At 40.1% G+C, this 106,171-nt stretch overlaps 6 protein-coding genes and 1 long non-coding RNA gene across 9 annotated transcripts; 3 read left to right on the top strand and 4 right to left on the bottom strand.

Moving 5' to 3' along the window:
* Positions 1 to 698: 698 nt before the first annotated feature.
* Positions 699 to 2,396, bottom strand: LOC113469459. The gene is made up of 2 exons (XR_003392869.1): positions 1,650 to 2,396; positions 699 to 1,472 (listed from the first exon to the last, which is right to left on the bottom strand). It is a non-coding gene; the product is annotated as an uncharacterized LOC113469459 (long non-coding RNA).
* Positions 2,397 to 4,392: 1,996 nt separating this feature from the next.
* LOC103514144 (MOB kinase activator-like 3) lies at positions 4,393 to 8,856 on the top strand. Of its 2 annotated transcripts, XM_026827189.1 has the most exons (6): positions 4,393 to 4,681; positions 4,892 to 5,078; positions 5,213 to 5,270; positions 5,981 to 6,114; positions 6,428 to 6,543; positions 8,480 to 8,856. In XM_026827189.1, exons 1-6 carry the CDS (start codon positions 4,634 to 4,636, stop codon positions 8,618 to 8,620), a joined length of 684 nt encoding a protein of 227 aa, XP_026682990.1. In that variant the 5' UTR covers positions 4,393 to 4,633; the 3' UTR covers positions 8,621 to 8,856. The 2 variants fall into 2 exon arrangements, with proteins under 2 accessions (XP_026682990.1, XP_008477232.2); XM_008479010.3 differs by lacking the exon at positions 5,213 to 5,270 and having other exon boundaries at positions 4,394 to 4,681; positions 4,892 to 5,136.
* Positions 8,857 to 10,090: 1,234 nt separating this feature from the next.
* Positions 10,091 to 75,453, bottom strand: LOC103514143 (dynein heavy chain 5, axonemal). Its single transcript, XM_026827186.1, has 67 exons — positions 75,361 to 75,453; positions 74,880 to 74,987; positions 74,353 to 74,526; positions 73,667 to 73,867; positions 66,552 to 66,827; positions 65,951 to 66,272; positions 62,251 to 62,348; positions 60,883 to 61,079; positions 60,327 to 60,367; positions 59,344 to 59,567; positions 58,521 to 58,668; positions 57,552 to 57,733; positions 56,647 to 56,857; positions 55,551 to 55,790; positions 54,320 to 54,477; positions 53,050 to 53,131; positions 51,231 to 51,439; positions 50,617 to 50,812; positions 49,929 to 50,164; positions 49,076 to 49,251; positions 48,686 to 48,791; positions 48,175 to 48,328; positions 47,478 to 47,590; positions 46,835 to 47,101; positions 46,192 to 46,337; positions 45,667 to 45,831; positions 45,131 to 45,283; positions 44,419 to 44,626; positions 43,805 to 43,966; positions 42,942 to 43,166; positions 42,354 to 42,405; positions 41,792 to 41,980; positions 41,016 to 41,268; positions 40,501 to 40,630; positions 39,751 to 40,084; positions 39,274 to 39,441; positions 38,738 to 38,847; positions 38,353 to 38,475; positions 38,234 to 38,305; positions 37,662 to 37,792; positions 33,688 to 33,836; positions 32,016 to 32,185; positions 31,429 to 31,655; positions 30,934 to 31,052; positions 30,734 to 30,837; positions 30,118 to 30,316; positions 29,619 to 29,764; positions 29,118 to 29,333; positions 26,548 to 26,717; positions 26,006 to 26,101; positions 23,113 to 23,281; positions 22,494 to 22,649; positions 22,000 to 22,155; positions 21,440 to 21,596; positions 21,061 to 21,182; positions 20,537 to 20,686; positions 19,862 to 20,033; positions 19,069 to 19,299; positions 18,835 to 19,010; positions 18,367 to 18,468; positions 17,940 to 18,020; positions 17,698 to 17,777; positions 17,097 to 17,316; positions 16,649 to 16,764; positions 14,336 to 14,391; positions 11,694 to 11,827; positions 10,091 to 11,251 (listed from the first exon to the last, which is right to left on the bottom strand). The coding sequence occupies exons 1-67, from the start codon at positions 75,451 to 75,453 to the stop codon at positions 11,048 to 11,050; spliced, it is 10,911 nt and encodes a 3,636-aa protein (XP_026682987.1). The 3' UTR covers positions 10,091 to 11,047.
* On the top strand, positions 11,815 to 17,063 carry LOC108252988. Its single transcript, XM_017446102.2, has 8 exons — positions 11,815 to 12,217; positions 12,462 to 12,576; positions 12,851 to 13,068; positions 13,478 to 13,636; positions 14,825 to 15,010; positions 15,614 to 15,841; positions 16,183 to 16,303; positions 16,577 to 17,063. Exons 2-8 carry the CDS (start codon positions 12,480 to 12,482, stop codon positions 16,879 to 16,881), a joined length of 1,314 nt encoding a protein of 437 aa, XP_017301591.2. The 5' UTR covers positions 11,815 to 12,217; positions 12,462 to 12,479; the 3' UTR covers positions 16,882 to 17,063.
* On the top strand, positions 63,178 to 65,589 carry LOC103514141 (skin secretory protein xP2-like). Of its 2 annotated transcripts, none has more exons than XM_008479007.3 (2): positions 63,178 to 64,539; positions 64,636 to 65,589. In XM_008479007.3, the coding sequence occupies exons 1-2, from the start codon at positions 63,358 to 63,360 to the stop codon at positions 64,867 to 64,869; spliced, it is 1,416 nt and encodes a 471-aa protein (XP_008477229.1). In that variant the 5' UTR covers positions 63,178 to 63,357; the 3' UTR covers positions 64,870 to 65,589. The 2 variants fall into 2 exon arrangements, with proteins under 2 accessions (XP_008477229.1, XP_026682989.1); XM_026827188.1 differs by having other exon boundaries at positions 63,178 to 64,564; positions 64,661 to 65,589.
* Positions 75,454 to 77,613: 2,160 nt separating the features above from the next.
* On the bottom strand, positions 77,614 to 103,922 carry LOC103514142 (protein phosphatase 1 regulatory subunit 12B; the record flags this gene model as incomplete). The annotated part of the gene is made up of 8 exons (XM_026827185.1): positions 77,614 to 80,051; positions 81,490 to 81,626; positions 83,075 to 83,161; positions 84,295 to 84,486; positions 101,047 to 101,201; positions 101,604 to 101,745; positions 103,065 to 103,220; positions 103,731 to 103,922. Coding segments are annotated over 7 exons (1,026 nt in total), but the record flags the coding sequence as incomplete, so codon positions are not given.
* Positions 103,923 to 104,959: 1,037 nt separating this feature from the next.
* On the bottom strand, positions 104,960 to 105,636 carry LOC113469458 (protein phosphatase 1 regulatory subunit 12A-like; the record flags this gene model as incomplete). The annotated part of the gene is given in 2 exon segments (XM_026827187.1): positions 104,960 to 105,111; positions 105,517 to 105,636. Coding segments are annotated over 2 exon segments (252 nt in total), but the record flags the coding sequence as incomplete, so codon positions are not given.
* Positions 105,637 to 106,171: the final 535 nt, after the last annotated feature.

The raw sequence follows: 106,171 nt of genomic DNA, 5'->3' as shown, positions 1-106,171 counted from the left end.
TATTGAAATTCGGTCCCAAAAATTAAATTTCGAAACATCCATTTTCATATCCGGAGGCCATCAGGGCCGGAAGTCTATTTTTCATTTTAGGGTCTGAATTTCAACATGAACCATTAGTGGGGCCTATTTGAAGCACAAATCACCAATCGATATGAATTTCCCATTTTTGGTACTTCCCCTATAGGCGGGAGAACATGGAAAAATGAAAATATTAACAGGCCATAACTCCGGCCCTTGTATACGAAATTTCAGGTTTCTAAATTCATTGGTTCAAAAATTAAGGTGGGGGGGGCTTTTTGAATGCACTGTATGTATATTAATTTTATTTACTAGCTGTTACCCAGTGTGGCACCTACTTCATGTTTCTAAAATAGGCAATTAAAATTTCCGTGCACACATCTCATTTAAAAAAAAAAATAAATAAATAAAAAAAAAAGTCCTGAAGGCCAGGAATCGAACCCGGATATTTTGCTCTATATATATAAAATGATTTACCTCATTTTTTCCCCCATAATGACCATGTAAAATACCACTACGGAGATCGTAGGTGGGTTTTTAAAAAAGACAATATTTTATTTTACCAAAAATTATAATTATTTATTTTTATAAAGTAAATTTAGTTTTTCTTTAATCAAAAAGCCCAATTTAAAAACAGCAATTAATAATTAGAAAATAACAATATTTTATAATAAAAAGAAATAATAAAAGAAATAATTAATAATTAATTAAATAAACTTGAATCGTCGAGGATTACCAAATGCTCGATGCAATGGTAGGAACAAGACTGAAACTGCGGGCTCTCCCGTTCAGCCCAACTCCTAAAAGAAAGAACAATAGCTCACTAATTGCTGACTAAACAGTACAGTCAGCATTATTGCTGCTGTAACTTGCATTAATAAAAACAAGACGCCATAGCCTAGTTTAGTGAATTTCATAGTCACTTTTCAGTCTTAAAAAACAGCCTTATTCTTGACCATTATGTAAAGTCTATATCTTTATATCTAGAACATAAACCAGGTTGTTTGCAAATCCCTATGTGTAGGTACCATACAAAATCATTCACCTGAAGTACAAGACCAATATGTTTTGCTATCTTTAATACAATAGTAAAACTGTGTGCATTAAAGAAAGGCTCATTTTTGGTACCTATTTTAAGAGATATAATACTAGATACCTACATATCTGCAGTTAGTCCCTTTGTAGCCCCTCAGTTATTTATGGTGATACTTTTGGATAAAATTTATGATATTCAATCCTTACCAAAGCTCTCTGGCCAGAGTCAGTTAGATTATCTTGAAAGATTTCAAAATCCAATGGGGTTTTCAATGGCAACTTCTTTAATAAGTCTTGAAGTTCTGTAGAACTAGATGCTGCTTCACGTCTTGTCATGAGATGATTTACTGTTTTTTGTAGCATATCCAGTTTCTCAAGAATTTCATTTTGTTCTAACTCAATTGAGATGAGTTTGTCCACTGAAAGGAATAAAAAAATGACATTGATTTAACATTTTGTACTTACCTACATAATTTTTCCCCTAAGATCACTCCCCACTTCAGTCTGATTGTGCTGGTTTAAAAAGGGTTTATGCGTCAAAAGTTAAATTAGGTAGGTATCTAGTAGTAAAAAAAAAAAAGAAAGTAGTGACTTACCGTTCAATTGCCAGCAAAAGAATGCACTCCACAGTCCACACGAAGTCCACTACATAAAAGTGTTGGTAGAAATGTGTTGTTTTGTACTGATTGTATAACAGAAATACAGAGATTACAGATTTGAAATCTTTAATTCACAATTAACTTTTTTTATTAACATTACTTAAACTTTAGTGGCAAAATTCAGGAAAATTGCAAAATTAACTAGGGAAGCTCATCAAGAACAAGAACCGTTGAGTTGTTGTTTCTTTGAAATTCTTTGTTTATTTTGTTTCATTGCGCATGCGCTAATTTGATTTTATTCCAATTTGAATAGGACTTGAAAATAAAAACATGGAACTTTTTTGGAATGTTATACAGTTGGATAAAAACATTACCGCGCAATTGCCATCTCTTTCCATGTGTATTACAAGACTTAATTTCAAACTAGGTTATTAAACCTGTTTATTACAACTGGACCTGTATTTTTTGGTATTTAAAATTTCTATTACACACTATCTTTGAACATCATTGATTTTTACCAAGTTCATAAAAGCTGTGAAGTGCTGGATGTATTTCAAGTTTTGTATTGACAAATTTATTACAGTCTACATTCTCATGATTTATATAAATACACAAGTAATAGTGATTTAGTACAGATGTTATGGATTTATCCAGACCTATTACATATTGTTTTTCTTGCTTCTGTAATACGAAATTACTTTTGACAATGGTATTACATAGATTTCCAACTTTTGTGCTGTATGGGATGGTTGAGCACTTTAATGCAAGAGGATGTAAGTTCCAGACTCAACAGAAAAAAAAAAAAAAATGTAATCCAGGTTTTAATTACAAAAATATTTAATCTTAAGATTATACCTTGGTAATATAATATCATTACTAAGTCTGTGGAAAAGAGTCTATAGGTACTCTTTTCATACTTACATAGTCTTCTTTATTATCACTGTATTTCTTGATGTATTCTGCATGTTTTATTATTACTTTTCACTCCAACCTAACAGACAAGTGGTAAACACCACTGAAATACCCATAGCATATTAAGTAACTTTTAAGAAAGTAAAAAAGATGAAATATTTGAAATTAAGTTGGGACTTAATAAAGTCTGGGCTTACCTGTATTCTTTCAGTTTTGCTTTCATCTGTTCTGGGGCCAAGACATTAAGAAGACCCTTTGGTAAAAATTCCATCCACAAGTTTTCTATTGCCATTCCCTTATTTTTCAATTACTTTATTCCATTTAGTTTCCATTCAAATTCAGTGAGAGAAAGCACTGAATTTAGAGGTTTCCTTTTATGTTTTTTTTTTCTAATCAGTTTTTCTTTGATTTGGGGACAAAACAATTCTTTGTGGAATAGGACTCTAATTGTTAACCTCCTCTTTAAATAAAACGTTTGAAAAAGAAAGAAAATTGTAATTCAAAAGGAAATAGATTGGATAAATCGCCTTGGAAAATCCATTCTGCAAATGCAAAGAAAAGTTCAAAATTTGAATTTTTACCGCCACACCAAAACAAATCTATTGCCTCTGTGGTAAGAAATAATGCTGCAATCAGCTGGATGTATTGTTGGAAAATCTTCTCTCTCACTCTCTCTCGATCTTCCATCTCTCTTCAGTTTACGAAACTGAAAACCTTCATTCGAGAAAAACTTCATTGAAGAAAATATTCATGGCGTATAATCTCGCAGGGTAAAACTGTCAGCCCGTACATTTCTATTGAAGAAAATCGTCATACAAGCAAAACTCATACAGTAAAATCTCACCAGGTTAAATTTCATACTGTCAAAACTTCATTGGGTATAATTTCCACTCAATAAAAACCTCATCACCTCTAAATTCGCCACATCAAATCTTCACGGAGGAAAAAAAACACGCAATATAATCGTCATAGTGGTAAATATCGCAGACGAAAAACTTCATACGGGAAAAAGTCACAGAAGAAAACCTTCATAACGGTAAAAAATTCCCAGGAAAAACATCGTGGGATATAATTTCGTACAGTATAACCATCACTGAGTACAATTTCGTGGGATAAAAACCTTGTCCGAGGGATTTTTTTCCGTGGGAATTTTTTTCCGCTATGAAGGTTTTCGTCTGTGAGTTTTTCTTCTACGAATGCACATCTAGATATTGATATCTTTCAGAAATAGGATAATATTGGAGATGGAAGTGTTATTATCGCCTAGGGCTTCAGAGAGGGAGTTTTGGATATTAAATTTGATTCTGGATCTATGTAGGGCAGGGCAGTGGATTATTATGTGTTTGATGGAAAGGGATTCGGTATTACAGAAGGAACAGGAAGGGATGTTGACTCTATCCATTAAATAGCCATGGGTGTATAGAGAGTGGCCTATTCTAATTCGAGTGATAACGATTTCATCTCTTCTGTTTTCAAGGTTACTGGAGTCCCATTGGAAAACATTATCTTTGATTTCTCTGAGTTTGTTTGGGGAGGGTAGGTTTTTCCACTTATTGTTCCAGGTATTATGGAGGGATTTTTTATAGTGGGTTTTTATGTCATGGGAGTTGATGGTAGGGAGGATGTCAGCAGTAATAGATTCCTTGGCAAGAATGTCAACTCTGTCATTGCCTTGGATTCCTTTATGACTTTTGTTGGATTCCCAGGCCAAGATTTTCTAATTTAAATTTTTTTCAAATTTTAAAATTTCGCGCTTGACGCCATCTTGTTTACGCCATCATTTTTGCAGTTTACGCACTTTGCAGTTTGACATTTTAGGAGTTTTCTTAAAAAAAAAAAAATAAACAAAAGGAAAAAAAGTGAAAAAAGAAAAATTTTCCAAGAAAATTGATAAAAAAAGAGACTGATTTTTTGGAAAATTGCCAGTGAATCAAGGCCATGCAGTAGTCTTATCTTATAATGATAAGGTGATAAGAGAGAACCGTTCTTCCCCAATATGATAACATCTATCCTGTGTCTGTTATCTACGTTTTGAATCCCAATTTCAGTGTTCTTACACACTACTAATCATGGCATTAAACTTGAGTGGATTTGTGGAGTTCTTTCAAAAAGGAAAGGTAAGTAAATCTTGATTGATAATCTAGCTCTAGCCAGAACTCATGTGAGAAGGAATTATTGTATTCAGACAGATTAAGAAAAGAGACAAACTGCTGACTACAAAGGGGCCAATGGCTGGTTGTGGTGGATGTTTACCTTATCTATTTCTTGTTGAAATAAGACTGTGTCCAAGTTCTAACCAACACTGTTTTCTTGTCTATTTCTTACAGACTTTCCGCCCCAAGAAAAAGTTCAACCCTGGAACAATGAGATACTCCCTTCACAAACAAGCTCAAGCATCACTCAGCTCGGGCATTAACTTGAGATCTGTCGTACAACTTCCCGAGGGTGAAGATATGAATGATTGGATTGCTGTCCATGTTGTAGATTTCTTCAATAGAATTAATCTCATCTATGGTACTGTGTCTGAATTCTGTACTGAAGAGTCTTGTCCCACAATGTCCGGAGGTCCACGGTATGAATACAAGATATGAATGATTGGATTGCTGTCCATGTTGTAGATTTCTTCAATAGAATTAATCTCATCTATGGTACTGTGTCTGAATTCTGTACAGAAGAGTCATGTCCCACAATGTCTGGAGGTCCACGGTATGAATATTTGTGGGCGGTAAAAAAAAAAAAAAAAAAAAAAAAAAAAAAAAAAAAATCGGAATACGACCCACAGTAAAGGTGGGTCTAAATACGGCTTTGGCGTGTTAGGCAGCCTAGTTAGCTTGGAGGGTATCGCGTCTACCTTGTAAGCGTTAGGTCGCGGGTTCGTTTCCCGCCCGGGGTAGGGCTGGACTTTATCTTAAGCCAATAAGGTTTGTTCTCGGATTAGCTGGCTTTCTCCTATCTTGTCCTCTTCTCTGTGATTTCAGGACGATAAGACCTTAGCTGTTACAGTACCCTCTATCAAATCTCTGGGAAAGAAGTACATTATTTTACGTCCATGTCTATCCGGAAATGGAAAGTTTGGTCAGAAAATTTCCAGCATCTCCGAGTTAAGAGTCTGTCCCCTTAACCACTCGGTGACATAGGCGGGAATTGATGTTTACCTGTCTCATAGCAGTAAGGAATCCCTGAGGATTGAAGAAGCCAGTCATCCAATAATAATAAATCCTTACACCTACTGATTTATATCCTTAATATTGAAATGTCATTTGATACCTATGTTAGGGAAATTAACCGTGAATTTCTCCACAACAAATTCATAGTTACCAAATAATTACATCAGACTGCATAATCAATATTGTCTCTTTGATTTGTAAAGCCCATTCATAAGTTGATTAGAAGTACCATGTAAATAATTGTTATTGGTATGAATACTTGTGGGCGGATGGAGCCAAGTACAAAAAACCCACTGCATTACCTGCACCTCAGTACATAGCATTACTTATGGACTGGATAGAGGGGCAGATTAATGATGAAAATTTGTTTCCTGTCTCAACAGGTGAGAAATTAAAATAATAATAAATCCTTACACCTACTGATTTATATCCTTAATATTGAAATGTCATTTGATACCTATGTTAGGGAAATTAACCGTGAATTTTCTCCACAACAAATTCATAGTTACCAAATAATTACATCAGACTGCATAATCAATATTGTCTCTTGGATTTGTAAAGCCCATTCATAAGTTGATTAGCAGTACCATGTAAATAATTGTTACTTTTTGTTCATATTGTCTCTTTGATTTGTAAAGCCCATTCATAAGTTGATTAGAAGTACCATGTAAATAATTGTTATTGTTCTTGTTTCAGATATACCCTTTCCCAAAACATTTGTGAACCTATGCAGAAAAATATTGACAAGGTTGTTTAGAGTTTTTGTTCATGTTTATATTCACCACTTTGATAGGATAGTTTCAATTGGAGCTGTAAGTATTTTGTGTTACTCTTGTAGTCATCCAAAAGACATTGGGTCTACCGTGTTGATACCATCGTCTGAACTGAATGTCCCTCTCCAGTAGCTCTGTGTACCAGAAACCAAGAGTGGCTGACTCCCACGATATCTGAGAAGAAACATTTTTTTATTAAAAAGTTGGATAACCTTTAAGGCTTGTAAAGGTTTCATAGATAGGTAGATTCACATTTGACTTACTTTCTGCCATTTCTCCGGTATCCGTGCATCGTACATGGCGTCCAGGGAAGATTTCAAGCCCTGGCTCATCACTATGGACTGGATAGAGGGGCAGATTAATGATGAAAATTTGTTTCCTGTCTCAACAGGTGAGAAATTAAAATAATAATAAATCCTTACATCCTTAATATTGAAATGGCATTTGATACCTATGTTAGGGAAATTAACTGTGAATGGCTCATCACAATAGTGCCGTCGATTGCCAACTTGAGATCCGTCAGCGTTTTCCGGACCTCCAGAATGACGCGTTGAATACGGTCGATCTCCTGACGAAGGAAAATGTTCATGGGCAGTAGAGCGCCCATCCGTTGAAGAGCTTCCCTTACCTGAAATCAGTATAGGGAATACATAAGACCTTGATTAGACTGCGGGAGTAAAGGGACTTTTCGGTCTCTATCAACACTCGAGTCGTATACGAGAAAGACTGAGGTAACATAGCAGTCAAAGCGTTAGGGTTTAGGAGGATCAGTTTTTTTTTACCTTGGAAGTAAATGGGTACTTTTTTTTTACAGGTTTGATAGAGGGAACTGTTACTACTAAGGTCTTATCGTCCCGAAAGCGAAGAGGAAGAGAGGATAGGAGAAAGCCAGCCGTTTCGAGAACGGAACTGTTTTATTTTTAACCCACTGTAAGGGTATAATGTACATAGGTTTGTTTGAAATTTACCATTGATGTCAAACTGAGCATATTTTGATTTTACCGAACACATGTCGATGCAAATGAAATTTTGCCTAGTTACCTACAAATGATCCATTGTGTGAAATGAAGACATTAATTATCATTAAACCCAAGAGCGGCTCTTCAGTCAGTGAGTAAAATAGTAAATCCCATCCAAGTCATGCTAAAAAAAAAAGAATAATAAATAAATGAAAAGAAATGACCATAAACTTTATATCTGTGTATGTTATCCGATACCTATGTACCTATACATCCATTTTAGTTTTCGCTTTAATTCGTTCTAGGAACGGCTGGCTTTCTCCTACCCTAATTGTTATTGTTCTTGTTTCAGATATACCCTTTCCCAAAACATTTGTGAACCTATGCAGAAAAATATTGACAAGGTTGTTTAGAGTTTTTGTTCATGTTTATATTCACCACTTTGATAGGATAGTTTCAATTGGAGCTGTAAGTATTTTGTGTTACTCTTGTCATATTAACAAAAATTGGCAACAAAAATCCTCTGTGAAAAGACACAAGTGTCCTGAGTAAGATCATATCAGGCTTAAATGCCATCACCTTTTTCAATGGAATTTCAAAATTTTCAACTCTTTCAATGATAAAATTGTCCTCATGAGGCTGAGTGCACCCTGGAATATTAGCCAACAACACAAGCTATCTCAGATGGACACCCATCCAAATCAGCCACTAAGTTGCTAAAAATAACAAGCTCTTTTGTTTAATATAAAATTGGCAACAAAAATCCTCTGTGAAAAGACACAAGTGTCCTGAGTAAGATCATATCAGGCTTAAATGCCATCACCTTTTTCAATGAGGCTGAGTGCACCCTGGAATATTAGCCAACAACACAATCTATCTCAGATGGACACCCATCCAAATCAGCCACTAAGTTGCTAAAAATAACAAGCTCTTTTGTTTAATATGGTAGGTACTTGGCTACTTGATTCTCAATGTTATGAATGTTAATAATGTAATCTCTTCTTTTGTTCTTACAGGAACCCCATGTGAACACCTGTTACAAACACTTCTACTATTTTATTCGGGAATTTGATCTGGTCAATGTGAAAGAGTTGGAGCCTCTGAGAGAAATGACCGCCCAAATATGTCGTGATATGTCACCCGCTGCAAACCATTAACCATCCTTCCACCACACATAGAAAATTCTCCCACCTAAAACATAAAACACATAGCACAATAATTGGTTCCATACAAGCTTAGAACTATTGTGGAATCAATGTAGACCCATTGTCAGGATTTGATTTGTTTGTTATTGCTACTTCTCAAACTTCCAGGAACATTGTTTCACAAAATATCATCTTTCACTCCTCTTGATTTTCTGGCTTGGATTTATTGTGGTTGAGGTGTTCACCTGGTAAACAGGAGAGCATGGGTTGAATCTCAGCCATACCCTATCTTCCTTCTCTCTTCGATTTCGGGACGATAAGACCTTAGTAGTTACAGTTCCCTCTGTCAAACCTCTTCACAAAAACAAATAGGTAGGTCAAGCTGTTTCATAGTTTCGCCCGTGATTTCGAGTTCCTGTTGAGTCAACTGGCAAGAGCCGCCTCCTAATTCTCAACGGTAAGTTAATACAATGAAAAGCGGCGTTGTAGTGAGTTTGATACAGATCAGTAAGTCACTCAAGTGAAACTTACTCCAGGCTCATCTCCTAGGTGTGATTCAACATAAACCGATTTCACTTTTGTATCTAATTAATCATTACTGCACAGAATCAGGTTGAGATACGACCGTTGTGATGAACGACAAAAAGGCAAGAATTTTGACAATCAAGAGGTATAACAATACCAGGAACGGGTATGAAAGAAGATTCAATCAAGAGGAAATTTTTAGAGGGAACTATAACAACGAAGGTCTTATTGTCCCAAAATCGAAGAGAAGGAAGACAGGACAAGAGAAAAACAGCCGTTCCGAGAACGAACCTTATCTGTTTAGGATAAAGTTCGCCCGCGGGGCGGGAATCCAATATAGCGCTTACAAGGTAGGCGCGCTACCCTTCCAAGCTAACGACGTTAGACGTCTGATATTTTGATCTAATGTAACCGTAACCACGCCATAAAGCAACTGTAACCACACCATGAGTGACTCAAAGAAATTTACCAAAAGCCGAATCCTTACATATTGCAGATTCGGTTGCCCGAAAATATGTAATCTTTGGGACCTTTGTCCGCAAATCGGCGGCTCACTAAATCCGATAGCATTTTCTACATGGTAAATTATGTACCTATACTCGTGTATTTAAATGTTCTGTGTTGTGTATACTGAGTGTTCAAATGTAGTTTTAATTTAAAATTATAATTTAATAGATATTTATTCAAAATTAATTTAAAACAAAATCCCCAAAGCGATCGCTTTTAATTTAGGGATACTATTTGGTTTGATACTTTTTCACAGATTTGATACTTTTTTGGTTCCTTTTGATACTTATTGATAGATATTGGTACACCTTTATACTTACGAGTATATTTTAAAACGCATCCATAGGTAGGGTTATTACTGACCTACCTATTAGGTATATTGTGTAATATTTTCGGTTTGATTTTTACTTCCTATAACGTTTTAGGTTATAACAAAATGGTATTTGTTTTCATGCAATTATTTTACGTTAGGCAAAATTGGATTATTTATTATTTTTTTTTTTAGCTAAATTCCTATTAAGGATGAGCTATGCTGTCTTGTTTTAAAGCTAGGATAGCTGGGCTATCGCTAGTGCTGTAAGCTACTCACTACAGATCTACGTATCTACCTCTGTTTGTCAACTCCCACCAAGTCTTTATTTCTAGCCTTTAATACTCAAAACTCCGAACCAGAGCCAGTGTTAAATAGTTTTAATTTTACGACTTTTTTAATGTCTAAAAAATAAATATTATTTTCGCATTTGATTGGTCAAAAGCTAGGATTTTTATATATACGGTATATTAAGGGGAACCTTTTCAACATTCTATCAAAGGGGGAAATCGTATCAAATTTGGTTAGCTTGACTTTTCCTTTGAACTCCCCTTGACTAACAGCTCCTCAGTTATTCTCAAACATGCTGAATGTACCCCAGGTTTTAAGCATTTAAATATTACTCTCTTTCAAAACTGGTCGTGGGCTCAAGTAATTTAAATAGCCCATCAATTTATTGTATTTATTTTGCATTGTTTATTTAAATTTTATTAAATTAAACTTATTTAATACGATTTAGCTCTTCTTTGTTCTTATTATTCCTCTATGAGTGAGCTATTTACTATAATTTAAACGCCTTGGGGGTTTAAATTTAAATGTACCTACGTACCTTGCTCGTAACGGTGGGTTTGAAGATGAGATTCGATAAAGTTATCTCGACTTTAAGGAAGATGTCTTTGCCATATAACTAGATTTTAATGTTTCTAAATTTATTTATTTTATCTATACGAATACTGACTAGATCAGACGTCTGAATGATCTTTTTATCACATATTAATTAACTAGGTTTACTTACATTCTAAATTTAATTTTAAATTTGTCTATACGGCTGACTAGATTAAATATACGAATTGGGGATTAATTAGTCGTTCAAGTATCTACTTGATATCACACAGTAAAGCCACACCACGCAACGTCCAGTGGCGCGGGTTATTGTCCGTTTCAAAATCAATAGAGCCGACATATTTAAGATCAGTGCGCTGGGGTTTCCTATAGATGGGACACTCGTATAGCTTCGGGTCTTTACCAGCCGTGGTGTTGATGGCGTAAATGTAGATCACGGGCATTTGTTCGTACAGAACCTAAGAGAGAACACAGGGAATCGTGTTAAGCTGGGAGTATGGTTGGTTCGGCCGTAACCTCAAGCCAAAGGTCCCGGGTGCGATTCCCAGAGCAAAAAAAAATGCTCTTGTATTTGGATTGCAAATATTTCAGCGGGTTCTTCAACTTAAATTGATCCTAAGGGCAAGGAAAACGTAGACCCTCGACAACTAGTGTGCTTAAAGACATGTGATGTTTTCCAATCCATTACTTTCTGATTTCTGGTGTTCTCGTGTTGACTCAGCCCCTAAGTTGGAAGTATTGTGCCCTTTATCGCCCATCTGATGAGGGGCATACTAAGACACAAAGCACATGACCCCCTGATACTTACTTTGAGTGTTAGATATCACTGACGTGTTTAACCCCTTAATATTCACTTTATGTCTTAGGCGTCACTGGTGTATTTAACCCCTTGGTACTCACTTTAGGCTTAGACTCGACCAGTTTGCCTCCTCGCCGATCGAGACTAGCGCCCTCTAGGAACAATCCGTGCACATACACTCCCTCTGGTGGTGAATCATTGAGTTCATCCTTGTTGTGGTAAATTAACACGATTTCTGTCGGAGGAAGTTACGTGTTAATCCTTGGCAGATTTTTTCCTTCACGCTGCGTTTTTCACGTGCAAACACATTAGCAAGAGTTAAACGAACAGTAGGATAAGTCATAACATCTCTTTATCTTAAATGATGCTCAGATTTGTTCATTGAATACATCTCTGAAGATAGCTTAATTTATTCTATACAGTTCCGGAGTTTGAAACAAAACAATTAGCGTAGTCAATAGGATTTGAAAGTGACCGGAGGTGACTGTAGGTACCTTGTTTATATACCTAGGAATTATTACCCACCTTTTTAGTGGATATTTCAGTATTCTTAATTTCTAGAGTAGGCAATAGAGACAGCGATCAGTTCAAACGGAAAACATTTAAAGGGATTCGTGATAAGAAGGTAAGATGGATATAATTTTCTTTATATTACCAGGTACTTTCGGGATAGGGCTGAAAAGCCCCTTTACTTCTAGTGACGAGGTGTTAGGTACATATTTTTTTTCTTGAAAAAATAAAATAATAATAAAAATAATAAATAAAAATATCAATCAAATGATAATAATCTGTATGATAGGACCGAGCAAATAAACGTGTGAAATGAACCCAATATGCCATTTTTGATAAAGACTGGGTTTCTGTTTCAGCCCTGTGAGCCCGATGCAATGTTGTCCTCTACCAAGCAGTTCTCATGGCTTCTTTCGATTCTGTGTTTATGGCAGAACTATGTACAAGGTTTAGAGCCTGTATCATTGGACAAGGGTAAGTGCCTACTAAGTGGTACCTTTCATTATTCCGATAGCTAACCAGAACCTGAACACCTTGCACCAAAGTTGTAAATTCTGGAAATGGCTTTAGTTCTCGACGAGACGGACCATTCAAGCTAAACAACGTGGTGTTTGGTTTTTACCTGGATGAGTAACCACTAAGGACTCGTCACGTTTTTTGTGAGGCCTGCGGCGCAATAAAAACATCACTCATAAAAAAAACTTCTTTTCTGATATTAAAAACCTCAACAATCATTCCCATTTTCCAGACTGCACCATAATTCTCTCGAGAAAACACCTGGACGACAGAGCACCTCTGTTTCTGCACTACACTCCGGTGACCAACAGCAGCACTCAATTCTTTCTGCCCGACACCCGAATCGAACTGTCGGGCAAACGAGTCAACTATTTGCACATTAGAAATGAAGAGTCTGTTATGTTAGCATGCCCGGGCAAGGGGAATCAGATTGAGGGACTTCAGAAACCGGTAAGATTTTAGGCCCTTATTATACCTAGTAGTTTAATGAGGTATAAAAACTGCTCAAGAAAGGGCCTTTACAGAAAGAAAGCTGGTAGTTTTCAAAGGGTCATTCAGTCTTATTGCTTTTACAGAACAAGCACAAGTCCCCTCGATGGTTGACTGCAGTTCAGGACGACCCTATTAAACATGGCTTGTACCATTACCCCGGTGTATGACGGAAAAAAAGAAAGCTATCTTTTCTTTATTCTGCCATCACCATTCGGCTACACCTGAAGCCGCTACAGCAACTGTCAGTTTAGAACAAAATGTCCCAATGTTCAATTATAAAGATCACTCACCCTCAGGCCATCTGACAGACCCAGGTCTATCAGACGGTCTGACGGTGAATATTCCAGGTCTTCATTTATTATTTCAGGTTTCAGTCATAGCTTGCCACGATCGGAAATTCTCATCCCAGCAGAGTAGGATTGACATCAAGGAGTTGAAATGCACTGGAGATATGGAAGTCCATGTGGATAAGATAGGACAGTGTGGAGCCGGTGGGAAATTTGATTCATACAAAATTGGATTTAAGGTAATGGTTGACAGAAAATTGAGTTCCTTAAGGTCCCAAGTTCGTTACCTAAAACTTTTTTTTTTTCATCATTTTTTAAATGGTTTGATGTCACTGTATAACGGCTCAGAATTTTTACCCTTCATTCGGCGACGAATTGGTTACCCACACCTATCATAGCATCTTGCCTGTTACAGAGGGGACTAGGTGCACTTATATTATGGTGTACCTACAGTACCAGTATACCATATGATAGGGGGGTTAGCCTAGACCGGCCGGGTGATCTATGGTAGTACACAGAATTGGTTACCCACACCTATCATAGCATCTTGCCTGTTACAGAGGGGACTAGGTGCACTTATATTATGGTGTACCTACAGTACCAGTGTACCATATGATAGGGGGGTTAGCCTAAACCGGCCGGGTGATCTATGGTAGTTAGTGATGGGTCGTGGGTAAATACCCACTGGGTGGGTAAATAAAAATTGGGTATTTACCCGGGTATTTATCCACCCCCAGGGTGGGTAAATACCCGGGTATTTTAAAAAAAGAAGAAAAATAAACAAAAAACATCGTCACTTTATTTTTTTTTTTTTAATTTCCTGGGCACAAATCGACTGAGGTGCTTCTTGAAAATACCCGGGTATTTATAAAAATTGGGTATTTACCCGGGTAAATACCCAGGGTATTTACCCCAAAAATAAGTACCCGGGTATTTACCCATCACTAATGGTAGTACACAGAATTGGTTACCCACACCTATCATAGCATCTTGCCTGTTACAGAGGGAGAGGGGACTAGGTGCACTTATATTATGGTGTACCTACAGTACCACTGTACCATATGATAGGGGGTTGCCCTAAACCGGCCCGGTGAGTATTTATAAAAATTGGGTATTTACCCGGGTAAATACCCAGGGTATTTACCCCAAAAATAAGTACCCGGGTATTTACCCATCACTAGGCGACAACCTATAATGGCTAACTCGCATTAACCTCACCCAACCTAAATGGGTTCGGGAAAATATAGCAGCCCGCGATTGCCTGAAGTCACCGATTCGGATATAAGCCACGCGAAACGTTCCTTAACTTCAGTAATCCAGTGAGTACTGGTGCATTGCATTTATCGTGCAGTCGCCGCTGACCACAAATACAAGGTGTATTATACCATTACGATTACGATCTTTCTATTTCCATAATTCTTTCCCAGGTGGATAAACAAGACGAGACTCTCATGGAAGCTTGCTTTGACCCCGCTACTCTGACCACCCTGTATACTAGACACACACTACGCGGTCCTACACTCAAGGCTGCTGTACAGAAGATCCGGGTTCGACCCTACAAGAATGTGGAAAAAGTTTACGGCAATGTCAATCCGGAGATTCTTTATAAGAAGGTAAAGAAAAGGGAGTACATAAGGGGTTGTAAAGGTGTGAATTTACGACTGCTTGTTGGAAGAAACAGCTCCATTCGAGGAAAAATTGCAAACATCACAAACAAATAATAGTATAATATACCGCTCGAATAGAATAGGTACTAAAGATTCTCCTCACAACAACAGTAATACGAGTAGGCTACTACTAAGTAGGTATTATTATTGTAGTCGAAATAATGTTGAGGATGAAATTACATACCTTGGCTGGAATTGAATCCATGGCCTCATGTCTACCAGGCAATCGTCTTCACCACTACATCAAGGTAGGTTTGATTTACGAAACTCTGAAACCCTTCCTGAAATTTTCTCTCTCCCCACTCTATCCCCCTTCCTTAACTTCATACATAATTTTTTTCCTCTTAATTCCCCACTCAATTTTTAATACCACACTAAATTTTCTCCTCCAGAAATCTCAGCGCAAAATGTTCGCTTCCTACTTGGACAACGCTCTGCTGAGGAAATACCTGGAGTCAAACAGCCTCGCCAGAACTCAACTGGTGCCTCGTAAAGACTTCCCACTCAAATTGTCCCTTCTTAAATCCACACTCAAATTCTCTCCCCCAGAAATCTCAGCGCAAAATGTTCGCCTCCTACTTGGACAACGCTCTGCTGAGGAAATACTTGGAGTCAAACAGCCTCGCCAGAACTCAACTGGTGCCTCGTAAAGATTTCCCACTCAAAGCTTGGAGACGCGCCCTGGATATGTACATCAATATAGTACCTCAGTGGAAGAGCATAGCTCGAGGACACTGGGAGAAACTGGAGATCAATATTCGACGAGTAGCTATGGAGGTAAAATAATGCTCTTCATAAATCAGCTCAGCCCATGTAATATATGAGCTCAACCCGTTGCCGTTAATTTGTTTAAACTTGACAAAAAAAAGAGGAAAAAAAATTGAATTTTCTAAAAATTAAAAGAGACTCAAGTTACCTGTGTGTGTATCTTTTTCGTCAAAAGCGATTGAAAATTAGTGCACAGTGAAAAATCGTGTTCAACCATAACTTTTGGTCCTTTCCGCCTAAGGATAACCAGCCTCTCGTTCAAACCTTTGATGTGGTATGCACGGTTCACTGCCAATATCTTCTTTCTTCTCAAGCAACTTTGGCCTTTTCAAACTTCTCTTTTTTTCCAGCGTAATCTCACCCTGGACATCATCACTGGTATACTAAACGATGCTAAGTCCGATAACACTTCATCTCGCCCCTCTCAACCTGACTATCTTGATCCCAAACACAAACACATCGCTATTCCTGGTAAGCGGGAGGACGCGGGTTCAAATCCCAACCAAGACACATAATTTTAAGCTTAGACTTCAATTATTTCATCAATAACACCAAACTCAGTGGTGCAGTGGTTAAACCAACCTCAGTGGTGTAGGTAGTGGTTAACATGTTGAACTTTGGATCTGGAGGTTGGTGATTCAAGTCCAAGTTAGTCACAAAATTTAGCGTACTTTATGAAGCGGGGAACGACATTTGTGACAAGTATTCATGCTTAACACAATAAAAATGCATTCCTTATTCCAGACTTCCTGTACAAAATCGTGCGCGACCCGGCCTCGAACCAAGGAATCGCTTTCGTCAGTGACAACAACCCACTGGACCTCTCCGGTCACAGGGTGTGCAAAGATGTCTGCACCGACCACCAGTGGCCTTCCTACAAACAGAGCTATGGGGGTGTCATCTATTGCTGTGCTGTAGACGAGGTGGTGGCCCTAGTACAGGGGGTGCCACAAGTACACGTGACCGGGGTACTGAGGGGATCGCAAAGTCTGTTTCAACTGTCCCTCGAGGAGGATGTGCTGGAGACTTTGGACGAAATGGTTCAGTGAGATGTGAGCACACGGTAGTGCGCCAGGCCAAGTTTCAGTGAGCCTGTGTATCTTTACACGAACCGATTCGGCAGATTTTTTTCACTTTCATAGATCGGGGACCGGGTTAATCTAAAGATGAACTTTTGAAATTCGGGGCAGACTTATAACTATCCAAGGCCAAATCAGCCAGCCTAGTTAGCTAGGAGGGTAGCACGCCTGAGAGTGCTAGGTCACGGGTTCGATTCCTGCCCGGGGTGTACTTTATCTTTCAAGAAGAGATAGCCTAAAAAGATTACCTCGAAGGCGTTGTAAGCCTTGGGCAGTTTCTCCAGCATGTCTTCTGCCAGCTTGTACACCACGGACTCTCTGGTTTCACCCCCTCCTCCTCCACCTTCCTTGGGTTGTACAGAGAGTATAGTGTCCAGGATACCCTTAGCTGTGTTGATCTGGTACCTAGGGTAGAGAAAAAGGAAAATCTGGTGTTGGGTTGTACCGATAGAAGGGTGTCCAGGATACCCTTAGCTGTGTTGGTACCTGGGGGGAAATTTTTCCAGCTAAACCGCTAAGTTTTAGAGGGGTTTAGCTCCATTCAAATCCCTCCGTTTTACGCTATATTGTTATCATTTGTGCAATAAATTTCACTCCAATTTTACCAAAAATTTTGTTGTTCTTACTTTGACGGGGATAGTTCAGATAGTTGCCAATCTGGATGCCAAACACACGCAACGTTGCTTAACTTCAGTGATTCATTGGGAACTAGTAGCAAAATGCTATTACTGTAGGTTAACAAATATACCTACACGTTCAATGTAGCTATGTACATCTAGAACTTACGTGATATCAGCGTTTGAGTGAAGACCAAACACTTCAGGAGTGTCTGTAGGTGGTAAGCCGTTGATGTAGTCCACATATGTCTGGAAAAAAAGTGTAGCAGTTTACAAGAAGATATTCCCTTCTCTTATAAGGCCAGCCACTCACTATCAGGTAGATCTGATCAGGTCCGCCTGTCATGGACGTGTTTCAGATAATGTCCATCGATTATAGTGCAGACGCTGCCTAAAATAATTTCAACATACCTGAAGATTTCGAGTGATGGGAACTTTGTAGCCTTTGTAGAACTCGAACCCGGGTCTCAGGAGTATATCGCAGAACCAAACCTGCCGAAACCACACGGTCAAACAAAACACAATAATTAATTACCTACTTAACAATAATTTGGACAATAAAAATTAAAGAATTAATGAAAAATTGTATGAACGCCCGGATAATATTTGAGTATGCAATGTGCTTTGTATGAGAATGCACGTAACCAAGCTAAAAGATACTCCTTCCTTTTACTTTACTCTCTCCTCTCTACTCCCTTTCTTTCTTTTTATAATTTTCTTTGTATTTTGTTCTAAAAATTTCCTTTCTCCTCTTTCTCTCTCTCTCACACACACACACACACACACACACACACACACACACACACACACACGCACACACACACACACTCTCTCTTACCTGTGTGAATGTGGTGAGAAGTCTCTTATCAAAGTCATCGGTAACTCGGCCGCCGTATTGAACTTCACCCAACATATAACACACAGTAGGCCATGAGATACCCTGTATAACAATCAAATAAATATAATAATAACTAGATTGACAGCCTAGTTAGATTTGAAAGTAGCTTTGTAAGTGCTAGAACGCTGGTTTGATTCCTACTCGGGGTGAACTATATCCTAAACGTACGTTCTCGGAGTAGAGCAGACTAGCGAACCCCTAACCAGCCTAGCTAGCTGGCAGTCCTAAGTGGATATACATGGCTTCAAAAGAACAAGCCAAAGGCCTCATGATAGGTGATTGTACATTGAAGTATGTAGTTCAGGACGAGATAGTAAACCTGGTTGCAGACCATCACACCCTCGGCTTTAGCTAAGGCAACGGCAAGCCACTCAGGTACCTGATAAGCACACACACTATCAGGTAGACCTGGAATGTATCATTGATCACCTCTGTGTCTATAAGGGCGTCCATAGCTTCACTACAGAACGGCAAAGAAAGGTGAATATTCTGCAGGAGAACCCAACCTCCATCTGCCATAGCTTCGGCTATCAGACGTCGCGCATGTAACTCCTGACCTTGGCCCATTGAGACAGATCGGAGCACTGAAAGGGTTAAATCAAGGATTATTTGCTAACCTGTCAAAATTTACCAATAACATGCATACCTGAAGTAATCCAATGGGGAACTGCTGATGCACCTCGGTGGTCATCCACAGGCGGAATGTATCATTGATCACCTCTGTGTCTATAAGGGCGTCCATAGCTTCACTACAGAACGGCAAAGAAAGGTGAATATTCTGCAGGAGTACCCAACCTCCATCTGCCATAGCTTCGGCTATCAGACGTCGAGCGTGCAGCTCCTGACCTTGGCCCATTGAGACGGACCGGAGCACTAAAAGGGTTAAATCAACGATCATTTGCTAACCTGTCAAAATCTAGCAATAACATGAAACACCGAAGATATGTGATTGGCAAATGAGAAAGCAACGAGAATGTCATCCCGATGGGAAAATATCATTTGATTGGCATTTTAATGGTCCCGACACTAAAAGTAAGTAAGTAAGGGTACTATATTAGCGAGGGCTTGGAAGGGCTAAAAATGAATTTCAATTGTGTGAAGCAAAGAGGTATATACTTGAATACTTGTCACAAATGTCGTTCCCCACTCAATAAACCTCGATCTGGCCAGCCTTATTGCATAGCTTGGAGGGTAGCACGTCTATCTTGTAAGGCCAGCCACTCACTCTCAGGTAGACCTGACTAGTACACCTGATCAGGTCTCACAGACGTGTACTTCACAGGTTTACCTGATAGTGAGTGGCTGGCCTAAGCGCTAGGTCCCCCGGGGCGCACTTTATCCCACATACAAATAAGGTTCGTTCTCGGAACGGCTAGCTTGCTCCTATCCCGTCTTCCTTTTCTCTTCGCTTTCAGGACGAAAACACCAGACTTACCTAATTCTTTGGCTTTAGCCAGGGCCGTGATCTGTGGGGAGGGATCTGAACCGATAGACAGGATACAGATAAGAGGGGAGCGGGGTTCTGATTCTGCCCATGTGGCTTCCAGATCCAGGATACAGGACTCTCCGTATTCCGGCCCTAGGGAGTCCATCACATAACGCCGCGCCTGGGTAACAATAGAATGACATTTACAAATGGGCTTGAAAGCAAAAAAAAAAAAGGATAGAATATACCCTAGGGTACACTGCTTGTTTGTGCCAGTTCCCAGTTACAGTACAATGGGGTTAAAAAAAAAAAAAAAAAAAAAAAAAAAAAAAAAAGAATAGAATATACCCTGATTATACTGAAGAAATGAGACTGAAAAGACCCTTTACTCCAGCAGTCTAAATAAGGTCTTCTGTATTTGGGACAAAATAATGATAAAATGACTCTTGAATGAGATGAAAAAAAAATGCCAGGACACCTATAGAGAGCAATACAATATAGCACAGCGAGTAGTATCAGGACTTCTCTACCAAAGAACAAGCACAAGTTCTCACGAGGGTTGATTGCAGTTTAGGACGAGCCGAGTAAACATGGCTAGAGATCCTAGATATCCTTTCTTTATTCTGCCGTCACCATTCGGCTACAGCTAAAGCCGCTACAACAACAGCAACAGGACATCTTTACCTGTGACAAGGTTCTGTCAGGACTCCAAGATCTAATGAGGAGTAGTTTGCGGAACACATCCAATGTCTTATGATAGCCGCAGGGAATATCGTCTTCCTCTGGTTTTTCCTTCTCGTACCATACACGCCATTCACGCTCGCTGTTCTTTATCTGGAAACATCCAGAGAGAGAGAGAGAAAAAGATTTTTTTCTTTTATTTAAAACAATTTTTACGTTAAAATACATTCATACTTTTGACCACTAAAAAGTCCCATCATCCTCAAAAATTCATCAGATTTTTTTTTATTTTTAGGAGGTTTGATATAGGGATCTGTAACAACAGATATCTCATCGTCCCGAAATCGAAAGCCAACTGTTCCAAGCACGAATCTTATCGGTATGGGAAAAAGTCCGAGCCGGGCGACAGTGGAACACGCGACCTAGAGGTTATAACTACCCTCCACAAGCCTGACTCAAAATTTAAAAAAGAATTGATGATTGATGCACAACCAGAAACGATACTATGGTTTTCCAGTCAAATTTACCTTGGTCAAAATGGAGGCAAACACTTTGAGTTTGGTTAGTTCCACCAAGTTGAGCCATGTGAAATCCAAAATCCATCGGAACGGCTTTGGAGTGACGGCATTCAAATCCAGCGAGGCTCCCCCTTGAAATATTCAATCGAAAGACCGGTTCATTTTTTTTTTTTTTTTTTTTAATCCAATGGTGGCGATCGAACCCGGGACCTTTTACATGGCAAGCAAGTGCGTTACCACTGGACTAACCTATGTACTTATACACAAAAAGCCCACTCCTGATGAGGCTTAGGTGAAGGGCAAACAGCTCTAGAGGATGGCGTCTACGAATCTATGTACCCATCTTGAGTTTTTGAATGTTTCTACAAAGGCCCCCATTTAGACTTACCCAATAGTTGATCCTCCAGTCCCAGCATAGTGACAGTAAAATCTATGATGGACGTCTTGGCCGATATTTCCGGAGAATAAGCAGGGTTAGGTAGTTTGGTTGTAATGTACAGCATGAAACCAGGCATCACGTCATTCTCTTTATCCCCCACCACTACCTGTACAACAGAATAGAATTAAATAGGGGAAATTAAGTCCTGTAGGAAATAGATTTTAAATAAAACGAAATTGAGAATTTGAGAAAGGAAAAATATTCCTTCATTTCTGCGAACATTTTTCAAAAATGATCAATGAAGGTTGGAGTAATTCGATCTATTTCATCCAGGATCTATAACTGAATTGTTCCCAGGAAGTATATGTTAGTTAGTAACTTACTACCATAGGCCGTTCTTCTTGGGAACGATTCAATTATTCCTATCATTATAGTACCTACCTACTTATCGTTTTTTTTTTTTTTTCAGGGAAATGGGTTGATTCCGTGATTTATTCCGTCAATGTTTTCGACAATTTTGTATGTATAATGTGTAGGTACAATTAAATATTAAATAGATTTGCTCTTACCTTCTCAATGGATCCAGACTTGATGAAATTCTTCTCGAGTACATTATCTATCACGGGATCTAGCTCTTCTCCTACATCCTCAATGAGTAGGGGACGTCCTAGCGATAGACTGTCTTCCAGATGAGTCCTGAAGTATTTGTGATTCAGAGACGTTATCTGAAAATAGAGTAGATCATTAGGCACCTTGTTACTCTTTGAATCTCGAACTTTCAAAAACTTCAAACCAAAAAAAAAAAAAAAAAACAAGCGGTAAGGTTTTTAGTGCCGGGGGTTTTACCCACCATTCGGTGACAAGCTAGCCGGCTACTCACATTGACCTCACCCAGCCTGAGTGGGCCGGAAAAGCCAGGAGCACGCGATTACCCAGATGGTCACCCATCCAGATATTATCCACACGCAACGTTGCTGAACTTTAGCGATCCACTAGGAACTGGTGCATACAACGTGCTATCGCCGATTGCTGAAATTAGGATTAATTCAATTTAAAATCCCACCTGTAGTTCATTACTGGATTCTTTGTTCTTGATCCACATCTTGCCCTGATTCTGAGGATCCACCAGGAGAGGATAGGAACTAGACTTGGTAACAATGAGAGCGTTCTGTACTGATAGCTCGTCGTTTGGTAACCCCTGGAGTGTCCATTCTGATACCTGGAGAAAACGAAGGCCGATTACACTATTAATATCGTCAAAACACACATTAAAAAAAAAAGTTGGAATCAGCTCCTTAAGAAAAAAATAAATAAATATATTTTTTTTTTTTTTCAAATTTAAATTCATTAACCTTACTTAGTAGTAGTACCAATCTAACTAAGTTGCCTGATTCATTCTTGATGACTAGCCCACAAAGCTGACCACATTTGGGCCACTTACCGTGGATGATTCGACCAGCATGTTGGTAATATTCAGACTCGTCGTGAACGGGATATGGTGGGTCTCCAAAATGTTGGACCACTGGGACACCAGATTGGCGCGGAATGACTGATTGTAGGGACCGCAATAGGAGAGAAACCCTGTGGCCAGAACCACGTCACCCACCAGTCTGAGAACAGGAAATACAAGTTACAAAACGGCGAATACAGATTGAAAAGAAGCAACCTCAGTGGTCACTTACCGTGGATGATTCGACCAGCATGTTGGTAATATTCAGACTCGTCGTGAACGGGATATGGTGGGTCTCCAAAATGTTGGACCACTGGGACACCAGATTGGCGCGGAATGACTGATTGTAGGGACCGCAATAGGAGAGAAACCCTGTGGCCAGAACCACGTCTCCCACCAGTCTGAGAACAGGAAATACAAGTTACAAAACGGCGAATACAGATTGAAAAGAAGCATCCTCAGTGGTAGACTTCGTATAAGCTCAACCCATCCTTTAAGGCTGTTTGCCCCTACACCTAAGCCTTAAAGTGGGATTTTTGTGTATGAATACCTCAGTGGGATAGTGACTTCCGGAGAAGGTGGTTCCAGTACAGGTCAAGTTTTCAAATTTGGATGTTTAATCAATCGAGAAACAACATTAGGACAAACATTTTTGTTTATCTTCTCCACTTCTTGTACTTACTTTGCTACAGGTAGGTATTTAGGTGCTCATTTTTGATCGATATTAATTTCTAAAACAAAATGAAAATTTGAAACGTATTCTTACATGAACCAAATATGAAGGTAATTAGGACATTTTTTCTTACCTGCCAAGTTGTTCCTTGAACTCCTTACTCTGTAGAGTCCATCGTATCTTCTCTCCCCCTAGTCCATTGATGAGTGCCTTGGCTGAGGTCATTTTCCTGGTTAAGAAATGTATCAATGGTTAGACTGAACCCGCGAATTAAAAGAGGGCACGTTTTGGGGCTTGCCTCAAAACCCACAAATTAATGTTGGTTTTTTTCCTGAAAAGAATGAACTTTTTTTCTCAAAAGGACTAATTTTTAACCAGCCTAGTTATGTAGCGTAGCTTAGACAGGTCGCGGTCGCGGCGAACTTTATCCAAAACAGGTGGGATTCGTTCTCGGAACGGCTGGCTTTCTCCTATCCTATTATTCTCTCTTCGATTTCTGGACAATAAGACCTTAGCAGTTACAGTTCCCTCTATCCAAACTCTTTGTCCTGAGTAGTACAGTTCATTTTATAAAAGCCAATGACAAAAAAAAAAAAAAAAAAAGAAAAAAAAAAAAAAAAAAAAAAAAAAAAAAAAAAAAAAAAAACATTCCAGTCTGGTTAGTTGGTTGGTCACGAGAACAATAGCTGGATTGCCAGCTGTACAGATACAAAATATGGCAAATTACCTATCTTAAAATATGGCAAATTACCTATTTGTCAAAATATGGCAAATTACCTATCTTAATTCTTCCTCGTCTTTTCCCCTGTTTAGACGGAGTCGGCGTTCTTCGTCAGTCTCTCAATCCGCCCTGGGGTGCTTGCTTTTGGGCTGACATTTAGTTTTGACTACAAAAAATTTACGAGTGGTATTTAGCAAGGGAAATTTCAAGCGGGTATCCTCCCTGTTTACAGACAGACCCGTGTGTTATTGAATTTGATAAAGTCTACTGAATTCAAGCACATTTTTACCTTTGATAAAGGTCATAAACTCTTCATGGCTGATAACGCCCTGATGACAATCTATCTTCATAGCCAACATGAGTGTGAACAGGGGTTTGTGTTGTTCGTACAGACTACGTAGAGTGAACTTCCACACCTCGTATGTAAGGTAGCGTAGAATATTGTTGATACGATCCTCCGTCACTGAGGTTTTCGTAGACCTGGAGGGGAGAGTAGGAAAGACATTTTAATTGTGTTAACCATAAATGCTTGTCACAAATTTCGTTCCCCGCTTATAAAATAAAATTATGAGTTGACTTGGACTCGAACCACCAACCTCCAGATTCAAAGTCCACTGCGCTAACTACTGCACTACTGAGGTTGATGCAGTGGAGGGGAGAGTAAGAGAATTATTGAAATGTGGTCTCTAAAGCCTGATGCATATGGTAGGCTTATTTTTAATGACATCTGTCGTTAACACCTAGTTGTACCCACCATTTGCCAAAAAACAACTCGCCCTCTCAAAGTAGCCGTCAGATTTCGCTTGACGCTAAACGCTTCTGGTGTTAACATCAGCGGACAAAGATAGTAAAAAAAGCGAGTTAATTACTTACTTGGTAATAGAACTGTTGAATATATTGAGGAACTGTTTGAGCGAGTTCTGATACATCACGTTCACATTGGACATCTCCACTATAAGGAAATACAGGATTGAGCCTCGTGCTGCAACCGCCCGGAACTCTTCTCGCGCTATCATGATCTTCTGGCGCGGAATGACTGATTGTAGGGACCGCAATAGGAGAGAAACCCTGTGGCCAGAACCACGTCTCCCACCAGTCTGAGAACAGGAAATACAAGTTACAAAACGGCGAATACAGATTGAAAAGAAGCATCCTCAGTGGTAGACTTCGTATAAGCTCAACCCATCCTTTAAGGCTGTTTGCCCCTACACCTAAGCCTTAAAGTGGGATTTTTGTGTATGAATACCTCAGTGGGATAGTGACTTCCGGAGAAGGTGGTTCCAGTACAGGTCAAGTTTTCAAATTTGGATGTTTAATCAATCGAGAAACAACATTAGGACAAACATTTTTGTTTATCTTCTCCACTTCTTGTACTCCTCAGTGGTAGACTTCGTATAAGCTCAACCCATCCTTTAAGGCTGTTTGCCCCTAGACCTAAGCCTTAAAGTGGGATTTTTGTGTATTTTTGTGTAACCTCAGTGGGATAGTGACTTCCGGAGAATGGTGGTTCAAGTACAGGTCAAGTTTTAAAATTTGGGTGTTTAATCAATCGAGAAACAACATTAGGACAAACATTTTTGTTTATCTTCTCCACTTCTTGTACGTACTTTGCTACAGGTAGGTATTTAGGTGCTCATTTTTGATCGATATTAATTTCTAAAACAAAATGAAAATTTGAAACGTATTCTTACATGAACCAAATATGAAGGTAATTAGGACATTTTTTCTTACCTGCCAAGTTGTTCCTTGAACTCCTTACTCTGTAGAGTCCATCGTATCTTCTCTCCCCCTAGTCCATTGATGAGTGCCTTGGCTGAAGTCATTTTCCTGGTTGAAAAATGTATCAATGGTTAGACTGAACCCGCGAATTAAAAGAGGGCACGTTTTGGGGCTTGCCTCAAAACCCATAAATTAATGTTGGTTTTTTTTTTCCTGAAAAGAATTAACTTTTTTTTCTGAAAAGGACTAATTTTTAACCAGCCTAGTTATGTAGCTTAGCTTAGACAGGTCGCGGTCGTGGCGAACTTTTTCCAAAACAGGTAGGATTCGTTCTCGGAACGGCTGGCTTTCTCCTAACCTATTATTCTCTCTTCGATTTCTGGACAATAAGACCTTAGCAGTTACAGTTCCCTCTATCCAAACTCTTTTTCCTGAGTAGTACAGTTCATTTTATAAAAGCCAATGAAAAGGAAATTTAACTGGAACGAAATCCCATATAAATCAGCTGATCAGAACATTTTGGTGGAATATATTGCTGAAAACAAACCATGTACCTAATGCAAACATTGGCGGCATCGGTCAGACGTTGTTTCTCAGACACGGCATTATCATACTGTGCCTTGACTTCATTAAGAGCCGCCTCGCGTTCTGCTAGCTCTTTCTCGGCCTTGGCTAGATCATCCATGGCTATCTTGAGACGGGCCTCTTGCTTGGCGAGATTAGCCTAGGATGAGAAAACAATAGAATAGGAAAGTAATCTCCTGGGCCGAGTGGATGTCATATTAGGCTCAAACACTGAAGGTCCCGGGTTCAATTCCCGGCGGAGCCGAAATTTGTGAGCAGTGGTGGCATTACCAGTGTAAAAAGAAAGTAATATTATTAAAATATGGAAATTGATTGCATATCAAGAAGGATGTAGAACTCATGGGAATCAATCCGGAAGAATGTAAGCAAGCGGCTCTACCACTATAAGGAAATACAGGATTGAGCCTCGTGCTGCAACCGCCCGGAACTCTTCTCGCGCTATCATGATCTTCGCGGCTCTAGAGAGAGGAGAATGGGCAGCTGCTGTGACACAGGCATATGGTCGTTAAGGCCGCAGCCAAGGATAAGTAAGTAAGTAAGATTGCATATCACGTACAAAAGTTGTAAATATACTCTGCCTCAAAAGTGTAAGTGTAAGTTAACCACTAAGTAGGCTAGGTTAACGTCGGAGGTGGAGGCGTTCTCTACCACCCAACACTTAGCGCTCCGTTACCAGTATTATGTCGTCAAATTCTTAAATAAATGAGATAAATCGGATCAAACAAACGCCACCGAGGCAGGTTGAATGGGACCTCCCACTTTCTTACTTTGGGGGCACGGAGGGGGGGGAGAGAGAAAATAGAATAGAATACACCTTGTTTACCCTGCTGGAATAGGACTGAAAAGTCCCTTATTGAGCTTCATTTAGATTTTTAGACTGTCATATTAGAACAGAATGTCACACAATCACATTATGGTAAAAGAGATAAAATGACTCCACAATGCTCTCGAAAATTGAGAGCCTTTTAACCTACTGGGAATATTTGATAGAGAACTGTAACAGAATAGCTCTTATCGTCCTAAAAACAAAATGAGAAGAAGGGAGACAGGATAGGAGAAAGCCAGTCGTTCCGAGAACGAAGAACCTTATTTAAAGTTCGCAGCGTGTGGAAATCGAACCCACGACCAAGCGTTTGCGAGGCAGACGCGCTACCATCAAGCTAACTAGCCGGGCTTGGATGTATTAAAAGGGATGTTACGAACCTGAGTAATATTCTGATAGGTTCTCTTCAAACTAGCGCGAATTCCTTGAGGAGGTTCATTGGTAAACTTGATGGCCATCTGAAAACAAAAGAAGAAATCAGGATTCAGTATAATATCTTTTCCTACTTGGTAACCGGGAATGCGCGCGATCGAGTCCCAAGGAAGGCATTTTATTTAACTATTCATAATTTTAAGAATTTGGCAGTTTGAACAGCACAATTTTCTATTGAATATTTTGTAGGACACACCAAGAAAAGAGGGTTGAATGTTAGAAATAGCTCTGAGCAATGATTTCCCCCTTAATGGTTGCCTTCCACTCAAGAGTCTATTATTATTATTGTTATTATTAATAACTTCTTGTGCACATTGAATAAATTATAAGATTATAACCAATAAAGTCTAAAAGTCTAAACACATTATAATGGACGAATAGTAGAGACCATGTGTATGGCAGATACAAAAAGATATTTTCTCTTTAATCTGCCATCACCATTCGGCGAAAGCTAAAGCCGCTACAACAACAATAACCAACGTAGTTTTTCCCCTACAACTATCTGAAAATGGCTACTTGGTCTGTGGCGTATTTCTCTAGTAGCGCGGTCAAACTTTCTTGACTTGGCGGGGCGGAGCGTTACCGCGCTCCTTAATGAAAATTTATTTCGACCCTGCCAGGAACCAAACCCAGGTCTCCTACGTACAAGACGAATGCAGTTACCAGTTACCACTACGCCATAAAAGATGACTACACATTCCATTTTACTATTCCATACAAAATCTATTTTATTATTACCTGTGAGGATGTTAGTCTATGCAGCAGATTACTCTCCAGCTCTTTCATACTACGTTGATTTTTCATCACGGACTCAAACAGACTGACGCGTTCCGCTTCTAAATCTGACTTTTCCATGAGAATGACACGACCTGAAAAAAAAAGGAAAGTAAAAAGAGGAGAGTGTAATGGTTAGCGCAGTGGAGATGAGGGAGCACCGCCGTTTTTGTTTCGTAGCAATGAAACAACTGTTACATTGGACTCTTATGGTCTGTGTCGTAGCCTACCCATCCCATAGTATGTCCCTCATCAGATGGGCAATAAGAGACACATTTCTATTTAGTTTCTGGGTTATCATGAATCATGAGAACACCAGAAAGGCATACTACGGGATGGGCATGCTACGACACAGGCCACAAGCGTCTAATGTAGCAGTTGTTCCATTGCTACGAAATAAAAACGGCGCGGCGGTGGAACACTCATCTTTTTTTTAACTTATCCGTGTCCGATATTTCTCCTGTATGAACATCATATTGTTTTCTTAAAGAATTCCTCCCGCTATTTTACCTTGAGTGGTAGCACCTCCTTGTTGACGCTGTGGAAGAAAGCCATCGCCTTGGTCCAAGACAGAAGCCCTGCCACATCGCCACAGACTCGCTTGGCAGTGTCCATGTTGTAGTCCTCCATTTTGAAGTAGGGAGTGAGCAGATCTACCATCTCGTTGTTGATTACGTCCTTGGGGTAGTTTTGCAGCTGCAGGAGGAACGTGGTACTCGCCATCATCTGTCAATAGAGAGATCGCGGGTTTGAATACAATCGATGGAACATAAAATTAATCAAGTTCTGAACCGAGAAAAGGATTTACAGCTTCACTCTACCTTAAGCTAAGTAACTTTCCAACTTTGGAAAATTTTCATATTGGATAACATTAGAAGCCATACTTTGAACTTTAACCTCGAATAACTTAATCCACTCAAGGTGATTTTTTCTCAAAATATATATAAATTTGAAACTATAGTTAAATCAAAAGAATTTAAAATTATTGCGCCCCAGGCGATTATTCTGTACCTTGAGTGACTCAGCCCAAGAGGGTTTGGGACAGGGTGCAGCGGCATCCGGAAATACAGGGTGCAATTTACGTTGAAACAAAATGAGGACGCAATCCATGATTCTCATGATCAAATGAGGAGGTCTGCCCAGCTTGCGTACCGTGGCTGAAAATGAGTAGATAAAACCGATCAATTTTATGTTTATCTTACTATGTCCTCGCATTTGATAAATAAGAAGAAAAGTGATCAAGAGTAGGTATGTAGAATCATAGCAGAGCGGACTACTAGCCCATAATTTAAGATTAAAAATCTTTTACATCAAAAGGGGGTTTTTTTAACATCTCAGTGATGTAGAGCGTTGCCTATTTCCCGTATCACTTTTGAACTTTTGTACAGTTGTTCTCAACTTTAACTCCTTGTTTCTCGAAAAGTACCTACTAAATGACGGTTAGCACTCAATCAGGTAAGAAAGAGGGTAAAGAATTAAAGATACAGATATTACCGATAAACAGACTTACCAATATGTGCCGGTTTGATAGTATTAAGAGCGGCCGCAGCCTCCTCTAAGGCCGGTTTGGCCGCTTCCAGTTTAAGTTCGGCCTTATTTTTCTCCTTGGCAATGGAGGCCACTAGAGCTTCGGCCTTCTCCTTAACTTTCATCACTTGGTTCTTGTATATCTCGGCCTGCATTGCCCGCTCTGTTACTTCTGTTAGAACCTGATGGACAAAGGTTATTGATTTTTTATAACCAACTGATGGACAAAGGTAATTATTTTTTTTATTGAAGTTTAGTAAGCTTGGAAGGGTAGCGCGCCTGGTTTGCAAGCGCTAGGTCGTGGGGTAAATTCCCAAGGCGAATACTAAACAGATAAAATTCGTTCTCAGAACCGCTGGATTTCTCCTATCCTGTCCTCTTTCTGATCTCAATTTCGGGACAACAAGACCTCCGTTGTTACAGCTCCCTCTTTTAAACCTCCTAAAAAAAATCTGATGAATTTTGGGACGGTATGACCTCCGTTGTGTTGTTAGGTTTCTTCCATTAAACATTTTTTTTTCTCTCCTTTAAAAAAGGGTTTGTTTTCCCCGGACTAGAAATATTATTCTGTAGCAAACTATTCATTATGTTTCACTCACCGACTCTGCTTTCTGCGAGGCTACAGCTAGTTCCTGTTCCATCACAGCCAGATCTTTCTTCAACTCCTCCACTGACTGACTTGCCTCTTCCAGCTTAGCCAGACCTATCCATAACACAGGAAAATAAAGACATTTTATGATTTTCTCGCCTTCATAGGTCGGCTACCCCTAAAGATTCAGATTTGAAATGTTTAAATTACCTGTATCCATTCTCAGTGCTCCCTCTCCTAGTTCTCTCTGCTTAGCCTGGTATATGGTCTTGTATCCACCGATGAAATTCAAATAGGACTTGGGCGTCACATGAGTAGCACGACGGTACCTGAAGAATATGATTAACTCTTTAGTGGATGGTGGACATTTAGTGGATGATAAGGTTACCATCCACTAAATGTGCAGAGACACACTTTGGTATCAATTTTAATATCATTTAACTTTAATGTCTTACGGTCCGGACCAAAGCTGAGTTCAATTGGTTTAACTCTCACTCTCGCATTGTTTTTCTTAGCCTTTAATAGGGTTGGCGTTTCTGATCAGTCCCTTCCAGGCAGCTCTAATGTGTACCTAACTCATGTTTTGATCCATTTGGTTAAGCTACTTGACTGACTGAAAAATCCGGGGTTAATAAATTAGATTGTTTAATCCTAGAATTAAACCAAGTTTAAACATTGACGTTTATAGTAAAGGATAAATCTCACCTCTGGAAGTATTCCTGTGACGTATGAGACACAATGTCCTGTATGGAACCCAGCGCTGTGACTAGCTCCCCTTTCACTTCCGGCGTACACTCTATCTCATAGTCAGCGAGGAAATGTTTGGCCACCAGGACCAGAGCGTCCTTGGGCCAGGGCTGGAACCAGTCTATGGTGCAGCCGGAAATCAGGGCCGGGAAGCGAAGGGCACGATTCCGGAACTTTTCACCCACCTAGAGGGGATTGAGATAGAAAGAATAATGATTTGGCAAAACTAAAGGCAAAGGGTTTCGGTATTTCCCTCGGATTTTTTTTGCAACTGTGAAGTGTCCAGATATAGTCGACCAGTCATCAATTGACAAGTCCACACTGTCTCGACAACATACCTTTACCCCATCGATCGACGGCCGGTCGACTATATTTGTAAATACCTCAAGAACGGAGATCTTGTCGTCCCAAAATCGAAGAGAGAAGGGGTTTTCGAGATGGGATAAAAACAACCGTCATGAGAACAAACATTATCTGTTCTCGATAAAGATTGCGCCAGGCAGGAATCGAACCCGCGGCCTAGCGCTGGAAAAAAAACTACTCACCGGAGAAAAGCAGAAAGCCACATGTAAATTCTGACACGTCCTGTAGAGGAAATACTCCATGAGTAGTTCATGTGTTAGAGTTCGCTTTGGGTTTTCTCGCTTCATGATGGGCGTCAGCTCAGATATGATCTCCTGCTGTTCATCCTTGGTGAAGAGGTTGGAAATGACACCTGTGTGTGGAGGAGGAGGGGACAGAACGACAGAGAGAGGAAGAAGAGAAATAGAGTTAGAGAGAGAAAAAGAAACAGATACAGAGCAAAAGGTGAAAATAGAGAAACGGCCGTAAGATAGCAAAAAATAAATACTGCAAAAATTTTGAGACGGAAATTTTGAGCAAAGGTAACCATAATTTAGGTATCATCTAATTACCTAACAGTGGAAGCTACCACCTCCCCCGAGAATCTACGCTAGCATTTTATTATATTTTCAACCCTCTTTATAGTAAAAAAAAACTTCGCTTGAGAAAAAGACCCTTACTAATATCAATGGTGACGGTAACTAAAGAAAGAATAACATAAGAAAAAATAAAGCAAAAGTGAAAGCAATAGACAGTTATAGATTGTAGAAAGTGACAGAGAACAAGAAGAAGAAAGCGTAGAGAGAGAAAGAATTCAACAATTATTAAAAATGTAAAAAAAAAAAAATGACCTGGAAATCTACGTTTGTGATTGAGCGGGAAAAATCAATCTTTAGCCAGGTAGGCTTAGCCTGGAGGGTACCACGCCTGTATTGTAAGTGCTAGCTCGCGGGTTCAATTCCCACCCGGGGCCAACTTTATTCGAAACAGATAACATTCGTTCTCGGAACTCCTGGCTTCTCTCTATATTATCCTCTCTTCGAATTCAGGAAGATAAGACCTCCGTTGTTACAGTTCCCTCTATCATACTCAATATTCGGGTCTAAACACAAGATAGCAAAAAATAAATACTGCAAAAATTTTGAGACGGAAATTTTGAGCAAAGGTAACCATAATTTAGGTATCATCTAATTACCTAACAGTGGAAGCTACCACCTCCCCCGAGAATCTACGCTAGCATTTTATTATATTTTCAACCCTCTTTATAGTAAAAAAAAACTTCGCTTGAGAAAAAGACCCTTACTAATATCAATGGTGACGGTAACTAAAGAAAGAATAACATAAGAAAAAATAAAGCAAAAGTGAAAGCAATAGACAGTTATAGATTGTAGAAAGTGACAGAGAACAAGAAGAAGAAAGCGTAGAGAGAGAAAGAATTCAACAATTATTAAAAATGTAAAAAAAAAAAAATGACCTGGAAATCTACGTTTGTGATTGAGCGGGAAAAATCAATCTTTAGCCAGGTAGGCTTAGCCTGGAGGGTACCACGCCTGTATTGTAAGTGCTAGCTCGCGGGTTCAATTCCCACCCGGGGCCAACTTTATTCGAAACAGATAACATTCGTTCTCGGAACTCCTGGCTTCTCTCTATATTATCCTCTCTTCGAATTCAGGAAGATAAGACCTCCGTTGTTACAGTTCCCTCTATCATACTCAATATTCGGGTCTAAACACATACACCCATATTTATGAACAAAATGCTGGCTCTTAAGTTCATGCTAAGCATAGTCTCAAGGCATTTGATTGGTCAATTTTGACTTGAGACTGATCTAAGAACGATCATTCTTGTTCGTAAATACGAGTGATAGTTTCTTACCTGAAGAAAGGATATTGTTCAAATACTCGAGGAATCCTTCCTCCTTGATATCCAGATCTGTAAATATAAACGTCGTGCCCTTGCCCTGAACGCCACAACTTCGATATAGGAGCTTGATGTCTTCCAGGAAATTGGCAACGTTGTAGGACCTGGGTAATTAAAAACAGATAAAGTATTTTAATTCATTTATTTACTGCCCTAAATACCAAGCTTGTGTGGATTTTTTTAATGTCCTTTAGGTAGTACTTGCATTGCTTAGGAATGGTTGTGTTTATTGATGATATTAATTTGCCCGAGATAAATGAATGGGGAGATCAGGTAAGTTGTTCCCTTCGACATAACAGAAAAGCTAGAAGATTCTTGTCCCTCGGAACTCGGAAAGTCATCCGCCTGTAGCGTTAACCTCCTTCAAAAAGATGAGTGTTTCACCACAGTTTTTATTTCGTAGCAGAGAAACAACTGCTTACGAATGCTTTAGACTCATGTGGTCTGCGTAACATGCCTAGCCCGCAGTATGTCCGTCATCAGATGGGCTATAAGAGGCACAATATTTCACATTTGGGAAGTAACCCGTTGTTTTGCAATCGAAAATAAAGGCGTTACCACTGGGCTAACCGTGTCCCACCTATTTGTTGGCCGGATGTTTAACCCTCTGGTTAATTTAACCATCGGAATAGAAATAGATTTAAGTTCTTGGTGAAAGTGGAGAAAATTGGTGCTTTCAGGTAACCAATGAGATTGTTCGTCAGACTATGAACATGAAGGGGTTTTATAGTTTGGAAAAGCCAGGCGAGTTTACCACGCTCATAGATGTGCAGTTTGTAGCTGCTATGGCACAACCAGGTAAGCCACCCTGTAAATGGTAAATTCAATTAAAAATTCCTTTTCCAAAGGATCACTTGGGACCCTGTAACTGATGATTTGGTTATTAAAATTTCAAAAGTCAGTTGGGTTCTATAAGAAAGGCCAGATGTTAGATAGGATTGATTGGGGTTGAACCCAAGCTCTCCTGATTACCAGCCACTGCACAACTGAGGGACAACTGAGGTACTTACTTACTTTCCGCGTCCGAAAAAACCAATGTCAACGTCAAGTATGGCGCCAGTGTGTTGCAGTCTTGATTGCGGTTTCATTGGCTGCTATGAGATCTTATTGTGTATAGGGTGTCTCAAGATCAGGACAGACCAGTAAGTGGTCCATATCTTGTAAAGCCCCACATAAGCATGTGTCTCCCTCTGATATATTTCATTTCTTCAGGTTATTTAGGTGTGTCCAAACATAGTCGATAGGCCGTCAATCGACGAGCTCAATCTATGTTATCAAGGCAGTGTGGACGGTTCAGTCGACATCGATCGACGGCCGGTGAACTATGTGTGGACACACCTTTAGGTGAATTGTTTCGTTTTTCTCTCGCTAGGTGGCGGTCGTAACGACATTCCGTCCCGTTTGAAGCGTCAGTTCTGCATTTTCAACTGCGTCCTCCCGTCTGACAAGGCGATAGATAACATATTCAGTGTCATAGGAGAGGGCCATTATAACGCCAAGCGAGGTTTTCCCATAGAAGTGAGAAACCTGGTCAAACAACTTATACCCTTGACTCGACTCCTGTGGAAATCTACTCGGGTAAATAACTTTTTGAAATTTAAATTGTTAAAAAATATAGCATAATATTCAATATTCAATTCAATATTACTTTTCATGTGGTCTTTAGCAATCTTCGTAGTCTAGTGAAATAACTATAGACTTTTGAGTGGAAGGTAGACCTTGTAAGCGCTAGGCCGCGGGTTCGATTATCGCCCGAGGCAGATTTTATCCTAAACGGATAAAAGAAGATAATTTTTTCCCCATTTATGTATTTTTTTTTTTTTTTTTTTTTTTTTTTTTTTTTTTTTTTTTTTTTACAATTTTGTATTTTAAGTGTTATACGAATTCTTTGTTTTTCAGGCTCAGCTGCTCCCAACTCCAGCCAAGTTCCACTATGTGTTTAGTTTACGAGATCTATCCAGGATCTGGCAAGGTATGGTAGGCACGCTAAGTACGGTCATCGACTCGGAGAAGGTACTCATGTTGCTATGGAAACACGAAGTGACGCGAGTGTTCTCAGACAGGTAAGAACTTTAAGACCATTATAATTAAATCATGAATCTTTGTGGTTAAGCAGAGAGCTTTTTCACAACATTTATAGGTATCAGAGCATTACTAAGTGCCTCCTTTACTATTAATTTTCATCTACTCGTATCATCAATTTACACTGGTAATGCCGCCACTGGTCGCTACTAGAGTAGCTACTCACTTGTTCTCACGAAATCGAGTGCACCCCGAACTCCTAGCACAGATCCGAAAAACTTAGACCCCGTCGGGAATCGAACCCGGGACCTACGGCGTGCTAGCCTAGTGTGATACCCACTTGGCCAGGGAGGTTGCTTCCTTTTAGGATATCATATCCGTCAGGGAGGTTGCTTCCTTTTAGGATATCATAATTACGTAAGTATGTCCTTCTTGTGTTTTTATTCCAGGTTCACCATCATGTCAGACAAGCATTGGTTTGATGACGAAGTGTTGAATCTGGTGGAACAAAACCTCGGAGTCAAATATCGGGAAATGGCTGGAACGGATCCTGTGTTCGTGGACTGACATACTGCGGGCTAGGCATGTTACGCAGACCACATGAGTCTAAAGCATTCGTAAGCAGTTGTTTCTCTGCTACGAAATAAAAACTGCGGTGAAACACTCATCTTTTTGAAGGAGGTTAACGCTACAGGCGGATGACTTTCCGAGTTCCGAGGGACAAGAATCTCCTAACACCAGATCCATACCGGCACCTCGCACCATTTCATTAAACTGAGCCAGGAACATATCCAATCTCTCTCGTAGATCATTTAGATCATACACAGGCTCGTATACCTTGGGTAAATCAAATCAAATCAAATCATTAATCTTTGTGGTGAACCAGAGAGCTTTTCCACAACTTTTGTGGGCACCTTGGGTAATTCAAATCGAATCATGAATCTATGTGGTAAAGCAGAGAGCTTTTTCACAACTTTTGTGGCTAACACAGCATTACTAAGTGCCTCCTTGACTATTAATTTTCATCATCAGTTTACACTGTTAATGCCGCCACTGGTCGCTACTCGATTAAAGTAGCTACTCACTTGTCCTCACGAGGCTGAGTGCACCCCGAACTACAAGCACAGGGCCAAAAAAACTTCGACCCCGCCGGGAATCGAACCCGGGACCTCCGGAGGGCAAGCCTAGTGTGATACCTACTGGGCTACGGAGGCTACTTACCTTGGGTAACTCCATGTCAGCATCCTCACCTTCCTCTCCTGTAGGCTCTGGAGCATCTCTGAAAAGGAAATAGAATAGAATATACCTTGTTTATCCTGCCCGAATGGGACTGAAGCCCCTTTACCCCAGCAGTCTTTACAAGGTCTCGTACCAATATTTCTTCTTCTCCTTTTTCGTCGCTTTCCCCGTGTACAGACAGGGTCGGCGTTTTTCGTCAGCTTCTCTATCAGCCCTAGGCCACAACTTCGATATAGGAGCTTGATGTCTTCCAGGAAATTGGCAACGTTGTAGGACCTGGGTAATTAAAAACAGATAAAGTATTTTCATTCATTTATTTACTACCCTAAATACCAAGCTTGTGTGGATTTTTTTTTAATGCCCTTTAGGTAGTACTTGCATTGCTTAGGGCTTTTTAAACCGTGCCATTTTCCTTGGATTGCAACCATCTACACACAACCTTACCCAGCCTAAGTGGGACTAGCAGCAAGTATTTGTCCTGACTGTTACCCAACCAGATACCAACCACGCGCAACGTTACTCAACTTCATTGATCTGTTGAGAACTAGTGAATGCAACGCGCTATTACCGCTGGCTTGTTTCGGATTTGAAATCCCAAGACCACCTACCCCTATAGTATCTGGACTTTTGAAGAGAATCCCACTCTTTTTATCAGTACGCAACCTTACCTGGTTAGAGCTATCTGGAACGTCTTATAACCCGCAATAAACGAGGCTAGTTTGGTTAGGGATTGCTTGCCTGAGCCTCCCACTCCTATCAACATAACATTCCCTCTAGGGTGACGAATAATACGGGATATCTGAAACGAAACGTGAGAAATTACCTGGGTTAAGCATTCAGTGGTCTAGTACTCTAGTTAGCACTATGGACTTTGGATCTGGAGGTTAGTGGTTCGGGTCCATGTCAAATCATGGAATTTTGCGTAGTGTATTCGGAGATCAACATTTGTGACAAATACATTATCGAAGACTCGATAACATTATGGAGCTCTGTAACTATATCAACGGTGTAGGGATGGTAAATTTATATACTTCCCTTACTTCAGCGATGCGCAAGCGGGGCGATATCACCCACTTTTGGGCGGTGGAAAGGTTCTGAGGGGCGGTCAAATCACTTTATTTTGGGACGATAAAGTTGCGATGACACAATTGCAATAATAAATTAACAATTAATAATTATCCAATTTTTGGGGTTTTTTTTTCTGTCCAAATTCAATACCAAGTTACAATTTATTATTTACCTTGACAAGATGTACCATAGCGTCAGGGAAGAACACCAGATCCATACCGGCACCTCGCACCATTTCATTAAACTGAGCAATCTCCTAACTTTTCTGTTATGTCGAAGGGAACAACTTACCTGATCTCCCCATTCATTTATCTCGGGCAAATTAATATCATCAATAAACACAACCATCTTCTTGCCACTGGGAGGACCAAATGTGCTGCCCATTCTCTTCTCCACGTAACTCTCTATGGTTTTCTGAAAAATAGATAATTAGAATATACCTTGTTTATCCTGCTCGAATGACAGTTTGGACGGGGTAGCTTTTTTCCAGTCAACCATCAATAGATGTCAATCGACAGCCGCCGACTATGTTTAGACAGACACAACTTTAGATTTGTGTGGGGGGCCAAGAAGGAGGGAAAATTCATACACGAGACTTATTACCGGGGGCCAGGTAAGGACTTATTACCTGGAACTGGTAAGGACTAGTGAAGAAATATATTGAAAACCAAATTACCTGGAACTGGTAAGGGCTGGTGGCGCTGGAAAAGTTAAAACTCCTGGATAGATAATGGTCAGGATTGGCTTTCTTCATGAATGCCTTCATCATCACGGTCTTTGCGGAACCTGTGGGAACAAAGATTTCACGGATATACCTAGTTAGAGAAGGGTACCTACCTAACGGGTTCAAAAGTTTGGGCCGCCAGACTAGTGAGTAGTCTAAAATTAGGTCCGGCGGACCAAATTTGTAGCCCCACCAGATCATTGGAGAAATCAAAACGCATTTGACTTTTGGTCCGGCGGACCATCTACGGGTAGGTACAACTATTTTTTTCTATGATGTTTAATCTATTCGCAATATTGTTTTTTCGAATAAACCTTCCTCTTTGACCGATCGCAACAGTCTGAAAATGGTCCGCTGGTCCATGTAATGTGTAGTCACTTCGGATTTCCCCCAGACCATTTTGGTCCGATGCAGTCTGGTCCGTCTAATGTGCAGTCCCCTTGTTAATGTTCTATTCCAAAGATAAAAAAAAAGTTCTTATAACTTGCCTGATTCTCCTATAAGCAGAACAGCATGCTCCTGTTTGGCTATACAGTTCACTAGGTAGTCGATTCGAACATTATCCGCAATAGGTACCAGGATACTAGAATAATCAGGCGTAGAGTTCTCAGGATAACTGTATGTATTTACCATGGAGGACCAAGGCTCCCAACCTCCTAAGATGAAAGTATTAGGAGAGTATAAATATTGAGGTGAGGCAAGAGTTAAACTCCTTTAAAGAGATTCTTATTTTTTCAAGAGGTTTGATAGAGAGAATTGCAATTGCTAAGGTCTTATCGTCCCGAAATAGAAGAGGGAGGGAGGACAGGATAGGAGAAAGCCAGCCGTTCCGAGAACGAACATTATCCGTTCAGAATGAAATCCACCCCGGGTGGGAATCAAACCCGCAGCCTAGCGCTTACAAGGCTGACGCGCTACCAATCAAGCTAACTAGGGTCACTAGGGTGCCAGGTATTGACCCTTACCTTCATCGTTAACATAGAAGTCAAACACTGTTGCCTGTGGATCTCCAGCGTTCGATGGCAAATCTAACAGTGTTGCCAACTTCTCTCGCAGAAACAAATCAAACTTGACTCGCCCCGGTAGCTCCAGGAAAGCTCCCATCCCCCACACGAGAGCGAACACATACAGCCGATGCAAATGTTCGGGTGACAGTTTCGTGCACAAGTCTTGCTCGCTTTTGGCTTCTTCGTCTTCTTCGAGAGGGGCGGGGGAGGGGGCGCCTCCTTCTTCGGTACTCTCGGCCTCGGTGACCGTGGGAGTGGAGGTGGGTACGAGGCCTTGTAGTAGTATTAACATCTGAAAGTATAGAATAGAATTAGAATATACCCTGCTTATACTACCAGAATGAGACTGAAGAGTTCTTTTACTCTCGCAGTCTAAATAAGGTCTTATGTTTAGGTACAATATTTTGAAAATGAAATTTGCAATTATAAAAAGACCCTTGCTTAGATTGTTACTACATAATGAACCCTGCAGCCTAGAATACGATTATGCCTCGTATACCTTGTTTATACTGCCAGCATATAGGACTATAAAGTCCCTTTACTCTCGCAGTTTAAACAAAGTTTAATACAGCGTGCGGCATAAGTCCGGCAAAGGCTGAATACTTTCCGATTGGCTTAAGGTACATATTGAAACTGTGCATAGTCATTACAGTACTTCGGTAAAAGTTTGAGGTCGATTCAATAATCAGGACCAAAGGTTTGATATACCTGCTGCACATAGTTGACTTGCAAGACTTTCATGACGTAGCTGAGATTGGCAGCACCCCACGCATACAGAACAGGGAATGATTCTTCAAACAAATGATGAAACACTGAGGCTTCCTTAGCACTACGTCCTCTGAGGAGAAGAAAAGTAGAGATTTAAAATTAATGTCCAGTTTCCATAGAATAGAACATGATTATTATCTTGTTAATCCTGCACAAATAGGACTAAAAAGTTACTTTACCCCAGGAGTCTAAACAAGGCCTCCTATATTTATTGTATTGCATGGTCTTAGCAAACAACAGGTATCCTGGTATAAATCTTGGTATCTGTTGCCCTGATTATTGGATTTATTTTTACCTCCCAGTTATTTAGAAAGGGAGCAAATTTTTTACAAATGTCCACCTCAAAATGAAGCTACTAAATTTTTCTGTCTCTAATGTGACACAAATCCCAGTCCCTCGGATTACAAGTTCAAAAGGCTCTTGGTTCACCACGAATAATTCATATTTAATTTTACCTGAGCCAGGCAGCTACTATGGGACTCCAGTCTAGTCCAGAGCTACTCATGTAGACCATTCCGTTTCGACTGACGGTAGCAGGTGAGGCATTATCTATGTTATGGGGTTCGAATATAATCTTCACTGCCAGGGCCATAGAGAGACGATCCCCGTTGGCTAAAGTGAGCGTACGATTGTCATCCAGAACAGAGTTGAGGTTCTCGATCCAAATGCTGTCCACTGGGCCGTCCAGTACTAGCCACACGTGATCACCTGTGTCCCCAATGAAGACAAAATAAGTTTGTAAAGCTCACTACATAATGAACCTTTTGTTTCATTACAATTTTTCACCAGTAAATTTGTAAAGAAGTGAGATAACCAGCGAGCTGGAAACCAGCATCATGTAGCCTAGACCGGCTTCAAAAATGAAGGAGTCCGAACACAAACCTCAGAGCCAGGCTTGATGGCTGACACCGGGGAGCTAGGGACCCAGCCCCAGCGTTACTGTGTTCGGGCTAGTTTTATTCTAGGTCTCTGCTCATTTTTGAAGCCGCTCCCCAAGACAGATTACCGCTTGCGCTGGTAATCTGACTCTACTGGGCCACATTTCACACATGATTTTGATTTCGGGATAAGACATCCATTGTTACAATGCCCTCTGCTCAACCTCTTCGAGAAACCGAAGGTAAGTAAATATAGGGAACTAAAAGATATTTGGAAAAATGGCCTGATGGTTAAGGATCCCGACATTTGCAACATACTATAAGATATCCCATTGACGAATGATGACACTTACCTGGCTTTAGTTTGAGCGTTTTCCGCCAGAGGGCAGAAAAGATGCCATCGGTCCAATCATTAGTGGCCACATCCAGCCGGCCAAACATTTGGGCCGCGGTGATAGCCTTCGGATTCATTCGCATCTCCCTATGAGGCTCTTCAACCTCGGACAACGCTGCCATGAGCGTGTGAATGCAAGTCGTTTTGCCTGGAACGAAAAGCGAAGAACATTGGGTTAAAAAATAAAAATAATAAAAGGTTTGATAGAGCGAACAGAACTGTAACAACGGGCCTCTTACTGTCCCGAAACCGAAGATGTAAGGAAGACAGGATAGAAGAAAGCCAGGGAACCTTATCTGTTTTCATGACTCAACATTTACAAGGCTGGGGCGCGCTAATATCCAAGCTAAATAGGCTGACAAATTTTCTTCATAATAGAGTACAATACTTCTCAGGTTTTCAGAGCTACCATGTCTCGAAGACATCGTCTCGAAGACATAGTCTCCATGTCACATATATCGTTCCCCAATAAAATTATTACACCTAGATAAATTTTAAGACTTGACCCAGCCTCGAACAACCAACCTCCAGATCCAAAATCCAACGCGTTAACCACTGCACCTCTTCTGGTCCCTGGACAAAATAAAATTATAAATAAAAGTGATGGGCGAGGTTAGGATAAAGCGGCGAGCAGCTTGTAGATCGACGCCAAATAGAGGGCAAAAACACCATCACTGAAAACCTCAGATGGCAGCCTAGTTAGCTTGGCGGGTAGAGCGTCTACCTTGTAAGCCCTAGGCCGCCGGTTCGATTCCCACCCGGGGCGAATTTTAACCTGAACGGATAATATTCGTTCTCGGAACGGCTGGCTTTCTCCAATCCTGCCCTCCTTGTTTCTTCGGTTTCGGGACGATAACACCCTAGCAGTTACAGTTCTCTCTATCAAACTTCTTTAAAAGAAAAGAAGAAAAAATTTAAAGCAAGTTTAATTCAATTTAATTTAATTGAAACTATCGTATAGAGTCCCAAGTGTCCCAAGTCAAGACTTTAGAACAGGTTTTTTTTTTTTTTTTTTTTTTTTTTTTTGTTGGGTCCCAAGTTTCCCAAAGTAAATTTTTAAAATTTTTTTTTTTTTTTTTTTTTTTTTTTTTTTTTTTTTTTTGTCTTACCAGAATATCAAAGATGTCCCTCTGATGCACATGAATGGTGATCAAAGTCTCGAACTTGATCCGCTCGATCTTGGTGAGATCTCGCGTGGTCTGATCAATGAGAGTGTTGAGCAGTTCCAGGAACCGGTTGTTGGTTTCCGACATCATCTTCTTATCGTGCCGTGCCTGCGAGAGGGCAGACTCGGCATCCCGAGTCCAGATCATTTGAATTCCTAGAATCCCAATCTGGAATAGAAAAGGAATTTGAATTGTGTTAAGCATACTTAAAAGGAATTTTAATTGTGTTAAGCATAAATGCTTGTCACAAATGTCGTTCCCCACTTAATATACTACGCTAAATTTTATGACATGACTTGGACTCGAACCAACAACCTCCAGATTCAAAGGCCACCGTACTAACCACTGCACCACTGAGGTTGGTAAGCATACTTAAATGCTTGTCACAAATATCGGTTCCCAATTACATATTTCAAATAGATAAATTCTATGACTTGATAAAATCCAGATCCCAAGTCCAACGCTTTAACCACTGCACCACTGAGAATGGTGTTTTAATTGCCAACCCGGAATATAAAAGGAATTTTCATTATGTAAACTCTCTGTTAGGCACACTGAAATGCTTGTTCAAAATGTCGTTCCCCACCTCGATAAGGAGGGTAGCCCGTCTGCCTTGTAAGCGCTAGGTCGCGGGTTCAATTCCCGCCCGGGGCGGATTTTATCCCAAACAGATAAGGTTCGTTCTCGGAAAGGCTAGCTTTCTCCTATCCTGTCTTCCTTCTCTCTTCGCTTTCGGGACGTTAAGACCTTGGTAGTTTCAGTTCCCTCTATCAATTCAAAGCATCAAACCTAAAAAAAAAGTTCACCTGAGCTGGCATCTTGTCAAGAAACTGAAGTAGAAGAAAGTTGGGATCATTGAGACTGGTATACGCTGTCCGTATAATGGAGTGTAAGGACTGTTGAGCCATCTGTAGCAAACATGTGAGCCAAGACTCTACACTGCCCTCAGCTCTCACCGCTCTCTCTAACTGAAAATCGGTAAGTGAAAAATGAATATTTTTTTCTCAAGAAAAATACTCCAGTTGAGTGGAAGAACTGGGTGAAAATCCTGCTATAAAAGTCTTTTTTTAAAAAAAGGTATCTGTCATTTCATACAAGAGGGATAAAAATTAATGGAATTCGAAAAAGCTCCTCAGGAAGCTGAATACACAGCGAAATAGTCAATAACATGTGTTGTTCTGTTTGCAGACTCGACCAACCACCAACAAAGTTGCTTAACTTCCGTTATCTCTTGGGAACGGCTGGATTTAAAGTGATTTAGTGAGATATTAACATGTATTATCGAAAATACATACGCGTTTTGTAAAGTTATAATTGCCGTAAAAAGCGTATGTTTTCGAGGCAACACATGAACTTTTTCTATTTCCGAGAACGTCATGGACACTCCCGGAGCAGTGTTTGAGAATCACACATGTTCTACCTGTATAGTTTCCCCTTCAGAGGACACTATGTGAGTCATCTTGTTGTACTCCTGCTCGTGAAAGCGTACGGCTTTCGTATTATCGAATATCGACAGAAGATGATTCTGTATGGTGTGTGAGTCTGACGCTTGGCCTAGGATCTCCAATAGAGCCGGGTCAGACACGAAGAAAAATCGGGGAAACATCATCCGTTTCTTCTCCAAATATCTGAAACGAAGAGCAGATTTTTTTTTTTTTTTTTTTAACAATTCTTCTCCAAATATCTAATTGTTGTAGTCAAATTAAGCATTGTTGCACAAACGAAGAGAGTACACGATGATCGAACAGTTGGTTGGGTGGTTCGATTTTGATTTTGTCAAAAACGTTTAAAGGAAATCTGCTCCTCAAATTTCGGTCACGATCGGATAAATTGGAGCTTTTTTTTCCGTGTTTATTTTCTTAGCAGTACCTAGTAATGCACGACGAGACGGGAAATTTCTCAGCAAAAGCCAGCCACTCACTATCAGGTAGACCTGACAGATACACCTGATCAGGTCCCCCTGTCAGGTAGTGTATGTGCTCATCAGGTAGACCTGACAGGCGGACCTTTTCAGCCGAACCTGTCAGGTCTACCTGATAGTGAATGGCTGGCCTAAGCATCACTATTCAGCAGTTATGATTTAACACAACCCTATGGTCTTTGGTCAAGACACTACTTTCACTGAGACTTACCCACTGAGAGATTTCTGACAGAGCTCCAGTTGTTCTTGTAAATGAGGTAGCAATAGTTTCAACATATCATCTCCTACACAGCAAGATACAACGCCAGGAGTTTCATGGGCTCGCTGCATAATCTTCTGCCATGACTTGTCTATCTTACTGAATCTGAAAATCAAAATGTTTAAAAGATAACTAGCCTACTTAGCTTGGAACTTCGAAGTAAGTGCTAGGTATCGCCTTGAGCATACTTCATACACAACAGATAAGGTTCGTCTTCGGAACAGCTCGTTTTGTCCTATCTCTTATCCTGTCCTCCTTCTAAAATAGCAATATGCAGGCAGCCAGCCTAGATAGCGCGCCTGCCTTATAATCTTCTGCCATGACTTGTCTATCTTACTGAATCTGAAAATCAAAATGTTTAAAAGATAACTAGCCTACTTAGCTTGGAACTTCGAAGTATGTGCTAGGTATCGCCTTGAGCATACTTCATACACAACAGAAAGTGTAGCCTAAAATAGTATATTAAAGGATGTCATTGGTTTTCCTACCTCTTGGCTTCTTTGGGCAACTGCTTAGCGATGTCGCCTCCCACAAACACGGCCTCCAAATACACCCACATGTTCTGCACAAGAAGCCATCGCTCCAGAATTTCATTTGTGTTGGACAAATCGAATACCCATTGCTGAATTTGCTTTCTAAATGGAGCGTTGTATCTGGAAATTCAAGCATTGGGAGGACGTAAGAATAATGGTCGAGATAGTATTGATATATGACACTTAACACATACACGATATGACACCACATACACACACAGCCACACACCTCTAAATTTTATCAGGTAGACCTGACAGGTATTCCTAACTGACCAGGTATACCACCTGTTAGTGTGTGTGCTCATCAGGTATCAGGTAGACCTGACAAGCGTACCTGATCAGGTGTATCTGTCAGGTGATAGTGAGTGGCTGGCCTTATTCATTGAAGCAATACAACAGGGGCTGGCGACATTTTGGGCAAAGTACAGCCAGTACACCACCGTTGCACGAGGTTGGTATCCGGATTTTTAAGCATCTCACCTGTTAGATAGTAAAGATCCAAGTACCATAAGACTATCTTCTAGTTGACCTATAGTTTCTGCCGTGGTATCTCCTCTCAGTAGAAGTTCTCCTCGGTTATTGAATGTCATGAAGGTTAACTCGTGAACACTCCATTCATTTGTAACCTGGAATATTTGAAAGTAAGAGGAAGTATGTAGAATGTAGATAAGTATAATTTTGGAGCTCGGTTAAAAAAAAAAAAAAAGCAATTCTGTCTGCTTTTGATTAAATTTGACAAAAAAATGTTCTGCATATATAAAGAAAGTTTTCGCCGATTTTTGAAACGCATTGAGCCGTTGGAGTCACCAAAACTACTAAAATTTCATCAAAATTGGACAAACGATTTTGATGAAATTTTGCAAAAAAAATATTCTAGATATAAAGGGAATTTTCTGATTTTGAAACTGGTCGGGCTATAGGGACCCTATAGGATCTTTTTCCAGAGTAAATGGAGTTCACTTATGGTTTTCTGGACTTGAAGTTGGCACGGACCTTGTTTTGTACTGGACGTTTCGGCTCTAAATTCCAGACCCGTCTTCAGCAGATTGTCACAATAAGTCCAGAAAACCAACATTTCCTCTTCAACTATAGCAAAAGGCGACAATAATGCTCAGGAACCCACCTGTCTCAGCTTAGCCTCAATATCCTTCTCCTTCATGGCGGATATACAGATATCCTCTATGTCCTCTTTACATTTCAGCAGAGGAGCCTCCAGGATGTTCTTCAGGCAGAAGGACTCGCTGTCCAACTCAAAGTTATACTTGGTCACTTCCATGATACGCTGCCAGTGACGAGGTTTCATAGCTTTGTTAGCCATGAGTTCTAGGAGGGGACACATATCGTTGAAATCGTCGATGGTGCGCTTGAGAGCGTGAAATGCGGGCCATTCCTGAAAAAAGGAAGGGTAAAGACGTTTTTGCTGAATATTCATTTGGGATGAGCTATTAAGATATACGTCTTGTGCCAAACTAGGAGCTTTGGGTCCGGGTTGTGTTATTAATTTGTATTGTACAGAATAGTATTGTAAACTATCTCATCTGGGATTTTGAATAAATAAAGAAAATAAAATGAATAAATTATTTGGGTATCACTAAAAACCTTCTCGCTATGAAAAAGCTATGGGTCGGGGTTGTGCTCTTTGCGCTCTTGGGTCACTAGAGAGCTTTTCGCTATCAAACTTCTTGCTTTAAAAAGCTTCTATCAAACTTAGAAATCTTCTTTTAATTGGACGTATCCATATATTTAGGGCGCAGGGCGATACTTACTTTCAAGCCTTTGGGTAGCTTTCGGCATCGGTTCTGAAACTCCATAAGCTCATTGTTGATCTCTTCTATGTTGACCTCACCCCAGGGTATATCGTAATAGCTGCTCACTCGATCTAAGGGAGAAATATATAGGGTCTGTCAATAACTTGAAACACTATAGGGCGGGTGGCGCTATAAACTCTTGACATTAAAGCGCCTCCCGGAACGCTTGATACAAGATTGTTAATGCCAGCCTAGTTAGCTTGGAAAATAGCGGAGCCTTGCAAGTGCTAGGTCACGAATTTGGTTTCCGCCCAGGGTGAACTTTATCCTGAACAGGTAAGGTTCGTTGTCAGAACGGCTGGCTTTCTCCTATCCTGTCTTCCTTTTTTCTTCGGTCAGGGGACAATAAGACCTCTATTTTTAAAGTTTTTTTTTTAAGCTGAATGTTTCAGTTTATTTTCAAGTTCTCTCTGTTAAACTTCCTTCTCTCTTCATTTTCGGGGCGATAAGAAAATGACAAGGAAAATGATGATGAAACAAGGAAAAGAAAAAGTTTGATGTTGAGAAGAAACAAGGAAAATGGGAAGATATAAAGGCTAACCAAAGGTATAGCAATAGAGTCTAGTGGAGGGGCTTTGTTCATCGACCTGTCCTATAGGATAGAACGATAATGGTTATGTATGTATGTAAGAAAATGACAGAGGGAAAAATATACCTATAACGTCATTGTACAACTTGTAGAGTTTCTGAAGAAGGTTGAGCTCTTTGCGAATCTGCGCAAGTTCCGGATAGTCGGTAGTGGGTAGTCCGAACAGTTCTTCACCACTCTGGTAGGTTTGCAACTTCCGCCACATACCATCAAACCGATTCTGAGAAAAACCGAGAAATACGAAAATCAGTAAAAATCTTCAAAAACCAGCCTCGTCAAAAAGACAGCGCGCCTGCCTTGTACTAGATTACGGATTCTTTGCCCACCTGGGGCGAACTAATCTTCAACAGCCAGCCCAGTCAAAAAAGAAGCGCCAAATCCTTCTAACACCGTGAGATGAATATTGAATCCTTAGGCCTATCTCACGCACATGGAGAGTAAGTTTACCTGAGCCAGCCTCGTCAGCTTGGACGGCAGGCGCAATTTCGATTTCGGGACGATAAGGCCTTCATTGTCAGTTGTTTGTTCAAACTTCTTGATTTTTATTTTATTTTTATTGAAATTTGAACCTTATTACCTGGAATAAGATGAGCCTATCAGATGCTTCCCGGGGACTTAGTCCAGGCATCATGGGACCTGAAGTTCTATACTCGTGACAATAGTCCACTTTATCTTGACGAAATCTGTGAAAAGAAACCATAGTTATGATCTCGGAGAGGAGAAAAGCAGGACATCAACCGCTTATTCCTTTTGAGCTTTTTCTAAGTATAGCCCTAAATAGCAAAACTTTGGTCTGGAATAACAGCCCAACCGTACCTTCTGGAAACAGGGCCCAGGGACATTATTGATCTACATAATTTATCCCATCTGTGTGTTAAGTTTGAGCTACTTTGGCCGAAATTTAAAGTGCTGAGAGAAGAGAACTCTTTTCGAGCTTTTTCAAAGATTTAACCCAATGAATGCTTACTGGGCCAGATTATCAGCCAGATCTTGTTCAAAGCGAGGTTGCATCGTGGTGAGTAACACATTAGCGGTCATAGCACGGGCTAATAGTTTCTGCCAGGTATAACGTAGAGAGTCTACTTGTTCTAAATCTTCCTTGTCCACGGGCAGATCGTATCTGGTAATCACATTGTATGCTTCCTGGAATAGAGATGTTAACAGACGAATTATTTAAAGGAATGAAATTATCTGAAGTGTGCTCTAAAGAGTCCTCAATGTTTTCAGAGACCCTCCTATTTCCCATTTAGAATAAGCTTATTCTACGTACGGCTAGCAAACAGAGGGAGAGGGAGGAAAAGAAGGCGAGTGGAGGAGGGAGAGGGTGAGAGGGAAGAAGGAAGAGAGGGAGGAGAAAGATAAAGTAAATATGTAAATAATAAACTTGAGATTTTAATTTGTCCCAAATATCATTCCCGGTATACATACTAGGCTAAATTGTATGCCTCCACTTGGTTTTGAACCAGAAACCTCCAGATTCAAAGTCCACTGTGCTTACCACTTACTTCAAAGTGATTAACTTAGCTACATAGGTACATACTTCAATGGGATTCACTTACTTCAATGGGCTCAATGCTTTGTAACTTACTTCAATGGGCTCAACACTTTGTAACTTACTTCAATGGGCTCAACACTTTGTAACTTACTTTAATGGGCTCAATACTTTGTAACTTACTTCAATGGGCTCAATGCTTTGTAACTTACTTCAATGGGCTCAATACTTTGTAACTTACTTCAATGGGCTAAATACTTTGTAACTTACTTCAATGGGTTCAATACTTTGTAACTTACTTCAATGAGCTCAATACTTTGTAACTTACTTCAATGGGCTCAATCTTGAGTTCCATATCAACTTCCTGATCTCGGATTCGTTTCAACAGTTCCATAATCATGCGGACGTCATCCAAATCAGTAATGGTTCTGTCCAGCTTACGATCCATTTCATTCATAACGGCATACACGTAGTCCATTTCCCGGTGGTACTTCTTTCGGAGGAGGAACGCTATACGTCGATTACACGAGTTGATTTCCGTCATCAGGCCGAACTTGAGTTGCTCTGGGAGAGGGAGGAGGAGACGAAAAGTTCATATGTTGGATTAGTTTTTGCCCCAGGGTTCCTCAAAGAGACCCAGCCGAAATCTCCGGCTTTTTTTTTTTTTTTTTAATTTTCCAAAATCGTAGCCGATGCCTGCAATATTTACGGAGCCAGACGCCATACGTTTGCCTCGTGTATTGTATCCTCATCAGTAGAGATATTGAGTGCTCTGGAATCCTGTAGGACACAGTTACTTATGTAGAATTGGCTCCAGTGTTCATCCAGACCTGCCATATGTTTGGCTCGTGTATTCGTATCTTTGGTTTTTTTTTTTTTTAATTCCAAAATGAAATAACAATACACGATAACAATAGATAACAATACACGAGCCAAACATATGGAGGTCTGGCTCAATATTGAGCTCAATATCTTGATAACTTGCCTACAGAGATTACAGAGGCTCAATATCTTACCTACTGAGATAACAATGCACGAGCCAAACGTATGGAGGTCTGGCTCAATATTGAGCTCGGCTTCGAGCTCGCCATGTCTCCTGAGAGCATGCTCCGACTCTACAAGGCCTACATTAGTGACGTCACGACGGTTGATCATTTCGTTTTCCCACAGGAACTTGTAGGGGGACCATTTCTCCACGAAACTGACCAGTGCCTGGAAGAGAAGGAAAATATGTTATCTTGAATCTTACAAAGGTCTTTCAACCCATCTGCCTTATAAGCGCCAGATCGCGGGTTCGATTTTATCGCTGCCCGGGGCGTATTTTATCCTGCTCGGCTCGGGTAGGGTTTGTTCTCAGAACGGCTGGCTTTTTCGTATCCTGTCTTCCTTCTCTCTTCGCTTTCGGGACGATAAGACCTTAGCAGTAACAGTTTACTCTAATCAAACCTCTTTATATATATATATAAAAAAAGGTCTTTCAAGCCAGCGGTTCCTGATGGTTTACTGAAGTTAAGCAACTTAGCGCGTGGTTGATATCTACATTGGTGACCATCTGAGCAATCGCGTGCTGCAGGCTTTTCCCGGCTCAACTTGATGGTCTCTAGATTGGGCGTTGCGCTGTATTACTCACCGGTTTAATATCCAACGTACACGTAGACAACAGACTGAGCGTTTTGACAACTTCCTTGTTTTCCATCACATGCGAGTAGAAATTGCGCGGCTGTAGGGGAAAGCTGGGCTTCTTCTTGCGCTGGAATTTGAAACTAGGGCCGCCAGGATTTCCATCACATGCGAGTAGAAATTGCGCGGCTGTAGGGGAAAGCTGGGCTTCTTCTTGCGCTGGAATTTGAAACTAGGGCCGCCAGGGTCAGGAGGCGGTTCAGCCCCGATCTCGCCCACCTGCTGAGAAAGGATAGGGGGTTTGCTACCTGCCAAACGCTTCCAGCCGAGCTTTTGCTACGGGGTGAAGGAGGAGTAGAAAAGCAGGAGGAGGGAGAGGAAAAGCAGGGGAAGGAAGAAAAGGAGGAGAAGATCAAGGAGGATAAGAAGCAGGAGGAAGAGGAGAAGAAGAAGGAAGGAGGAGGAGGAGAGGCAAGAAGAAGCAGGAGGAAAAGAAGGAAGAGGTGAGATGAAAGGAAAAAGACGAAGGGGGACGGAATAAAGAAAAGTAAGATGGAGAAATCGAGAACACGGAGAGCGAAAGAAAGAGAGAGAAACGATATTAAGTACCAAGAGGAAATAAAGAGGAAAGGAAGGGAAGAAAGGGAAAAAAGCAGATAAGCAACAGAGAGAAAAAGCGAAGTGCAAAGTAAGTAAATGAGTGAAAGTTAGAGCAAGGACAAGAGTGTGAAGAAGGAGGTGAACGAAATAGAACATGCAAGAAGGATAAAAAAAAGAAAAGAGTTTTAATTGAGAAAAAATAACATGCAAAAATAATTCGGGAAAGGTAATAACAAAGGGTAAACAGGACAATATACATCAGGGAGCAAGAATTCAAAATAAGTTAGCAAAGCGAAAGAATGAAAGAAAGGGACATATTCACATTTTATACAAAGCAAGAGAGAAAGAGAAAAGAAGATTAGAAAAGAGAAAGAAGAAATCAGCTAGTACCTATTTACATAATGGTCGAAGAGAAAAAGAAGGCCTGAAAGAAAAGGCGAGATTAAAAGAGGTGAAACATTTAACAGATATGAAGTTACAACCTAATTATGTACATATATGATATGTACACATGCGTAATTACAACCCAATTATGTAGGTGTAGGTAAGCAAAGCAAGAAACAATCTAGGCTCGAAAACTATAACCAGTCTCAACTTTTGAATATTTACTGAATAACTCTCAAAGACCCTAAATCAGAAAAAGCTCCCTTCAATGTCCAAAAACCTATATCACTTACCCTACAACGGTAAGAGGTCAGTAGGGGAGGGGGAAAAACCGGAGAGATTAAGGGAAGGGATGCTTCCCTGGCTTCAATAGAAAACACACCACTGAAAAAAAGTATTCCACCATCGGATAAAGAACCCCACACTTAAAGGCTAGGTCGTGGGTACGATTCCCGCCTGGGGCGAATTTTATCCTGAACGGATAATGTTCGTATTTCGTATTCGAAACGGCTGGCTTTCTCCAATCCTGTCTTCCTTCTCTCTCGGGACTTACCTGGGCTTCACCGCCTGTCCACTGGGCCACACCCTTGGCTACTCCTGTGATGTGCTTTTTATTTATTTATTTATTTATTTATTTATTTTTAAGAAGTTTGATAGAGGGAACTGTAACTTCTAAGGTCTTATCGATTGTCCCGAGATCCAAGAGAGAACAAAGACAGGATGGGAGAAAGTTCAGGATAAAATCCGCGCGGGGGGAATCGGCCTATCGCTTACAAAGCAGATACCTTACCAACCAAGCTAACTAGGCTGGCAATGGAGAGGAAGAAGAAGAAAGTCATACCTACCTCGAGAGAGTCGGTGACTTTGGTGAAGTAGTCCCGTTTGGAAAATATGGCTAGGCGGTTCAGCCCCGATCTCGCCCACCTGCTGAGAAAGGATAGGGGGTTTGCTACCTGCCAAACGCTTCCAGCCGAGCTTTTGCTACAGGGTGAAGGAGGAGGAGAAAAGCAGGGGAAGGAAGAAAAGGAGGAGAAGATCAAGGAGGATAAGAAGCAGGAGGAGAAGAAGAAGGAGGATAAGAAGCAGGAGGAGAAGAAGAAGGAGGAGGAGAGGAAAGAAGAAGCAGGAGGAAAAGAAGGAAGAGGTGAGATGAAAGGAAAAAGATGAAGGGGAACGGAACAAAGAAAAGTAAGATGGAGAAATCGAGAACACGGAGAGCGAAAGAAAGAGAGAGAAATAAACGATATTAAGTAGGTACCAAGATAAATAAAAAGGAAAGAAAGGAAGGAAAGAAAGCAGATAAGCAACAGAGAGAAAAAGCGAAGTGCAAAATAAGTAAATGAGTGAAAGTTAGAGCAAGGACAAGAGTATAAGTAAATGAGTGAAAGTTAGAGCAAGGACAAGAGTGTGAAGAAGGACGTGAACGAAATAGAACATGCAAGAAAGACAAAAAAAAGAAAAAAGTTTTAATTGAGAAAAAAATAACATGCAAAAATAATTCGGGAATGGTAATAACAAGGGGTAAAAAGGACAATATACAGGGGGGCAGGGGTTCAAAATAAGTTAGCAAAGCGAAAGAATGAAAGAAAGGGACATATTCACATTTTATACAAAGCAAGAGAGAGAAAGAGAAAAGAAGATTAGAAAAGAGAAAGAAGAAATCAGCTAATACCTATTTACATAATGGTCGAAGAGAAAAAGAAGGCCTGAAAGAAAAGGCGAGATTAAAAGAGGCGAAACATTAAACAGATATGAAGTTACAACCTAATTATGTACATATTTGATATGTACACAATACACATGCGTAATTACAACCCAATTATGTAGGTGTAGGTAAGTAAAGCAAGAAACAATCTAGGATCGAAAACTATAATCAGTCTCAACTTTTGAATATTTACTGAATAACTCTCAAAGACCCTAAATCAGAAAAAGCTCCCTTCAGTGTCCAAAAACCTATATCACTTGCCCTACAACGGTAAGAGGTCAGTAGAGGAGGGGGAAAAACCGGAGAGATTAAGGGAAGGGATGCTTCCCTGGCTTCAATGGAAAACGCCACTGAAAAAATATAGACAGAGTCGGATAACGAAGGGCTTCCCGGGGCTTCCCGGGACTTACCTGGGCTTCACCGCCTGTCCACTGGGCCACACCCTTGGCTACTCCTGTGATGTGTTTGCCCGCTGTGATCAATGCCTCCTGTACTTCTTCCAGAGGGGGAGATATGACTACGCTCGGTATACGAAGCTTGGCATCCAGGAGAAATATCGGCGGAGGACCTGAGACAAGGAGATACGTGTTCGATTTATTAAAGCCAGGTCCACACTTAGGTATGTTGGAAATATCGGATGATATTCTATTTCCAACATAAGTGTGGACCCTGCTTATGATTCATAAAGGCCAAAATACAAACAAGGTTTCCTGTACTTCTTCCAGAGGGGGAGATACTAGGAATACGAAGCTTGGCATCCAGGAGAAATATGGACGGAGGACCTGAGAGAAGAAGATCGGCGTGTCGAAACTAACCTGAGGATATACGAAGCTTGGCATCCAGGAGAAATATCGGCGGAGGACCTGAGACAAGGAGATACGTGTTCGATTTATTAAAGCCAGGTCCACACATAGGTATGTTGGAAATGTCGGAAGATATTCTATTTCCAACATAAGTGTGGACCCTGCTTATGATTCATAAAGGCCAAAATGCAAACAAGGTTTCCTGTACTTCTTCCAGAGGGGAAGATATGGCTACACTAGTAATACGAAGCTTGGCATCCAGGAGAAATATGGGCGGAGGAGCTGAGAGAAGGAGATCGGCGTGTGTTCCTCAGGTTAGAACCTGAGGAACACTGGCGCTTTAACTGCAAGGTATCGGTGGAACTCACTTAATAAAACACCTCAAAATGATATCTAACCTGCAGGTCATTGTTAAAGGGACATTTGACGATCAGCTGATGAGCAAATGTGTTTGATAAGTGTTCGATTTATTAATTATTCAAAGGAGACATCTGCGTTTTTACAGAAGACTAAAGTACCCATCAATATGGGACTATAAACCTGGGTAAGTTGTGTGATGAGTTTCAAGTCAAATAGTCTACGTAGTAATGGTCTTATTACCCAAACGCAAACAAATAGGAAACCTCTTCGAAAGGACTTTTTTTGTGCTAGCTAAAAATGCCTCAATTATTTTCTATCACTTAGAAATCTTTTTGGATTAAAAAAAAAAAAAAAAAAAAAAAAATACTTAATTTAATAAATGAGAAATTAAAAAAAAACTAAGAAAAATGTCTTGGTTGGGGTTCGAACCCGCGCACTCCCGCTCACAAATAAGCCTCCAAAGCCAGGTAAATCCTACCTGTATTCAGAGTAAACCGCCGTCTTAGCGTATCAAGGGAAGTTCTGGTCACCTTAATGAGAACATCAATCACTTTCCTGCTGTAGTAGCGTCTCATTTCGGATACAGCATTGAGTACCATTTCCTGCATAGCTTTCGACAGCCCTCCCCCGGTACGAAGCAGGTTCTGTGGGTTTTCGAAACACTCGTACACGGAGGACCAGTCCTGCTGCTGAGTTGGGGTACCAGAGGGCTCGATACCTGGAGAAGATAAAATTAATTGTTTTGGGAAATATACTCGTACATAAAGGCAGGGTCATAAACTGTGATTAGAAATTAATTAATTAATTTAATTAAGAAAAATCCAAAACTTATCAGCTAGGTTTTTTGCATCAACTTTTAGATAAGTGACCAATTGCGAGCTCCTGGCTTTTCCCAGTCCCACTCAGACTGGGTGAGGTCTCAATGAGAAGAGGCGGGTAGCTTGCCACGAAATGGAAGGCAAAACCCCCGGCACTAAAGAATTTAGCAGTTATGTACGTAGTGGCGTTAAACTTCTATCAAACAAACAAGATCCGGATAAGTCAAACACAGATGCCGCAAAGGCTGATTACATTAGCAGAAGGAATTTGAGTTCCTTGAATAAAATAGAATATACCCTGCTTATACTGCCAGAATGAAACTCACTTAGGGGACTTTAAACAGGGAGGATATCAACTTGAAATTTCCTTTGCTAGAGAAATAGCAAAGGTTGTGTGCGAAGGGCATAGACATAACACTGGGAAAAAATTTGTAGTCAAAACCAAATGTCAGTCCAAAGCTATCACCTTGGGGCTGATTGAGAGGCTAACGAAAAACGTCGACCCCGTTTGAACACGGAAAAAGGTGAGGATTTTTTTTTTTTTCTTTTTTTTTTAGAAGTTTGATAGAGGGAACTGTAACTGCTAAGGTCTTATCGATCGCCCCGAGAACCAAGAGAGAATAAAGAAAGGATGGGAGAAAGTTCGGGATAAAATCCGCGCGGGGGGGAATCGGCCTATCGCTTACAAAGCAGATACGCTACCAACCAAGCTAACTAGGCTGGCGGCAATGGAGAGGAAGAAAAAGAAAGTGATACCTACCTCGAGAGAGTCGGTGACTTTGGTGAAGTAGTCCCGTTTAGAAAATATGGCCAGGGTGACCACAGGCACCGGTATCTTCATCTTGAGCAAACAGTCACACTCTCTGATCAGCAGGGTTATGCGGTGGTCTAGGTTGACCTCGAGCTTCCCAGAGGCTTCATTGAGAGCGAGAATGTTCTTCTTGAGACACTCCTCCACTACCCACACCTGAGGAGGGGATGAGCAAGGAAGGATAAACAAGGAAACATTAACCTGCTTTGGTGGCGAAGTGGTCAAGACGCTCGCCTGGTGAACAGGAGGACGCAAGATCGATCCCATCTTGGGAATGGAATTTTATCTTCAATCGCTATAATAGAATAGGATAATATACCTTATTTATTCTGCCAGAATGAGACCGAAAAGTCCCTTTACTCCCGCAGTTTAAACCAACATTTCCATCAACCATTTTGATTAGGTACGTTACACTTAATAACGCTATTTTACACATATTTTCGAATATTTATATTTAACTTATTCACGCTAGTTACACTTATTCACGCCAGTTTAACATATTCACTCTAGTTACACTTGTGTCTTATTTACGCCAGTTTAACTTATTCACGCAAGTTCGTATACCTTATTTATTCTGCCAGAATGAGACCGAAAAGTCCCTTTACTCCCGCAGTTTAAACCAACATTTCCATCAACCATTTTGATTACGTTACACTTAATAACGCTATTTTACACATATTTTCGAATATTTATGTTTAACTTATTCACGCTAGTTACACTTATTCACGCCAGTTTAACATATTCACTCTAGTTACACTTATTCACGCTAGTTTAACATATTCACTCTAGTTACACTTGTGTCTTATTTACGCCAGTTTAACTTATTCACGCAAGTTTACGCTTCACTCACGTCATGGTTCATCCAAATATCAATGAGTTCTTTCTCATAGGACTGCAAGGTTTGCGCTACCGTGGTATAGCGACGTGCTAACTCAGTACAGGCATGCAAGGTCTTCAGGACATGATGTTGAGACGCGGACTCTACTAGCTCTGCAAGGTGGAAGTTGAGGGATCGAGCCCAGGTGATACGACCTGAAACAGGCGCCAAACACAAATGAGCTCCCTAGGGCCTAGGACGTCTAGGTTATAAAAGGGAGGCACAATGTTTCGAGTCATAACAGTAGGAGAGTAACAGTAGTAAACAACGAGAGTGGCAGCCCATTGGGAAAATATTTGATTATCTTTTTGGTGGTTCGGACAAGGAGAGTAAGTACCTGAGTAACTAGAGGGTTTTAGAGTTAGAGGGTTTTTAGGGCTCAAAGTTTTGGGTCAAACCTGTATGGAGGGGTCAAAGTTTCGAGTAAAATTGTACAAGGGAGGAGCAAAGCTTTGACTCAAGCTATAGGGAAGACGTCTAGGTTATAAAAGGGAGGCACAATGTTTCGAGTCATAACAGTAGGAGAGTAACAGTAGTAAACAACGAGAGTGGCAGCCCATAGGGAAAATATTTGATTATCTTTTTGATGGTCCGGACAAGGAAAGTAAGTACAAGTACTTACTCAGGAGTAAGTAAGTTAGAGGGTTTTTAGGGCTCAAAGTTTTGGGTCAAACCTGTATGGAGGGGTCAAAGTTTCGAGTAAAATTTGTACAAGGGGGGAGCAAAGCTTTGACTCAAGCTATAGGGAGGGCCCAAAGTAGTGAGATAAAGCTAAGGGAAGAGCCCAAAATTTTGGGTCAAAGCTGTGGGGAGTTCAGGATCTTCAGTTTCTAGGAGCTCTGAAAGGCTACTTTCAAAATCAAGATTAACGTCTAAAGAGGAATCATTATACTTGAAGAACTTGGAAACAAGAGATCTTTGTGGGTAGCATCCAATTCTTACCGGCTACAGGAGGATAATTCCTAGCCAGAGGAGGAGCATCTTTCTGTTTCTTGAACAGCTTGAGTATTCGATCCACTTCAAGCTCACAGTATTTCAAAACGCGGAAATATTTCTCGTCCATTCTCGTGATGGGAATTTTCTCACTCACCTGAAAAACAAGGAGATTGAATAAATATGTAGATATGCACACGGAACTGAAATAAAGGATGGGATAGACAGTTTTTTTGAAGGGGATGGATCCTAGAGTGCTGAACGTACTGGAGAGGATTTGTAGTGAGGGGGAAGGTGGGTGAGAGGGAGAGAGACAGAGAAGACAAGGAAAAGCAGGGAAATTAGAGAGAAATAGGGGTGATAAAAAGGAAAGAAAAAAAGTGAATCCAGAGAGGAATAGAAGAATAGAAAAAAAGGGAGGCAAAAAGAACAAAACAAGAAGGAAAAAGAGCGAAAAGGGAAGATATAAAGAGAGAAGAGGGAGGGAAGGAGAGGGAGAGAAAGGGATAGATGAGAGAGAAAATTGAGATTCAGGTCTCCTCCCTCAACTCAGCACACTAAACCGAAAGAAAAGGAGAAATAAACAGAAGAGGAGAAAGAAGAGTAAGAAAGGATGAAATTACTTGAGGAAAGTAGGAAATTCCGTGGCCGAGTGGGTATCACACTAGGCTTGCACGCCGGAAGTCCCGGGTTCGAAGTTCTTTCGGCTCTGTGTCATTCGATCGATTTGAAACCTATACTTTCACGCCGACCCTATAGTATGAAAGGCTAGTGAGAAGAAGAAGAAGAAGAAGAAGAAGAAGAAGAAGAAGAAGAAGAGGAATGGTCTTACTTGTTCAAATCTCGTCAAGAACTTGATGCCCTGGGGACTCTCCCAGACGTTGGCAAAGTTCTCCTCGATCTGAGCTCCGATTTTCTCTTTCAGCTGATTGGTGCGCCGCAGGAAATCCTGAAAGTCCTCATCGAACTGACTGTTCCTCTGATCCAAATAGTCGTAGTCTTTGTTACAGGTCTTGTTCTTGATCTCGGTGAACACCTTCATAGCTTCTTCCAGCGCTGGAAGAACAAATACAAGAAATTGATACCAATATTACCAATAGTAAATGAAGAGCTAAAAAAACATTACAAAAGAGAAAGAGAGGAATTGAAAGGAAGGACACAGGGAGAAGGGAAAAAGGGAAAGTCCTTTTAGTCACATATGTACATAAGAAGATAATTTCGGCTATAAAATACATTTGTCAGAAGATAGAAAATGCATTGAATTGAAAGGAAGGACACAGGGAGAAGGGAAAAAGGGAAAGTCCTTTTAGTCACATATGTACATAAGAAGATAATTTCGGCTATAAAGTACATTTGTCAGAAGATAGAAAATGCATCATATCATAGCACCATATTCTATCTTTGATCTTATTAGTGCTTTATAAAGATTCGTTAGCGTTTTTCTATCTGCTCCCCAGGTTTGTTTGCTTAGGACCTTTATTATGTTCATAGCTTTGTGACATTTATTTTTTAAGGTTTTGAGATGATTCAGCCATTTTAATTTTTCGTCAAATTTGATACCTAGGTAGGTTATTTCATTAGTTAAGGAAATTTTTTCGTTTTTGTATAAGAAGTCATCTAGTGGTATTCTTTTTCTTCTAGATACATATTTGATAGACTGATAGAGGGATATGCAACAACAGAGATCTTATCGTCCCAAAATTAAAGAGAGAATGAGAACAGGATAAGAGACAACAGGTGTTAAGAGAACGAAAATTATCTGTGTAGGAGTTCACCGCGAGCGGGAATCGAACCTAGAGCTTACGGAAGCGCTACCCTCAAAGGTAGATTCGTCTTTTGGGGGCTTGTACCTATACCTAAGAATCAGAGTGGACTTTTTGTGTATCAAAGGTAACTAAGCTGGGAGGCTGGGACTAACTGATTGATCGACGGGGAAAACCCACATTTTAGCGTTAGAATTTTTATTCAAACATGGCAATGATCTTGCTCAGTCTCTCACAAAACACATCGAACTTTCCAAACACATAGTTCTCAGAGAAGGAGAACTGCTCAGCGCTCCGGGCTTTAAAATGTTTTGATACGCAGCTTTTACTTGAAGAATCTTGAATGTAAAATGTGTTAATAAAAATTTTTATTTTACCTACTTGCTTGTTCCAATAAAGAGGTGCTCTATTAATCCGTTAGTATAATGGAACAACTTGTTCTAAGCTGACAATTTAAATGAAACAGTACTTATAAAAATTTTTATTTTACCTACTTGCTTGTTCCAATAAAGAGGTGCTCTATTAATCCGTTAGTATAATGGAACAACTTGTTCTAAGCTGACAGTCTAAATAAAACAGTACTTATACATTCCCTCCATGATTTTTACCTCGTAACCAGGACATCGAAATTCTGCACCGCCACCTCCATATGTCTGACGAAACTCCTCCATCCCCTGTCTGTCCACTGCAGTATGGACAGGGCTGGATGTAGCATGGAAGTGAGACGGACCAGAGGGGGTAGAAACAGGGGTCGAACTTCCAGCTTCACGCGTTGTACACTTGTGAAGAACGAATCGAGTAGAAACTGTGAAGAGAATAGAAAAGAACCATGGCGGTATAGCGAACTTCCAGCTTCACGCGTTGTACACTTGTGAAGAACGAATCGAGTAGAAACTGTGAAGAGAATAGAAAAGAACCATGGCGGTATAAATGATCGTCTGTAGCTAAAGGCTTGAGTTATTTCAGTGTGTCCCCGACTTTGACGAGTTTTAGAGGGGAAATCCTTCGTCTTAAATTTCATGATCGTCTGTAGCTAAAGGCTTGAGTTATTTCAGTGTGTCCCCGACTTTGACGAGTTTTAGAGGGGAAATCCTTCGTCTTAAATTTTCCATTAGAAACCGAAACCTTCTATTCTCTTGAAAGTCGGTATAGCTCGGCTGATGGTGGCTACGGGGTATGTACAATGTGCATAACGTACATACCCCGATAGGCAGTAGCACAAAGTAAAACGTTTGTAGGAATTTGAGTTCCTTGAATAAAATAGAATATACCCTGCTTATACTGCCAGAATGAAACTCACTTAGGGGACTTTAAACAGGGAGGATACCAGCTTGAAATTTCCTTTGCTAGAGAAATAACAAAGGTTGTGTGCGAAGGGCATAGGCATAACACTAGGAAAAAATTTGTAGTCAAAACCAAATGTCAGTCCAAAGCTATCACCTTGGGGCTGATTGAGAGGCTTAGCTAGGCTGATGGTGACTACGGGGTATGTAAAATGTACATAACGTACATACCCCCATAGGCAGTAGCACAAAGTAAAACGTTTGTACTGTATGTGTAAGTATGAAGCACCATTCAACCATTCATACAAAGTACTTGAACTTGGAACACTTGGGTAGTTTTCAGTCGAGGGACATTGGGGCGAAAGCCAGCAGGTGCCCCTTTCCAGCGCTCATCAGGGGTGGAGTGGATGGAGGAAAAAAAGTTGTAGCCTAGTCACATTTTTCACCTAATTCGCTTTTCTCGAAATTGCTCCTCCTCCTCCTCCTCATCTCCGCTTTTTTCCGTGTACAGACGAGGTCGGCGTTTTTCGTCAGTCTTCTCGAAATTGCCAAGAAAAAGCTTCATGGATCCTGCCGAAAAAAAGTAGTTTCTCGTTTAATGTCCCATAAAAATGTGTTCAAATTTTCCGTGAAAAAAGATAAATCCGACGAAAAGTTTTTGGGTCACTGTTTTTTTTAAAGAAGTTCCTTCACCATCTGATAAGTAGCGTGATATTGCCGGTTCAGTTTGATGCAGTTGACTAGCTTGAGTCTCACAACAGCCCTGTCCTGGGACCAGACAGTCTCCTTACCTGTGAGAGGAAATGGAAAAGAAAATGTAAAGGTTCGTTCTCAGAATGGCTGGCTTTCTAATGTCCTATCTACCTTCCCTCTTAGCGTTCGGGACGATAAGATCTTAGCAGTCACAGTTCCCTCTATCAAACCTCTTTTTTTGTGAGAAGAATAGATATTTTGTCCCTTTTAGTTTATTTGATGAGACATACTATGGGATAGGCATGCAGTAAAGTGTTGAAGAGAAAATAACCATGTACATTTGGAAGATTTTATGAATGAAAGAAAATAAATTGCTGAAATCAAAGAGCTGGGACCCTTGTAAAACTCAATAGGAGACAAATTTACATTTGTCAAAAAAAAAAATCAATATCACGTCAATATCTAAATGAAATCAGATTCGTCATTGCATTAGAATTATTTTTTCTACAACAATAGAGGGTCAACTGATGTCCTAAATTTCGTTATGGGTGTTCCAGATGTCTCACTAAAGGTCCATCATGATTGAAGGTTAAATTTGTCTATCTAATTTATTTTCCAAAACTTGCTTGCAATTCCGAACGATTTCAATCTCGCAGGATTCATCGATTCGATGCTTAACTTATAATCAAACTTGTTTTGTAAATTAATAATCAAAATTCAAATATCATGGACTAACGGAACTCTTTTTGAATACGTTTTCATTAAGTTACCCTGTATTCGAATAGAAACAATTCCAATGAGACATACCTACACAAGTGTGAATATCAATAATGATATAAACTAAGGGTGAATTCCACGCCTATAAGGACAGTTGGCAACTCGCACTCCGATCAATTACAAATACATCAAATTGTTGATAGACTAAATGCAATTTATTTTTACATCTAATCGACATCACGTGACCGAAATTGTCACGACACGGAGGCAGTTTCATTTCATTTCGTTACGGTTCGTCGCGTAAGTCACATGTAAGTCGCGACATCGCGGTGGTGAATCTTCAAAGTTAAACTTAAAGTTCAGTGATCCAGTCAAAGTTAAAGTTCCATCATGGGAGAGGAAACACCAGCAGCAGCGGAGACACCTGCGGAGGCAGCAGCAGCATCTGCAGAGGATGAAGCCAAGAGATTGAAACTGGAGGAATTGGAGAGGAAGAGAGCAGAGGTCAGAAGGAGAATGGAGGAGGCCTCGGGGGCAAGACGGAAGAAGGGTTTCATGACACCAGAACGTAAGAAGAAACTCAGATTACTATTGAGAAAGAAAGCTGCCGAAGAATTAAAAAGAGAACAAGAGAGAAGAGCTTTGGAAAGGAAACGCGTGATTGATGAAAGATGTGGAGAGCCCAAGGACACGGACGATATGGCAGAAGATGAAATAGGAGACCTCTGTCAGGAATACTGGCAGCGGATATACAACTTGGAAGCCATCAAATACGAACTAGATCGTGAGATAATGTTGAAAGATTTTGAAATTACTGAGCTCGGAAAACAAGTCAACGATCTGAGAGGAAAGTTCGTACGACCCATTTTGAAGAAAGTTTCCAAATATGAAAACAAATTTGCCAAACTCCAAAAGAAAGCGGCAGAATTCAATTTCAGGAGTCAACTCAAGGCCGTCAAGAAACGAGAATTCAGTATGGAAGATGCAGAGAAAGAGAAGAAACCAGAATGGGTGAAGGAACCTGAGAGTAAGAAGAAGAGAATACCCATACCAGAGCCAGAACCTGAACCAGAATCAGCAACAGACGCATCTGATGTAGAGGATGGTAAGGAAACCCCACTACCTCCTGAAGGTGAACAACCACCCGTCGAGGAAGTACCACCACCACCTGAACCTGAACCTGAGCCACCTGTAGAGGAAATTCCTCCAACACCTCCCTCACCTGTCACACCTAACCCTGAGGAGCTATGGCTGTACCTGAAGGACACAGTGAGTGCTTCCAACCCAGTCAGTATAGATGACCTGGTAGAGAAACTCATGAGTGCCGTGTCTGCCACACCTCAGCCACTACTCAAATCTGTTGTCAAGGATACTCTCAGACGACAAGCATCCCATGAAGAAACAGAGGGGGGAGAACCTAAACCTGAAGGAGAAGCGCCAGCAGACGGCGCACCCCCTGCTGAAGGTGCACCACCGGCTGAAGGTGCACCCCCTGCTGAAGGTGCACCGCCTGCTGAAGGTGCACCTCCGGCTGAAGGTGCACCCCCTGCTGAGGGAGCTCCCCCTGCAGAGGGAGCCCCTGCCGCTGAAGGGGCTCCTGCCCCGCCTGCTGAAGGTCCCCCTCCGGCTGAAGGTGCCCCCCCTGCTGAAGCCCCCCCCCCTGCAGAGGGAGCCCCTGCCGCTGAAGGGGCTCCAGCACCTGCTGAGGGTGCCCCGGCTCCTCCTGCTGAAGGTGCACCCCGAGCGGAAGGTGCACCCCCCGCGGAAGGTGCACCAGCCCCTCCAGCTGAAGGTGCACCAGCCCCACCTGCTGAAGGTGCACCAGCCCCACCTGCAGACGCACCACCAGCTGAACCTGCCCCACCAGCTGAAGCACCCCCCGCAGAATCTGCTCCAGCTTAGACATATTATTATAAGCAACTCACACAGTAAAACCACAAGCTGCCAACTATACTATCTACTTTAAGAATAAGTTATGCACGGGTATCTCGACCCTTAATGCACCCGATGTTGTTGACCCTATTCCGGGGTAAGCTGTACTATCTAAAGCTAACAAATATCCAGCCAAGAGGACCTTCACAATAATTTGGGAAAGCCTTTAAACAAGAAATTATCTGCTATACTGCTATTAAAAATTGTAACATATTACAAAGGAAATAAGTGCATGGTAAACCTTAATTTATTTCAAGGCTCCATAAAAGTAAGCCTCTGTTCTATTTTTTTTTATTTCTTTTTTTTTATTATTATTTTTTTTAGGATTAACACTTGAACTGGCTAGTATATTGTGTAGATAGAATGTTTATGTTTAGGCATTAAAGAGTTTTTGGTTCGAACTTCTACATCAGATTTAGCCTTAATAAATCTCTCATGTATGATTTGAAGTGAACTTGAACTATTACTTGACCCACATGCCCTTCTACGAGGCAAAAATTAGGGGAGGGATTTCCTGTGTATTTATTTGGCAGTTTACTACCCGTTACTGTGTAATGATGTATATTTTGAATCTTTTTATCAATAACTTATCTCGGATGCAAATATTTGTTCAATGTTTACATATTTTTAGACATTACGCGAAAAAATGTTAACGAAAATATACAACTAACTGTACAAAAATGATATTTACTTTGAGTTGTCTATTTTTATTTATTTTTCGAATTATATTTAGGGCCTAGTTCGTCGATCTTGAATGTCGTTACGTTATTTTGGAGAGTAACAGTCCGAAGCGAACTTTATCCTAAATAGATAAGGTTCGTTCTCAGAACGGCTCCTCTCCTGTTTTCTTTTTCTCTTCCATTTTGAGACGATAATACCTAAGTAGATTATTCATTCTTCTTTTCCATGTAGTCACAAAAGATCTAATCAGGTCAAAAGTGACATAGGGGCTTAAATAGCCAATGGCCCTTCTCACACCTCAGTAGATACAGTTCCCTCTATCAAACCCATAAAATAATAATAAATAAAAACAAAACAATAGGATCCTTACCTCGACAAGTAATATACAGCTTGAGCGTTTCAATCATCTGACTCGTAATCTTCACCATGAGACTACTAATCCTCTCCGACGTATTGTAATACTTGGACACACTATGTATAAGCCGTACAGTCTGCAGTAGGTTCAATATGGACTGGCACATTCTCTCTGGATCATCAATGTAGAGGGAATGGCAATAGTGCTCCATGGCTTGAATATACTTGGCGTTGTCACGGGCCTCGTTGAAACAATAGGTGATCTTCATGTCTGTCTCCTTCCAGACGGGGATGATCTTGCTTTTGGCCAGCGTCAGACATTGGATTGTCATTTGTACCTGGAATATATTGGGAAGTACATAATTGAAGACTCGAACCCGTAACTCCTAAACTGTAGGACAGATAGTTCTGAAATCGATTTGTTTGAAAAAAAAAAATTAATTCACATTTGCATTACATTTAATCCACGTGGGTCAGGCAATCTGATTGGTTACTCTTCATAAAAAGTCTAAAATTAATCAAAATCAGATTGATTAATCTAATTGGATAAACTCTAATCTCAAAGTGTGGGCCCAGGCTACAACCCTCAGGACCCTCTTCGGGTCAGGTTAACTCACTTCTTTCTCCCTCAAATGGGTCACAATCTGGGAGAACTTGGCTCCTCTCTTCTTCCAATACTCCAGCTCATCCTGAGGGCCACAACAGTCACTCTCCTTCCTCAGTTGTTCGCTCTCACTCAGCACCTCTGTCACACGCTTTATCCACATCTTGAGACGGTCTTCCAGAATCAGGACGTCTTCTTGGCGTTCTGCGATTTCCCGCGCCTCCAGAGGAGATGGCACCTGGGTCAGAATGGTCATGTCGTCCTCGAACAGGTTCTTCTGTTCGCACACCTGTATGGGGGAGAAGGTGGGGTTTGGTTAAAGGTTCGTAAATTCGCATAACCTTAACCCATCCCTTGGGGCAATTGCCCCAACACTTGAGCCTCAGAGTGGGCTTTTTGTAAATGGAGTTAAGCTTTGGTTTAAATTTTCCATAGAGCACGAGTTTTAATATGCTATCAGAAGTCCTACACTCCCAGTGACTATATTTTCCCAAGTATCACAAAAAGACGTACTTCAGGGCAGGGTGAGGGCCCCTTCTTATAGACCTATAATTTGGAGCATCCACCCCCTATAAGAGACTGTTCAGATTTTCCCATTCATAACTCCTTTTTCTCTATATTTCTGAAAGAAACTTGACAACAGTGCCTCTTTCTCATGAACATAACTCTCACTAGTTTCTACTGATGGCACTTATAATCCAAAACGACTGTTTTTTCGCGATCAATAAAGCCAGAAATTGGTTCTCGCTTTTTTTCACAAATTTTCACAGTAAAAGCTGTTGGAATATCTCGTGTCTAAACACCGAATGGTATCCGAGTATAATATTCACTAGTAAATGGTATCTTCATATTTACTAGCACATCAGGTGGGAGCTACAAGGGTTACATCAACAAGGAACAACACTACAAGATTTTATTCTTTTCTCTTGTTGGTAAAATTATGGGACCAATCCCGAATTACAAGGTATTAAAAAAAGTCAAGGGGCGAGGTGGCTGCATAAGGCCAGCCACTCACTATCAGGTACACTTGACAGGCACCCCTGATCAGGTGTACCTGACAGGAGTGTCAGTTCTACCTGATACCTGATGAGCACACACACTATCAGGTAGACCTGACAGGTACGGCTTAAAAGATCCGCTTGTCAGGTCTACCTGATACCTGGTAGTCTTGAAAATTCCTAGGTACATACGAGTATTTATTTCTTTACTAGTGCCAAATTCATACGTGCCAACTTTGACGGCACCCAACGAATGCAAAATAGAAATGGAGAAGGAAAAATAGTAAAGTTGAAGAAAATAAAAACTATGAAGGTATTTCCTGACACGCTGACACTTTCATGACATTTGAGTTCCTTTGCATGATGAGGATATAAGCTTTGCAAGCACATTGCTTTCGGATATAGGATAGTTGCACCAAGGGGTTTCCTTGATAAAGCCTACAAAGTAGGCAAAACTAGAGTCGTATGAAAAACAATCACTTATCCATAATCATATAACGGTAAGCAATAATACCAAGGGCGGATTTCACCAATGTTTTTTCAGCCCTTAGAAGGCTTGTTCAGTTCCATTTGATTTGTATATGCTTAACAAGGCTATTAAGCTAACAGGGTTAGAGGTTAGAGGCTAAAAAGTAGGTTGTGAAACCCACCCAATATTTTATCGTCCATCTGATGAGGGACTTTCCGAGCATACTTACTCAAAAGGTCGATTGCTATCTACTTTAAATTAAGGTTTATAAATATACAAATAGGTAAACAGGAGCTTTAGCTAAGATTTCAACCTGTTGATAAAGTAACCAATTTTTAGAAGTTTATCAGAGACCCAGGGGTAAAGTTTGCACAAGCTTTAAAATCCACAGAGAAACTTACTTGGACTTTGAAAAACACACTGCATGGTATGGATGGCAAAACACTTCTGTGTTAAGATTTACTGTTGGATAATTGGATTCTGCTGAAACTTTTGGGTTAGCTGGAACTGCTTGTTTCTCAAAATCTCAACTGTTTCTAAGAGATAATTTCCAATAATATCCATCACTGTACTCACAAAACCCACAAACTAACCACAAGGGCGAGGGACACGAGGCAAAAACCATATTTTCACTTCACATTTCCCGCATTTCCGTTCAAATTTTTTCATAAATTTATTTTAAAAGGGGCACGACTTCGATTGTCATTAGCCCTTCCGTTCAAATGTTCAAAATTTTAAATTTGAGAAATTTGAATTTTACCGCCAGTCCGTTGACCTAGGAAAAGTTCAAGAAGGTTAAACAGCAGTGGACATTGGTTGGACTGGTGCGTGAAAAAGTGAAGCCCAAATATTAGCCTGGTAGCCATTTTTCTTTTCCTAGTTCTGCACTGCGTGAGGAGTAGAGACTAGAGCATCTATCTGATTTGATTAGCTTTGTCAATTTTATAAAAAATAATACAATAACAAAAAGGGTCCCATATTTTTCTCACATCGCATAAAATTCGAAAGCAATAAAAAAGAGACAGTCCCCGACAAAGTCTTTCTGAACTCACCCGAATTTATAACATCTATTCTGATATTAGCAGGGGCGAATAAATGCTCTCTTTCGGGAATCTATAGGGAGTAGGGAGAACGAAGAAAGAAAAAAACGATCACAATTATGAATCTGTGACGACAAAGGTCTCATCGTCCCGGAATCGAAGAGGGAAAGCCAGGATAGAAGAAATCCAGCCCTTCCGAGGAAGATCCTTATGTGTTTCGGATAAAGTTAAAACCGAGCGGGAATCGAAACCGCGACCTAGCACTAAGTGCTTACCTACAAGTCAGGTGCGCTACCTTCGGAGCTAACTTGTCTCTTAAAATGTGTTAAGAAGCGATTTAAAAAAGTATACAATACCTATCCGGAAAAATCAGACCAAAAGTAATTAAGTAATTCTATACTCAAGTCGACTTTCCAAAGAAAATGGACTCCAGAGCCCCATTGTTTTGAACGGTCCTGAGATAATTTTCTCGTGGTTGTACCTCTTTTCTGAAATTCAAACTAACATGTTTTTGTCACGCGAATGTCATGCAGAAAAACTTTGCTTTCTGAAATGCACGGCATCAAAGTTAGGTACCTATAATATGTATTGTTCTTTCTAATATAGGTACAAAGTAACAGATTTTTCCGTGCAGGTACTTGTCTTCTTCCTAGAATGAGGAAATTTATTGCCTATGTAGGTAACTATAAAAAGAAAATTTCATATGCTTGGGACGGGACGTAGGGGGTACTCGAATCTTTCCAGAAGTAAATAGTCACCAAAATAAGCCATTTACCTAAATACATAATGTATAATATCAGTTGCAGTATAATAATAGAGTTATACTTACCCTTGAAATTGACCGCCAAAGACAAAGTGGTTTACGCTATCGTTCACCTGGTAGATACGTACATCTCCAGCATTCTGCACAAGTGCAGAATAGAAAACGGTCCAAAAAAAAATCTGGTGTGAACATCACACGACTTTCTATTACATTAAACTTCTCAACTGTCATAATACCAGATGAGTTTGTTCTTCTGATGGGGTAGGAAGAGGAGGTTGATATCATCCAGCTGAAACCAAAATTAAATCTAATGTATTAGGAAAGCCACTTACTATCATGTAGACCTGATAGGTACATCTGATCAGGTCCTCCTGTCACGTTTACCTGATAGTGTGCGTGATCATCAGGTATCAGATAGACTTGACAGGCGGACCTGATCAGATGTACCTCTCAGGTCTACCTGATATTGAGTGGCTGGCCTTAGGAAACTGACTTTAACCACTAGTAGCGCTTGAATTAAACCATTGGAAATCCAAGATGGTAGGGTTGGGAGTTCAGTTCTGATTCCTCAAGTAAAATACGCTTTAACTCACCATATTGTCGGCAAACACGTGGTCCAGAATTTCGTTCCTCAGCAGTCCAGTGCCTTGCATGAGCAGCTGAAATGTGAACTCCAATCTGGGATCCATCTCTCCTCTCCTCGCCTTCCTCTCCACCTCCTCCCTCCGCCTCTGAGAACGTGCAAAAACATGGTTAATAATATTCGATTTTTTTTAACTAACTCTCCAACTCTGTGAACGTACAAAAACATGGCTATTAACATTCAATTTTTGAACTAACCCTACGCCTCTGTGAACGTGCAAAAACATGATCATTAATATTCAATATGTGGCTGTGGCTGACTCTCAACCTGGAGGTGCTTGGTTCGAATCCCGGCCAGGCCGAAAAATTTCTGACCGAAATGCCTCCATCCGCCTCTGTGAATGTGCAAAAACATGGCTATTTAATGTTCAATTTGTGGTTGACAATCAACTTGGAGGTGCTGGGTTCAAATTCCGGCCAGGGCGGAAATTTTCTGACCGAAACTTTCCGTTCCTGGAAGGTTCGTTCTCGGAACGTCTGGCTTTCTATCCTGTCTTCCTTCTCACTACGATTTCGGGAAGACCTTAGTTGTTACAGTTCCTGCTAGACCATCTTTCTAGAGTAGGTACCACAAAAGTATCTTTCAAGTTAAACCAGGGTGTAAGTTGTTAATCCGCCACTATTTGCATTTATTATTATTATTGTTATTTATTTATTATTATTGTTATTTACCTTTATTATCCACCCCACCCCCTTCTCCTACCCCCTAAAGCAGTAAGGACAAGGGTGTAGGGTGTAAAGTTGACTCTATGCAGTACCAGGTACCAGAATGACGTCATGTTTGTTTCTTATAAAACATGGGAATGTTTCGAATGTAGGACGACGAAAAATACTTTTTTTCAACAAATGTAAGTACTTTATTTTTGTAGACTTATAGGTTAAAACTGACACGAAATGATACATCTTGTACCTGGATTACACTTATGTTGTTAACGTGTTACTTTTCTTGTCTATCTAACAAAGATTTACTGGTCCTCTTTATTTTTCACACCAGAAATGTACGGTTCGTTATTTAAGGCTAAACAATGGAAGAAGGTCAAAAGGAATGAGCGGTTCTGAGGACTTTACCTTTCCCTTCAGCTTATTCAAACTTTCCAGAAAGGTTCAATAACTAATTACCTACACATGTAGAGTAAAAGTGTTGATGGGCCAGGCATCAAGAAATGTACGGTTTTGCCGCTACGTACCTTTAAGGCCAAAATTTTTAAAAACTCAAAAAGAGTTCACGTTTTTCAGGACTTAAGATTTCGGCCCAGGTATCTCAACCTCTGCAGCGAGCGATAATTTATGTGGATCAAAAATGTCCCTGGGTTTCCAGAAATGAACGGTTCGGCCGTTATTTGGGCACAAAGTTCGGCTATTTAAGGATAAAATTGGAAAATTCTAAGCGAGGATCGAACCCAGGACCCCGAGTTCTCTCACCTGTATAAGATCCTCAGACTCCTCCTCTTCCTCCGAGGAGGAATCCTCCTTCCGAAATTCTTGCATCAAATTAAACATGGCGTCCGGTGTGATCGACCAACTTTATAAACACCTTATACTACAACTTTATAAACACCTTAACTATGTACGATCGAGTCAAATGACTTCAGACATGGTCGATAAAATGTCCTCTCCTCATGATTTCTGTAAGGCCAGCCACTCACTATCAGGTAGACCTGAAAGGTACACCTGATCAGGTTGACCTGATACCTGATGAGCACATACACTATCAGGTAGACCTGACAGGCGAACCTGATCAGGTGTACCTGATAGTGAGTGGCTGGCCAAAGGATTAGTTTGAAATTATGAAGTGAGTAAAAAAATTTCCATTGGAATACTGGAGGAGATCTTCCACCCAACCCACTGTTCGTAGAAACAAATTGAGTGGGAGTCACTAGCTCACTAGTTTCTACTGATGTAATGCCGGGGGGGGGGGGGAACTTGACTTGTTATCTTGACCATAACATGGGTTTTGCCAGCCATAGCGGGATTGACCTGGTCATACATTAAACTTGGAGAGAAATGAGGCTTGGGGTTTGTAACAAAAATCTAACTTCTCAGAAATTAAGTCCATAGAAAACTTTCAAAGAAACAGTGGTAAACACGGTTTAATCATTCACATAATGAACAGTTGAACCCTGTTATTTTGATCTTACCTTGTCAAACATAGCCATGATGTTATGTTGTGGTGTTTTAATAAGAACAATAGTTTAGTTTGAATTTTAAAGTTTTTGAAGCAGTAAAAGATTACAAAGGGTTTTCCTCCTTTAATAGGAATGATTCATAGAGACAGTTTTAGGGCACTATGAATAAAGAAAAATAACTCTGAACTGTTCTTCCTTAGAGGATTAAAGTTGGTTTTTAATACAGAGAAAAATGCAACAAGTTTGGGTTAAAAATTTCCAAAAGAAAAAAGGAGCTTTTTCTAGTTCCTTTACTTAACTTATCTCTAAATTTAACCATTGTGACTTGAATCAAACTATTCCTCCTAGAGAATTCTCACAAACTGAAGGCATTTCCATGTAAAATGAAGTATTTTTAACAAAGCAAAGACAAAGGCAAATAATAAGGTAACTGTCTTTACCCATTAAAATAAATGAAATATGACAGAAAGTTTCAACAGGCTGTGACAGAAGTTTTGGATGCTCTCTGAAGTGAGGAAAAGAAAAGCTTGCTAACTATGGCTTCAGTGTTGGAATGAACTATTGAAGTACTTACTTACCAAAGATTTGAATTTATTTACTTACTTACCAATGATTTTAATTTGACATTTTTGGACTGACACAGATCTCACTATGGAATTTTAAGATTTTCAAGTATCAGAGGCTTCATTGAGAGCGAGAATGTTCTTCTTGAGACACTCCTCCACTACCCACACCTGAGGAGGGGATGAGCAAGGAAGGATAAAAAAGGAAACGTTAACCTGCTTTGGTGGCGTAGTGGTCAAGACGCTCGCCTGGTAAACAGGAGGATTTAAACCCCCCCCCCCCCCCCCCCCATAAGCGACTGTTCAGATTTTCCCATTCATAACTTCTTTTTCTCTATATTTCTGAAAGAGACTTGACAACAGTGCCTCTTTCTCGTGAACATAACTGATAATCTGATGACACAGTATTTTCGTTCAAGAGTGATTCTCCGTAATCTCTAGTAGCCCTAGTTTTAGAAAAAAAAATCCCAATTCATATGCATAGGAATGCTGACAAGTAGAACATCGATTCTCATAGGAGTTCTTACCTCCTCGCATACTCTGAGTGCACTACAAAAGGATCGAAGGCCAGGTAGAAGCAGATTCTTCACCTCGCAGAAGTTGCTGACATCTTCTTCCTCAGGATCCGGGACATAGTGAACCAAAGACTCCATGAATACGGTCTCCATGATACGCTGGATAGACAGGACTAGGCCCACGTCCGCTCGAATTATACCGCAGAATAGATCCTGTAATATGGTAGGTTATTGTTATTCCTGATGTTAGCTAATGTCAAGAATTGACCGTTAGGCCATTTTCTTGAGAAAATGAGGCCTTTTAGCTCCTGGCAAATCCGGCAGCAATCGAAGTAGCAACACATTGGGAAAATGTAATCTGGCGGCCTTTCATGAAAGGGACACGTAAAGTAAAGTACCTCGAATGAATTCAAATGGCGGGTATTTACATCGCTATTCCTACGAAGGGTTTAGTATTTAGGTCAGTTTCAGCTTACAGCCCTTGAACTTTTTACCTGACTAGCCCTTGAAGCTAGAACCCAGCCTGCAGCCCTTAACAAACTTAAGAGTACACGTCATCATATGTTATGGGATAGGGTACTGCATTTGTAAACAACTTATAATAGAGAGTCAATTTATCCCTTATATTCTTTACAAGTACATTATGCACCTTATAAAAGGGAGGCAATTTATTCGATAAGTAACGAAAAAAGTCTTACCTTATTGAATCCCTCTTCAGGCAGCATTCGGTTGGTGTTAAGTCGTATCATGTACATAGCCACGTCTCGCAACGGAATCGAATAGCCATCTGTCAGGAAAAGCTTTCTCTTCTTGACGAATTGAGTGGGAGGTCCTGCCAGCTTGGATGATTTTGTGGAGGTGCTGGGCTTGTTCTATGAAGGACAGAAAAGGTGTAAGTAATTGTCATATTTTGGAGGAGAAATGAATTTATCAAGCAACCTCCGTGCCTGAGTGGGTATCACACTAGGCTTGCACGCCGGAAATCCCGGGTTCAATTCCCTGCTAGGTCGAAGTTTTTTCGGCTCTATGCTTGGAGCACTGAGCCGAAAAAACTTCGACACTCGGGGTGCACTCGGCCTCGTGAGGACAATTGAGTAGCCAGTTTAATCGAGTAACAACCAGTGGCGGCATTACCAGTGTAAATAGATTATTAAAATATGGAAATTGATGTGAAGAAGAGCTTTAAGACAATTAATTGGAGAGAGATAACAAATTGCAAACTTACAGGATCCACTGGTGCTACCAGGGATTCCACAGGTTCCAGAACATCCTGATAATACCAGATGAGTTTGTTCTTCTGATGGGGTAGGAAGAGGAGGTTGATATCATCCAGCTGAAACCAAAATTAAATCTAATGTATTGGAAAGCCACTCACTATCAGGTAGACCTGATAGGTACATCTGATCAGGTCCTCCTGTCAGCTTTACCTGATAGTGTGCGTGATCATCAGGTATCAGATAGACCTGACAGGCGGACCTGATCAGATGTACCTCTCAGGTCTACCTGATATTGAGTGGCTGGCCTTAGGAAACTGACTTTAACTAGTAGCGCTTGAATTAAACCATTAGAAATCCAAGATGGTAGGGTTGGGAGTCCAGTTCTGATCCACAATACTTTGAAGATAGTCCTCACCTAAGTACATCGAACACAATACCACCTGAAGTGTTCTTTCAATGAACATAAAAATCAAATATGTAGAACATTACCTTGGTCACCAGAACTCTCAGGTATCGCTGCTTCACACGTTTCTTTCTCCCGGCTGAGGATTTCCTTTTTAACAAAGGCCGTGGTCTGATCATATCGACTTTTAAGGTTTTAACACTCAAAACTTTCAATAACTTGAAGTTCCTTGAAGATCTCACCTAACCTTGGTAGTGCCTATTAAAAGAAGGCCACTTCAAACTTAAATAACTCATAATACCAAGTTTAACTCATAACACTAAAATTAAGTCATAATAGCACTAAAATAACTCATAATAGTACTCGTATACTATACACAGAAGCACTCTTTCGAAGGTAATTTTTCCTAAGCAAAGTTCCTCCACCAAACAAAATTTGGTAATGATATAGAAAGGGACCGAGAGCTAGCGTTCACAAAAATTACCCCATACCCTATGATCATAAGGCACGAAATTTTCAACCTCTACGTTTAGGGTGATTATAAACAATAAAAACAAAATACAACACCGGTTCACAAATCAAAAGTTTTCCTCTCACAAGACCGTCCGAGATCGTAGGCACTCAATACTAACACCTCAAGAGTAAATACTAACACCTAGCATTCAATAGCAAGAAGGAGGAGGGATGGTAGCTGGGGTGATGGATTTTATTAGTTTGTTAATTGTATCCGGAGCTGTGAGGTGTAGGGTGAAAAGGGCGAGAAATGAGAAATCACCTTTCACTCTGAGAGTCGGGAATATTTTGATTCTACACTCATCTAAGGCATCAAGTAGACCTGACAGGTACATCTGACCAGGTACATCCGTCAGGTCTAGCTGATGAGCAAACACACTATTAGATACAGGTACACCTGATGGTGAGTGGCTGCCCTAACTATAGGTAGGCATTTTGTACCTTTAGAAGTATAGCTCTTTCTTCAAACTTTCTCTTTTATTTTTTTGTAACTCCTTGAATTTGAACAAGGAATGATCAACATGTACCAATTGTACCATACTTCAGGTTTACCTTAATAAATTGAATGGAGATATCCACCTACTACACTGAAGTCTCAAAATGAGACCAAGAGATTCTAAACTATGCCATCAAGATAACAAAAGAGAAATTATCAGTGCTGAAGGTACTAACAACAAAAAAAAAAAAGGAACATCTTAAAGGAAATGTAAGCTCAAGTTGGAGCAATGGAGTGAAAGTAGTAAACAGATAAAGTAGGGTGAGACAAGTGCCTAGCAACCATTTCCCATCTTGTAGACATACAGTGTTTACATATCTCTACAATTTATAATAATATACCTACCTGCCTACATACTACAGTTATCCTCACCTATTTACTGTCTACCTCGGTCCTCAATGTACCCTTAGCTTTAATGGTAGACAATGTCTCACTTATCCTATTGGTTATCAGTTGCAGTATAATAATAGAGTTATACTTACCCTTGAAATTGACCGCCAAAGACAAAGTGGTTTACGCTATCGTTCACCTGGTAAATACGTACATCTCCAGCATTCTGCACAAGCGCAGAATTGAAAACGGTCCAAAAAATAACGAACAAGTTGTTACACAGAATAGATCGTAGACCCTGGGCCAATGTAGATCTAGGGGTGGAAAAAACACACCAAGAAAAATTACTCTTAAGGTCAGGGGCCACAAAGTGAATTTAAACTCGGTTTAAGTTTTAATCTCGGATTAAACAATCAGATTGCTTAATACGAGAGTTAAATTTAAACGGAGTTTAAACTCACTTTGTGGCCCCCGGCCTAAGAGCTTCACAACTATAAAATCTCGTACAAACGCGGTGTAATAAATTCTCACCTTCTGAGTGAACACTTAACGTTCAATGAGAACATCAGCTTGCACACCATCAAGCAGAGTTTAAACTCACTTTGTGGCCCCCGGCCTAAGAGCTTCACAACTATAAAATCTCGTACAAACGCGGTGTAATAAATTCTCACCTTCCAAGTGAACACTTAACGTTCAATGAGAACATCAGCTTGCACACCATCAAGCAGAGCACACATAACGCGAATTATTGACAAGCTCCTGTGATGAGGTAATGAGCTAACGAGGTGTAATCACGGAACGAAAAGTGAGAAGTTTTTCAAACTTAACGCCCCGGATTCCGTCGAAGAGGAAGAGGTTAGGCGCTGGAGCCCTCAGGATAGTTGAAAATGCGTGAAAAATTGAGAATTGGGTTGTAGAATATGTAGAATTGGGTTGTAGCGTCCTTAATTTCCAACATAGCATCGTAAAAATAACAAGACCAAAAAGCACGGGGGCTTACTTTTTCGCAATAAATTATACTTTTTTTCGCTTCAAATTTTAATAAATACAAAAGTATGGTATAAAATAAAAACTAAAACCTAACAAAAATAAATAAATAGAACAAAAAAAAACTATAAATCGTAATAATACCAAACAAAGCAAGTTATTCATTTTGGTGCTATTTTTGACTTACAAAGTAAACACTTATGCCTGGCATCAAATTGGTCCAACCTTTCACTTTTCTTCGTCTCACGGAACAAAAAACTGTATATCCTTAAAAGTTACCTAACTTTTTTTTACAAAAAACTCTTTAAAGGTTGGCAAAGATTGTTGTTCAAAAAACTTTCTAATCCAACAAAACGCACCTTTTAGGGAACAGAGACCCCTTCCCACGTAGTTTGTGCTGAATTTCATAGCAAACAGGTCGCATTTTAAAATCTTTTCAATGACCCGCCAAACACGTTAAGTTTGCCGGACAGGCCTAGATTGAGGCTCGAAGTGCGTGGCGACCTAAGTAATATTTATTTCCTCTTTCCATACCAAATATTTCATGAAACAAAAATACATCGGTGATCAATGATCATCTCTGTATGCATATGAAAGATCCTTGCTTAGACTACGAGGGGACAAAAGCTTTCAGTCCTATCCAAAAGGTAACAACCAAGGTAATTTACCTATCCAAAGAATAACAAACAAGGTAATTCACCTATATCCCAAGAGTAACAAAGGTAAATACCTATTCAATTTTAGGTATTCTAATCAAAAAACAAAAATCTTTCTCTCTCTGAACTCTGTCGAAAAACTCACGCTCTCCGTCTTGTGCAAAACACATGAGTTTTTACTCCTCATGCAGTAAAAATTCACAATATCGCAATTATTCCCACAGTTTGTTTTAAAATTTAGAGGAAAACAATGCTAACAAGAAGAGAAAAGTGACAAAAAAAATAGATAAAAATACTATCTATGTATGTTGGTTTAAACACTACGGAGGTTTTCTTGAAGAAAGAACGGTAACATACTTACTGAAAATAACACATTAGAAAAGAAGTTCTCATATTCTTTCTTAGTAGAGAGATTTTGCACTGCCGGATACATCAAAAACGATAAGTCATCCGTTCATTCTTCAAGATAATGACGAAAGTAAAACCTAAAGATGTACAATATGTAGAAAATAATTTCATCGTATTAAACATAGCGCATTCGGAATAAAGTTGGGGTGTATTGCTTTCATACACGATGTAAAAACTATCACATTCTATGGTATTGGTATGCTAAACATAAAACTACACAGCCTAGCGGTCAATAGTTCACCTGGCCTCACGCAGAAGGTCCAAGTTCATTGTCCGGCTAGGTCGAAGTTTTTTTCGGCAATTTCGGGGTGCACTCAGCCTTGGACACCAAATCAAGCGCAAAGTAGAAGCTAGCTATATTTACACTGTATTTAGAATTTAACACGGTCAAATTGGGCTTCAATCGATCAAGATATCTGATTGATTCAACCAGAAATCTTGACACGGGGTCGTAATTCTTATAGAATTTTAACGGGGGAGTTTTAGCAGGGAATTCTTCAGTGAAATACATATTTCGCGTTTATTTTTATATTCTTTATATCACAATCAGAAATTTTCGACGAATTTACACAAACACTACACTTGACGTGTGCTGGATGATTCAGTCAGAAGTTTCTAATGCAATGAATCTTGGAAATTTCTAATCCATCGAGTCTCAGAGAAATTTCTAACTAACTGAGCATCAGAAATATCTAATCCACTGAGCCTTAGAAATTTCTAATGCAAGGAGCCTCAGAAATTTATAATCCACACTGAGCCCTGGAAATAGAAATTTCCAATCCACTGAATATCAGAAATTTTTAATAAACAGGGTCTCGGAAATTTCTAATCCACACTGAGCCTTGGAAATGGAAATTTCTAATCCACTGCCTCGGAAATTTTTGATTCAATGAGCCTTAGAAATTTCTAATCCAGAGTCTCAGAAATTTCTTACCCATTGAGCCTTAGAAATTTCTAATCCACAGAACCTCAGAAATTTCTAATCCATCGAGTCTCGAAGAAATTTCTAATCCACCGAGTCTCAAAAAATTCTAATCCACTGAGTCTCAGAAATCTCTAATCCATACAGAGCCTTGGAAATGGAAATTTCTAATCCACCAAGTCTCAGAAATTTCTAATCCACAGAGTCTCAGAAATTTTTACATGGTTTTTTAATCCTCACTGAGCTTCGGAAATAGGAATTTCTAATCCACTCAGTCTCAGAAATTTCTAATCCACAGAGCGGATTCTCTCGATCACTATTATTCCAGAAAGACTTTTGAGTCATATTCACAGGTGCCAGCAGGTTAACACGTTCAAGTCACTTGGACAGCTTACTAATAACGCGTATCAGAGCTCCGTTTTCGTCTTTCAGTCGTTGGTTTTCCTTCTTGAACTGGTCTAGCTCCTGAAGAAGAAGAGAAGAGAAGGGAAGAATTAGTTCATCAAATTATCATATCCAATAAGCAGAGATACTTTTCTAACAAAACTACATATGTTTATGTTGCTTTTAGAGTTAGGGTGCAAACTACATTTAGAACTAGCCTCAAGTGTTTGAATATCAAATCCTTTATTTATGTTCATCATCATCAATATATATACAAATATTGTTAAGAGACGTCATAAGAGTACTTAAATTCTGAACTTTTCTTTCTCCTTATTGATTGCTTTTTGCTCTGATCTTCGCCACGACATCAATATTGCACAGATTCTATCAATTCCAACACAAGTTCAACTTCAAATTGTTAAAACTTAAAATTACATGTGAAAATGTTAGTGGTGTTAAAAATAGAGATCACACCAACAACATGGGGTTAAATTCGGGGTTTATACGCTTTTCCCGGAATGAAATTCCATAACTATTCCAGAAAATTTCCAAGAAAAATAGGGGGCGGAGGTACTTAAAAATCAGTAAGATTACCCCTTAATTTAAATAAAATATGTAATAAGCAGAACGTCAATGGAAATGAGGGGGAATGCGCCGCAGGCCGTTTTTCGGAAAAACTTTATATTTAATTTGAACATTTTCAATCTTTGGCCGGGTGGCAAATTCCATGACTTTTCCAAATTTTCTTTAAATTTTCATGATTTTCCATGACTTTTCCAAGACTTTTGGCCGATTTTCAAATTCCATGACTTTTCCAGGTTTTCCAGTTTTTCCAGGTCGCGTATAAACCCTGAAATTGAACTCTAAACTACCTAATGTTGAAACTTGCCGAGTAATTTAATCAGGGTAGAGCGCCAGGCCAAGTACCTGACGTATCGCTCTGAGAATTCTGCAGCTCGTTTTAAAAAGATCTCAATAAATTCCTATTGATTACGTTCGGTTCTAGGAACGTTGCAGTGAATATGAATGAATCACAAAATAAGGGAAAGGCATTGAGAAAGGGAAGGCCAAAGAAGCTAAATAAAAATTACTAAAGAAAAACTTGTAGCTCTGAAAATATTTGTGTTATGTTTAAAGAGCTGTGTTTCAATATTGGAAACAAGCAAAATAATGGACAGTAAAAGGCGTTATTCTTTTAAAATCTTCCATAATAAGAGAGATGAAAATTTGGAAACAACCGGGAGAAGAGAAAAATTCAACATGAAAATTAATAATTAAAATAAAGCTCAACTTCATTTCAGACTTTCTTAGGCATATCTTTCAAAATCTGAGGGGGGGGGGGATTAGCAAAATGGTACAGTGATAGGTCTCAAGCTAAATTTGTATCGATAAAAAGGTCTGTAAATGACATTTTAACATTTTACTCGTGTTTTTAGCTCAAATGAAAGTTAGCTCACGCTATCAAAACCAAAACACAAATTGGCACACATCAAGAGTTAAAGTTTTCACTCATGCCCACCTGTTGTGTTACGAATATTAGACGGGTTTTAACTACTACTTGATAGAATGAGAAGAAGTTAGTTTGGACACAACCCGGGTGAGGGCGCGATTTTCCGCTCTCAGTCGCTCGTTATCTGCTTTCAACTTTTGTAATTGCTACAATCAAAATCGTGGGGGGAGGGGGCGGAGGGAGAGAAAAAACACATAGGAAATCAGACAGAGGAAAATGTGGTGTGTACTAAAAAATTGTGGTGTACTAAAAGGAATTTTAATTATGTTAAGCATAACTGCTTGTCACAAATGTCGTTACACGACGCAGATTTTCAACTATACTGTGGTAAGTAAGTAGGTAGGTACATAAGTAAACATCTACTAATTCCAATTAGATCTGTCACAGTGGTTTTAAAGTTCTCCACAAAGCACAAAAGTTGAGTACCAATGAGTGTGGTATGTACCAGAATGGGTGATAAGTGCACAGTTTGCAGGTTCTGTACAGATATCCTGTATCAGCCAGATCACAGGTACTTAAGTACTGTACATGTTACAGATACTGTACAGATTACAGTCTTCATAGAAGAAGGAACCAAAAGGAAAATTTTTGACAAGGAAATCCTGGTTTAAATGAGGGAAAGTGGACAAACAGGAGCTTTGTGTGTACTAAAAGGAATTTTAATTATGTTAAGCATAACTGCTTGTCACAAATGTCGTTTCCCGCTCGATACACGACGCTAAATTTCAAGACTTGACTTGAACTCAAACCACCAACCTCCACATTCAAAGCCCACCGTGCTAACCACTACACCACTGAGGATAGTTACATGTGGTGTGTACTATTGTGTATTGACAGAAGTGTTTCAGGACCGTTTCCATGACAATGAAACCACTGCTACATTAGACTTGTGTGGTATGTGTCGTAACATTCTGATTCATTAAGCTCTAGAGGACAACATCGAAGGAACCATCTCTTATACCCAATATTATGGTGTACTAAAAGGAATTTTAATTATGTTAAGCATAACTGCTTGTCACAAATGTCGTTTCCCGCTCGATACACGACGCTAAATTTCATGACTTGACTTGAACTCGAACCACCAACCTCCACATTCAAAGTCCAACGTGCTAACCACTACACCACTGAGGATGGTTACATGTGGTGTGTACTATTGTGTATTGACAGGAGTGTTTCAGGGCCGTTTCCATGACAATGAAACAACTGCTACATTAGACTTGTGTGGTCTGTGTCGTAACATTCTGATTCATTAAGCTCTAGAGGACAACATCGAAGGAACCATCTCTTATACCCAATATTGTGTATCTAAATATTGATCGCTTTGTGTAAATCGGTAAATGTGTATGTAAAGGTATATTTTATTATAAGGTATTATCGGACCCACTTTTGATTTCACCAAGGAGATTACCAAATGATATTTCCATGGTCATCTTTTCCCTCTAACTCTAAATTCCCTCGTTCTTGCTTGGTATATCTACAATGTATTTAATCCCAGGGGTTTATGGCCTATCTCCTCTCGATTTTATAATTTTATTTCTGTGGGATCATTGCGTATCTTTGTATTTAATCCCGTGGGATCATACCAGTATTTTACCTTGAGTTCTACCTCCATCTCGGACAGTTTCCGCTCCATGGTTCTTCGTTCTCGCTTCTCCTGTTCAGATAGGGAATTTTTACTATACTGAAAGTGGAAAACACACAAAAAAATGCGGAGGTCAGATTTCAGATCATAAAAATAAATCGTCGAAACTACTCGTAATACAGCTAATTAAGTAATGCTATAGACTATAGACAGTCTCAAAGACTAAAATTTGTAAAATAATAACCATTTAAAGGTCAAAGGCTGAAATTGGTGTGAGGCTAGGTAGCGGCTGAACCTTTTTTCTCCCTAAAAGGATTTTCCGTCACAGTATATACTCGTAGAAGCTTAACCCTTTAGGGCTGTTTGCCCCTACAGCTAAGCCACTGAGTGGGCGTTCGCTACGCCGGACTGTATGAAAGAAAGAAATTTCAAGGTGGTCTAAACCCAAATGCAGCGACCGCTATTTCTACTTACAGTGGCTTTGACTTGGTTGAGCTCCTCCTCAGTCTTACTCAGGGTCTCTGCCAGTCCCAATGAAACAACTATCTCGGAGAAGATGGCCTGGCCCTTGGTGAGCCTTAACAGCAAAAGATGTGAAAGATTCTGCTCACAGTAAAAGACGTGTTGGACGTGTATAATGTTGCGAAACATCTTTCGAAACAAGAAACAACATTTCTAATCAGTTTCCGCTCCATGGTTCTTCGTTCTCGCTTCTCCTGTTCAGATAGGGAATTTTTACTATACTGAAAGTGGAAAACACACAAAAAATGCGAAAGTCAGATTTCAGATCATAAAAATAAATCGTCGAAACTACTCGTAATACAACCGTTCGCTACGCCGGACTGTATGAAAGAAATAAATTTCAAGGTGGTCTAACCCTAAATGCAGCGACCGCTAATTCTACTTACGTCAGCTCCCATGGCGTAGTGGTCACTGCGCTCGCCTTGCACGCGGGAGACCCGGGTTCGATTCCCGGCGGGGTCAAGAAATTTGTATCATGCAAATGATTGATTCCGTGACTGGCCGTTACGGGGCCCACTCAGCCTCGTGAGGAAAATGAGTAGCTATGTAATATAAATGCGCATAGCGACCGGTGCCAGCATGGTAGGTAAACATTGGATTTTAGGATTATTGATAGATATTGGAAAAATCCTACAATGCTACAGTGAGCACCAAAGTTGTGACATAATAACACAAAGAAACTGCATTTACATTTACATATTTCTACTTACAGTGGCTTTGACTTGGTTGAGCTCCTCCTCAGTCTTACTCAGGGTCTCCCTCAGGCGTGACAGTTCCGCCTGGGACTCCTCGTATAACTTCTTGTAGTCTAGCTCCCCGTTTTCGTTCGGCAATTTCCGGCTGCTTCCGCCCGATTCCGAATTCACGCGAGACCTGCTCGTGCTAAGGTTATCACCGCCGCTCTGAAATTCACAACAGAATGAGGATCATGAAAATAAAATGGAATAGAATATAATGAATATATCTCAGTTATTACTGATAGGATGAGACTGGAAAGTCCCTTTACCCCCGCAGTCTAAATAAGGTCTTATACATACACATACGAGTATCTAATTTTATTGTAAACATTACCCATTAGACCTTGTTTAGACTGCGGGAGTAAAGGAACTTTTCAGTCTTATTCTGGCAGGATGAACAAGATAAATATAATGGTATAATCTGCTCTTTTCTTTTCTATATTTGATAGGTAATACAACATATTACCTATCAAATACAAATAATAAGAGACAATATTGTTTAAGAAAAATGATATCTGTTCAAGGGCTCTTAAAAATGGGTCATGTTTTGGGGCCCTAAATAATTCTGTTGTAATTCTGGATCTGATAGTGACATGTTCATTACTGTCCTTGAATTCGACCAAGTTTTATCTTATTAGAAGCGATATTGTCCACATATTTATGTAGGTGTTGTTCAAGAGATAATTTTAGAACGTTTCAAATTTTCGACGTTTCACAATAAAAAATGTTTTACCTATTTATTTTCTCTCACTTGTGAATTTTTTTCTTACTTTCCTTAGCCCATGGGGAAGGAAAGTAATAGTCTACCTATTACGAAGGAGGTTGAAGAGAGAGAACTGTAAATGCCAAGGTCTTATCGTCCAGAAAGAGAGGAGAGAAGGAAGACAGGGTAGGAGAAAGCCAGCCGTTCCGAGACCGAACCTTATGTGTTCGGGATAAAATTCGCCCCGGGCGAACCCGCGACCTAGCGTTTACAAGGCAGATGCGCAACCCTCCAAGACGACTAGGCTGGCTACCAATGTTTTATAATAAAATATTGACAACATTGTTTAACATCCATTGATATAAAATTGTTTTATGATCTTGTAATAAATCTGTTATTACAAAATTTGATTATTGACAAGGCACGTAACAAAGCTATGCAAGATCGTTTATAATCCCCTAACTTCACCATATTTACATGTGCGTAGAATATTCATGTTAAACATTAACATTTCATTTATTTTTACTTCATACACTATAAAACTCAACTGTTGACCAATGCCAGCTGTATTCTCCTTATGTATTTTCATAAGTGAAAAAATTGGACTTATTTTGGGATGTTATTAACTATGTTTTGGTTGGTGTCTGAGAAGGCTTAAGATAGGATTAGAGGAATTCTATTACGTTGAATAAATCAAGTCCCTCTAACTGCACGATTACATTTATTTAAATGAACGTGTTAAACGAGTACGCATGTGTTTTGAACTTGATGGCTGGCGGAATTTGAGAGCACAGATTTAAAAGCTAAAATACGATTCTCTAATCTCTACTAAAGTGTACGTACCAAAGCTTACGCAATGCCAGCTGTATTCTCCTTATGTATTTTCATAAGTGAAAAAATTGGACTTATTTTGGGATGTTATTAACTATGTTTTGGTTGGTGGTGTCTGAGAAGGCTTAAGATAGGATTAGAGGAATTCTATTACGTTGAATAAATCAAGTCCCTCTAAGTGCACGATTACATTTATGTAAATGAACGTGTTAAACGGGTACGCATGTGTTTTGAGCTTGACGGCTGGCGGAATTCGAGAGCACAGATTTAAAAGCTAAAATACGATTCTCTAATCTCTACTAAAGTGTACCAAAGCTTACGAAATGGTACCTCTGTCAAGCGTGCCGGAAGGCGCGCGAACTTCAAGAGTTTGAAGCTCCGCCCGGCCTCCACCCGGCCTAGAAAATACCGAAAACCCACGAAATAGAGATTCATGGGTTTTCGGTATTTTCAACTCAACTTTTCTCCCACTTTCCTTCAACTTTAAGCAAATTTTATTTCCTATTCTTGGTCGGTTTTAAACTACGCAGAAAAATTTAGATAAAAGTAGAAAGTAGACATTGTTTCCATGGATAATACGGACATTCTTCTTTTATCTATACTGCTGATAGCGACTGTGTTCGTTTGATAACACAAAATCCACCTACTTCTTAACTCGGATGATAGTAGAGTTAATTCTCCTCCATTAAGATTCCAAACTGCCTATTAAACATAGAAGATGAGTAACGTGTCTATCAGACAATTATACAGGGTGGTCCCCAAAAATCAGAACGAAATATTTGTACACAGGATGACTCCGAAGGCATGTGAAGCATTAAAGTGTTAAAGTCACACCAAACTTGACCGAACCCTTCTCTCTTTTTCGCTAATATTTCAGTCGCTCCACGTCAGAGTGCTTCGGGACTTTGTCTATTAGTTAAAAAACAAAATTTCCGACTATTTTCACTGTTATTGGACAAATGGACATGTTTACTCAGTACCGGTCTGGAGTTAGAAGGTGTTAAAATTCTGCAAAGATCTAATGTTAGGATCACACAGTATATTGTACCGACTCTCGAACATGCCAATTAAAAAGAAAACCAAAATATGGTCCGCAGACCCAATGACGACCTGACGACCACACAGTCTACCCCCACGTGGTTGACTAGAATGGTCTTCTCCATATTAGTAGAAAACCTCCGGACTTCGTCGGGGTCACTGAACAATGGCATGGGGGCCATCATCTTGAGATTTGTGCGAAATTCTCTGCTCGATTATGATTATGCCTTAGTGAACAAGAAAAAATTGTGTGTGTTTGTGTTTATTATTTATGCCACATGTGTTGGGCTATTCTAATGCTCATATTGATGATTCTAGAGCTGGGGTGAGCAAATCACAGTGTTCTGATATTCGGTCAAGAGAATAGACCGGCCGAAGTTTTAGTAGATTACAGCTATCTAACTCGGTAGAATGGTCTAATTTTGTAGTAGTGAATCAGGCTTTTCAAATGATGAGCTGATGAAATCTGAAGCCAGTCCCATACTTCGAAAGAGGCCGATATCAGGGACTCCGAGTGTGAAAGGTTATCCTGAGATGACACGAAAAGACGTAGTACTTTTACCGTCTGTGTAAAGTTTATACGTCATAGTATCACACAGAAAACCCTTTTCTAATCCACTAATTCCACTATTAAGATGTTATTGTATTTCAGCCAAACCAATGTTTTCTTAAGCCGCTCGTACATTATTTATGAGAGCAAATAAATCTTCAACACTCTAGAGACAGGTAGAAAGAAAATTTTGAAAACCATTCTGGCAGTGGAAAATTTTCCGGCAGGTGTACACAACATCAAAATGTCACTATTTGGACGAGAAGACTAATTAGAATAGCAAAATGTCAAACGTCCAAAATAGACCGATATTCGGCGAATTTTGAGCTTGATTGGTATCGTGACGATCTTTCTTTGCTGACGTTTATGGAAATATGATTGAAAGATTGAAACCTATGCAATTATGCACTCTATGCAGATGTCAGCACGAGTAAAAGGGGCAGTTATATTTCTTCTTACTCATGTAACTCCGTACACAAGAGAATTTGGAGTAATTTTCATGTTTTGCTTCTGGAGATACATTTTTTCTTGGAATAGATTCCATCAAAATAAGTACTAGATATGGTTGGGTAGTTGGGTACAAATTCATTTAAAATTTATGCACTCTATGCAGATGTCAGCACGAGTAAAAGGGGCAGTTATATTTCTTCTTACTCATGTAACTCCGTACACAAGAGAATTTGGACTAATTTTCATGTTTTGCTTCTGGAGATACATTTTTTCTTGGAATAGATTCCATCAAAATAAGTACTAGATATGGACAAATTCATTTAAAATTACTTTTTTTTAATGTACAAAATGGATCTCCCGTGATTTTGAGATAGAGGTCTTGTTTATAATATCGTTCACACACCTAAAGACCTAAACCCACGAGAGCCGAGGCCTACATTAAAGTGCGTTTGATAACACAAAATCCACCTACTTCTTAACTCGGATGATAGTAGAGTTAATTCTCCTCCATTAAGATTCCAAACTGCCTATTAACATAGAAGATGAGTAACGTGTCTATCAGACAATTTTACAGGGTGGTCCCCAAAAATCAGAACGAAATATTTGTATACAGGGTGACTCCGAAGGCATGTGAAAAATCGCGACCTGTTTTCTAGCAGATCAAAATAATAATTGTGCTTGTTTAAACTGCTCAAACAGGTGTCTCTTTACCTCAATAGTAGGATTCTACTACAGTACAACATATTACTGAGTTCAAATTATATTATCAAACAATGTTGAGGATAAAATTTCATATCTCGGCTGGGATAGAGCCCACGCCCTTCTGATTAACAGGAAAAACACCAGGGATCTCTATTCCAATTGCCGAAGGAAACCGGGACCTCCGAAGCGCAAACCTTAAGCCACTTGGCAAGGTTGCTAAGGTCGAGTTTTACCACCGTGGAATTTCTCAGGATTGAGTTCAATCCGAAGTTCACCTGGCTATTAAGTATAGGGAAATCCTCGTTTCACCTTAATCCCGAGTTGCTAAACCCCAGCCTAAGCTACTTGATAATACAAATCCTGTAATAAGAATACCTGGTTTCCACGATAATGAAAACTGATAAGAACTTATTACAATGTACAATACACGACCAATCTAATGCATGTAGGTGGGTATGCGGTTACTTGAGAGGTCTAAACCAAGTACATAGTAAGTTCCTCTTCCTAATATGAAGACTATACCGTATGCCATATTAGGACCTATTTAAATACTAATGTTCTTAACTCGTTGGTCGCCAGGGACAATGTGATTGTGTTGTCTGGAATAAATGGCGACTTGCTTGCAAAATAATAATCTGAATTTTCATAGAATTCTTCCAAATTATTGGTGTTATGACTGCCGAATTCCTTTTAAAAACACAAAGGTCTCTTTAAGCTGTGTCCACACATAGTCGATGCCGTAGATCGCTCATCGATCGACGAAACCGTAACATAGATTTAGCTCCATAGGGTACAATAGTCCTTCATACTGTACTCCCCACACAGGAATTTCGTCAGAAAAGACCCCCATTTCAGTGTAATGTAGATTCACCTCGTCGATTGACTGTGTGTGGACACAGCTTTAGACACATCTCAATACCCGTACTTGGCTACTTGGCAGTCAACGTGTTGTGAGTGCATTGTCGAAAAATGAGCCGACACAGCGTGAGTAGAATTACGTGGGTGTGAAAGAAAATTGAACACACTCAATCAAGACTCTGTTTGCCTAGTGCAGTCTGTTACTTTCTCATGTACATACGTGCATCAACAGGGTGACTGAGTAAAGAACATACTCGTACCTTGCCCCTTTCATAATGTTAAAAAAAAGACGAGTGTTTCAACGCCGTTTTTCTTTCGTAGCAATGAAACAACTGCTACATTAGACTCGTGTGGTCTGTCGTAGCGTGCCCATCCCGTAGTTGTTGTTGTAGCAGTGACAGTAGATCAGTCAACATCTCCAACAGATTCCAGGGTTGGAATGATCCAACAGATTCCAGGGTTGGAATGAGGTCGAGGAAGGTGGCAGCTAGCATTGGGTTCTCCCAGAGGTCTATCGGGGTAAGGGTGGTTGGATTAACCGGGCAATTAAAGAGGTGATTTGTGTCATGTGGTGTTCCGGCGCACAGTGGACATTCATCCCGAATGTTTCGGTCAATTCAACGTGTTGAGAAGTGAATATGTACCTATGCTGTGTGATAGTACTATTAGTATTTATGGATGTATTTAATTCTGTTTTATTATATTAATACTTTGATAGTACTAAGTCCTACCTGCTTGGTACACCTAATAAATTACCAGCCCTAGTATCTCAGAGGTACAACGTTGGACTCGTAATCCAGGGGGTCTGGGGATCGAGTCCCAGTAGCCACATGGAAATTTAGTAGCATAATTTTGAGGTGGATATTTGCTTGAGCTTTACTTCCCCTTATGGATGGTTCTTTTCTGCTTTATGCTGTCCAGTTTATTTTGCATCAAGTTGAGGGAGCCTAGTTACTCGTAGCTTAGTTGCCAGCCTAGTTAGCTTAGTTGGTAGTGCGTCTGCCTTGGTAGTGCGTCTACCTTGTAAACGCTCGGGTTCTCAGCCTAGTTAGCTTAGTTGGTAGTGCGTCTGCCTTGTAAGCGCTAGGCCGCGGGTTCAATTCCCGCCCGGGGCGGATTTTGTCCTGATGGGATAATGTTCGTTCTCGGAACGGCTGGATTTCTCCTATCCTGTCTTCCTTCTCTCTTCGATTTCGGGACGATAAGACCTTAGCAGTTACAGTTCCCTCTGTCAAACCTCTTGAAAAAAAAGTGAGCTTTCGGGAGAATTTGGGATTTTCTGTACTTTTCGGAGGAGGTTGATTTCTCAAACGTTCTCCATCATCTACCTATCTTTTATGAAGAAAGTCAAGATCCAGAAGAATTCTCAATCAACTGATACCTTAGTAACTGTTGTATACAAAGAAAGTACAGCAGAATAAAGGTCAGATAAACGTACAATGTAGTTCAGCAACTAGCAAGACCTGAGCAATAAGCTGGTAGGGTGCGTCTACAATACACTCCAGAGAGCAATAATTCAGCTAGGTATTCTTAATGTTCATGCACAGTCTCAACCTTTGCATTCTATGTTGACTTGTTCTCATGACAATGGGGTTTTTGTGTAAATGTAGTGTGAGATCATTTAGAGATTATGTTATCTTAATCGTTATGATTTATCAACTTCAACAAACAATATGCATTATCCAATGATAAACAGCGACAAAACGTCGAAAATTTATGGTCACTTTAAAAAGTAAGCAGGCACTTGCTTCTGTATGCACTTATACAGGGTAGGTATTATACGAGTAGGTACCTCCTTATAATAAAGAAATTTGAATTATGTTCAGACCGATCGCGTGTCATAAATGCCATTCCTGTGTGAAATGGTGTGACTTGATTTTGGACTCGAACCACCACTATTCGGATACGAAGTCCTACACAACTGAAAGAGCCCTGCAATGAGTTCTTGCGAAGATGAATGTTCTAAAGTAACTTGTAACTTGTAACACAATTCTTTCATGGTATAGCCTTACTACACTAAAGCTAAACCACTAGAAAGGTGCGGCGTGGCAGATACATCCCTTCCCAAATCAGACGATTAAAACGATGTCTCTCCTTCCTAAATTTGTCCCACTCAAACGTCCTTTATCCCACATAACTCACCTCATACCCTTCTGAGGGTGCCTCACTCCGCAAACTATTCAGCGACGTGGTAGACCCAGAGCGGGACATTCTCCCGCCGCCCTCCGGGGTGTAATTCGCACTCCGCGTGGAGCTCTTAGACCGCCTCGGCCGCACGGGGGGCAGGGGGGTCGTGGTGGGGGCATAGGAGGAGCGGTAACTAGACGGAGGGGCGTGATAAGATCGCGGGGAGGACTGACTAGGACGGGAATAGGACGAGGGTAACGTGAGGCCCCCGTACCCGGAGCTCGTACCGCCGTAGGTGGACCCGTACGAGGGGTAGGAAGAATTCAGATAGGGGGTGCTCGAACTAAGACCCGAAGAGTAGGAGGAGAGGTTGCGTGACTGTGGGGAGGGAGAGGAGCTGTAGAGAGAGCGAGGACGGGATGTTGTACGTCCTGAGGAACGGCGTGGAGGGGTGCTGTATGACATCCTTGTGGTGGCTCCTTCTAGGGCAGTATATTTACCGCCGAATGCCGTCGGCAAACTATTTGGCCACCCGGACTTACTCCTTCAAGATTTAACTTTCAATAACGAAGATTTCCGCTGTCAAGTTCTACTTCTTCAAGATTTAACTTTCAGTAACGAAGTTAAAACCGTATTTCCCCCCACGATTTAAACAAATAATCACTCGAAATAAAGTGGGGGCGTGCTATGGGACATACAACACGGTTCGCACTCAATTCACTACTAAGACGAGCGTGCACCTTGTCACTTCTATTTATAGACTCGCCTCTTCACCTCGCTCTGTCTCTCTTTCTCGTTGTGGTCTCTCTGTCTTTCTTTCGAAACAACGAGAGTAAAATGAAGATTTTGCGAGAGAGTGAAGGGATAGGGAGAGGGAGAGAAGAAAGAGGGAAAGACGGGAGAAAGAAATATGGAAGGGCACATGAAATCTTGGCAAAAATGGGAAACTCACTTTCTTCTAAAACGGTAAATTTGATTATTTTGGGATTTGATCAAATTATTGGCACCCAGTGTTACAATATTTTTCAAATCTCAAAATATTGCTTTCATAATTTCTCGGTTCTTTTACAAAATGCTAGAGCAGTTAGCACCCAGATCTCAGTTGTGCAAGTTTAGATCTCGCCTCTCTTGGTAACTCTTTTTCCTCTGGTGACACAGGTGGAGGGTGCGTGTTGAGGACTCTATTTGGTTTGTTCCAGCCCTCAGTTCCAGCAGATCCCATCCCGTAGTAGTACAAAGTTGTTGCTTTCAGAAACGCAACCCTTTTTATCCTGCTAAAAAGTCCCTTTGTACTCAGATGTCTAAAGGTGTGTCCACACATAGTCGACCGGCCGTCGATCGATGTCTACTGAGCTGTCCACACTGCCTCGACAACATAGATTCACCTCGTCGATCGATGGCCGGTCGACTTAGTTTCGACGTTGTTGCTTTCAGAAACGCAACCCTTTTTATCCTGCTAAAAAGTCCCTTTGTACTCAGATGTCTAAAGGTGTGTCCACACATAGTCGATCGATGTCTACTGAACTGTCCACTCTGTCTCGACAACATAGATTCACCTCGTCGATCGATGGCCGGTCGACTTAGTTTCGACAAATCTTTATGTACAGTTTTTCTTCGGATTTTCAAGACATCCTGTCGGTACGTACACTTGAAGTGAGTAAAAGATACTTTCAACGAAACACACGTTTCCAATTTCGAGATGATGATTGAAATGAGTTTGCTATGTTTCAAATATTAGTATATCCAATACCCACTTGGATATTCTACTTCAGATGTTTACTATGTTGTGCTTTACTTTTCTAGAAAAACATGTAGTTTGTGCGGTAACCATCGTATTTCTTTGCTGGGCTAACGCCAAGTGTGGTCCTGTTACCACCCAAAATTTCAATGCAAATCTCAAGTAACCCAGAGAGAGAATTAGAATGCCCAGTAGAACATTCTGGAAAACAAAACTGTGCACTTCAAATTTGAGGTCTGAGGCCAAATTTCTGTCATCTATGAAGACTAAATTACAAAACCCAGAATCTTTTTTGGTCAATGGTAATAGATTTACATTTCACCAGTAGCTGCATCCAACATTAGACAAGAAATCTATGGCAAAAATCACAGCAGTTGAATTCTCAGCAAGTAAATTAAGTAATTCTGAGATACCAATGTTTCTAATCTACACCTTTCTACAAAATTACTTGGTAAGCTTGACATTTTTGTCAACCTTACCAAGACAGTTGCTTGGTAGACATTGTTTCAGGAAATAATACCAATTTTTTCACCTAAACATAAACCAGTATGATTTACTAAACATTAATTTAAAACAAATAAATGATTGTGTATGTATTGTGGGTGTTGTTTATATTATTATTGGGCAGAGGGCCCATCAGGAACACAGCAGTGATTCCCCAATGACATGTGACGCACAATACCCCCCCCCCCATATCTCTCTTTTTCTTTTTCTCTTTCTCTCTCTCTTTCTTTCTTTCTTTCTTTCTCTCTCTCTCTCTCTCTCTCTCTCTCTCTTTCTCTCTCTCTTACTCCCTTTAGATAACCCTCTTCTTCCAAACCTAGCTTCTCTTCCTCTCCTCCTTTCATAACTTCGTTTCCCCCCCCCTCTCCTGTCCCCCCTCTCTCTCTCTCTCTCACGCGTCATTAATGTCCACTGTCTGAACTCATTAGAGAAGACATTATGACAACTCCAAACGTGCGTGAGAGAAGAGGGAGATGGAGAGAGAGAAGAGAGAGGAAGACGCGAAGGGGGGGGGGAAGAGAGAGGGCTAGGGAGAGAAACGGAGGTAGGGAGATAGAGAGAGGAAGGGAGGCGAGAGAGAGGAAGAGAAGTGGAGGGAGGGAAGAGAGAGAGGAAGTAAGATGTGGGAGAAACATGTGGTAGTTACAGAATGAAGAAGAGAGGAGGCTTAGAAAGGTGGAGAGGGAGGCAGAGAACATAAATTAGAAATCTAATATTTTGCAATTTTAAAATCAACGGTGAAAATCATTTAGATCTGTTGAAAAGAACACAGTTCGCCAGCCTAAGATTGAACTTTCAGTAACGAAGTTAAAACCGTATTTTCCCCCACGATTTAAACAAATAATCACTCGAAATAAAGTGGGGGCGTGCTATAGGACATACAACACGGTTCGCACTCAATTCACTACTAAGACGAGCGTGTACCTTGTCACTTCTATTTATAGACTCGCCTCTTCACCTCGCTCTGTCTCTCTTTCTCGTTATGGTCTCTCTGTCTTTCTTTCGAAACAACGAGAGTAAAATGAAGATTTTGCGAGAGAGAGAGAAAGAGAGAGAGTGAAGGGAGAGGGAGAGAAGAAAGAGGGAGAGACGGGAGAAAGAAATATGGAAGGGCACATGAAATCTTGGCAAAATTGGGAAACTCACTTTCTTCTAAAACGGTAAATTTTATTATTTTGGGATTTGATCAAATTATTGGCACCCAGAGTTACAATATTTTTCAAATCTCAAAATATTGCTTTCATAATTTCTCGGTTCTTTTACAAAATGCTAGAGCAGTTAGTAGTTATTTGAGGTATCAGAGATGGCCGATTTTAGAGATCAGAGTGTCGAAGGTACCTCAAAGGTGGCCGATATAAAGATGTGTCCAAACTGCCTCGATTTATCTCGACAGCCGGTGATTATGTTTGGACAAACCTTAAGAGATCAGAGTGGATAGGGTTAAGAGGGTACTTCGAAAGAGGCCGATATCAGGGACTCCGAGTGTGAAAGGTTATCCTGAGATGACACGAAAAGACGTAGTACTTTTACCGTCTTCTTCGATTTCGGGACGATAAGACCATAGCAGTTACAGTTCCCTCTGTCAAACCTCTTAAAAAAAAAGTTCCCTCTATCAAACGTCTTGCAATAATAAAATTAATGAAAACAAAGAAGTAAAAATTCTATAGTAACTAGTGGCCCCAAAAAGACCCAAAAAACACAACCCCGACCCAAAGTTGTGACTTTCGTCAGAAATGAATAGGACACCCCTAAAGATAATTTAGGTAAAAATCTGGTGTGAACATCACACGACTTTCCTTATCCTATTGAATGATGCTTATTTGAGTGTTCTTTTACCCTAACTTTTACAATACCTCTAACCGTTTAGTCAATATAGCTGAAAACCGCCAAAAAGTTTCACGTCGCATCCTTGTCACTTTTGTGAACTCTATACCAAATTTCAAGTCTCTAGGATTGACTATGCATTTAATTTTCTCTTGCTTTAAGAATTTTTATCTTTTTTTTTTTTCTTTCTAATTTCCAGTTCACAATTTTACATTTTTAACCGACAAATTTCAAACGATTTTTTTTTGCATGATTCATTCTTAGGTATACTAATGGGCGTGAATCATTCATGGGTCTATTAATGTGCCCCATTTCTCTCTGTGTCTCAGGTTGTCTCGCAACAAAAACAACTGGTGCTCAACAGTTCGAGTGGCGTGGTGGTGCCCGAGGCCCCCGACCCATCTGTCCCCTCTTCCACTGCCTCCCCTCTCCTATCCAATGATATCCTAGCCGACTCCATGGCCCGCAGCAAACTCCTCGCGTCCACCGCTAAGGAAATGATGGAGTCTATGAGTGTGAAAGTGGACATGGACCAGGAGACGAGAGATTTGATAGATCAACTAGAAACCATCACCATGGAGGAGGTAGAACGAGGTGAGCGTAGTGGATGTGAAAGTGGACAGGAATCAGGTATTTTTGGATCTCATTTCCTTTTTACAAAGGCCGTAGCCTCGTCTTCTTCCATTTACTTCTCATTAGTTACTCAACACCAATGTTCATTTGACATCAAAACTATTGTACAATTTTAATAAAATACTGACAGGGTAGTTTTGGTATGCTGATTCCTCCTCAGTTGACAAAAGCTTCAGTGTGAATTTCTCAAGCTTTAGACGTGGAGGATCAGCTGCCAAGCTATTCTTGTCAGTTATAATTTCAGTTTCATTGTCTGTTAGTATGCTCATGTAAATTTTTAATATCATCATTGTAGTCATGAAATAATAATGATATCTATATAATCAATATTAGTATTCCATGTAAATCGATGATTTTTCATTACCTCGATTTTGTTTCAGCGGCAAGTCAAGGTCAGAAGAAGCTCCTACAGGATAAGCTGCAGGACTATGCCGCCGGTCTACAGGATGGACTCAAAATGGCCGCTACCAATGTGTCCGACCCCACCCAGCAGAGGTTTCAACAGGTGGGAGTCAACTTTGTAGCGGGCGGTAGCGGTAGTGCTGTGGGAAGCCAAGGGCCGGAGGACGCGTACCAATATTTCACAGTGCCCTCGCCTGGCGGTCCTGTACAAGTAAGTAGAGGGGGTGTTGAACTTGGCCGTTCTCTTTTTACGGTTGAGTTTTTTTTTGGGGGGGGGATATCATTACTTTTTGTTAGGTTATTTTATTAAGATTTTTTTTTATCTTTCTCTCTTGCTATGTGGCCTTTCTTTTTTACAGTCGAGTTTTTTTTTTTTTTTAGTACCTACTCCATACCTATGAATCTATGAATATACCTACTTATACGTACGATATACCTAGTCACACTACGGTTCTTTTTGTAGCCAAACCGTTTTTTAATTCGATCCTTTCCTACATTTTGCGCTGCTAGGTAGATACCTATAACTCTTTCATATGTGAACAGATATTAATACCATTATTATTACTATTATTATTACTGGACATGATTATATTTCGAGAGGCAATGAAATTTACATAATTCATGCATGATGAGGGAATTATTTCCATAGCGTACGTATTCTATTCTATTCTATTCTTAGTCTATTCTATTCTAGTCTTCTTCGATTCATATTGGACATTGGGAATCTGAAACGCGATTCCCACTATATTACTACATGGAATTTTCTAGCTTAGCTCCAGTGAAGTGTAGTCAAAATATTCGTACGAAAGACCGTCTGACAGACATACTGCCGTGCAAAGCGAAAACGCCGTATGTCAAAGATTTTCATTTTTTGGTGCCAAATGGTTCCTATATGATCCTAAATTTTGATCCTATATTTTTTTTTCTTTACCCTAAAACCCTTAAAAACCACTAAAACGTTTTGCCGTATGTCTAAAACGTGTATGTTTGCCGTATAGATTGATATCTTTAAACTCGATTTCCCGAAAGTAGGGTTTTTTTGACTTACGGCGTTTTCGCTTAGAACGGCAGTATATTTTTTAAGGTTTACAATTACATAATAGACAATATAAATAGGTTCTTAAAGATAAAACCCTAAAATAAATACCTTTTTTTTTCATTTGTCTGCACTGATTGGGGCAAGATTGTCCGACTTACAGTTAAGGAGTTACTTTTAAGGTTCGAGACTAGGCAAGAGCTCATTGGGTACGTACTACGTACCATATTGTACACATTCTCCCAGTAGTCCAGCGTAATCAGTTGGAAAGTTGTCAGCATGGACCACAGGAAGTTGTCAAAGTTCGTATACCCGTGGTTCGGATTGTCGCCGGCTTTCAGACAAACGTAGCCGGCAGGGCACTTGCGGGCGCCCGTGACATTGCCGCAAATCACCGGGTCGTTATCCGGACTCATCAGCCAGTGCCGGTCGTTGTTGATCCATATCCTGTCTTCCTTCTCTCTTCGATTTCGGGACGATAAGACCATAGCAGTTACAGTTCCCTCTGTCAAACCTCTTTAAAAAAAAAACACACACAGTTCAAGGAGCTTCAACTGGGTGGGTATAGCCATGACTTAAAGACAAAATCCATCTGATTGGTGACAGAATAGATTAACCAGGCTAATTGGCAGTAGAACTGCCGAAGCTCTTCTCAAAAAGGTTAAGATGAACTTTTTCCTAAGGGCAGTAGTATTCGTTTTCCACACAACCCAATAATTAGAATGTACCTTCAATCAACGGCTGGGGGTGTGGTAGGATACTCTTTCTATCTACAACACGATGGACACTGTACAAGTGTACATACGAGTACATATACCTAATACATAACTTGATTTTTCCCGACAAATGAGATCCAAATTGGCTTTGCCACTAGGGACTATCTGCGAGATGTAAATCTGTACATGTAAAATGCATGCATGTGACACACTTTTCAACTCAGGTGAATCTAACCCGATAATTTAGAAAATAGAAGACACCATTTAGCAAAATAAATTAGCAAACACAACACAGGTAACTCCTCGTTATTCCCCTGGTCTTGATTTATTTAGCCATTAATTTATTATTTCTTTAGACAGCCATTTTTCTTTGCCTTGATTTAGTTGGCAATTTACATATTATTATTATTATTATTATTATTATTATTATTATTATTATTATTTTTTTTTTTTCAGGTTTGATTTCAGGTTTATCATCCCGAAATCGAAGAGAGAAGGAAGACAGTATAGGAGAAAGCGAGCCGTTCCGAGAACGAACCTTTTCCCTTCAGGATAAAATCCGCCCCGGGCGAGAATAGAACCCGAGCGTTTACAAGGCAGACGCGCTACCAACCAAGCTAACTGAGCTGGCAATTTATTATTTATTTAGACGGCTATGAAATTGCTCCTCTCCCTTAGTGGAAAGTAGAATAAAGAGTGAGACGTAATGGAGCATGACACTACATTACTCAATAGAGTCAAGGCTGTAGGTATACGAGGTGTATAGACCGAACGATAAGAGGTCTCGGTTTTGACTCGATGATTTTGTCGACCGAAGTAACTTGTAAGTTTGAACTTGACGAGCTTAACTTAGCTCATTAATTTTGGGCCTCGTTGAGCCTTATGGGTTCAACTAACAATGTAAAGATATCCAGTGCAAAATGATCAATAAAAAATGTAATCCAGCGGAAAAAGAACTTCGCCCAAGAAAACGAAATTCAGCGGGGATTCGAACTCACGACCCATTCACGGATAATGTACACCCAGAACTGCGGCCTTCTACAAGGTCTCTCTGTCTCTCGCATCCAAAAATACCCCCAATAATACGAAATGTATGTCACAGCCCTCTCTCTTCCTCTTGCTTTAATGATGTACTGTTTCTTAATTTATGTGTATTCTAAGGGCTATTCATCATCAGCCGAGTATTCGAGCATTTTAGTTTTTTATCTGACATGACATTTCTTAAGATGTCTAAACGTGTGTACCAAATCGTGGGATTAGAAACACAATCCAGGGTGTGACAAGAAAATCTGGGGATTTGCTACTTGAGAGAAATGTATATAGCATCAATTTATTGCTCTTTGATATATGTAATTGATTAGACATAAGACAGATAAAGGTCCAAGTACCCAGACTAGTTAGCTTGGAGGGTAGCGCGCCTACCTTACAATCGCCAGGTCGACCTGACAGGTACGGCTGAAAAGGTTCGTCTGTGAGGTCTACCTGATACCTGATGAGCACACACTATCAGGTAGACCTGATTAGGTGTACCCGTCGTCAGATCTACCTGATAATGAGTGGCTGGCCTAACATGAAGGGGTTGATTTACTTTTTTCTCATATAATTCTAGAAAAAGAAACGCGTTTTTCACGCGCCAGCGAACGTAATTTTCCATGGCGTGAAACGCGCAAAAAAGAGAGTAGAGAATTATGTGAAATTTTAATTTAAGGAGGGGAAGTGAGGGGAGAGGTAAAGGGGGGAGGGAAGAACATGTGGTCATGCTAATAATAGTAACACAATGTTATGGTGTAGGTTAAGGGAGTTCAGAATAGTATCTGTGCATAGGTGTTAAGATTATTTAGAAGTTCAGAGTTGAAGTTTTTCATTTGGCCCGAGTCCAAACAAAGTGCAAAATTTTCATTGGGACGGAACCAATGTTCGATCATAAAGAAGAATCAAATCAAAACAAAGAAAGAACAAATACTTTTTTTTAATAGAACGACCAACACTGAAGCCTCATATACACAGTATTTGGCGCGGTGGACTTCGAATCAGGAGGTTGGTGGTTTGAGTCCAAGTGAATTCGTAAAATTTGGTGGAGTTCAAATTTTACGAAGACCGACAGTTGTGAAAAGCATTTATGCTCAACAAAATTAAACCGTTTCATGTTTCATGACAGTAAAATAATATTAATAAATAAATATTAATAAATGCAGGCAATAATAATTTAGCCCAAGAAACATGGTTTGTTCTCGGATAAGTGGTTCGTTTGTGCCGTTTTTATGTTTTTTGTATAGACGTGAAAATAAATTAATTTATCTGACTAGCTGCGACTGACATGGTTTTGGCGGGGTTCTTTGCAACTAAATGCCTTTCTTAAGGCCAACCCTCCTTATTTAGTTATTTACCCAGGCTTGGGACCGGCATCACGAACACACGGGCTTGTGCACACCTTTGGCTAGGTCAAATACCTTACCTTACCAAATGGCACTACAGCCCGGGGTGGGCCTTGGCCTCCTCAACTATCCTCCTCCACTCAACTCTGTTGTTTAGCGCATCTCTACATCCTCTCACTCTCATTGTTTGCAGGGCTAGGTCAAATAAATTAATAAATAATTATGAAAAAAATCTTACCGTATGATTGGTCTCTTCATTTTCACCTCCCCTGTCCAGAATCTCATCCAGATCCACATGTACCACTCCAGTAGATCTACGCTTGGGTCGCTTACGTCTCTGTATAACAGCTTGCGTGGCCTGAGCGTTACGACTGTCGTTCTCCTTGTCTTGTTCTGAAACAACGAGGCGACAATGTTTTTAAGGGGTTTAGGGGACAATTTTCGTCTTTTTAAAGGGGTTAAAATAAAAATCCTTGTGTAACTGCTGAGGTGTTTACTTGTTTAGTGACAGGGGTTTCACCCCAAATTCGGCAACAAGCTACTCGCCTCCTCATATTAACCTCACCCAGGATGAGAGGGGCCGAGAAAGGCTAGCAGTGTGCGATTGCCCAGATGAACACCCATCCGTATATAGTCCACACGCAACGTTGCCTAAATTCAGTGACCCATGGATAAAGTATAAATAATGACTTTCCTATGGTATGGATCATCTTACCAACTTGGTTCAGCAATAGTCACACAAGGGATAATAGGACCGCCTTATTTCAGCAACCTAAAACAAACACAACTACCAACCTTTATCACTATCCACGGCTAGTTTGCCTGGACGCCGCAATGGTATGGTGACCGTGGTTTCGGCTGTGTCCGTCGCACCTCGGGAAGAGCTTCGGGTTTTATCGTTAGAACTCGGATTATCTCGTGCATCCTCGAGCATGAACTGGAAAAATAGAGAGGGGACTTGGTTGAAAATTTATTATTTATATTGTAATGGGAAGGTAGTCTGTTACATTTCAAGTCGTTGACAGCGTTTGATATTACGGTTCCTTAACCAATGAGACCAAAAATAAACCTATAATACCCATACCTATCACGTAAAAAACCCAACAGGGAAAGGGACCATTATTGTACAGTTGTACAAGTAAAAAAAAGCCACAGAGGCAACACTCGAAATTCTGGCCACGCAATGAAAAAACCATTAGTAAGAAAACAAGCAAAAACTGTTTAAGAGCAAAAATTGGTATATTATGTACAAACATTTAAAATTTAATATGTCTCTTTGATGCAAAAAATGTCAGGAAAACACACAGGGTAGGCATTAAACTTGACCTTATGGGAAAACAAACAAACAACGCATAAACACATGAAACTCAAAACACGAAAAACGACTTGGGATATTTTAGTACACTTAACAAGATGGTAAATTAAACATTATGTACAGTTAATATGTAGAATCTTATATTATAAATTATACATAAGATGCATTGTACTGAGAGTAAAAGCCCGAGTTGGAAAAATTATCAAAATCATCGTATTAATTCAAATGAAATACAAATTTTACAAACAAATAATTACATACAAGTAAGTTAATGTTACACAAATATGTAGATGGAGAGTAAAAAAAAAAAATAAATAAAATAAATATGTACATAATCCTATTAGTCGAGGAACAATAGGTAGATAGAGGAATCAATACTTCAAGGGGGGTTCTAAAAATATGGCTCACGATTGGAGATTTTTATAGGGGGAACACCTGCGTTAATTATTCACATAAATTCAACAAGCAACGTCAAAATCAAACACACAATATCAAAACGAATCCAAGAAGTACACACAAAACGGAGCAAAACCATAGAACTCCGATATAACGAATTTCCCTATTACGAAAACTTGGAATGTATCGTGATAATATAACGAATTTCGTTGTTATTAGAACTTTCAATATAACATGATGTAAACGTTGAAGGTAAGTAACGATAAAACAAATTTTGTTTTAAGATTATTTTTATGAATTTAACTTAAATAACAAATTTCGTTATAACATTAGACACATTCAAAGTTACTACGGTAACCCCTTTCTCTTGAGTTTCGATTTAATGAAAACTTGAATGAGACTTGAATTTATAACGTAGCTTGTAGATAAGGTTTCATTATACCGAAATTCGTTATCCCTTGAGTTTCGTTATATCGAAATTCATTATCCTTTAGCTTTTGTTATATCAAAATTCACACAGTTATAACGACCAAACGGATGTTCACCTTAACGCCGTTATCAACCCGTAACCGCCACGAGGGTCTCCGTTCTCCCGAGTTGTTGATGGTGGGGGAGGGAGAGGGCGTGATGGTGGCCGAGATAGCCACAGGTTGCGAGTTCGATACTTCTGACGTGTCCGGGGTCTCCTTCTCGGGAGAAGGCTGGAGAGGATAGAATCGAGTAAAACCGGTTGTTGTTTATTTCAACAAACTGAACCAACTATTGGATTGTATGGAAAACAAATACTACTTCACTTTTGTTAAATGACGATTTATTTATTTCTTGCATTATATGAAGCTTGGTTTCGACACCAAGGGCATCTTCAGCTCTGAATATGTAAAAGCTGAGTACGATGGACATCAAAGCAAAAGGGTATTAGTAAAATGAAATTAAGAAGCAAGTAACAAAACTTAAGTAGTGTGTGTTTCCATACAATCCAATAGTTAGATTTGACCTTAAACAAAGTCAGCAAAGTTCATTTAATTGAATAGAATAAACTGATGATAGTTCTGACTGGACTGGACAATCTGTTGTTACTGCTTCTTGTTGGCCAGCTGCCCTGTCTTTAAGAATCAGCTAAGACGGGTCAACAGGTAGAACTTTCAACATAAATTAATAAAGTAATTAGATAAAACAAATAGAAAGTAAAAATCAGCAAAAAGTTAATTTACCTGCTGACTGGCCTGAACAAGCTGTTGCTGTTGTTTCTTCTTCACCAGCTGTTCTGCTGACTTCAACTCTTCCAGCGTGACCCCCTGGGTGGATCGTCTTGTCTCTCTCACTCGTTTGGCGTGAGCTTTACGCTGCGTCTCGCTCTCTTCGTCTCGCACGGGAGGAACAAATGATCTGGCGGGGAGAAAGGGAGAGAGTTAGATTAGAGTTGGGTTGGATTGGTCGATCGATGTCTGAGTCGATCAAAATAAATAAGGCAATCTGATCGGTCTATTTCAGACTTTAGTTCATGATAAGTACTTTGTATAATTGCTATAGAAAACCCATCCAAAATGAAACCAACTATCATTTTTCGGTGGTTATTTAAGGTACACGATCTAAATATCTACCTAAATTATACGCATGCAGTTGTTATTAAAATCTTTAAGCCAAATGGGAATGTCAAGTAAGCTTGACAAAAATATGGAAACATAAACTAAACTATGTGCAAGTGAAATATGTATAAGTTCATTAGTTAACACAAACAACTTTGTTGAAGAAAAAACAAAAACGTAACTTATAAAATATTCAAAAGATGCCTAAAGACTTCTACATCTAAAGAAGAAGGCTACTTTGCCCTCTTGATTAAGAAAACAAAATAGTCTTTTAGAAATGAAGAAATGGTGTAGTAGAGCTAGACTAATTATTTCACACAACACACAAATGCAACGGGCAGATTTAAAAAATTGTAAAGAGCAATATGAGTCAACTACGACAAACACAACACGAAATCAATAAAGGGCTTTTAAAAACTAAAAGGCTCAAGTGCAGACCAAAAACAGCTGATTTACGAAATTCCAAAAATCCCACTCCGAGGTTTTGGTGTGCGGACAAACAGCCCTTAATATGGGTTAAGCTTCTACAAATGACGTCATAATTGGTGCTGTAAATCAGCTGTTTGGGTACTCAATTGTCCTCACGAGGCTGAGTGCACCCCGATCTCCAAGCACAGAGCCGAAAAAACCTCGGCCCCGCCGGGAATCGAACCCGGGCCTCATGCGTGCAAGCCTAGTGTGATACCCACTTTTCTCCTTCTGAGTCTTCTTTTTCTTTGAAAGTTTGGATAGAGGGAACGGTAACAAGGGGGGTCTCTTTGTCCTAAAATCGAAGAGAAGAGGACACGATAGAAGGCCAACCGTTCCGAGAACGAACCTCATCTGTTTAAGATAAAGTTCGCTCTGGGCGGGAAACGAACCCACGACCTAGCGCTCAAAAGACAGACCCGCTTAGGCTGGCTGAAAGCAACTTACTCAAGGTGATGTTCTTGGTGTCAGTAGTTTTCCTCCTCAGACCCGAGGCAGGTTTCCAGAAGATTTCATCCTCCGTCTTCGGACTAGGACTCTGAAATTGAAAACCGACCAATTTGAATTGAAAATACAGCATAAGTAGGTAATGATTGTAATGAAGTAAAATAAACCTCTCCAAAAGTGTTCGCGGGCCGCCAGTTGGAAACCTCTATGCAAAGGCGTAAAGAGATTTTCAGTCCTATCTTGTTTAGACTGCTAAAGTAAAGGGACTTATCAGTCTCATTCGATCAAGATAAACAAGGTACATATATTCTATTGTATTCTATTCTATCTGATAGGACATAGAGGATTATTTTCCCTTTTTTATGGGGATTTTTTACAGGGAAATAGGGAATATTTATCATAACTTCATGGTAACCCTGCCTGTCTGACAAATAGTGACTCAACTCAACAGGTACTCAAGATGCTCGTTATCTATTGTGATCTCAAAAGTACTTACGGTGACTGCATTGTTGTTGTTATTATTACTAGGAACTGAGGAGCTACTATTGGTAGAATTAGTGACGGCTGATGCATTGGTGGCGCTGGGGGAGATCTTTGGACTGGTGTCCTCACGATTGACGTCAGTTCATGCGAGGTCGTAAACCATGGCTGCTTCAACGTTATTTTTTTTTGCGACCTTTGAGCGACATTTTAGGGGATTTAGGGACCATTTTGGATGTTTTTGAGTGCGCCAATGCACTTTTTGGGTACTTTTACATCGGAATAGGACTCTACCTCGAAAAAAATTGTCATTTGGTTGTGCCCCATTCTCTCATCAAATAAATAGTTAACAAATGGTATACCCATCCGTAAAAGCCGGAGCTTGTGCCTCGGATGGGGAGTTCATTAAATATAATTTATAATCTCAGTTTCATTCTCTGTTAGTATGCTCATGTAAATTTTTAATATCATCATTGTAGTCATGAAATTATAATGATATCTATATAATCAATATTAGTATTCCATGTAAATCGATGATTTTTCATTACCTCCATTTTGTTTCAGCGGCAAGTCAAGGTCAGAAGAAGCTCCTGCAGGATAAGCTGCAGGACTATGCCGCCGGTCTACAGGATGGACTCAAAATGGCCGCTACCAATGTGTCCGACCCCACC

The sequence above is a fragment of the Diaphorina citri genome, unplaced genomic scaffold (genome assembly GCF_000475195.1).
Source record: "Diaphorina citri unplaced genomic scaffold, Diaci psyllid genome assembly version 1.1 scaffold1089, whole genome shotgun sequence".
Taxonomy (NCBI): domain Eukaryota; kingdom Metazoa; phylum Arthropoda; class Insecta; order Hemiptera; family Psyllidae; genus Diaphorina; species Diaphorina citri.
Note: the sequence above shows the minus strand (reverse complement) of the source record. Positions and strands in the feature narration are given on the sequence as shown.

What these genes read in the sequence shown, in the direction of transcription:
- LOC108252988 (XM_017446102.2), top strand. Translation starts at nt 12,480, where the DNA reads ATGTTGTCCTCTACCAAGCAGTTCTCATGGCTTCTTTCGATTCTGTGT. An exon ending in GCCTGTATCATTGGACAAGG is followed by an intron (nt 12,577 to 12,850) that starts GTAAGTGCCTAC and finishes CCCATTTTCCAG; the next exon opens with ACTGCACCATAATTCTCTCG. An exon ending in CGGAGATTCTTTATAAGAAG is followed by an intron (nt 15,011 to 15,613) that starts GTAAAGAAAAGG and finishes TCTCTCCCCCAG; the next exon opens with AAATCTCAGCGCAAAATGTT.
- LOC103514141 (XM_008479007.3), top strand. Translation starts at nt 63,358, where the DNA reads ATGGGAGAGGAAACACCAGCAGCAGCGGAGACACCTGCGGAGGCAGCA. An exon ending in AGGGAGCTCCCCCTGCAGAG is followed by an intron (nt 64,540 to 64,635) that starts GGAGCCCCTGCC and finishes CCCCCTGCAGAG; the next exon opens with GGAGCCCCTGCCGCTGAAGG.
- LOC103514143 (XM_026827186.1), bottom strand. Translation starts at nt 75,453, where the DNA reads ATGATCAGACCACGGCCTTTGTTAAAAAGGAAATCCTCAGCCGGGAGA. An exon ending in CCCATTTGAGGGAGAAAGAA is followed by an intron (nt 66,273 to 66,551) that starts GTGAGTTAACCT and finishes AATATATTCCAG; the next exon opens with GTACAAATGACAATCCAATG. An exon ending in GTTGTACAATGACGTTATAG is followed by an intron (nt 47,591 to 48,174) that starts GTATATTTTTCC and finishes TTTCTCCCTTAG; the next exon opens with ATCGAGTGAGCAGCTATTAC.
- LOC103514144 (XM_026827189.1), top strand. Translation starts at nt 4,634, where the DNA reads ATGGCATTAAACTTGAGTGGATTTGTGGAGTTCTTTCAAAAAGGAAAG. An exon ending in TAGAATTAATCTCATCTATG is followed by an intron (nt 5,079 to 5,212) that starts GTACTGTGTCTG and finishes ATCTCATCTATG; the next exon opens with GTACTGTGTCTGAATTCTGT. An exon ending in GGATAGTTTCAATTGGAGCT is followed by an intron (nt 6,544 to 8,479) that starts GTAAGTATTTTG and finishes TTGTTCTTACAG; the next exon opens with GAACCCCATGTGAACACCTG.